Consider the following 144,179-nt stretch of genomic DNA (forward strand, 5'->3'; position numbering starts at 1 on the left):
TAAAAGAGCTAAATTTAAGAGCTAAAACTATAAGTTTCTTTAAAGAAAAGACAGGAATAAATGTTTGTGACTACATTTGGCAGCGGCTTCTTAGATATAACAACTCAAAATGTGGATTAACATTAGAATTTAAAACTGCTGTACTTGAAAATATACTATCAATAAAGTAAAAAGACAAGTCACTGAGTAGGAGAAAATATTTGAAAACTGTATTTGTGATAGAAAATTTGTATCTAGGATATATAAAGAACACTTACCATTCAGAAAGAAAAAGATGACCCAATTAGAAAATGGGGAAAGGATGGAAATAGACATGTCTCCAAAGCAGACATACACATGGCTAAGATGCACATTAAAACATACTTAAAATTATTAGTCATTAGGGAATGCAAATCAAAACCACAGAGAGGTGCCACTTCCCACCACTAGGATGGAATCTTTCCTGGTAAAAATGTGGAGAAATTAGAACCCTCATACACTGCTAATGAAAAATGATATAGCTGCTTTGGAAAATGTACTGGCATTTCCTCTAAAAGTTAAACATAGACTTACCATATGACTCAGCAATTCCATTCATAAGTATACACCCAAAAGACATGAAAACATATGCAAACACAAAAACTTATACATAAAAGTTCATGGCAGTATTATTAATAATAGCCCCAAATGGAAACAACCTAAAGATTTATCCACTGAGGAGTGGGTAAATAAAATGTTTGATATATCCAGACAATGAAATATACTCAGCAATAAGAAGAAATTAAGTGTCGATACTTGCTACAACAGAGGACCTTGAAAACGTTAAGCTGAGTGAAAGAATCCAGTCACAAAAGGCCACATACTGTGATTTGAACAAGATGAAGCATCCAGAACAGGCAAATATATGCAAACAAAGTAGATGGGTGGTTCCCTAGAACTGAGCAAGGAATGGGAAACTGGTGGGTGACAAAGAATGCAGAATATGCAGAATTTCTTTTTAGAGTGATGAAAATATTCTAGAATAGATGGTGGTGATGATTGTTTAACTCTGTGAAAGTACTAAAAGCCACTGAATTATGCACTTTCAAAGAGTGAATTGCATGGTATGTTAGTTATATCTCAATAAAATTGTTACCCAGAAAATCAATTTGATACTAGTGACTTGAAGTCATCATTAGGATGGTGTACTGCTTGCTTTTATATCATTGACCAGGGTTCAAGACATAGCATGAGCAGCTTGCCCATCTTACAGAAAAAGAATATATTAAAAAGGCATTCTTTCCATTAGAATCAAGTCCATAAAATTAAAAAAATATCTCTTCCACTGCTCAAAGCGCCAACAGATTTTTATTTCCCTAAAGTATATGGGGACTTTTTTTGGTTCCAAAACTGGTTAAAAAGTACTTTATATGTTAGCTTATTCATCTCAATATCCATTTCAAGTAGACTGGTTTTGAAACCTCCATGGAAATTAAGCTCTCCATTTTAATATTCCTTTAATTTCTTTTCTGTAATTGCTAGAAGCTTCTTATATCTGCAGGAATGTACAAAATGACTAAGTCAAAATGTATCAGACTAATATTTAATAATTTCTTAAACATGTTCTAACCTACAAAGAAACAAATCAATAAATTATGATCCTCTCTCACTTTTTAATGTAACATAGTTTGCAAATATTCTAACAAAATTTAACTTTATGTAAGTAATATGAAGAAAATTTTACAACTTACGTGACAAAGGATTGATATTATAATCATATATGGAGATTTTATAAATAAGCTATTAATATTTATTTTAGCATTTGGTTGGGCAAAAAGTAATCATGCTTTCTGAACCATGATTACTTTTGCACCAACATAATATGTTAATATAAAACACTAACCTGTTATTAAATATGAGTTTTCACTCAGAGATCAGCATCAAAGGGGAAAAGCATATTTATATATGTATGTTTGCATAAGACATAAAAATACGTTTTTGATACCTTTTGACCACTGTCTATAGGAAGAAAAGAACAAACAAACACAAATTGTCATGAAGCATATTCACAGTAGAAAAATAGAAAGAAAAGCAAACAGTCTGAGTTGAGGAGGGAAAAGGAAACAGGCATAGTTTTAGAAGAAAGGAAATGAGAAGAAAGATCATGTGAAGACTTAACGACAGTTGTAGGAAGAGATCTAAAGATCTTTGCTAGCTAACAAAGTGAAAGGGATCCAAAACCATGCAGAAAAAGATAATGAGAGAAAAATATTAATTGGAATCAGAGAACAAATTAAAGCTCTCAGCAAATAGAAAAGCAGCCATATTGGGGGCTTCAAAGGCACTGAGGAAAATTTTATTTTTAATCTGGGTGGCAGAAACACAATTACTCATTTTACTCTTCTCTAGGTCACACATATTTTGTATTGTAACATATATGTATGTACATATAATACATATGTATATATGCACATAGGGGGGTGTGTGTGTGTGTGTATCAAAAACAACAGAAGTTTAGTGATATATATGTACCTCACATATGTATGGGAGGTACCAGTAGAAAATAAGTAAATATCCATAATGTATTTTAAAACTAAAAAAAATCAAAGAGACTAAAGTTAATCAAGATGATTTTTGATGGTGTTTAAAAATAACAAAGACAGATTTTTAGATATTAAAGGATAGCAGATATGCACACTACCAAGAGGAAGATTACCAAATACAAACAAAAATATCTTCAGAAGTAAAAATTCAAAGTAGATAATGAAGAGTGCAGTTGACATCATATGCCAAAGGCATTGCCATTATTGTTTTCAAAATCATTAAAGAATAAGTGTGATATTTAGATATTCAAAACAAGTTTCAGTTTTGCTGTGACTGAAAAAAATTTAAAATAAAATAATTTCTTTAATTATAAAAATGCAGATATAGGTCAAATTTGTATCTCAGTTGCAATAAATATATTGAAATTATAGTTAATAAATATTTTTAAAGTTCTAAAATATTGAAATCTTACCCAGCTATTTCTTTTCCTAATTCATTTTTTTCTTTATTTATTGATCAAAATTATGCTCCAGAGATTGCGTGAAGTCAATACATTGGTTAAATTTCTCTTTTCTATCTTCAGTCTTTTAAAGAAATTAAAGAAAATTATTATTAAAAATCTAGAGACACTCTTCTTTCCTAAAAATATTTCTCGAGTTCATGAGTTATATGTGTGTAAACCATTTTATAACATGCAGTTTATACACTTTATTCCAATAATGACAGATTGAAAAACATAACTTTTTAAAAAACAACCCAAAATGATTTATACTCTCATCAGTATCATTTGTAGAATTTAAACTGCCAAAATTTATTTGGTAAAAAAGTTTTTATGCATAAAATACTAAATGCTAACAATAAGTGAAAAAATAAGTAGTTATATTTATATTTTGGTTTCCAAAGGTGCCCTCAAAGCATTGTCATCAATAGTTCACAATATTCCAGGTTTGTTCATTGATATCTACCTAAGACAATTTTTTGAAAGCTCTCATTTGGTCCCCATAACATTTCTGATTCTAACCTAACTTCCAGATGAGGTAACTATGCTCATTCTCTGTAAGTATTGTTTTATAGCTTTTTGATTTTTTTTTCTATTAACCATTTTTCTTTAGATAAAGTTTATGTGTTGTCTATGTTTCTTGTTCTCAATATTCTCAACTTATAATGGGTTTATCAAGATGTAATGCCACTGTAAACTGAGAAGACCCTGTACTGTGGGTTGAAAATCCTTATTCTAAAATCTGAAGCTTCAAAAATCTGAAACTTTTTAAATGCAGACATAATTTTTCTCAATAGTCAGAAAAAACATGAGTATTGATTAGAACAATTCTCTATTAGAGTGATTTCTGTTTTGTATTGATTAAAATATATTTCAGATAAAACTTTATTATGTCAATGTCTGAAAAAATAATCAGTACAATATATTTAATTGTGTTTTAACGACTGGTAAGATAGAAAATTTTCAATTTATACTGTAACAGGTAGCATGTATGTCATATATTGTTCCCTGCTTAGGCAAATTCATAATAAAACATGATTATGTCTCATGAAAAAATAAAGCAATGTACAATTGAAGGTTAAATTGTTCTGCAACAGCTAGAAAACACATCCTGAAGCACAAGGTCAATGAGAGTCAGAACAGTCAGAGAAAGCTTCATGAAAAACATTAGATCATGGTTGCTTAGGACTGGGGAAGGTGAAGAAACATGGAGGTGGGTTGTGGTGATGACTAAGATGTGAAGTTTCTCTTTAGGGTGATGAAAATGTTCTGAAAATTATTGTGGTGATGGTTATACAACTTTGTGAATATATTAAGAGACATTGAGTTGTATAATTTAAATGTGTGAACTGTATGATATGTGAATTTTATCCCAATAAAGTTCCTTTTTAAACATCCAATGGCAGTATCAAGATAATTTCATTTTCTATTTTGAATATACATACTATACATGATCTAAATATATGTTTATACAATATAATTAAAAAGAAAAAACAAAAGAATTGCCTAGCTATTCAAATACTGTGTATATTAACCTAAACATTTGCATTTTGGAAAATAGTATCATGTCATTGGCATCCATTCACAAAAGTAGAGCTAAGAAATAAGATAATTTTCTGGAATATTCCATTAAACATTCTTCTCTGATTAAATATGGCTTGCCTCACCATGGCAACATAAATCACTGAAAAATACTGTTTATTTGAAGAATAGTCTCTCAACTGGTGGGATAAATGATGTATAATTCTTAAACTTCTTAAGGGTAAATATTATGAGAAAAAATATGTAATTGTAAGAAAAACATTGCAGAATGACAGCCACAGTTTTAAAAATAAGCACATTATAAGGATAATAAAATTGTAATAAAACTAATTATAATGAATATATAAAAGAAGTCTTCCCATGGAAATTAGTATCATAAAACAATTTATATTATTTAACCAGCTATAGATTCATTGTTGGCATATTACATTTAATACATACTTGATTTTTGATTTGAAATCATTTCTTCATTAAATTCTGTATCTCATCTTTGAGATTAATGTGATAACGTGATGTAGCCTCTATTGACGTCTCAGAGAGTAAGAATGTGATGTAACCTCTAGTGAAGCCTCAGACACACACACAGTTTATTGAGATCAGTCAATTTTTTTTGTCTCACAAAGACCTGACAAGACATATTTGTTATTGATTTTGTAAATCATCTTATCAAATTAACAATATTTACTTTCAAAAACATCCCCAAATATATTGATTCACCTTATTTTCTTCATTTGTACACATTGCTGCTTGTTAGTGAATTTACTTAAGGACATAAGAAGGTATTATCTTCCTGCCAAATTGGTACTGTCGTACTACTCAAGAGATTCATCCCACTAGTAATTTGTCCCTTAATGAATCTGTAATGCTTCACAACTTACTGAAGTCCAAAAAGAAAAAAAAAAAAAAAAAAGGCGGGACTAGCGTTGGTAAATTCTACGCAGTGGAATTCTTTCCTTCTTCTGTATTAGAAGCACAAATCAACATCAAAGTTCCTCACATATTCAATCAACTGCTGAAACTGCTGAAGTGTTTCCAATAGATTTTTATCTCAGAGTAAAAGTATTTTTATTTCAAAGGCTTTAGAGGCCCTAGGTAACCGGTCTCCACATCCCTTCTGACCTCAGCTGCTATGTTTCTCTCCTCTACTCACTTCTTTTGTACTATACATGAACCCTGCCACCTCTCATGAGTTGAAAAATGGGGATCCAAGGCAAAGCTAATAAATCACAGATAGCCACAATGATCTTTCTCTGGGACAAAGTTCTATTCACATCTCTGAGCCTTGAAATAGAAATTATGAGCAAATTATTTGTAACAATATTCAAAATAAATTATAAATACCAGCGGGGTGATTAAATCAAATTTGATATTGCTAAAATTCACTACATTTGTCCTAAGATATTATTTAACAAAACGCAGATGCCTTTAAAAAATTGAGAGGTTATAACAATACATAATTTGAGATTCAAATATGTTCAGATTAAGTCAAATTGACATAAATGAAAATAAAATTCTACCAACTAAAATATATAGAAAGGTACTCAAAAGTATTATTACAAGATGCAGAAATGTACACTTCAAAATATATTTCAAATACACTTCAATTCCTCTGGAAAATTTAGAATTAACTGTCAAAGTAAATTGCTGAATTGAATCTTAATTTCAAAATACTAATTGCTGATGGGCATTCCCATTTATCTGCTTCATTGTGGTCATAAAATGTGGCCACAAAGAGACATTAAAAACTTTATTTCAGCAGTATAAACCAATGTCATTAATGTTAATCTATTAAAAATCTTTAACTTAAACTCATAAAAGTTCATCAGTGACACAATGTCTTTACTCAAAGTAAAACGTCTCTCAGCTTTCACTTTCATTTGGTGGAAATGAGGCATGTTTCTAAGCTGATATAGTAAGTACATTTATCATCTATTTATACATATATATATGCAACTAGATTCAGCATTTAGCCAAGGCCATTTTCTTTCAGGAAGGTTGAAAAGTATTTACATTTTTTGATACTTACTTCTGTTTCTGCTTTCTCTTTTTCACATTGATCTGTACATTCTTTTAAATGGTTACCGTAATTAAATCCTCCTCATTTTTCTCTTTTAGGAGATGATGTTGCATTTTCTTCTCAAGAAAATGAATATTAATTGTTATCTTGCTTTTGTTAGCTTTCTTAAGTGCATGAACTAATTGCTGTCGAAGCCACATATTTTTGCTTTGTAGTTGAAATAATGTCTGCTCCAGAGACTGCTGCTGTTCAGTGTGTTTGTCCACATTATCTTGTTTGTTTTGATACATGTGTTCAGCTTTCTTCATTTGACACTGTGTTTCACGACAGTCTCTTTGTGCATGTTCTGAAACCAATGTATTTTCTCTTAGAGCATCTCCTGCATAATTGAGATTAAATTTTAGGCTTTTGGATTTCCTTTGAGCTTCACAAAGTGGTTGATGGAGCATCTCATTGTTATATATTGTATTACGCACATCAACATTCATTTTTCCTTGCAAATGAGTATCTCCTGCACTGTGGAAAGCAAGTTCTTGTTTTTTTCTTGATGTCGCACTTTGATCATGGTCTTGCAAAGCAGAAGCCAGTCTAGGATGGTATGATTCAATTTCTGTCTCCAGTATTTCTTTGTCTTGTTTTTCCTTCAATTTAGAAGTCAGCATTGTGTTCTCTGCCATCAGAACTTTAAGCTGCCCACTATACTGAGATGCCCTTTTTGTTAACGTTTTCTCTTTCAGTTTTAGGGTCATTTGAAGGTCAGCATTCTTTTCTTGTAAAATCTTAATGTCCTCAAAGTATTTATTTTCCTTCTCCTGGTGTTGATGTTTTAGTGTGTCTATTTCCAGTTTTAGCATTGCAATCTCCTTTTTCAACATGCAATTTTCATGAAAGAGATCATTGTCATTTTCATGAGGGTGAGAAACCTAAATAAAATAAAATAAACTTTTAGCTAGCACTCAATAAAATGGCATATCATAGTTCTTCTGAAATTAAAGAATAACTTGTACCTTCATATAATGAAAGGGCTTTTATAAATAGGTATTGGTTGAGGAACCATTGAATCAAAACCTCAAATACTATACAGCATGAATTCCCCAAAGTTCAAACATTTATTTGGAGACAATGAATTCATGACAGTAAAAAAGAAATGACTAGAGAATTTTTAAGAGCCTCAGAATTGGGGAAAAAAAAAAACTTTCCCTGAATTACAACAAGCTCAAAAGTAGAAAATATAAGATTAATCAGTTTGACTACATATGAAAATTGGGTTTACACTCTGATGTCTAACTTATACAAGATCCCATACTAAGAGCCTTAGTGCTGCATATATTTAGACAGATACAATTTCTGGAAGCTTTTTCAGTTCCTTTTTCCTGAGAATATTCTCTAGATATTTTATTTTTTAAGAAACATAGTTAATTTTAAGAATTATATTTATGAATATTTGATAAGTTGAGACATTGTAACAAGCACTTTTAGTTTTCACAATTCAGCAAGGAAAAGATTAAAAATATAAACAAGTTGTAGGATTTTCTCCAAGCCTTCTGAGTCTGCATCCAGGACTTCTTCACCAAATCTCAGTTAATTTTACTGGGCAAATATGTAAATACAAAAGAAGTCTTCTATTTCAAAACAAAAGTGGTAAAGAAGATACAATCTAGAGAGCCCTACTTAGAATACTATGAGCTTATTTACTATGACAATAACTTTTGCCTCTTGATAATGTTTGAGTCAGTATTAAATGTTAACTTGGAAAAATACACTAAACTATGTTGCTAGGAACAAAATTCTTACCAATAAATTATCACTAAGTATATGGTAGGGATTATCATTATTTTCAAAAGCTCTTTGTACTGAAATAAGATACTATTTGGATGCCATAATTTCTAATAAATAACTGTAGCTACAAATGTCATAGTTAATTTTAAGACAATATTTTCCTTCAGGACCTGAATAATACATACTAAATCAAAGGGATATTAAAAGTAATACTGATGAAATAAAGTTAGAAATATAAATTTTTTGCCAGAAATTGATTCACCTGATTCAAATTACTTGTTACACTCTTCAATTCCATATCTTGTATTCTGAGAGCCTGTGAAAGTTGTTTCACTTCTAACTCGTTCCTATGTTGCTCTTTGAGTCTTCTTAATTCTTCCCTAATTTTTTCATTTAATATGTCGACATTTCTTCTCTTCTTCTTGATTTAAAGCCAATCTGCCATGAAACATACTTATCTTAACATTCATTTTGTTAGAAAATAGAATTCACTTTGAGATCTACTTCTTCCTATACTGGTTTATTATTCCAATAAAATTTCTATATTCCTGAATTGTTTTCTTTCTAGTTCTCAGGTATTTATTACTCCAACATCTTCCAAATGACATACATACTTGAAAAATAGTGAGAAAAAACATGTTCTAGTTAGAAAGTTTCTGTTTTTAGTAGCTTTGATGACTGTTATGGAAAAGAATATTGGAAGCTATTTGGTACATTTATGAGTTGAAAATTATTTTTTAAAAATATCACACAGTGAAAATTCCTCCTCAATGAAGACAGATCATTTAGAGCTAACTGATTACAGTGACATTACTTTTTATAAAAAAAGTTTACAGATTTATTAGACATAAATATTCCTACTTATATGGTCAGTATCACTAAAAATAATTTTAATACTAAAATCTCAGACTAGGTTAAACAGTGTAATATCTGTTATTCCTTTTGTTTCCTTTTTGAGTAATACTTTAAACATGTCTTGTTGATTATTATATATTTTCAACAAATTTTAAATCTCTTTTAGAACAAAAAAGAATATAATATTTAATTAAAGAATAAAAATAATATGTATTTTTAACATAGAACTCTTAATTAATTTTATTTATGTAGGAGAGCAAGAGATGTTGAATAAACTAATCATAAATTACTCTATATTTTCTTTATATTCCATGTACATTAAGATTAAAAGAGTATAAGTAAAGGAAATTGATTCTTGGGGAGAGAAGAATGGCAATTTCATAATCTCTTTGTTGAACTGTAAATGAATATAAATTTTCTTGAGAACAATTAAGAAGTAATGAACAAAGAACTTTTTAAAAACTTACTATAATTTAACCAATTTTTTTTTTATACTTTAAGTTCTAGGGTACATGTGCACAACATGCAGGTTTGTTACATATGTACACATGTGCCATGTTTGTGTGATGCACCCATTAACTCGTCATTTACATTAGGTATATCTCCTAATGCTATCCCTCCCCCCTACCCCCTCCCCACAATAGGACCTGGTGTGTGATGTTCCCCTTCCTGTGTCCAAGTGATCTCATTGTTCACTTCCCACTTATGAGTGAGAACATGCGGTACTTGGCTTTCTGTTCTTGTGATAGTTTGCTGAGAATGATGGCTTCCAGCTGCATCCATGTCCCTACAAAGGACACGAACTCATCCTTTTTTATGGCTACATAGTATTCCATGGTGTATATGTGCCACATTTTCTTAATCCAGTCTATCACTAATGGACATTTGGCTTCATTCCAAGTCTTTGCTATTGTGAATAGTGCCGCAATAAATATACATGTGCATGTGCCTTTATAGCAGCATGATTTATAATCCTTTGGGTATATCCCCAATAATGGGATGGCTGGGTCAAATGGTATTTCTAGTTCTAGATCTTTGAGGAATTGCCAAACTGTTTTCCACAATGGTTGAACTAGTTTACAGTCACACCAAGAGTGTAAAAGTGTTCCTATTTCTCCACATCCTCTCCAGCACCCATTGTTTCCTGACATTTTAATGATCGTATAAGGTGTAAGAAAAGGATCCAGTTTCAGCTTTCTACCTATGGGTAGCCAATTTTCCCAGTACCATTTATTAAAGAGGGAATCCTTTCCCCATTTCTTGTTTTTGTCAGGTCTGTCAAAGATCAGATGACTGTAGATGAGTGGTATTATTTCTGAGTGCTCTGTTCTGTTCCATTGGTCTATGTCTCTGTTTTGGTATCAGTACCATGCTGTTTTGGTTATTGGAGCCTTGTAGTATAGTTTGAAGTTAGATGGCGTGATGCCACCAGCTTTGTTCTTTTGGCTTAGGACTGTCTTGGCAATGCGGGGTCTTTTGTGGTTCCATATGAACTTTAAAGCAGTTTTTTCCAATTCTGTGAAAAAGTCATTGGTAGCTTAATGGGGATAACATTGAATCTATGAATTACCTTGGGCAGTATGGCCATTTTCATGATATTGATTCTTCCTATCCATGAGCATGGTATGATCTTCCATTTGTTTGCATCCTCTTTTATTTCACTGAGCAGTGGTTTGTAGTTCTCCTTGAAGAGGTCCTTTATATCCCTTTTAAGTTGGATTCCTAGGTATTTTATTTTCTTTGAAGCTATTGTGAATGGGAGTTCATTCATGATTTGGCTCTCTGTTTGTCTGTTACTGGTGTATAAGAATGCTTGTGATTTTTGCATATTGATTTTGTATCCTGAGACTTTGCTGAAGTTGCTTATCAGCTTAAGGAGATTTTTGGCTGAGACAATGGGGTTTTCCAAATATACAATCATGTCATCTGCAAACAGGGGCAATTTGGCTTCTTCTTTTCCTAACTGAATACCCTTTATTTCTTTCTCTTGCCTGATTGCCCTAACCAGAACTTCCAACACTATGTTGACTAGGAGTGGTGAGAGAGGGCATCCCTGTCTTGTGCCAGTTTTCAAAGGGAATGCTTCCTGTTTTTGCCCATTCACTATGATATTGGCTGTGGGTTTGTCATAAACAGCTCTTATTATTTTGAGATATGTTCCATCAATGCCAATTTTATTGAGAGTTTTTATCATGAAGGGCTGTTGAATTTTATCAAAGGCCTTTTCTGCATCTATTGAGATAATCATGTGGTTTTTGTCTTTGGTTCTATTTATATGCTGGATTATATTTATTGATTTGCGTGTGTTGAACCAGCCTTGAATCCCAGGGATGAAGCCCACTTGATCATGGTGGATAAGCTTTTTGGTGTGCTGCTGAATTCGGTTTGCCAGTATTTTATTGAGAATTTTTGCATCAATGTTCATCAGGGATATTGGTCTAAAATTCTCTTTTTCTGTTGTATCTCTGTAAGGCTTTGGCATCAGGATGATGTTGGCCTCATTAAAAGAGTTAGGGAGGATTCCCTCTTTTTCTATTGATTGGAATAGTTTCAGAAGGAATGGTACCAACTCCTCGTTGTACCTCAGGTTGAATTTGGCTGTGAATTCTTCTGGTCCTGGACTTTTTTTGGTTGGTAAGCTATTAATTATTGCCTCAATTTCAAAGCCTGCTATTGGTCTATTCAGGGATTCAACTTCTTCCAGGTTTAGTCTTGGGAGAGTGTAAGTGTCCAGGAAATTATCCATTTCTTCTAGGTTTCCTAGTTTATTTGTGTAGAGGTGTTTATAGTATTCTCTGATAGTAGTTTCTATTTCCATGGGGTTGGTGTTGATATCTCCTTTTTCATTTTTTATTGTGTCTATTTGATTCTTCTCTCTTTTCTTCTTTATTAGTCTTGCTAGTGGTCTATCAATTTTGTTGATCTTTTCAAAAAGCCAACTCCTGGATTCATTGATTTTTTGGAGGGTTTTTTGTGTCTCTATCTCCTTCAGTTCTGCTCTGATCTTAGTTATTTCTTGCCTTCTGCTAGCTTTTGAATGTGTTTGCTCTTGCTTCTCTAGTTCTTTTAATTGTGATGTTAGAGTGTCAATTTTAGATCTTTCCAGCTTTCTCTTGTGGGCATTTAGTGCTATAAATTTCCCTCTACACACTGCTTTAAATGTGTCCCAGAGATTCTGGTATGTTGTATCTTTGTTGTCATTGGTTTCAAAGAACATCTTTATTTCTGCCTTCATTTAGTTATGTACCCAGTAGTCGTTCAGGAGCAGGTTGTCCAGTTTACATGTAGTTGAGTGGTTTTGATTGAGTTTCTTAGTCGTGAGTTGTCGTTTGATTGCACTGTGATCTGAGAGACAGTTTGTTATAATTTCTGTTCTTGTCCATTTGCTGAGGAATGCTTTACTTCCAACTATGTGGCCAATTTTGGAATAAGTGCAATGTTGTGCTGAGTAGAATATACATTCTGCTGATTTGTGGTGGAGAGTTCTATAGATGTCTATTAGGTCCGTTTGGTGCAGAATTGAGTTCAATTCCTAGATATCCTTGTTTACTTTCTCTTTAATTGATCCATCTAACGTTCACAGTGGGGTGTTAAATCCTCCCATTATTTTTGTTTGGGAGTCTAGGTCTCTTAGTCTCTAACGACTTGCTTGATGAATCTGGGTTCTCCTGTATTGGGTGCATATATATTTAGGATAGTTAGCTCTTCCTGATGAATTGATCCCTTTACCATTATGTAATGGCCTTCTTTGTCTCTTTCGATCTTTGATGCTTTAAAGTCTGTTTTATTAGAGACTAGCATTGCAACCCCTGCTTTTTTTTTCTTTTCCAATTGCTTGGTAGATCTTCCTCCATCCCTTTATTTTGAGCCTATGTGTGTCTCTGCATGTGAGATGGGTCTCCTGAATACAGCAAACTGATGGGTCTTGACTTTTTATCCAGTTTGCCAGTCCGTGCCTTTTAATTGGATCATTTAGTCCATTTACATTTAAGGTTAATATTGTTTTGTGTGAACTTCATCCTGTCATTATGATATTAGCTGCTTATTTTGCTCGCTAGTTGATGCAGTTTCATCCTAGCATTGATGGACTTTACATTTTGACATGTTTTGCAATGACTGGTACCTGTTGTTCCTTTCCATGTTTAGTGCTTCCTTCAGGGTCTCTTGTAAGGCAGGCCTGGTGGTGACAAAATCTCTAAGCATCTGCCTATCTGTAAAGGATTTTATTTCTCCTTCATTTATGAAACTTAGTTTGGCTGGATATGAAATTCTGGGTTGAAAATTCTTTTCTTTAAGAATGTTGAATATTGGCCCCCACTCTCTTCTGGCTTGGAGAGTTTCTGCTGAGAGATCTGCTGTTAGTCTGATGGGCTTCCATTTGTGGGTAACCCGACCTTTCTCTCTGGCTGCCCTTAACATTTTTTTCTTCAATTCAACTTTGGTGAATCTGACAATTATGTGTCTTAAAGTTATTCTTCTCGAGGTGTATCTTTGTGGGGTTCTCTATATTTCCTGGATTTGAATGTTGGCCTGCCTTACTAGGTTGGGGAAGTTCTCCTGGATGATATCCTGTAGAGTGTTTTCCAACTTGGTTCCATTTTCCCCGTCACTTTCAGGCACACCAATCAGACGTAGATTAGGTCTTTTCACATAATCTCATATTACTTGGAGGCTTTGTTCATTTCTTTTTCTCTTTTTTATCTACACATCTCTTCTCACTTCATTTCATTCATTTGATCTTCAATCGCTGATACTCTTTCTTCCAGTTGATTGAGTCGGTTACTGAACTTGTGCATTTGTCACATAGTTCCCGTGTTATGGTTTTCATCTCTATCATTCTCTAAAGGATTTCTCTACATTTGTTATTCTAGTTATCCATTTATCAAATCTTTTTTCAAGGTTTTTAGTTTCTTTGCGCTCGTTATGTAGTTCCTCCTTTAGCTCTGAGAAGTTTGATCGACTGAAGACTTCTTCTCTTGACTCATCAAAGTCATTCTCTGTCCACCTTTTTTCCGTTGCTGGCAATGAGCTGTGTTCCTTTGGAGGGGGAGATGCACTCTGATTTTTTGAATTTCCAGCTTTTCTGCACTGCTTTTTCCCCATCTTTGTGGTTTTATCAGCCTTTGGTCTTTGATGTTGGTGATGTACTGATGGGGTTTTGGTGTGGGTATCCTTTCTGTTTGTTAGTTTTCCTTCTAAGAGTCAGGACCCTCAGCTGTAGGTCTGTTGGAGTTTGCTTGAGGTCCACTCCAGACCCTGTTTGCCTGGGTATCAGCAGCGGAGGCAGCAGAATATAGAATATTGCTGAACAGCGAGTGTTGCTGTCTGATTCTTGCTCTGGAAGCTTCATCTCAGGGGTGTACCCTGCCGTGTGAGGTGTGAGGTGTTGGTCTGCACCTAGTGGGGGATATCTCCCCCTAGGCTACTCAGGGGTCAGGTACCCACTTGAGCTGGCAGTCTGTCCCGTTCTCAGACCTCAACCTCGGTGTTGGGAGATCCACTGCTCTCTTCAAAGCTGTCAGACGGGGGCGTTTACCTCTGCTGAGGTTTCTGCTGCTTTTTGTTTAGCTATGCCCTGTCTCCAGAGGAGGAGTCTACAGAGGCAGGCCGGCCTCCTTGAGCTGTGGTGGGCTCCACCCAATTCCAGCTTCCTGGTGGCTTTATTTACCTACTTAAGCCTCAAGAATGGTGGGCGCCCTCCCACAGCTCTGCTGCCATCCTGCAGTTAGATCTGAGACTGCTGTGCTAGCAATGAGGTAGGCTCCGTGGCAGTGGGACCTTCTGGGCCAGGTGTAGGATATAATCTCCTGGTGTGCCTTTTGCTAAGACCCTTGGTAAAGCACAGTATTAGGGTGGGAGTTACCCAATTTTCCAGGTGTTGTGTGTCTCAATTTCCTTGGCTAGGAAAAGAAATTCCCTTTCCCCTTGTGCTTCCCAGGTGAGGTGATGCATTGCCCTGCTTCAGCTCTGGATGGTCATGCTGCACCCACAATCCAGAGTCAAGTGTCCGACACGACCCAGTGAGATGAACCTGGTACCTCAGTTGAAAATGCAGAAATCACCTGTCTTCTATGTCACTCACACTGGGAGCTGGAGGCTGGAGCTGTTCCTATTTGGCCATCTTTGGCATGCCCCCCCCAGATATTTTTATATTGAAGGATTTATTCCAAGTCAATAATTAGAAAGGATAAAAAAGATTTACATGCAGTTATGCATTGCAGCACTTATAATATAAAAAAATTAAAAATCAAAAATATTAATTTGTTAAGTAATGGGATTTCCAAATAATGACCTTCTATATAGCCATTAAAGTTGTGATTTAATAAATATGCGTTTAATTATCAGCAGAAGTATTCACATTTAAGAACTTGTATTATTTAAAAGAATTTGACACTCTACAAGACAGAGATTTTTCTCTCCAGTTAAACCTCAGAAGGTAAGGCAGCTTTTACAAAAAGTATCCTACATACCTTTAGTATAAATAATTGAAATATTTATTTAAAACTAGGATGTCATACCTCACACTGCAGAGCTCTTGTTCCCATTTAACTTTTTGGTTCTCTAACTGTGATTTTATTTCTTTTGCTTCTGATAGTTCCTTTTGTAGTACACAAAATTTATTTTTCATTTTTTTCAGTTTTGTTGTAAGTTGTTCACAGTGATCTTTTTTAAGTTCCCGTGCTCTTTTACAAGAAGGAACTTCATCCAAGATTTTTGATAGGCTAGTTGAATCTGTCACAAGGAAGAGATAGAAATAAAACGTATTAGTACTTTTGGGATATAAAGGGCTGCATATTTTAACAATCAATAACTCACACACTGAACAAATTTATATTGATTGCCTACCATGGGGAAGGCATTATACTACGTTCTGCAGATTAAACAGAAAAAAACAAAACAAAACAAAACTCTGCTCTTGTTTAGCTTAAAATATAAAATAAAAAGCAAAGCCCCAGAAAAGTTACAATTGTAAATTCAGATAGATACTGTAAGAAAACAGATTGCTTAAAATAAGATCTATACTAGGCCCATGGAAAAATCCCCTGAGGAATGTATGGCTACACTGAGGAACAAATCCTGAAAAGGATGTAGTTGAGCAAGTGGGGAAGAAAAGCATTTTAGCCAGTGTGTGGCATGTGCTGAAGCTCTAGTGTAGTCTGCCTCTAGCCACAAGAGAACAACAGGTGTTGATTTTTCTTCTTAGCTAAAATAATTAAAAATAAAACACACAAAATACACTAAACAATTTTTTAGACAGTGGACATTAGGCAAAGAAGATGATAATCCCTGAAAAACAGAAAAAGAAAATGGAAAGCAAACCTCATGAATGTTTCAGCTTCCTGCCTTGACAGAGATTCCAAGACATGACACAGGAAGAAAAAACTGAAGTGGAACCTACCAGACTCTCTTGGTTGCATTGCTGAAGCTTAGAGTCTGGTAAAACCAAAGGAGACAGACAACACCAAACAGAACACTGAGGAGGAGAGAGAGATACAGAAGCGAAAGCAAGAAACCCCTGGAAATCCCCTCCCAGTATTTAGCAAAATAATGAAGATTGCATGTGAGCCAGAAAACTACCTAAGACCAAGCCAGGTCAGGGGAACTTATAAAGTTAGTGAAAATCACACCTGTGCTTACATAGTACCAAGAAGAGTGCCTATTTTTATAGATTTGCCTGGGAAGACTCAGACTTCCCAGGAAAATGAATAGTCTGAAAGGTCTTGCCTCAGGTGTGGGGAGTTAGCTCATGCCATAAAAAGAAAAAATAAAAAGGATCAAGCTGTTTATACGTAACTCAACTCTATTCTACAATAAAAATCAAGAAGATAAGTAGAGCAATAGAAGATACTTTAAAAAACTAAATTACACTTGTAAAGATACAAGTTACAATGCTGGAGATGAAAGCTACGCTGAGTAGATATGAGCATAGATTGATTTGCCACCAAGAAAGAAAAGTTTCATAAATTTGAGACACTAGAGAACTATCAGCAAACTCCCAACACATAATATATAAGTCCCTAAAGAAGTAGGAGGCGAGACAGAAAAAAAGTTTGAGGAAAAATTGGCTAAATATATTCTAAACTTAATGAAAGCTACAATCCCACAGATCCAGGCTGGTATCTGTCTGGAAGTGAAGAAATGAAAATATAAGATTGTAATTTCTTATACCATCTATGTTATGATGTAATATTACTTGAAGGTGGGTTGTGATGAGGAAAATCCATACACTATATATCCTAAAACAACCACTAAGACAGCAAAGCAAAGAGTTATATCTAATAACCAAATAAACTTATATGACAAAAAGATATGACTAAATCATAAAGAAATATAAAACTAGATCAATAACTAAAAAACATTATACCTATATATATACATATAAAACTAAATCATAAAAATTACTAAACTAGTCTGAAGGAAGCAGAAAAAGAATAAAACAAAGCAAAGAAGATCTGGGACTAATAGATATCAAACAGCATGGTGACAGACAATTTTTATCATATCAATAATTACATTATAAATTAAACTGATCGAAAAACCTCTGCTCAAAGGCAGATTGTCAGAATGGATATGAAAGTAAGATCTACCTGTATAACACCTATAAGAAATAAACTTTAAATATAAAGACAAAAATTGGTTAAAGATGAAACAAGACACACCACACTAACACGTGACAAAAGAAGACTGAGGATGAGTGGTTGTATTAATACCAAAGTACATTTCATAGCAGAAATATTACCAGCAATAAACAAGGTCATTTTATAGTGACAAAGGGTTCACTTAATCAAGAAAACATAACAGTCCTAAATATTTTTGTAGAAAATAATGTAAATCCTTCAAAATACATGATACAAAAATAGATAGAACTGCAAAAGAAATGGACAAATGCCCAAGTATAGTCTAAAATTTCTAAACCCCTTACTCAAGTAGTAGAATAAGGAGGCAGAAAGTCGGCAAGAATGTGGTAGACTTTACACCATTCTTCAGAAGTACTTAAAGACTATATTCTAGATCATATCTTAATGAAAGGATTGAGAAGGATTTAGGTCACACAAAACATGTTACCTGACCCAAAAACAATGAAATTAAAAATCAATAATAAAAATGTACCTGGAACAACTCAACTATTGGAAATTAAGTAACATAACATCCAAACAACCCTGGGTTGGTTCCAAAAATAATAAAAAGAAAAATTAGAAAGTATTTTGAACTAACTTCAAATGAAAACACAACACGTTAGATATTGTAAAATGCATCTACAACAGCACTTAAATAAAAATTTTCAGCACTGAATGTCTACATTAGAAGACTCTCAAATAAATAACTTTGACTTTTACCTTAAGAAACTAAAGAAAAAAATAAGAAAAAAGTAAACTCAATGGAAGTAGAGGAAATGATAAATATCTGCATTGGCTTGAATGTTTTTGTCCTTGCAAATTTCATATGCTAAAATCAAATCACAGAGGTGATGTTATTAGGAGGCAGGAGTTTTGGGATGTAATTAGGTCATGAGGGCCACCCTTCATAAATGGATTAATGCTCTGATAGAAATAACCCCAGAGAGCCTCTTTATCCTTTCTGCCATGTGAGGACACAGGGCAAAAGAATGCATCAATGAATCAGGAAGTGGTACCTCTTCAGACATAAAATCTGATGATACCTTGATCTGGAACTGTGCGGCTTCCAAAATTGTGAGAATTCAATCTATGTTCTTGATAAGCTCCCAACTATAGATTTTTTAAATAATAGGCAAAGAGAACTAAAACATCAGAGATGGAACTAATAAAACACAAAAATGATAGAAAAATTGAACAACACCAAACACTTTGAGAGGATCAATAAAAGCAAAAGTCTATCTAGCCAAACTAGCTCTTGAAAAGAAAAAGCTACAGTTACTAACTCTGGAAATGAGTTAATGTGACATTATTTCAGATTCTACAGATACTTAAAAATACAAGGTAATATTAAAAAATGTATGTGAATAAACATGACAACTCAGACAAAATTGACAAATTCATTGAAATGTGAAAATTACCATCTGATTTTTGACGAAACTGAAAAAAAAAAAAGCAATGGGAAAAGAATTCCCTATTTAATAAATGGTGTTGGGAAAACTGGCTGGCCACATGCAGAAAACTGAAAGCTGACCCCTTCTTTACACCTTATACAAAAATTAACTCCAGATGGATTAAAGACTTAAGCATAAAACCTAAAACCATAAAAAGCCTAAAAGAAAACCTAGGCAATACCATTCAGGACATAGGCATGGGCAAGGATTTCATGACTAAACATCAAAAGCAATGGCAACAAAAGCTAAAATTGACAAATGGGACCTAAATAAACTAAAGAGCTTTGGCACAGCAAAAGAAACTAGCATCAAAATGAACAGGCAACCTTTAGGATAGTAGAAAATTTCTGCAATCTATTCATCTGACAAAGGGCTAATATCCAGAACCTATAATAACTTAAACACATTTACAAGAAAAAAACAAACAGCTCCATCAAAAAGTGGGCGAAGGATATTAACAGACACTTCTTCAAAGACGACATTTATGCAGCCAACAAACATAGGAAAGAAAAATTCATCATCATTGATCATTAGAGAAACGCAAATCGAAACCACAATGAGATATAATCTCATGGCAGTTAAAATTGCAATCATTAGAAAGTCAGGAAACGAGCCTGTAATCCCAACACTTTGGGAGGCCGAGACAGGCGGATCATGAGGTCAGGAGATCGAGACCATCTTGGCTAACACGGTGAAACCCCATTTCTACTAAAAAATACAAAAAACTAGCCGGGCGAGGTGGCGGGTGCCTGTAGTCCCAGCTACTCAGGAGGCTGAGGCAGGAGACTGGCGTAAACCCGGGAGGCAGAGCTTGCAGTGAGCTGAGATCTGGCCACTGCACTCCAGCCTGGGTGACAGAGTGAGACTCTGTCTCAAAAAAAAAAAAAAAAGTCAGGAAACAACAGATGCTGGAGAGGATGTGGAGAAATAGGAACACTTTTACACTGTTGGTAGGAGTGTAAATTATTTCAACCATTGTAGAAGACAGTGTGGTGATTCCTCAAGGATCTAGAACCAGAAATACCATTTGACCCAGTCATCCCATTACTGGGTATATACCCAAAGGATTATAAATCATGCTACTATAAAGACACATGCACACGTATGTTTATTGCGGCACTATTCACAATAGCAAAGACTTGAAACCTACCCAAATATCCATCAATGATAGACTGGATAAAGAAAATGTGGCCCATATACACCATGGAATACTATGCAGCCATAAAACAGGATGAGTCCATGTCCTTTGCAGAGACATGGATGAAGCTGGAAACCATCATTCTCAGCAAACTAGCACAAGAACAGATAACCAAACACTGCATGTTATCACTCATAAGTGAGAGTTGAACAATGAGAACATATGGACACGGGGAGGGGAACATCACACACCAGGGCCTGTTGTGGGGTAAGGGGCTAGGGGAGGGGTAGCATTAGGAGAAGTACGTAATGTAGACGATAGGTTGATGGGTACAGAAAATCACCATGGCACATGTATACCTATATAACAAACCTGCACGTTCTGCACATGTAACCTAGAACATAAAGTATAACAATAATAATAGAAAAAAGAAAAAAATTTTAACTAGGAATAACAGTATACTGATTCTGGCAAACATTCAGAGGAAACCTTTATGTAAGAAATCCAATTCTTTTTTCCAAAATAAAAATGGTGTCAACAATAGAAAAATAAAATCTAGTCAGTAGTCAAAAAAAAAAATACAATATCTCAAGAAAAAATAGATAACCTGCATTGCCCTAAATCTATAAAAGAGTATTAAGTCATACTTAAAAATTTTCTTACAATGAAAAGTCCAGGCCAAGAATACTACACTGGTGGTTTCTACCAAATATTCTAGAGAAAAAATGAGATATAATTCTAAACAAACTCTACCCCTAAAATAAAAGAAAGTACGATATAGTTTGGATGTGTGTCCCCTCCAAAATCTCCCATTGAAATGTAATCCCCAATGTTGGAAGTAAAGTTTGGTGAGAGGTGAATGCATCATGAGGAAAGATTTCTCACAAATAACTTAGCACCATGCCCTTGGTGTTGTCCTCATAATAGTGATTCTCATGAAAATTGGTCATTTAAATGTGCATGGCACCTCCCACCTCTCTCTCTTTCTCCTACTCTGGCCATGTGATGTGCAAATTCCTGCTTCAGCTTCTGCCATAACTGTAAGCTTCCACAGTCCTCCCCAGAAGCAGAGCCCCATGTTATGCTTCTTGTACAACCTGTAGAACTGTGAGCCAGTGAAACCTATTTTCTCATAAATTACCCAATCTCAGGTATTTCTCTATAGCAATGGACAAATAGCCTAATACAGAGTACATTTCAACTCATTGTATAATGCTAGCATTACTCTAAATCAAAACCAGATGATATTATTATAAACAAGAGAAATGCCTTATGAACATGCATGCAAAATTCAACCAATTTGTGAAGCAACAATGATAATCTTAGAAAGATGAGTGAATAAACTGTGCTATAGTCATACAATGGAATATTACTAAGGACTAAAAGTAGATGAACTATCAAGCTATGAAAAGACTTAAATGCATATTTCCAAAAATGACATTATCCATAAAACAAAATTATGGATAGAGTAAAAAGATCAGTGATGGTTAACAAAAGGTTGAGGAGCAAAGATGTGTGTTGATATCCTGTGTTTTTCCAATTTTCAGAACTTTTGGCTCATCTTTCTAATCTGAAAAAGAGAGTCATTTCTTCTATTTAAGTTTACTTTCACTTGCTTGAGACATGTTATCACCCTTGAGGGTGTGGCTTTAATGTATGCTGAGGAATACAATTTGTTTCTGAGTGCTGTCAGGGGAGTCAGCCTCTGTATGATTCTTTTGGATATATGTAAACTTAGTATGGTGGTTTTCCCAAATGCTAGTTCTCATGGCAGCATACTGGGCATGTGAGAAAGCCCTTGATGTACTGTGGCAGAAGTGGGTAAGAACATGCTTTGTCTTTGTTTTACTGGTAGGAACTCTCTGTTGCCTCAGGTTATCGGCAAGCCTGTGTAATGCCTAGTGCCCAGAATTCTCTACTCAGCTCCAGAAAGAAGGACGAAGCTTAGCAAAACTACACTGACAAGCTGGACTGAACTGACAAAACTGGCCTGCTGTTTGGATACCTTAATGAGGAGCACAAGCACCAGCCAAGACAAGGGTCTCAGGAAAAGCTCTTAGTGAATGACAAAGAGGATCCCAGAGGAAAGAGAAAACGCGGCAACAGTTCTGTCCTGAGTGGTCATGAATGGCTCGGCTTCCTTATCAAAACCCTGACCTAAGACTCATAAAAAGCTTATATGACTTTTTTTCTTCAAAAAAGCAGTCTCCTGTCTTCCTCTCCCCACAAAAACACACTATGTCTGATAGTTGCCATTTACCCAGATAAGTTTAATTAAATATCAACCCTCATTTTCTTTCAGGAATTAATATTTTACTATTACTTTCTTTGATTGATTCAGCAAACTTTATGATAGTTTGTTTTCCAGGATAAATTATTCATCAGTAAGATTCTTCAAAGATATGTATACTTTTATATCAATGAAATTTATGTCTAGTCTCTTAAAGTTAAAAAAAAAGTCTAGGTTCAAACTATATCAAAAGCGTGCAGAGTCCCAGGTGACAAAAAGTAAATATGTAACTATTTTCCTTTAAAAACAAAAACATTGAGTTTAAAATTTTTGAGTGAAAAAAGAAAAAAAAACACACAAGAAAAATTTTACAAACCATTTCATCATCTAGAGCCCATTTATCATATGGCATCTGTGAATCTCACACATAGCTAACATATACTGGTTAAAAACTATGAGAGTTTCTGAAGTACAAGATACACTGAGAATCACTTACTAAATTACAAACATTCATCATATTCTTTAATTTATCCTATAATTGAGAAGGTACACAGTTACAATGATAGTTTAGTTGAATGTAAAATTGATGTCTCATCAATGAAAGTGTAATGAATTCATGAGCAAGGATGTATATTAGGGAATAATAGTAAATAAAAATATTCATTGTTTTCTATACACATGTGGTGTAGTTTTATGTCTACATTTTTTTTTGCATCCTCTCATTTATCCATTTGAATGTTTCTTGATCTCATGTCAGTGAGCATATACAATTCATAAAGAAAATAATGTATAAAAAAATTTCACTATTGAAATATTCATTCAAAAACTTGACTGTTAAACATTAATTAGGTATAAACATTTTTATTTTGAAATCAGTATAATATTTAAAAATTAGTTTTAGTATTCAAGTAATAAATTTAGTATTTTTTGTTTGTTTCTAATATTAGTCTGATTTGATTTATCATATTAGTCTCTAACAAATTTTTATTTTTTTATTTTAATTTTTTTTGAAATGGAGCTCATTCTGTCAACCCTGCTGGAGTGTAGTGGCGTGATCTTGGCTCACTGCAACCTTCAACCCCAGGGTTCAAGCAACTCTCCTGCCTCAGCCTCTTGAGTAGCTGGGATTACAGGCATGTGCAACCATGCCAAGCTAATATATATATATTTTTTAATATTTTTAGGAGAGACAGGGTTTCACCATGTTGGCCAGGCTGGTCTCGAACTGCTGACCCCAAGTGATCCACCCACTCGCCTCAGCCTCCCAAAGTGCTGGGACTACAGGCATGAGCCATCGGGCCTGGCCTTCTAACAGATTTTTATAGAACAGCAATTTTACTAACAAAGCCAATAGTTCATATTCAAATTTTTCTCACTTAAATAACTAATATCAACAAAACATATCTCTATGAATCCTGAAAGCAATAGAGAAGAGTAATGAGTCACTGTGGTAGACCCAAATCTAGTAATCCCTCCTTCTTCCAATACTCTCCAGAGCATACCCAATATAATCTTTTGGAGTGAAAATATTCCAAATGCATCTGAAGCGAGTTCACTCAAGTTTCCTTCTTAGAAACTTCAAAATTACCTAGTTAGCTTCTTCCCCTCACGCCCCTTCATGCCTCACAATTGCTATTCTTTAGCAAAAATAATCTCCAGATCTGTGGTCTTGATTCTTTCCCTTCAGCACTTTTTAAAATAAATTTTCCTACCACTTTCTTTCCCTTTCAGAAGTAGTATCATGCATCTATAAATTCTTTTGTTGTTTTTTAACCTCTGTCTTCTCCTCTTCTGGCTAAAAACATACTTAGAAATAAAATCAAAATAATGCTTTCCCTTGACTCTGTTATGTCTTGACATTCCATCCAATTGCTCTTCTTCCAAATTATTTCAATGAAAACTCTATACCCTTGCTACTCAGTGCATGGTCCAAGAACCACCAGCATCAGCATCACCTGAAAATTTATTAAAACTGCACAATCTCAAGTCTGTTGAATCAGAATGTGCATTGTTAACAAGTTCTGTAGCTCAGTTATTAAAGTGTGAAAACTTCTGGACCATACTGAAAAAAATATACACGTATGTGGCTGCCCATATATGCCAATAATATATTCACCAATAATAGATAAAACATGGCTTTGCATAGTCAGGTAATTCCATCCCTAATGTCTTCCACAAATGAGTAAGAAAGGGTGGATATTTTTTATTGTTATTACACTTCAAGTTCTAGGGTATATGTACACAATATGCAGGTTTGTTACATATGTAGACATGTGCCATTTTGGTGTGCTGCAACCATTAACTCGTCATTTACATTAGGTATTTTTCTTAATGCTATCCCTCTCCTCTCCCCTACTCGATGACAGGTTCCAGTGTGTAATGTTCTCCACCCTGTGTCCAAGTGTTCTCACTGTTCAATTCCCACCTATAAGTGAGAACACGCAGTGTTTGGTTTTCTGTCCTTGCAATAGTTTGCTCAGAATGATGGTTTCCAGCTTCATCCGTGTTCCTATAAAGGACATGAACTAATCTTTTTTATGGCTGCATAGTATTCCATGGTATGTATATGCCACATTTTCTTAATCCAGTTTATCATTGATGGGCATTTGGGTTGGTTTCAAGTCTTTGCTATTGTAAATAGTGCCACAATAAACATATGTGTGCATGTGTCTTTATAGTAGCATGATTTATAATCCTCTAGGTATATAACCAGTAATGGGACTGCTGGATCAAATGGTATTTCTAGTTCTAGATTCTTGAGGAATTGCCACACTGTCTTCCACAATGGCTCAACTAGGTTACAGTCCCACCAACAGTGTAAAAGTGTTCCTATTTCTCCACATCCTCTCCAGCACCTGTTGTTTCCTGACTTTTTAATGATCACCATTCTAACTGGTGTGAGATGGTATCTCATTGTGGTTTTGATTTGCATTTCTCTGATGACCAGTGATGATGAACATTTTTTCATGTGTCTGTTGGCTGCATAAATGTCTTCTTTTGAGAAGTGTCTGTTCATATCCTTTGCCCACTTTTTGATGGGGTTGTTTGCTTTTTCTTGTAAAGTTGACTTCTTTATAGATTCTGGATATTGGCCCTTTGTCAGATGAGTATATTGCAAAAATTTTCTCCCATTTTGGAGGTTGCCTGTTCACTTTGATTGTAGTTTCTTTTGCTGTGCAGAAGCTCTTTAGTTTAATTAGATCCCATTTGTCAATTTTGGCTTTTGATTCCATTGCTTTTAGTGTGTTAGTCATGAAGTCCTTGCCCATGCCTATGTCCTGAATGGTATTGCCTAGGTTTTCTTCTAGGGTTTTTATGGTTTTAGGTCTAATGTTTAAGTCTTTAATCAATCTTGAATTGATTTTTGTATAAGGTGTAAGGAAGGGATCCAATTCCAGCTTTCTACATATGGCTAGCCAGTTTTCACAGTATCATTTATTAAATAGGGAATCATTTCTCCATTTTTTGTTTTTGTCGGGTTTGTCAAAGATCAGATGGTTGTAGATGTGTGGTGTTATTTCTGAGGGCTCTGTTCCATTCCACTGGTCTATATGTCTGTTTTGATACTAGTATCATGCTGTTTTGGTTACTGTAGCCTCGTAGTATAGTTTGAAGTCAGGTAGCGTGATGCCTCCAGCTTTGTTCTTTTGGCTTAGGATTGTCTTGGCAATGCAGGCCCTTTTTTGGTTACATCTGAAATTTAAAGTAGTTTTTTTCCAATTCTGTGAAGAAACTCATTGGTAGCTTGATGGGGATGGCACTGAATCTACAAATTACCTTGGGCAGTATGGCCATTTTCATGATACTGATTCTTCCTCTCCATGAGCATGAAATGTTCTTCCATTTGTTTGTATCCTCTTTTATTTTGTTGAGCAATGGTTTGTAGTTCTTCTTGAAGAGGTCCTTCACATCCCTTGTAAGTTGGATTCCTAGGTATTTTCTTCTCTTTGAAGCAATTTTGAATGGGAATTCACTCATGATTTGGTTCTCTGTGTGTCTGTTATTGGTGTGTGGGAATGCTTGTGATTTTTGCACATTGATTTTGTATCATGAGACGTTGCTGAGGTTGCTTACATCAACTTAAGGAGATTTTGCGCTGAGACGATGGGGTTTTCTAAATATACAATCATATCGTCTACAAACAGGGACAATATGATTTCCTCTCTTCCTAATTGAATACCCTTGAGTTCTTTCTCTTGCCTGATTGCCCTGGCCAGAACTTCCAACACTATGTTGAATAGGAGTGGTAAGAGAGGGCATCCCTGTCTTGTACCAGTTTTCAAAGGGAATGCTTCCAGTTTTTGCCCATTCAGTATGATATTGGCTGTGGGTCTGTCATAAATAGTTCTTATTATTTTGAGATATGTCTGCTCAATACGTAGTTCATTGAGAGTTTTTAACATGAAGCGCTGTTGAATTTTGTCGAAGGTCTTTTCTGCATCTTTTGAGATAATCATGTGGTTTTTGTCTTTCATTCTGTTTATATGCTGGATTGCATTTATTGATTTGTGTACATTGAACCAGCCTTGCATCCCAGGGATGAGGCCAACTTGATCATGGTGGATAAGGTTTTTAATGTGCTGTTGGATATGATCTGCCAGTATTTTATTGAGGATTTTTGCATCGATGTTCATCAGGGATATTGGTCTAAAATTCTCTTTTTTTGTTGTGTCTCTGCCAGGCTTTGGTATCAGGATGATGATGGCCTCGTAAAATGAGTTAGGGAGGATTCCCTCTTTTTCTATTGATTGGAATAGTTTCAGAAGGAATGTAACCAGCTCCTCCTTGTGCCTCTGGTAGAATTCAACTGTGAATCTGTCTGGTCCTGGACGTTTTTGGTTGATAGGCTATTAATTATTGCCTCAATTTCAGAGCCTGTCATTGGTCTATTCAGGGATTCAACTTCTTCCTCGTTTAGTCTTGGGAGGGTGTATTTGTACAGGAATTTACTCATTTATTCTAGATTTTTTAGTTTATTTGTGAGAAGTATTTATAGTATTTTCTGATGGTAGTCTGTATTTCTGTGGGGTCGGTGGTGATATCCCCTTTATCATTTTTTATTGCATCTTCTCTCTTTTTTCCTTTATTAGTCTTGCTAGTGGTCTGTTTTGCTGTTCTTTTCAAAAAATCAGCTCCTGGAATCATTGATTTTTTGAAGGTTTTTTTTGTGTCTCTGTCTCCTCAGATCTGCTCTGATCTTAATTATTTTTTGCCTTCTGCTAGCTTTTGAATGTGTTTGCTCTTGCTTCTCTAGTTCTTTTAATTGTGATGTTAGGGTGTCAATTTTGGATCTTTCCTGCTTTCTCTTGTGGGCATTTAGTGCTATAAATTTCCCTCTACACACTGCTTTAAATGTGTCCCAGAGATTCTGGTATGTTGTATCTTTGTTGTCATTGGTTTCAAAGAACATCTTTATTTCTGCCTTCATTTGGTTGTTTACCCAGTAGTCATTCAGGAGCGGGTTGTTCAGTTTCCATGTAGCAGTGTGGTTTTGAGTAAGTTTCTTAATCCTGAGTTCTAATTTGATTGCACTATGGTCTGAAAGATAGTTTGTTGTGATTTCTGTGCTGTTACATTTGCTGAGGAGTGCTTTACTTCCAACTATATGGTCAATTTTGGAATAAGTGTGATGTGATGCTGAGAAGAATGTATCTTCTGTTGATCTGGGGTAGAGAGTTCTGTAGATTAGCTCCACTTGGTGCAGAGCTGAGTTCAAGTCCTGGATATCCTTGTAAACCTTCTGTCTCATTGATCTGTACAATTTTGACAGTGGGGTGTTAAAGTCTCCCATTAGTATTGCCTGGGAGTCTAAGTCTCTTTGTAGGTCTCTAAGGACTTGCCATATGAATCTGGGTGCTCCTGTATTGGGTGCATATATATTTAGGATAGTTAGCTCTTCTTGTTGAATTGATCCCTTTACCATTATATAATGGCCTTCTTTGTCTCTTTTGATCTTTGTTGGTTTAATGTCTGTTTTATTAGAGAGTAGGAGAGCAACCTCTGCTTTTTTTTTGTTTTCCATATGCTTGGTAGATCTTCCTCTATTCCTTTATTTTGAGCTTATGTGTGTCTCTGCACATGAGATGGGTCTCCTGAATACAGCACACTGATGGGTCTTGAGTCTTTATCCAATTTGCCAGTCTGTGTCTTTTAATTGGTGCATGTAGCCCATTTACATTTAAGGTAAATATTGTTATGTTTGAATTTGATCCTGTCATTACAATGTTAGCTGGTTATTTTGCTCATTATTTAAAGCAGTTTCTTCCTAGCATTGATGGTCTTTACAATCTGGCATGTTTTTGCAGTGGCTGGTACCGGTTGTTCATTTCTGTGTTTAGTGCTCCCTTCAGGAGCTCTTGTAAGGCAGGTCTGGTGGTGACAAAATCTCTCAGCATTTGCTCGTCTGTAAAGGATTTTATTTCTCTTTCACGTATGAAGCTTAGTTTGGCTGGATATGAAATTCTGGGTTGAAAATTCTTTTCTTTAAGAATGTTGAATATTGGCTCCCACTCTCTTCTAGCTTGTAAAGTTTCTGCCAAGAGATCCACTGTTAGTCTGATGGGCTTCCCTTTTTGGGTAACCCGACGTTTTTCTCTGGCTGTCCTTAGCATTTTTTCCTTCATTTCAACCTTGGTGAATCTGACTATTATGTGTCTTGGGGTTGCTCTTCTCAAGGAGTAACTTTGTGGTGTTCTCTGTATTCCCTGAATTTGAATGTTGGCCTGCCTTGCTACATTGTGGAAGTTCTCCTGGATGATATCCTGAAGTGTGTTTTCCAACTTGGTTCCATTCTTCCCATCACTTTCAGATAAACTAATCAAACGTAGATTTGGTCTTTTCACATAGTCCCATATTTCTTGGAGGCTTTGTTCATTTCTTTTTCCTCTTTTTTCTCTAAACTTCTCTTCTTGCTTCATTTCATTCTTCTACTTGATCAAGTTAGACCTCTCTGATGAGATTTTAAATGCTTTGACTATTAGTAACATTATTACAGAACAGCAAAAAGTGTGCTAAGCCCTGAGACCTGAACACACTGGATGAGGACTTATGTTACAGTGGTAGAAATAGAAAAAAAGTTAACACTTATAAGTCAATGTAAGTGATCTCTATATAAAGACAGATAGTGATACTCACCCTTTTTTCCACTTGATCGAATCGGCTACTGAAGCTTGTGCATATGTCATGCAGTTCTCGTGCCACGGTTTTCAGCTCGTGTGGAAAATTTTTGCTGTAATTCTTTTAGTAGTTTTTATACTGGAAGCTCACTATATGTTCTTCACACCTTTCTAACCCTACTCTTCCTCTATCTACAGAATTATTTTATCAACCTCCTTTATATACACCTGTTTCTTTTTCCCTCATTTCCTCCCTGTACTTTCTGTCTTCCTCATTCTTTATTCCCTCTTTTACATCTTTCCTCTTATTTCCTGAGGTACCTCAGGTTTTAGAATACCTTGAATTTAAAGTAGTAATTCAGTTCATTTTCTGGCACCATCAATAAATTCTGTTGCTGACACCTGACAAGATATGTAACTTATTACCATTTTAATTCACATTTTTTATACTGTGCATTTAGTGATAATGTTCTTAGGCTATTACAATATATCAGTCCTCAAATCTTTAGATAAACATACTGTCTAATGACTTATAAATAAAAAATGACTCTTACCCTTTAGTTTTCCATTTATTCTTTTGGTTTCTTCTTGATATGTAGCCTCAGGTAAACACGTGTAATTCTGCGCAGCACTTTCAGAAATATTCTGTTCAAAGTTCTATCAATAATGAATTGCAATTTAAAAATAATAAAAATAATGAGTGACATCAAGATTTCCTAACTAACATATTTCAAAAAATACTCAGTTTCCTATTAAAGGCAATTTGATTTAAGGATAGAAACCTATTGAAAACCAAAGCATTTATATAAAGGACTTCACATATGCTCTCTAAATCAAGCTTATTTTCATCTTCATTTAGCTATTGAAACCGTTACCAAGCATGAAAATCCAAAAAAAAAAAAAAAAAAAAACATATCCACAGAAAATATATTCACTCATGTGCATGTTTCCAGAGGAAATTACCTTTAAAATATCTAACTCTACTTTGTAGTCCCCAAGAAACATGAGAGGGCATTTAAAACAAAAGACAATCACCTGCTTCTTGCTATATAACATTGACAACATTAAACGTTAAAAATACTCACAATTATAAATTTATTTTTCATGCAATATTGAGTCTGCTTGCATTGTATGCCTTTTTCTTGATTATAGGTCACATGTCTTTCTACTTCTTTTTTTTTTATTATTATACTTTAAGTTTTAGGGTACATGTGCATAATGTGCAGGTTTGTTACGTATGTATACTTGTGCCATGTTGGTGTGCTGCACCCATCAATTCATCAGCACCCATCAACTCGTCCTTTACATCAGGTATAACTCCCAATGCAATTCCTCCCCCCTCCCCCCTCCCCCCTCCCCATAATAGGCCCCGGTGTGTGATGCTCCCCTTCCCAAGTCCAAGTGATCTCATTCTCATTGTTCAGGGTTAAAATAAGACACTTGAAAGGAAGAGAACCTTCAGAGTATGAGACAGAATATTGTAGAAGCGTCTTTATTTAGGTAGACAAGAATTTGAAATAATCAAATATTTTTGCGAAAATTTTTGATTACAGAAGAAATACATGAATGAAACTTAAAAGAAGAAACATATTCTATTATGTTTAAATGAAAGGAAACCAATATTAGAGTATGTAACTTGATCTCAATTAAGACATAATTTCAGAAAAGTATAGCAAGCCCTTCATAAAAATATAGGAATGTTTATTGATAAAGCATTTATTTACTATATGCCAGGAACACATTTGAAAACTTTTCTACACCTTACAATAATGAAAATGATGATGATGATGTTTACCCCACTTTCTGCTTCTTAGTCTTTCCAGGATGTTAACAGAAAAATTATAAACAAATGTGATCTGTTGTTTTCTCCACTCCAAATGTCTTTCACCTATACTTTTACACATCATCCTACCTCTCATGCTTGTTATGGGAGCTTGACTGGCAGTCTCAAAGAAATCTCTGACTACAGAATTTGACTGCCACTCCCATTCCCATCCTAACTGCAAACTTCTTCAATTTTCTCTAACCTAACACTACCTGTCTTTACATAGAGATCACTTATATTTACCTAAGGGTGTTGTTAACTTTTTCCCTATTCTTACCACTTTAACAAAAGTCCTCATCCTGTGTGTTCAGGTCTCACTGTTTAGCACACTTTTGCTATTCAGTAAGGACATTACTAATAGTCAAAGCATTTAAAATCTCATCAGAGAGGTCTAACTTGCTAAATTCCTAGCAAGTTTAGAAAACAGTAGTAGTAGCCTGCTGATACTTAATATACCCTTACACTAGACTAGAAATCCACATGTCTGTTGTTATTTCCCCAATATTTTTCTGACAATACTGTCATCACGTTTAAAAAAAGTACCCTCAATATTTATTACGTCACTGAATACCACTGTCATCATTATCTTACATTTGTATATACATTTTTCAGTTTACAAAATATTTTTACTTTTATTATAATATTGCTCAATTAAAAATAACTAAGAGGTAGATATTAGCACTAATTCAACGAACAAGGCCACTGACATTTGAATATACAAAATAATTTTCTCCAAGGTTACATAACTAGTAAGTAACAGAACCAGAATACTGACTGGTTTTTTGACTTCTACTCATGATTGTTACTACTATAAAGCAGCTACTTCTAACAACCAGCGAGGCCCTTTCCATCTCTTTACATAGCTGTGATCTCAGAATACAGATATTTATGTGGTTGAAAGCATGGCTGCCACAAAAGAACTCAAGGAGTTCTCTTTGTGAAAATGATGTCTATTCTTTAAAAAACTATTCAACCAAATTGTTTTTATTATAGTTTCTCAGGTTTCCTATTTTTCTTGCTCTTCCTTTGCCTAAAATATTCCTTAAGCTCTACGCTGTACAATCCAAATATATCAATACTTTCAAGTCCCAAGCATTATCTTCTCAAGTTCCAAGGTATGCAAAACAAGTTTTACCTTTTTCCTCTGAATCCAGATATACCAGAGAACCATAAATTTGCCTACAGGTAAAAACTGAGGAATTTCATTTCAGGACCCCTGAACTGAAATTCCTCAGTTTTTAGACAAAGGTAGATTCAGAATCCAAATAAACTCCTAGAATTTCTAAGCCATATTTTTACACTATACTACAGTATCTTCTAAATTTAATCCTGAAAATAAGTGGAATTGCACTATGAAGCAATAATCTACTTAGCAAATAATAACTGTTTAGTATGTTCTGAAAAATATCAGAAATTGCTGAAGGGCAATATGCAGAGGTAAGACAATAAAGTCAGTCTCTAAAGTTTCAACATCAATCAATATTTGTATTTAATAATGAAAACAAAATTACACAATACCTCAGAACTCCAATGTGATTCTGCATATGTTTCTTGTACTGATTTTAATGTGAACATATTATCTATAAAATATTAACCATAGACATATTCATGAGAACATTTATTATGATATATATTAAAAGTATACAAATCTATTTTTTCATGAATCTGTGGTCTTTCTTACTCAACCTGTACATACTTTTTTCAGATTATTCCCGCCACTTTTATGGTCAATCTAATAGAATTGCAAACTAAAATATTTAAAAGTGAACTTTTTATTCATTAGAATAAAAAAAATAGAAATTTGGCTAACTTGTACAAATTATTTCTTCAAAAAGGCAGTAATGTGTTCTTCTTCCCAGAAACAGTATTTTTTGTGCTTGAAATTTAATGAGATAACTTTAAGTATATGTTATCTTTCATTTTTTCTATTTTTTAGCAATACTTAGTTTGATTGACTCAGCAATCTCTATTAGTTATTCAAATGAAATTATCAATAAATAAGACTCTTGAGAAATACAAAATTTTTTATGTTAACAAACTTTGTCTAACAATTTTAAGTTTCAACATGCATGACAGTATATGTTGTGTATGTGTAATAAAAAAGGTTAAAAAACTTTTATTGCATACACATTAAATTTAAAAACTGCTTTAAATATTTTGAGACAGTCTTAAATCAATATCTTCAGAATCACCTTGTGATGCCTTAGAGAAACATTAGAAATCTATATAAAAATAATTGCTTTAAGTAACCTAACATTTCCATAAAAAAAATTAAATCAATGCCTACACATTAGTAAACATAGCTTTAATGGTCCATAGGTCACAGTTTTCATTTTTATTAAAGTAGATGATTGTGCATAGCGATACTTGAAATATTTTAGTTTTAGTTTCTAATATATCAAAAATCAGTAGAGAAAACCAACTTAAATGAAGACTGAAATCTGTATTTGTTTTTATTTTCATGTATTTGTTTTTTGCATAAACAAGCTTTAATTAGTCGTGGTGCAGTTATATAATGGAATTCTATAAAGAACCTAATATAAACAAAACCAGAGCTAATTCTGCCCTTATGGATGGATCTAACAATACAATGCTGATCAAAGAACGTTACAGAAAATTACACACAATGTACAATTATTTACATATTAGAAGTTGAAAACAAATTCTACACATTATCTATGACCGTGCACATATGTTGTGTAATGTTTAAGCATGCATAGGAATAATAATTTTTAAGAAACTAGTTTAGACAATTGTTTACCTCTAAACAATGAAAAAACACTAAAGCCAAATGCTTCAGAATCACAGTTTTACAAAAATAATCATGAGGAAACGATTACTTCTCCCATTAATTATTATTTATTTATTTATTTTTATTTTTTTGAGACGGAGTCTCACTCTGTCGCCCAGGCTGGAGTGCAGTGGCGTGATCTTGGCTCATTGCAAGCTCTACCTCCTGGGTTCACGCCATTCTTCTGCCTCAGCCTCCTGAGTAGCTGGGACTGACATCTCCCATTTTTTAAAAATTAAGGGTACCACACACAAACACACATACACATGCACATAGGCACAAACGTGCACACCACAAACACACACACACACACACACACACGAGTAAGCTAATCAGAATAACTGATTTCCTTAGGATGCTTCAAATGACTACATTCCCATGAGGTAACCAATGTTAAAACATAGTTGGCATGTCAAAAAGTGAAGTTTTCCCTGCAGTGAAGGGTAGAATTTGAATCAATTTTTGAACAGAAAAAATATTAGAGTTTAAAAATTCACCCTTTTGAATCTTTAAGTCATACGGACATTCCCAATACAAAACATTACAGTATCAGGACATAAAAGTAGAAACACCTGAAATTAAAGCTACCTTTTACAAAAACTAATTAAAATTCGTGTTCTTATAAGTAATCAGTTTTTCAAATGTGGATACCATTATTGACATTATTACCTCAAATATTTCCATAATATTTGAAAAATAAACATTGGGGAGATGAGACTATTAATATATCAACTGTTGAAATATTCATTTTAATATACTTGAACTGTAAAATTTACCTGCTCTCAATGTTTGTTTATTCTTCCATTCTAAGCCTTTATTTGGGACAGAGGTTTGCATTTCAGTGGCAGACTAAATGGGTTTGGAAGAAAAATTATTAATAATGAATGTATACTTCACAAAATATGTGGTTAATAAATGATTCAAGATAAAATTATAAAACTCAATACCTCAAAGTCAGAAGACTTTTCAGGAGACTCTAAAAAAGCAAAAGAGATTTATTATCAGTCATAGGTAAATATGACAAAACCAACCACAAATGAATCCAGTGATAGTATCTAACTAAGTCCTTGTACTCAGCTTTGAGAATGATTCCTTTAGGTTTAGGGCTTTTCTTTTGGTTTGTTTCTTTAGGACACTCACATGACAGAAATACACTGAAGAAACTAGGAATCTAGGCTTCAACAAACGTGCACTTAATATTTCAAAAGTGAGAATGTGCTGTGCATGCAAAATGTGTTGATATTAATACGCATATGCTGAGGGATGAAAAGAGAAATGACCTTTGATCAGAGGAGCAAATCATGACCCTGAAAAAATAAATGTCAAAGCTGAATATAGAATCCTACACCATATATTTAATGAAATACATTGGAATAATTTATATCATTACATTCATCATGTTCTTTAATTTGTCGTACAATTGAGACGGTACACCATTATGATGAGAGTTCAGCAGAATGCAGAACTGACATCTCATCACTGAACGTGTAACAAATTGATCCGCTTGGATATTTACTTAGGGGATAATACTAAATAAAATATTCATTGTTTTCCATATCCATGCAGTGTAATCATATGCCTCTAGTTTATCCTCAGAAATTTTCTTGCTTCTGTATCCTCTAGCTTATCCTCAGAAATTTTCTTGATTCACTCATGCAAAATATATATACAAAATTCATTAAAAATATTGCTTTCAATGTTGACGTTTATTTGAAAATTTATGATAACATAGTTATTACATATAAATAACATTTTATATGTTTAAATCAGGAAAATATTTACTTAAAAAACAATTTTAGAATTCAAGTAATAAATTCAGTAATTTGTTTCTAAACATTAGTCTGCTTTGTTTATTATGGTAAGTGTCTAATGGATTTTTATAGAATAACAATTTTACCAAAACAATTTGCTTCATTAAAAATAAAGCCAATGCTCTTAGATTCAAATATCTCTCATTTGAAGAGCTAATATCAACAAAAAATAAACATTTTATGCCTGATAGCAATAGAGAAAGCTAATGAGTCACCATAGTTTACTCCAATTCTAGTAATCCTCCCACTTCCGGTAGTCTCTGGAGTACCCACAATCTAATCTGCTGGAGTGCAAATATTGTAAATGCATCTGAAGTGAATTCACTCAAATTTCCTTTTCAGAAACTCCAAAGTTGCCTGGCTATCTTCTTTCTTGCCCCATTTCATGTCTCGCAATCCCTCTTTCTTAGCCAAAATTTCTTAGTCCACATCTGTGGTCTTGATTATTCCCATTCAACATCTTTTAAAATCAATTTTCCCAACACTTTCTTTCTCTTTGATTAGGGTAGTATCTGCCATCTGAAATTACTATTTCTTTACCTCTTTTTTCCCCTATGGCCAGAAACATACTCAGAAATAAAAGCAATATAACGCTTTCCTTTGACCCTGTTATGTCTTGACCTTCTATCCAACTGCCCTTCTTCCAGATTTTTCCAAAGGAAAGGCTGTTCCCTTGCTACTTAAGAGTGAGGTCCAAGGACCACCAGCAACAGCATCACTTGAGAACTTATTAAAAATGCCAGAATCCAAAGTCCGCGTGCATTGTTAACAAGGTATTCAGCTGATTTTCCAAAGTGTGAAAACTTCTGATCTATACTGAGTATATATGACAAATTATATACATGCATGGCTGTGCAAATATACTTATATTCACATATTGCTGATAAAACACAACTCTCCATGGTCAGGTGCTTCCATCCCTAATGCCTTCCCTCCAGTAAGAAAGACAAGAGTGACAACATGTTTGCTGTAATTCTCCAGCAGATTTTGGTAATGGAAGGTGCCTTTATATTCTTTCCAGCTTTCTAACCATGCTCTATCTTTCTTTCAAGAATTATTTTATTTTACCATTCTCCATTATGTAAACCTACTTCTTGTTCCCTCATGTACTCCCTGTACTCTCTGTCTTCCTCAGTCTTCATTCCCTCTTTTACTCCTTTCATCAGGTCTTAGAGTATACTGAATTTAAACTAATGATTCAGCTATTTTGTTGATACTCTCAGTATAATCTGTTGCCAACACCTGAGATGACATATAACTTTCACTCCTTTTGTTCTTCCATGCTACACATTTAAAAAATAATTTTCTTTGGTTGTCAGAGCATACCAGTCCTCATGCTTTGAGACAAACATTTGGTCAAAAGATGTTTTAAATAAAAAATGGTTCTTACCTTCTATTTTGCCATTTATTGTCTTTATTTCTTTTTGATATGTAGCCTCAGGTAAACACACATAATTCTGTGTATCATTCACAGAGATAATCTGTTAAAGATAATATTAATAAATAATTTCATTTTTTACTATTTTTTTATTTTATTTTTCTGAGATGAAGCCTCGCAGGGTTGCCCAGTGGCATGATCTCGGCTCATTGCAAACTCCGGTTCCCAAGACCAAGTGATTCTCCTGCCTCAGCGTCCCGCGTAGCTGGGACTACAGACATGAGCCACCACACCTGGCTAAATTTTTGTATTTGTAATAGAGACAGGGTTTCACCATGTTGGTTAGGCTGGTCTCAGACTCCTGACTTCAAGTGATCCGCCTACCTCGCCCTCCCAAAATACTGGGATTACAGGCAAGAGACATCATGGCCTGCCTCAATAAATAATTTCAATTTAAAAATAATAATGACAAGCATCATATTTTTTATTAAAAATCTTTTTTAAAACACATTTTTTAACTTTAAAAGCAATTAGATTTAAGGCTGTTCACATACTGAAAACCAAAACATTTCAAATGAAAACCTCAAATATTCTCTGTAGATCATGCTTATCTTTTATTTTCATGTGGCTATTGACTAGGTTACTGAGCAAGGAAAATAAATCATATTCACAAAAAAATTCATTCGTGTGCATATTTTAAAAGGAATTTACTTCAAAGTATCTGCCTTACACTGTAATCCTCACCAAAAATAATAGAACATTTCAAACAAAATACAACACGATTAAACATGTGACATATGCATAATTACAGATTTTTTGGTTAAAAAATATGCATGGCATGAAGAGAATTTTCAGAGTGTGTTATGTGAAGTAGGAATAGAACTCTGTAAAAGCTGTTTCATTTAAGAAAACAAGGGCTTAAAATAATAAGAATAAATTTTAAACTTTTTTGCTGATAAAGAACTGCTTGAATAAAAGGAAAGATTCATAAAGAAAACTTATATTTATGTTATTTTTAAATGAAAGCAAACAATCATTAGATAAAGTATGCAATTCATTCTTAAGACATAACTTCAGAAAAGTAGAGCGAGCCTTCATCAAAAGAGAAAAATAAAACATGTATTCGTGAAACATGTAACATGTGCCAGGCACATATTTGCAGACTTTTCTTCACCTTAGAATAATGAGGATGATGATGATGTTGGTGGTTACCCCACTTTCTGCTTCCTAGTCATTCTAGGTTGTTAAGAACAAAATGACGAACAAATACGGTCCACTGTTCTCTCTGTTCAGAATGTCTTCCTCCTAGACTTTCATATAGCATACTCCTCATCTTTGAGATGGGAGATTAAATGGCAGTCGCAGAAAGATCTACTCTGACCATAGAATTCCACTGCCACTCCCATACCCGTGCTAATTATAAAGTTCTTCAATTTTCTCTAACCAAACATTCTCTGTTTTGTTTTTAAAGAAAAAGTTACAGTGACTTATAAGTGTTTTTTATTTGTTATTCTCTTCCTACTACTAGAGCATAATCCCACATCATGGATATTCAGAGACTCACTGCCTAGCACAGAGTTGATACTCACAAAGAAATTACTCCAGGTCAACACATTGAAAATCTCATCAGGGAAGTCTAACTTTCCAAACCGCTATATTTCTATGGAAAATCTGCAGTAGTAGCCTGCTGAAAGTTACCAACCCCTTACCCAAAATTAGAAATCCACATGCCTGTTCTTACTCCCCATTCTTGTGCTAACAATACTGCTTACGATAAATGCCACTTTGATAATTTTGTCTTACATTTGTATACAGACTTTTCAGTTTACAAAATGTTTTCACATTTGTTACAACATTATTTCATGACATGCACCTAAGAGGTAGACATGAGCACTGTTTTTATAAACAAAATTACTGGTATTTGATTAGGTTAATCGATTTTTTTCCAAGTTCCCATAGCTAATAAGTGACAGAACCAAAATACAGACTTATCTTTGACATCCACTCACTGCTGTTACCACTATGCAGCTGCTGCTTCCACCTAACTGGTGAAGCCTTTCCTATCTCTTCCATATCCACAGTTGTGGTCTTGGAATACATCATTATTATTTGATATCTATGTGGCTGCAAACATCACTGCCACAAAGGGATTTGAAGAGTTCTATTTGTGAAAAGAATGTCTACTTATTAAAATACTACTCAAACAAATTGTTGTTATTATAGTTTTACAGGTGTCCTATTTATCATGTTTATCCAACTTCTGAAATGTTCCTTCAGATCTATACTGGATAATCAAAATATATCAATACTTTCAAGTCCCAGGCATTATCTTTTCAAGTTCCAAGTTGAGCAAGACTAAGACTATAGTTTAAACTCTTTCTCCCTGAATCCAATTAGAGCTTTTGTACATCTAGATATACACAGAATCATATATTTGCCCACAAATGAATGCAGAGGAATTATTTAGTTTATAGACAAACTTAACTTCAGAACTCAAAGAGATGCCTAGTGCCTTCTAAGCCTTATTTTCTTTCGCACTATTCTACACTGGCTTCAAAATCAATCCTGCAAATTAGCAGAATTGCACTATGCAGCTGTTATCTACTTGGCACATGATTATAAAGTATGTTCTGATAAATGTCTGAAAATAATTTCTTTTTTTCTTTGTTTGTTTTTTGAGATGGAGTCTCGCTCTGTCACCCAGGCGGGAGTGCAGTGGTGTGATCTGGGCTCACTGCAAGCTCCAACTCCTGGGTTCACACCATTCTCCTGCCTCAGCCTCCTGAGTAGCTGGGACTACAGTTGCCCGCCACCATGCCAGGCTAATTTTTTTGTATTTTTAGTAGAGACGGGGTTTCACCATGTTAGCCAGGATGGTCTTGATTTTCTGACCTCGTGATCTGCCCGCCTTATGGACACAATCAGAGGTGACAGAATAAAGTCAAATCATCTGTTTATATTTTAAGACTAGTTAAGTTTTAAAATAACAACAATAACAACAACACACAGTACAGGAACTGAAGTTGATTTTGTATCTTCTTTTTGTCCTAATTCAGATATGGGCATCTTATCTACAAAATGTTGTTCACAGCATGAGAAAATGAGTTCACATATATGAGAACATTTATTACTGTAAATCATTATATGCAAATCTATTTTCATTTATAAGTATTTCAAAAATAAAAGTAATAGCAAAAATAGAGTTTCAGAATTGAAGCAGGTTCAGAAAAAAGAATTGATAGTATGAAGAAAGATAGCAAAAAGTATTTTTTTAAGTAGACATTGCATTTCAGTCTATAAAATTGTTTTCTAAATAATAGCATTTAAGCATAGAAAAATTTTCAGAGATATTCACTAAATTACCACTTCTATTATTTTGGTATAAAAAATAAAATTGTCATTACTTGTTTGATCTTGTGGAGCTCGTTCAATAATGCCAATAATATATTTTTGTTGTCCAGTTACTGTCTTTGTTGCTCCCTCCTATTACAAACAAAAAACAGAAAGCAACAACAACAACAATAAAAACTTCAGAAAAAATTGTGTTTATTAACTCAGTCACTCACTCAATTTGTCAGTAAGACAAACAATAACAACAAAAACACACATTGTATCTATCAAATCATAGGCACTATTCTGGGAGAAGCAGAAAATATCCATGGAAGATAGATTCTAGCCTATATTCAAGAAATGGTAGAGATATGTGAAAACAAATAAGAACACAAAAGTATACTTCACCAGTTCTATTTAAGTCATTAAAATACATAAGGGCAAAAAGGAGAGAAAAATCAGTTTTACCTGAAAAGCATAGAAAATGCTGCCATAATGGGGCCATATTTGGAAGGACAGACAAAGTGCAGAGTCAGGATACAAAGACTCTTGGTGCAATAGCATGTGCAAAATAATAAGGCATGAAACAACATGGCAACTGAGGGATGACAAAGTTATGTGGTAAAACTGGAACACAGTCAGAGGAAATGAATTGAAGAGATAAAATGGGGCCAAACCATATACGATATGTGTCACACTAGAATGTGAAATTACCCCTTCCTTTCAACGGGTATCCACTCAATATGCAGATGAGTTACATAATTACAAATATAGTTTAGAAAGGTGACCCTTCCAGCGGTGTAAAGACGAACATGGGGAGATGGGGCAAAAGTAGAAAGGAGTACTTCAAAATTATAGGTAGAGAGTTAATTATGGTAATAAGATATGGAAAATTTTAAGAAGGTAGATAATGCAAAATTTGGTGTGTGACTGGATTGGTGACCTGGAGGAGAGTTGAAGTGCAGGATGTGGGGGACAGTTGAAGTGCCAGTTGAAGTGCTGGGGCATTTCATGGCTACTTCCTAGGTGTTATTTACTAGGATGGGGAAACCAGATGACAGAGTAGATTACAACGGGTCAGAAAAAAGTCAGGAAAAAAATAAAAATGATGTTTTCAGTTTGAGACCTATAAGATTTTAGGCATCCAAGGAGCTTGGAAGAAATATCTGGATAAATACATTTGGAGTATGAGTAGATTACCTACATGAGGAAAATTACATAGTGATGAGAAAATCAATATTTGTAAGATAGACTAAATGGGTAGAATTAACACAGATCTATGCAGACTGCTGAAATTTTGAAAATGAAATCAAAGGGAGAGAGAAAAACATGGGTTTAAATCTCTCAGTTATATATTTTCAAATTTATTTCAAGAATATAATTTTATTTATATAGGTAAATATTTCTGAAATATTATTGCAATATGCATCTTTGAATTGAATGAAAACATTTAATTTTAAAACAAGATTCTACAAAACGACCTTTATAAAAACCTTGCAATTTTTTTGTTTTTTTATTTTTTATTTATTTTTATTTATTAATTATTATTATTATACTTTAAGTTCTAGGGTACCTGTGCATAACTTGCAGGTTTGTTACATATGTATACTTGTGCCATGTTGGTGTGCTGCACCCATCAACTCGTCAGCACCCATCAACTCGTCATTTACATTAGGTATAACTCCCAATGCAATCCCTCCCCCCTCTCCCCTCCCCATGATAGGCCCCGGTGTGGGATGTTCCCCTTCCCGAGTCCAAGTGATCTCATTGTTCAGTTCCCACCTATGAGTGAGAATATGCGGTGTTTGGTTTTCTGTTCTTGTGATAGTTTGCTAAGAATGATGGCTTCCAGCTGCATCCATGCCCCTACAAAGGGCACAAACTCATCCTTTTTTATGGCTGCATAGTATTCCATGGTGTATATGTGCCACATTTTCTTAATCCAGTCTGTCACTGATGGACATTTGGGTTGATTCCAAGTCTTTGCTATTGTGAATAGTGCCACAATAAACATACGTGTGCATGTGCCTTTATAGCAGCATGATTTATAATCCTTTGGGTATATCCCCAGTAATGGGATGGCTGGGTCATATGGTACTTCTAGTTCTAGATCCTTGAGGAATCACCACACTGTTTTCCACAATGGTTGAACTAGTTTACAATCCCACCAACAGTGTAAAAGTGTTCCTATTTCTCCACATCCTCTCCAGCACCTGTTGTTTCCTGACTTTTTAATGATTGCCATTCTAACTGGTGTGAGATGGTATCTCATTGTGGTTTTGCATTTCTCTGATGGCCAGTGATAATGAGCATTTTTTCATGTGTCTGTTGGCTGTATGAATGTCTTCTTTTGAGAAATGTCTGTTCATATCCTTTGCCCACTTTTTGATGGGGTTGTTTGTTTTTTTTCTTGTAAATTTGTTTGAGTTCTTTGTAGGTTCTGGATATTAGCCCTTTGTCAGATGAGAAGATTGCAAAAATGTTCTCCCATTCTGAAGGTTGCCTGTTCACTCTGATGGTAGTTTCTTTTGCTGTGCAGAAGCTCTTTAGTTTAATTGGATCCCATTTGTCAATTTTGGCTTTTGCTGCCGTTGCTTTTGGTGTTTTAGACAAGAAGTCTTTGCCCATGCCTATGTCCTGAATGGTACTACCTAGGTTTTCTTCTAGGGTTTTTATGGTATTAGGTCTAACATTTAAATCTCTAATCCATCTTGAATTAATTTTCATATAAGGAGTAAGGAAAGGATCCAGTTTCAGCTTTCTACTTATGGCTAGCCAGTTTTCCCAGCACCATTTATTAAATAGGGAATCCTTTCCCCATTTCTTGTTTCTCTCAGGTTTGTCAAAGATCAGATGGCTGTAGATGTGTGGTATTATTTCTAATTGTACAAGAGAAATACTTACCCATAGAATTATGAGGCATTTTTAAGTACTACTATAAAGTGAGATAGAAATGTGAAACCCTGGTTTAAAATCACATGCTTTTCTTATGTTCCTGTAAACAATATAATATTCAGTCAAATTGCCTATTGACACCATATAAGATGGTAGTTTAAAATTGGAAGAAATATCTTATATAAAGAACATTAAGCAATAATTATTCAAGTTGAAGATTTCATAGTTTTTACATGTATCTATGATTGTCAAGCAGGATTCAGTATTCACAGGAGAAGTGAAGAAAGAAACTAAAAAAATTCAAGTCGACAGGATTCCTGAGTTTTAGAAACCAACAAATATATGTGCAAGGTGTAATAGTTATGAAGACTAAAGTTAATAAAGCTTCCTGGAAAGAATATAAAATATCCCCATTGCAAGAGATATTTTTAAGAGTAAAAAGTATTCTTCCAATGATAAGTTTGTTTACTATGTTAACAATCTTCCCTTACATATCATTTTATAATATGTACTTTACTTTAAAAAAATTCACAAATATTTATTACATTCAGTTGATGTGTGCATATAATACCATTACATACAGATATTATGAGCAAAAGATGTCAGAATATTCCTAGAGATTAATAATTTCTACATTTATTTCGTTGAGAGTTTTGTAGCTTAAAAGTGATTTTTCTCTTTTAAGATATACAGATTAAGACCCTTGTTCATATGATCAGAAAATTTAATTTTAATAACAAGCTTAAATAAAATGCTTATTTATTTATAATCTATTATCAAAAATATTCAAAACAGCTACCAAGGTTATATCAAAGAGTAAGATAAATTAGTTAAATAATCTAAGAATACGTCAAATATTAAGTTAGAAATCTTAAAACCAGAAGCTAAAGAATCAAAAAGTAATAATTCACAATAAAGCTAACAAGGCCTAAAACAGATTTCACTTTGCATTCTGCATTATTGTAAGTATGACTAGATTAAATATAAAACATAAAGTTACTAAAAGAAGTAAAAATTAAACTTTTGTTCCTTGTTTATAATTTTTTTGTCGACACACTATAAATGTACTTGTTTTGTGGGTGTATGTTATCATTTAATACATTCGCATAATCAAATCAGAATAATTGAGATATTAATCACCTTAAGTATTTATTTTTCTTTTATGTTAGAAACATTCAAATTATTCCCTGCTAGGTATTTCAAAGTGTACAACAAATTGCTCTTACCTATACTCGTCCTTATATTTTCTGTCGGCTTTTTGTTAAAATCTGCTATAAGTCACTCAAGGACACCTGAACTATATTTTATTAGCTGGCAATGTTTTCTTAATTTTTATTTTAAATAATTTATATCCTATCTTTTATTCTAGAGAGTTCCTGCTCTCATTTAATCCACAATTTTTGCTGTGTTTTTATAAGAATCCGTCTCATCCTGTCTCATGTAATCTCTATGTTTATCTTACCCTTCTTCAACCAATTAATTCCTATCATCCCCTTCATCTAATTTATTATTATACAAACATGGTGGTATCCATTAGATTATTTTTTAACCAAAATAATCTAGGACAAAAACGTACTCTTACACAGTTTGTAGTATTATAGAAATAATTAAAATTTAAAAATTACACATTATATTTTGAAATATCTCTTCACAATTTACAGTTGTATTAATTACCTCTTGTGTGGAAAAATGTGAGAGTTTAGTTTTTAATAGTACCTTATTTAACTGAGTTTGCATTGAAGTGGTATAGGTTGTTCCTATTCCGTGTGGCAAAATGCTAATATAAATAATTGTATAAATTCTGATTCTTCCACGAAACAGAGAAAAAAAGAATAAATCATGGGGGGGGGGGCGTGATTGATTAATGAAAATCATACATAGCAACTAAATAGAAACTTGTAAATAAATATGCTAAGAATTGAGACAGAGATGCCCTCAAAAGCAGACAGTGAAGAAATGTATTCTGTGAGAAAAATGTCTGCGGTAAATCATTTTTAAAAAGGTGACGGAGGAGGGAGAAACAAACAAGAGACATGATCAGTCAATCAAGTATGAGCTTCAGTCATGAAAGAAAAGGAAAAACAGCTACTATATAAGACATGTGATGAAATACACAAAATACATACTTTTGTTAATAATATTACTGATCGGTATTTACACTACAATTAGTTATTTTGTTAATATTTGTGTAAGAAAGATTTTAATTTTAATATTATATAATAAGACAATTAGTTAAACATGATCTTCAGCCAATACTTAAAAGCGAGAACATTCTTACTACAGAGAGAGAAAAAATTTAAAAAGGAATATTTCATAAACTTTTCACCTGAAGAAAGTATTGGTAATCAGAATTTTAGAATAATGTACTCCTTGAAAAGATATTCTTAATAGAACATGAGTTTCGGCTGGGAGCGGTGGTTCACACCTGTAATCCCAGGACTTTGGGAGGCCGAGGAGATTGGATCATGAGGTCAAGAGATCAAGACCATCACCCTGTCTCTACTAAAAATACAAAAATTAGCTAGGCATGGTGCCATGTGCCTGCTGTCCCAGCTACACGGGAGGCTGAGGTAGGAGAACTGCTTGAACCAAGAAGGTGAAGGTTGCAGTAAGTCGAGATTGCGCCACTGCACTCCAGCCTGCATGACAGAGCAAGACTCCATCTCAAACAAACAAACAAACAAAACCATGAATTGAGACTAAAATATATTAAAACTTTTAAAATCTAAACTCCATTGGAAGATACTAGAAAACATAGTGTAAACTTCTTTCCTATTTACTACATATCTCTGATTTATTGTTCTTCTTATTTAAGACATATTTTCTCAAGACAATGCATGTGAATTTATGCATTCTAAATACTAAAATGTAAATTTAAGTCATATTTCAGAAACGCATTAGATCTAATTATAAGATATATTATGCATATTATCTTACTTATAATATTCCATTACATAAAAATTCATTTGTCTGCTTATTTATTCACAATGAAAACCTCTTAAAATGCTTTTTACAGGCAAGACTGTATTCTGGGTACACTAGGATGCACACAAGTGTTTTCTAACCTGCAGTATCTCATAGTGATGCAAGAGCTTCAAAATGATTATTTAAATACCTAAATACAAAATCTTCTGAAATTTAAAATTTTCAAATGGGATCAAAGATCTTTGAACAATATATTTAAAAACTGCAGTTTAAATACTCTGAAATTAAAATCTTACCATATGCTTATTAAGAGTCTCTGCTCCAGAATTGGTCATTTACTTGGGGTAAAACCTGCATTCTTCATTTAGTTGAAGAATTTAAAGTATACTTTTAATGAAATAACTTAGAAAACACACTGGCATGCCTTAATAATACAGATTCTGAGAAAGAGAATTTACATTTCTAAGTTTCTACCACGATTTTTAAAATTAGAGATAAGGTCTCGCTATGTTGCCCACACTGGTCTCAAACTCTTGGGTTCAAGGAATCCTCCTGCATCAGCCTTCTTGGTAGCTGGAACCACAGGCATGCACCACTATGCCCAAATAAATTTTCACAATTTCTAATATTATTTTGGTCTTACTAAAGAACCAGGAAGAGAAACTGAGAAAAAGCTCTCTCCTACAAACTACATGAAATCAAACTAATATCTGCCAAAAAAACCTATATGCTATGTGGCACAGCTTCGGAACTGAACTTTATCAGAGAGATTCTTTGATTACTATAGTAAGCAACTGGATCCATTAAAGATAAATTTAAGCATGAGGGTTTTTCTTTTAAGTTACAATAGAATAATTTTAAAAGTCACAGTAAGTTTACTTATGCAAATAAACCTTTACCAGATTTTATATATTCTCTATTGTGGAAAAGTTTTTTCTAACATAACGTTCCTGTCACTGTGCATTTTCCAGTCCATTCCATTTTTTGGCCCTCACACCCTGAAAGTGTTTACCAATCATTTGTTATTTACTGAAGTAAAAAAAAACAAAAAAAAAAACTGTTTAAATCAACTACTCATATTTCTATAAAATGTTTTCATCTGACCAACTTTATATTATCAACATGAAATAATGATACACCACTGTTAAACATGAAAGGTAAATACTATACAGAACTAGATTCCAACTGAGAAAATCAACTTAACAAGAGACTATTTTACCTTGGTAGCAAGATTAAAGTCTTCCTCAACTTTTGGAGACTGTGAATTTTCAGTAGTCAGTTTGCCAAAAAGACTAGAGAAAAAAGATACAATAAAAATGAGCAAACTCATATATTTAAAAAGGAAATCTGCTAGTTCATATCTTAGTGCTCACTCCAAACAATGAGAACAAAAAACAAAATCTGGGGAAAAATCAGTCCTCGATATATTAAATCATGTTTCTCGGTATAATTAAAATATTCTCTCTGTTTTTAAACAAGATTTTATTTACCTATTTTTGACTCTACCTCCCTAACCTATAACATTCAATGAACACTCACTCTTAGTTTTACAAAAAATAGTGACTGCCAATATAATTGGCATACCCTGAGTCTAATTCGTCCTCACGAACTGTCCTCTATGATGAACTGAAAATATACTTAATGACTGACTTAACTTTTGATATCTAAACTGGAACAAACTTGATAACCTAAAATGAGGAAGAAAGATACAGTTACCTTGTCCCTTATCCATTGTCTATCTCTGATTCAAAGACTAATCTGTGTCACTGGAAAATGACATTCTTTGTTTTTAAGCATAAAAAGCACTTTAAAAGGCCCGACAGAGCCTTTTAAAAAAAGGCTCAAAAAAAAAAAAAGGGCCCTGTAGATTCCCTTCACCCTAAAACACTACAGAGAGTCCCCTGAAATATTTGAAATGTTGAAAAGTTGAACCTACAAATGTCAAATTACAAATGTATATTTGTTATTGGGAATATTTTTCTCACAAAAATTTAAACATTAAAAATAATAAAATCGAACTACTTATTTTATACTTGTCCTTCCCTGTTCAGGTCTACATAAACTAGCAAAGCCTTAAAAATCTTCGTAGGTACTTATACCCAAGGAGAGAGTCTGCTAGAAAAACTGAGTCCTGATAGTTGGATTTCTCTAAGTACTATATGTACACAGAGAGAAAGATCTGGAAGTGGAAGTCACTATATACAGTGAAAATTTCTCCCACTTCCAGATCTTTCTTCTGCAGGACTTCATGGCAGTCTCCAACCTTTAAATATTCTGCTCATCAAGGCACAGATTACTGAAAAGATAAACTCAATGACCAACCAAGAAGCTCTGTATTTACCGGTTCCTGAAAAACAACTAAATGGAGTCTCAGTCAGTCATTCACCTCCAGCGTAAGCATGTTACCAAAAACCCAGCTGAAGCTCCATGACTTATTTGACAGCCAATCTTACCCCTGCTTTACATGTACATGAGTAGCACATCAGAGGCCTGGAAAAAGAGGCAAAGGGGAGGGGACACCTGCCTTGAGCCACAGATCTATGTAATTCAGCAACCTTCAATCCCCTAGCACTCGAGGGGCTTTAAGCCACTCCTGTGAAATTTGGGGTGAAAGAACAGAATAGGACATTTCTATCTGATTGTGGAGACTTTTCCCAGTGGCTTTTTTTTTTTTTTTTTTTTTTTAAATCTTTCAGTAAAAAGCTTGAAGTTTGTCCATTCCTCCAATTAAACAAGCAAAAAAGCAGCAAACTATTCAGGACTTCTTTTGAACCCTATTTTAGTATGCCTTTCTACATAACTCCCAATGTCATCTGTGTCTTTGTTCCTCTAATTTGTCTTCACCAAACTTGTCATAAGATCCAATATTCCGATCTCTTTGGTAAAACCCTTACTCCTACCAATCCTGGGATTGTTTCACTTCAAATTTGGCCTTTCCCTGATAATTCCATTCTTATCTACTTCTACTGGGTTCTCCAGCTAATTCCATTCTTATCATTTTCCATTTGTTTAATTAGATCCATTCCCTTTCCTATCTATTATTCAAACACTCACGTACATGATGATATAAAAACAAGAGTAATGGGCTTTGAAATGAGTTTAAATATTACTTCTGATACCTCGTATATTTAAATAAGTCACTTTGAGTTTCAGATTCTCCATCTGAACAACCATTTTTCCAGGATATTAAATACAGGTTTACATTGAAAGTATTTTGATTAGTCTCCAAGAGTCTTTAAAATCCTAAAATTCCATGTGCTTTAATTTTAGCTATAGAAAAATGGGACTGGCAGAAAGGAAAAAAATTACAGAAGAAAAGAACACCAAGGAAATGAGAGAAGAAAGTAATCAGGAAAAGATTATAAATAAGTCATGGAAGAAGAGAAAAGACTCTAGAAAAAAAATGAAGAGTGCCTGCAACTAGGCAGGGTACTGCTTTGAAGAAAAACTAAACTAAGAAGTCAGTAAATAGAGAATTCTATAAGATATAGCCTCTAAATATTATTAACATAATATATCTATATATAGATATTCTCCACTAAAAGTAAAATAATTCATCTATAGGATTTACCTGGTCTTCCTTATGAAATAAAAACCTATGCCTTGTGGTCACAGCTAAGTAAGATCTGCTCTAAAAACTTTGATGATAAAAACAAGGAACTGGTTATCACTTTAACTGTTAAACATGTTATAACAAAGTCTTGGATTAACCAGCGTTCTAAGGGAAATCTCTAAAAAGAGTTAACATATAACAAAATGTAACCTTTTGAACTGATCCCATCTAGACCTGTGCCTTGATTGATGGATCCACAGGTATTCATCAATCTATGCTGAGGGGGAAGAGAAGGGATTTGGGAGCAAGGAAAGCAGATGGCAAACTCAAGGGTCAGCTACCTTTTAGCTATGAAATCGTAGGTCAATTAATCAACCTCTCTGAACCACATTTGCCTGATTAATACAAAGTAGGTGATAGTAGCACAGATGCTTTGCAAAGCTGTGTGATGACTATGTGAGATGGTAAATATTAAGCACATAATATGTTGTCTAACCCAGAGTAGAATACTCAGTAGATAGTGATTTCTTTTCTCTATATTCTCTCAGTTAACATATGTATTTAAAAAAACTGCAAAGTCTTACCTGGATATAGGCTCTACAGAACTCACATCCACTATTAAAGAAAAAAAAAGTAAAATATATTAAATCAACAAATATAAATAAAAATACAGAATGTTAAAAACATAAGAGGGCATGATGGCACATGCCTGTAATCCCAGCTACTTGGGAAGGTGAGGCAGGAGGATCATCTGAGGAGCCCAGGAGTCTGAAAGCAGCCTGGGAGACATCGCGAGACTTCAACTTAATTTAAAAGAATAATGCACACTTTCGTGCATGATTCAGGTCTTGGTTTAAAAAGCATAATACTCTGACGCTTTGTTACAAAGACTCAGATGATTTGTAATAAAGCATTCCTTTGGGACCATACATTGAGACTATAGTAAAATTATTATGAAGTATACTATTGGTAGAAAATTAATGCATTAAAAATGTTTTTTTCCCTTCCTTTATAGTTCTCAAATGCAAGGAAAAATAGAATTTATCACAATTTGATCTCTGCAAGTGAACTACAGTGTACAATAGTTGTAATCCAAACAGAACCCTATAAGACTGACAGAAAACTGTATTATTAGCAGAATTAGTATAAGTGGACAGTGTCAACCTTAGAAAGTATAATTCCTAGACAAATGAAGTAGAAGCAGTTTGAACAGAGTATACAGTAGTCTCTCCTATTTGCTCTAAGTGTAGAAAGAAACACACACAACATGATTTCCCTCTGCTCTCACACCACAATCATTAAAACAGAAGACATCTGTGACCAAATGTGTGGAGGATTTTCTCCACCGACAAATAAGCCATTAATTCTGTAGCAAAAGACAGCTGGTTGTCCTCTATTTAATTCCAACACTGTCTATCTAGAAATAGTCTCAGATCTCACAGACTGAGGGCTCAGTCTCATGAGACTGCCCTCACACACCAGTTGCAAATCTGGGTCTCTTTGATTTCTGTGATTTCAGTTACTCATGGTCAACCATAGTCCAAAAATATTAAATGGGGAATTCCAGAAATATACAAATCATAAGTCCTAAATAACATGTCATTCTAAGGAGTATGATGAAATATTAAGACATCCTGTTCCATCTCACCAGGTCATGAATCATTTCTTGTATATGCTATCTGCCCATTAGTCATCAAAATGATCTGTTCCTGAATCCCAACCATCAACATTATCATGGCTCAATGATCCACCATCACATGAAGCAGATGATCCACTTATTTCTATGTAGTCAGATAGCCAGAAATTAATAGTAGCCTAACACCACATAACTCCTTCACCTGACTTCATCTCATCACATAGGCATTATAACATCTCACAGTCATCACATGAAAAAGAAGGGTGAGTACAATACAAGACACTTTGAGAGACCATATTCACCTAACTTTGATTACAATATATTGTTATTGTTTTATTTTATTATGAGTTATTGTTAATCTCTCACTGTGCCTAATTTATGAATTAAACTTTATCATAAATATGCACATATAGAAAAAAAAAGCACGGATGTATAGGGTTCCATACTATCCACAGTTTCAGACATTCAATGGGTGTCTTAGAAAATACCATGGATATTGAGTAATCCATGGACACCGAAGATCATCTTACCATACTTGTGCGTGTGTGTGTGTGTGTGTGTGTGTGTGTGTGTGAGAGAGAGAGAGAGAGAATGAGAGAGAGAGAAAAAAACAATACAGATCTCCACTCTCCACAAGAAGCAGATAAAAAAGACAACACTTTTCCTCACACATGACCCTTAGGTTTTGACAATTCTGGAAAAACGCTGGCACTTGTACTCCCCAGTCTAGACAGTTTCCCAGACCCTGTGTATGTATCCTGCTTTAGTTGCAAAAACTTAGGTAGGATCTTGGGAGATTTCTTCTTGGACACCAGAAATATTAACAACATTAACAGTATACCTAACAACTCTAAAATAATTATTTCTAACAGACTGCCACTGCAGAACTTGTAAGTTAAATCCAATTGACTTTTCAGTTATAATCTTACTGCTTGAAATTCTCACACTTAAAAGAAATTAGCAACATCATTTTCTCTGACTCCTCTCCTACTTTTCATTAGCCACTGCTCAGTCTCCATTACCAAGTCCTGTGACTCTGTGAAATGTTGATACTCCCAGGATTTTGTCAATGGCTTTCTTCCTATTCTACATCTTCTGCATCATGGATAAGCTCATTGAGATCTGTGGCTTTGCCTAATAATTATAATGAAATTATTCCAAGCCTACATCTTCAACCAGAGTTCTATCTCCAGCTAGAAATACTTGTAATCCAATTACCTACTGAAAATATCCCACAGGAGGGTTTCATTGAACTCTATATGTAAAGAAAACTGTTGGTCTGTCCCATGACTCTTTGCACTTTTCTGTTGACCTGACAATTTCCTACTCCTTCCCCATGAGCATTCCCCATGTGGAAACTTTTGCATGACCTGAGATTTTTTCTCTCCCCTAGCTTTTTAAACTCCATAATCACTAAATCATATTAACTGTACCTCTTTTATGCATTTGCTTTATCTTTTCATTGCCACTGGAAATACAAACTTATTTATTTTATATTTATATTTCCTAGTTAGACATAGCCCCTTAACTGATGGCTTTCACAGGGAAAAAGAAACCCTACCTATAGGGGATCAGACAAAGTGGTTAGAAAAATTATAAAGATAGTTTTAGGAAATAGACACAAACCTTCTGGGAAAGCCAGTGGCCAGTAAATGATTTGGCTGAAAGTAGCCTAATCCTCTTTACTTTCAGTTGCTAGCAATAGAGGAAATATCTAGGGAATGTGGAGGAGTTTATCTAAATACCTTGTTTACTCATGTGGTCCTAAGACAAAACTTTGATCATCCGAGGGTACATGATTGCTTTGTACCGGGGGTTGGCAATGTTAATTACCTTCTAGTGATGTATACTCAAGATGTTTGTCATTTATTCTGTACCAAATAAATGCAAACTTTGCAGGCTTATCGAGGCCAACAATGCACACTCAGGCAGCAGAGCCCCTTAGCCGCACTGACAGGCAAAACATCTGTTTCAGTGTACATCTCTCATCCATCCCTAGTTCAGGGTCCCTGGGATGGACCCAGCAGGTGGTGCCCCACAAGATGAATGCTGCAAAAGAATTGTGATGGACCCCTCGAAAATGAAGGTGAAAAGGACTGCACAGTCAGTGAGTAAGTAAGTCAATGGTACCCGCTCAGGATTTCCAAGTTCGGGGGAAATAGTTCAGGCTAGGGTTTCATCATGGAACAACAGTTATCAGCACAACAGAAACAGTATATAAAAGTGTTGAAAAAGTTGCTTAAAGCTAGTGGAGCCTCGGTATCACAGGCTCAATTAAGGGACATAATGCAAACAGCTGTATTCCACAACCCATGGTTATGAAATTCCAAATTCAGCTTACCAAATGGATTTTAGATGAAGTTTTATTGGAGTAAAATCATGCCTATTTCTTCACACGTTATCTATGACTACTTTAATGCTACAATGGCAGAGTTGAAAAGCTGTGATAGAGACCACATCACCTAACATATTTCCTGTTTGGCTCTTTGCAAGAAAAGTTTGCCAATTGCTGGTTTATACCATGACCAGAATGCTCTGACACTTAAATCTAATCTTGGGACTCCCCTGCTCAAACAATTCTAATGAATCCCTGCAGAAAACATTGTTGGCTTCTAATGCATAGAAATTATTTTTTCTTTCTTACGGCAGAAACACAAGTTTATTTATATATTTATTATTCCATTACTCCCACCTCATCTACAAAATGAGAAACCATTATTCTAAGCTAATCACAGTAATAACATTTGCTTTTCTAGTGACTGGTTTACAAATGAGTATTTGTACTCGGAGGAAGATGTAGGAGAATCACTTGAGTCCAGGAGGCAGAGGTGGTAGTGAGGTAAGATCACACCATTGCACTCCAGCCTGGGTGAAAAAGTGAAACTCCATCCCCAAAACATAAATATTTAAAATGCATTCCTGTATTTTAAATATTTTCATTTTAATTTCTAACATTAGTTGAAGCAGTAAATACTCCGACTTCAATAAAAGCTCTCCGATATAAGCTGTCATTTGATGTTGACTTTTAGTGGCTATGAAAGACAGACTAATTAAATGTGCTTTAGAGTTAAATTCACAAAATATGGAGCCTTAAATCAAAGCAGAGCTAACTGTATTGAGTAGATCTAAAATATAAGAAAAGTAAAAAGAAAGGAAGTTCCAATAATTAAGACATGAAAACAAATTCTACACATAGTCTATAACCACACACATATGTTGTGAATTTCTGTCTTTTGTTTTTTGTTTTTTGTTTTTTTGGTTTGTTTGTTGCTTTTTGACATGCAGTCTCACTCTGTTAGCAAGGCTGGAGTGGCACGATCTCCGCTCACTGCAAATTCTGCTTCCTATGTTCAAGTGATTCTCCTGCCTAAGCCTACAGAGTAGCTGAGATTACAGGCACCCACCACTGCAACCGGCAATTTTTTGTTATTTTTAGTAGAGATGGGGTTTTACTATGTTGACCAGGTTGGTCTGGGACTCCTGACCTTCAGTTATCTGCCCGCCGTGGTCTCCCAAAATCCTAGGATTACAAGCATGTGCTACTGTGCACAGCCTGGTGTAAAATGGTTTAAACATGCGTGGGAATGACAACAAAAACTAATTTAGGCTGTTTTCTACCTCTAGGCAATTTACAAGAGCATAAAGACACCAAGGCCAAATGCTTTAGAGTCACTCTTCTAAAACACTGTGTCTAGCAAAGAGCCATCAAGTCATGATTTTTTAAAATTATAAGTCACACACACACACACTCAGTCACCGAATCAGAAAAAAAGAAACAGATTTTCTTTCAATTCTCAGAGTGACAACACTCACAATTGTCGTGTCAGCAAGTGAAATTTTCCCTAAGTAAAGATCAGAATTCCAATCAGCATTTGAACCATTGCAAATATTTCAGTCTCAAAATTCACCTGCCTGAAAACCAAGCACGTACAGAAATTGCAAATTGGAAACTTTATACTATCAGGACATTAAAGTAGAACCATATGAGGTAAAGCACCATTATTTTTAAAATCTCTAAATCTTATACTTGTAAATGATATTTTCTCAAACATAAATACTAACATGGGCATTATTTGTACCAATTTTTCCCAGCAAATTTTGAAAAGAAAACAACATTGGGAATAAAAACGCTCTCAACATTTCAAATATTTTAATATTCTTCTTTCCAGAGTAAAATTAAAATTACAAAATTTACCTGCTTTGACTGTTTCTCTGTCCTTCAATTCTAAGGCTTTATTTGGAATAGAAACTTTCATTCCACCAGTAGGCTAAATGGGTTTGGAAATAAAATAATATATAACGTTTACTTCACAAAATATGTAGTTAATATTCAATATAAAAATACAAAAGTTGTTACCTGCAGAAGACCATCTTTATCAGAAGACTCTAAAAGAAAAGGGACATATATAATTGATAATATGCAAGCCTGACAAAGCCTACCAAACATTCACACAGTGTGAATATGAAGATGAATCCTCATGCTTGGATGGAAAAGGGATTACACTGGGTTGTGGGGTCTTTTGGGTTATTGTCTTTGTTAACATGCCAATGTGACAGAAATATACCTAAGAAAATTTAACAAATAAATTTCATCAAACATGCTGTGAAGATTTCCACAGTGAAAAGATATTTAAAGTGACAATAACTAAAGCAGAAAAATCCTAATACCAGTAGAAGTAAGCTGCCATATAAGGAAAGAAGTTGTATTTAGTACAATGATCAAGTCATGACACCTCGCCCCCACACACAAAACAATGTCCAAGCTAACGGCAAAATGCAGTGGCATATGGTTAAGAAAACACATGAGAATCATTTATGTCAAAATACTACAAGTAGCTATCATGTTCTTCAATTTGTCCTGCAATTTAGGAATTGCAAATTTGCGATGAGGGTTCAAAGGTACAATTCACTTATCATTGCATGTTCTAAATTTATCAGCATAAATATTCACTTATAGAATAAAAGTTAATAAATAAATTTATTTTGTACCTCTGTGAAATACGATTATTTTTACATTTATGGGGTTCTCTAGTTTAGTCCTCTTAAAATTTCTTGATCCACTTATACAAAAAGGTCAATACGTACCCATCAACGAACTAATCCAGGCCCGGTGCAGTGGCTCATGCCTGTAATTCCAGCACTTTGGAAGACTGAGGAGGGTGGATGTCTCAAGGCCAGGAGTTGCAAACCAGTCTGGCCAAAATAGGAAAACCCTGTCTCCACAAAAAATACAAAAATCAACCAGGTATGGTGACACATGCCAGGAACCCAAGCTACTTGGGAGCCTGAGCTATGAGCATCACTTGAACCTAGGAAGCGGAGGTTGCAGTGAGCCAAGATCATGCTACCACACTCCAGCCCGGATGACAGAGCGAGACTCTGTCTCAAAAAAAGAAAAAAAAAAACCCTAATATGAAAGTATCAAAAACTAGAAGTCAATTTCCAGAGCCTTTTTATATATCATTAATCTGCGTAATTCAAGTTTGGAATAATGGTTATTGAAAGTAATGGTTTTAGTGTTCAAGGAATGAATTCGACAATTGCTTTGCTGCTAAAACTTATTCTATTTGTTTTACTATAAGTTGTTAAACTAGCGTTATGAAAAAGCTCTTATAAAAAACTTAGCTTCAAGAAAAAACAGACATTTCTTTGACACAGAAATATATCTCCTTTCATCAAATAATAATAAAACATGCTTAATCTCTAATTTTACCCTATTTTTAATTTTTCAGTATGACATCCTTTAACATATTTAAAGATATCAAGTATATATGCTGTTTCCCCTGAGAGATGATTGATCAATAATTAAGACAATTCAGGGATACAAACTCTCTAAAACACGCAAAATTTATGTCTAACCATTTTAAGGCTGAATATGCATGACCATATTGCATGTATGCATTTTAGAAAAAAAGTACTTAAAATCATAATCAATACTCTTTAAATAAAAACCTGCTTTAATTACGATGAGGTCGTTCTAGATTCAATAATATCTTTAAAATTTATTTCTGAAACACTGAAGAAATCTAAGAAATTCATATATGAGAATTGAAACCATTAATTCATCTGCTTGTTTTAGGTAAAAATAGGATAAGTGTACATCCTGAATAAGTGCAAAGAAAGCAGAATGCCACGAGATGGGAAATGAATATGTAACCAAAATATTTCCCTTTGTAAAGAAAATACCAGGCTTTAACCTGGTTGCTAAGACAAGACAAAAAAGCAAAACAGGCACAGATGAAACATTCAGAGCTATCTCATCATCAAGGAACCGTCTATCACTTGGCATTTAGGAATACTAGGTGTGGTTGAAAACTGTGGTTCTAAATTGTGATTCGATTATCCCTGAAGTTCAAAATCCACGCAGAGGAACCAAGTAGGGAAATACAACCTTATCTATGATTTTAATTACTATTATTTTTATAAAGGAGTGCACTGGAGATTTTAGAGTCAGGACAGGTCACATGGCATAGCTCTAAAGATTAGTGAGCCACATTTGTAATGGCTATCGAAATGTGTGGGAGTACATACTTGTATTTTAAGTACATCTCCTCAGTGAAATTGTTATGAATTGATCAGCTTGGATATATACTTAGAGAATAATACTCAATATAAATATTCACTGATTTTCATACCCAGATGGTATAATGGTATGCCAACATTTTTGTAATTTGTAGCTTAGCCATCTCAATATTTCTTGATCCACTCATGGAGGAAGATGTACAAAACTCATCAGGAATAGCAAATACGCTTTCAATATTGACATATTTGTTTCAAATTTAGTTGCAACAGACTTCTTAAATATTAATAACATTTTCTATATTAACATCAGTGCAGTACCTACGTATAACAACTATTTAAGTATTCAAGTAAAACATTCTGAATTTTCTTTCTTCTTCTTCTCTGGCTAAAAATGTACTCAAAAATAAGAGCAACATAATGCTTTCTCCTGACCCTTTTCTGTCTTCACCTTCTATATCCGATTGCTCTTCCTCCACATTTCTCCCACGAAAGGCCTCTCCTCTTGCTACTCAGAGCAAGGTCCAAGGACAACCAGCATCAGCATCGCCTGAGAACTTACTAAAAATGCAGAATCCCAAGTCGGCTGAATCACAGTGTGAATTGTTAACAAGGTTTCCAGCTGATTTTCTAATGTCTGAAAACTTCTGGTCTATACGGAGAGTATGTGACACATTACATACACGTGTGGCCGTGCATATATGCTTATTCTCACCTACTGCAAATACAACACAGCTCTCCATGGTCAGGTGCTTCCATCCCTAATGGCTTCCCACCAGTGAGAAAGACGGGAAGAGTCACAATATTTTTAAGCTAATTCTCTGGTAAGGTCTGGTACTAGAAGGTCACTTTATATTCTTCCCAAATTTCTAACCATACCCGATCTTTTCCTAAAGAATCATTTCATTTTACCGTCCTCCATTATATTAAACCTGCTTCTTGTTCCTTCCTGTACTCTGTGTACCGTCTGTCTTTCTCAGTCTTCATTTCCTCTTTTACTACTGTCTTCTTTCTTATTTTCTCATTTTCCTCAGGTCTTGGAATATCTTGAATTCAAACTAATAATTCAGATCCCTTTCAATGCTCTCAATGTAGTCTGTTGCTAACAGCTGATAAGATGTACAATTTACTACCCATTTCAATGCTGTTTTTTTCTATGTTTGCATTTAGGAGGTAACTGTCTTCTAATATTAGAGGACATCCTTCCTCATCACTTTAGAGAAATATTTGGTCAAATGACTTTTTAAATAAAAAATTATTCTTACCTTCTAATTTTCCACTTATTGTATTGAATTCTTTTCGATGTGGAGCCTTGGGTAAATATACATCATTCTGTAAAAGATCCTCAAGGAAACTCTGTTAAAAGTAATATCAATAAATAATTTCAATGCAGAAATAGCAGTAATGAAGAGTACCAAAATTTCCCAATTGAAATCTTTTTGTAAAACACACTTTCCTACTTTACAAGCAATTCGACTTCAGAGCAGACATGCGTTGAAACCCAAAACATTTTGATAGAAAATCTCATGTAACACTCTCTACATCAAGTTTTTCTTTACGTTCATGACGCTATGAACTTGGTTAGTGAGAAGGAAAAACAAATCACATGCACGAAAATAATCACTCATGCATATTTCAAATAGTAACTTTCTGAAAAATATCTAACTTGTGTTGTAGTCCTCATCAAAAATAAATACGACATTTCAAACAAAACACAATGCACTCGCTATTTGCCATAACTCATGCCACATTAAACATTTAAACTATTCATGAAGATAGAATTGCTCAGTGTTAAAAATGATACACGTCATGAAGAGAACTTTTAGAATCTGTCAAATAATGTATGCACAGAATGGTGAAAAGCTGTTTTATTTTGGTGAACAGGGCTTAAAACAAGCAACGAGTTTTTGACAAAATTTATGCTGATCGAAAAAGTGCTTCAGTAGAATGTAAATGCAGTAAGAAAAATTATGTCATGTCTAAACGAAAGCAAACAAATATTAAAATCTTTTTGTCTGATGACAAATCAGAAAAAATCTACTTGTCTATTGACTTCCACCCTTTGCTGTTACCACCAGGCAGCAGCTGCTTATTTCTAAGAGGTCACACATTGTCCACGTCTTTCCACAGCTGTGACCTTAAAATACATCACTATTATTTGACGCTCATGCTGCTGCAGCTTGACTGCCTGCCATAAAGGGACTCGAGGAGTTCTTTTGTGAAAATAATTTATATTTTTCAAAAGACTACTCAACCAATACTCTTGTTATTATAGTCCCACAAGGTTTCCTATTCTTCACGCTTTTCTTTCTCCTAAAATGTTCCTCAGGTCTATACTGAACAAGAAAGAAATGTCAATGTGTCAATTCCCAGCATTAATTTTTCGGGCCCCAACTTTTACAATACTGCAGTTTAAATTGTCTCTCTACAAATTCAATTAGAACTCTTGTACATCTAGATATACCACAGAATCATAAATTTGTCCTCATCAGGACTCAGTGTAGTTCTTTCACTTTTAGACAAACTTATTTCAGATCCCATGTGAATGTCTAGTGACTTCTAAGCCTTAGTTTTTACACTATACCACACTGGCTTCTTAAATTAATCCTAGAAATTACCAGAACTTCACTACGAAACAGTAATCTACTTAGAACATAGATTCTCTATAAGCATATTCTGAAAAATATCAAAAATGATTTCGGGGGGACATATGCAGAGGTGAGAAAATAAAGTCTAAGCCTCTGATTTTATATTTTCATATCATGCAACACTAATATTTTTAAAAAATCAATTATACACAGTACCTCAAAATTCAAACAATCTACTTCATCATCCTTTTGTTTGGATTCTGATGGGAACTTCTGAGCTATAAAGGTTAATCACAGATACATTCATGAGAACATTTCTCTACTGTAAACTTTAACAACACATACAAATCTACTTTCATTCACAAATTTGAGGTTTTTTCCCTCTGTAGACAGTATATTCTTTTTGTCGATTACTGTCACTACTTCTATAGTCAATCCGTTAGAATTGAAATATAAAAAGCCTGAAAATTAACATTATAGCATTCATTATAATGCAGAAAAAAGAAATTTGACTAACTCATATGAATTTTTTATTTACAAAGCAGTCATTTTCTCTTCTCCCATGAAACACAGTAAGTTCTATACTTGCTGTTCTTTCAGGAAACTTTAATTACCTATTATCTCTCATTTCGTTGTAAATATTCATTTTGTAGTATTACTTAGCTTGACTGACTCTGCAATTTCTATTACAGTAGAGACTTATCTAAGTCAGTAGATAAAACTAACTCAAAGACTCTGAAATCTGCATGTTTTCATTTTTATTTATTACTTATCAGCATAAAAATTGTATAGTTAACTACGGTACAGTCATACAAGGGAATTTTATACGCACACGAATATGAAAAAACACAGTTAATTGTGTCCACTATGGATGTCTCTAAAAATTATCATGCTGACCACAAAAGAATGTTGCCAAAAATTACACTGTACACCCATGTACGCATTAGAAGTTGAAAAAAAATTTTACATATTAAATATGAGCACGCACACACGTTGTAAAATATTTAAACATGCATAAGAATTGTTTAAAAAAGTAGTTTAGAATATTGGTCACTTCTAGACAATAAATGGAACTAGTGTAAAAAGACTCTGGGGCAGGGTGCGATGGCTCCCGGCAGTAAAGTCAGCACTTTGGGAGGCCGAGGTGGGAGGATCACCAGGTCAACAGATCGAGATCATCCTGGCTAACATGGTGAAACCCCGTCTCCCCTAAAATATACAAAAAATTAACCGGGTGTGGTGGCGGGCGCCTATTGTCCCAGTTACTTCCGAGGCTGAGGCAGGAGAATGCCTTGAATCTGGGAGGCGGAGCTTAAAATGAGCCGAGATCTCCCCACTGCTCCCCAGCCTGGGCCAGAGAGCGAGACTCCCTCTCAAAAAAAAGAAAAGAAAGAAAAAAGAAAATTTAAGACATGAAAACAAATTCTACACATAGTCTACAACCACACACATAGGCTGTGAAATTTTGTTTGTTTGTTTGTTGGCTTTGTGAGACGGAGTCTCACTCTGTCACTCAAGCTAAAGTGGCACAAGCTCGACTCACTGCAACTAGGTTCAAGCGATTTTCCTGCCTCAGCCTCCAGAGTAGCTGAGATTACAGGCACCCACCACCACAACCGGCGATTTTTGGTTATTTTTTGTAGAGATGGGGTTTCACTATGTTGACCAGGTTGGTCTGGGACTCATGACCTTCAGTTATCTGCCCGCCTTGGTCTCCCAAAATGACAGGATTACAGGCATCTGCCACTGTGTACAGCCTGGTGTAAAGTGTTTCAAACGTGCCTGGGAATGACAACCAAAACTAATTCAGGCTGTTTTGTACCTCTAGGCAATTAATTACAGTAGCATAAAAAGTGACTCAAATGCTTTAGAGTCACTCTTCTACAACACTGTGTCTAGCAAAGAGCCATCAAGTCATGATTTTTTAAAATTATAAGTCACACACACACACAGAAACACACACAGACACCCCACACACCCACTCAGTCACCGAATCAGAAAATGAGAAACTGATTTTCTTTCGATTCTCAGAGTGACAACACTCACAACTGTCATGTCAGCAAGTGAAACTTTCCTCTAAGATCAGAATTCCAATCAGCGTTTGAACCACTGCAAATATTTCACAGTCTCAAAATTCACCTGTCTGAAAACCAAGCACGTACAGAAATTGCAAATTGGAAACGTTATACTATCAGGACATTAAAGTTGAACCACATGAGGTTAAGCAGAATACTTTTTTAAACTCTTAATCTTAGGCTTGTAAATGGCATTTTCTAAAACATAAATACTAGCATTGGCAGTATTTGTACCAAGATTTCCCGTCAAATTTTGAAAAGAAAACAACACTGGGAATAAAAGGGCTCTCAGCATTTCAAATATTTTAATATTCTTCTTTCCAGAGTAAAATTAAAATTACAAAATTTACCTGCTTTGACTGTTTCTCTGTCCTTCAATTCTAAGGCTTTATTTGGATTAGAAGCTTTCATTCCACTGGTAGGCTAAATGGGTTTGGAAACAAAATAATTAATATATAATGTATACTTCATAAAATATATAGTTAATATTCAAGATAAAAATAGAAAAGTTGTTACCTGCAGAAGACCATCTTTATCAGAAGACTCTAACAGAAAAGGGACATATATAATTGACAATATGCAAGCCTGACAAAGCCTACCAAACATTCACACAGTGTGAATATGAAGATGAATCCTCATGCTTGGATGGAAAAGGGATTACACTGGGTTGTGGGGTCTTTTGGGTTATTGTCTTTGTTAACATGCCAACGTGACAGAAATATCCCTAAGAAAATTTAACAAATAAATTTCGTCAAACACGCTGTGAAGATTTCCACAGTGAAAAGATATTTAAAGTGACAATAACTAAAGCAGAAAAATCCTAATACCAGTAGGAGTAAGCTGCCATATAAGGAAAGAAGTTGTATTCAGTAAGATGACCAAGTCATGACCCCCGCCCCCTCAAAAAAACGAGATGTCCAAGCTGATGGTAGAATGCTATGATATACAGTTAAGGAAACACATGAGAATCACTTATGTCAAAATACTACAAGTAGCTCTTATGTTCTTCAGTTTGTCCTGTAGTTTAGAAGTTGCAAATTTGCGATGAGGGTTCAAAGGTACAATTCACTTATCATTGCAGAGAATGCTCTAAATTTATCAGCATAAATATCTACTTATAGAATAATAGTTAATAAATATGTTCATTTTTGTACCTGTGTGAAATATGAGTATTTTTACATTTATGGGGTTCTCTAGTTTAGTCCTCTTAAAATTTCCTGATCCACTTATACAAAAAGGTCAAAGCATACCCATCAACAGACTAATCCAGGCCTGGTGCAGCGGCTCATGCCTGTAATTCCAGCATTTTGGAAGGCCGAGGAGGGCGGATCTCCTGAGGCCAGGAGTTCCAAACCAGCCTGGCCAAAATAGCGAAACCTGTCTCCACAAAAATACAAAAATCAGCCAGGTATCGTGGCACATGCCTGGAACCCAAGCCACTCGGGGGCCTGAGCTACGGGAATCACTTGAACCCAGGAGGCGGAGGTTGCAGTTGGCCAAGATCATGCCACTGCACTCCAGCCTGGATGACAGAGCGAGATTCTGTCTCAACAAAAAGAAAAAAAAAAAAAAAAAAAACAAAACCAAAAAAACCTAATATGAAAGTATCAAAAACTAGAAGTCAATTTCCAGAGACTTTTTACGTATCATGAACCTGCGTGTTGCAATGTTAGAATAATGGTTATTGAAAATAACAATTTCAGCGTTCAAGGAATGAATTCTACAATTGCTTTGTTGCTAAAATTTATTCTATTTGTTATACCATATCAGTTGTTAAACTACTGTTATGAAAAAGCTCTTATGAAACACTTAGCTTCAAGAAATAACAGACATTTCTTTCACATAGAAATATATCCCTTTCATCAAATCATACTAATAAAATAGGCTTAATCTCTCAGTTTTCTCTACTTTTACATTTTTCAGTATGACATACCTTAATATATTTAGAAATACCACTTGTACATGTTGTTTCCCTTGAGAGATGATTGATCAGCTCTCAATTAAGGCACTTCAGGGATATTAACCCTCTAAAACACACCAAATTTATGTCTAACCCTTTTAAGGCTAAATACGCATGATCATATTGCATGTATGTGTTTTAGGGAAAAAAAAGTGCTTAACATTGTATCCGATACGCTTTAAATAAAAACCTGCTTTAATTACAATGAGAAGGTCGTTCTCGATTCATTAGTATCTTTCAAACTTACGTCTGAAGCACTGAAGAAACCTCAGAAATTCAGATGTGAGAATTGATACCATTAATTCATGTGCTTGTTTTAGGTAAAAATATGATAAACGTACATCCTCACTAAGGGCAAAGACAGCAGAGTGCCATGAGATAGGAAATGAATATGTAACCAAAATATTTTCCTTTATGAAGAAAATAGCTGGCTTTCACTTTTCTAAGACAAGATAAAAAAGCAAAACAGGCAGAGATGAAACATTCACAGCTATCTCATCATCAAGGAACCGTTTACCACTTGGAACTTAGGAACCCTAGGCATGGTTGAAAACTCTATTTCTAAATTGTGATCTGATTTTCCTTGAAGTTCACAATCCAGGAAATACTACCCTAGTTATTTTCTTTTATTACTTTTATTTTTATAAAGGGGTACGCTGGAGATTTTTTAGAGTCAGGACAGGTCACATGGCATAGCCCGAAAGATTAGTGAGCCACATTTGTAATGGCTATTGAAATGTATGGCTTTGCATACCTGTATATTAAATACTTCACTTTTAATTTCTAATATAGCATGAAGCAGGACATACACTTAAACAAAGGCTTGTTGGCATCTGTAATTATACTTATGTTGCTTTTGAATCATCATGAAGAGAGTCCAATTAAACGTGGTGCTACGTGAACATGCAATATGCACACTACGAAATCTTTTCTTGTTGTTTTTTAGACGGAGTCCCGTCCTGTCGCCCAGGCTGGAGTGCAGGGGCGCGATCTCGGCTCACTGCAAGCTCCGCTTCCCGGGTTCTCGCATTCTCCTGCCTCAGCCTCCCGAGTAGCTGGGACTGCAGGTGCCCGCCACCAAGCCCGGCTAATTTTTTGTATGTTTTCGTAGAGACGGGGTTTCACCATGTTAGCCAGGATGGTCTCGATCTGCCGACCTCGTGATCCACCAGCCTTGGCTTCCCACAGTGCTGAGATTACAGGCGTGAGACACTGCATCCGGCCTGAAATCTTTTTTTTTTTTTTTTTTTTTTTTTTTTTTTGAGATGGAGTCTTGCTCTCTCGCCCAGGCTGCAGTGCTGCGGTGGGATCTCAGCTCACTGCAAGCTCCGCCTCCCGGGTTCAAGCCATTCTCCTGACTCAGCCTCTGGAGTAGCTGGGACTACAGGCGCCCGCCACCAAGCCCGGCTAGTTTTTTGTATTTTTTGGTAGAGAGGATGTTTCGCTGTGTTAGCCAGGATGGTCTCGATCTCCTGACCTCGTGATCCACCCGTCTCGGCCTCCCAAAGTGCTGGGATTACAGGTTTGAGCCACCGCGCCCGGCCTGAAATCTTAAAATAAATGAAAGGCGATCTAATCGCCGAACAAAACAAAGTTGCTGTGGAATGACAAGAACACGGTACAACCATTTATATATGATGTTTGCAAAAAGCTTTAATACCAATATGTATATGCTGAGTGATGAGGAGAGAAGTGATCTTGAATCAGAGGAGCAAATCATGACACTGAGAAAATAAATGCAACAGCTGGACGGAGAATGCTACGCTGTGTCCTCAACGCAGCACATTAAAATAATATATATCATTGTATTGCAAGCATTCATCGTGCTCTTTACCATGTCCTGTCATTGAGAAGATACACCGTTCAGATGAGAGTTCAGCTGAATGTAGAATTCACATCTCCTCAGTGAAAGCGTTTTGAATTGATCAGCTTGGATATATACTTAGAGAATAATACTCAATATAAATATTCACTGATTTTCATACCCAGATGGTATAATGGTATGTCAACATTTTTGTATTTTGTAGCTTAGCCATCTCAATATTTCTTGATCCACTCATGGAGCAAGATGTGCAAAACTCATCAGGAATAGCAAATACGCTTTCAATATTGATATATCTGTTTCAAATTTAGTTGCAACAGACTTCTTAAATATTAATAACATTTTCTATATTAATATCAGTACAGTACCTATGAATAACAACAATTTAAGTATTCAAGTAAAACATTCTGAATTTTCTTTCTTCTTCTTCTCTGGTTAAAAACATACTCAAAAAAAAGAGCAACATAATGCTTTCTCCTGACCCTTTTCTGTCTTCACCTATATCCGATTGCTCTTCCTCCACATTTCTCCCACGAAAGGCCTCTCCTCTTGCTACTCAGAACAAGGTCCAAGGACAACCAGCAACAACATCACCTGACATCTTATTAAAAATGCAGAATCCCTAGTCGGCTGAATCACAGTGTGAATTGTTAACAAGGTTTCCAGCTGATTTTCTAATGTCTGAAAACTTCTGGTCTATATGGAGTGTATATGAGAAATTACATACATTAGTGGCCGTGCATATATGCTTATTCCCACCTACTGCAAATACAACACAGCTCTCCATGGTGAAGTGCTTCCATCCCTCACAGCTTCCCACCACTGAGAAAGTTGGAAAGAGTCACAGTATTTTTGCACTAATTCTCTGGTAATTTTTGGTACTGGAAAGTCACTTTATATTCTTCCCAAATTTCTAACCATACCCGATCTTTTCCTAAAGAATCATTTCATTTTACCATCCCGCATTATATAAACCTGCTTTTCGTTCCTTCCTGTACTCTGTGTACTCTCTGTCTTTCTCAGTCTTCATTTCCTCTTTTACTACTATCTTCTTTCTTATTTTCTCATTTTCCTCAGGTCTTGGAATATCTTGAATTCAAACTAATAATTCAGTTTCCTTTCAGCACTCTCAATGTAGTCTGTTGCCAACACCTGATAAGAAGTACAATTTATCACAATTTCACTTCACATTTTTTCCATGCTTTGCATTTAGGAGGTACTTTTCTTCGGCTATTTGGTGGTATCTTTCCTCATCTGTTTATAGAAATACTTGGTCAAATGTCTCTTTAAATAAAAATGGTTCTTACCTTCTAATTTTCCACTTATTTTACTGAATTCTTTTTGATGTGTAGCCTTGGGTAAACATTCATCATTCTGTAAAAGATTCTCAAGGAAATTCTGTTAAAAGTAATATCAATAAATAATTTCAACGGAGAAATCCCAATAATGAAGAGTATCAAAATTTCCTAATTAAAATCTTTTGGAGGAACACAGTTTCCTACTTTATAAGCAATTTGACTTAAGAGCAGACGTGTGTTGAAACCCAAAACATTTTGATAGAAAACCTCACGTAACGCTCTCTATATCAAGCTTATCTTTACGTTCATGATGCGATTAACTTGGTTAGTGAGAAGGAAAAACAAGTCACATGCACGAAATAATTCACTCCTGCGTATTTCAAAAAGTAACTCTCTTAAAAATATCTAGCTTGTGTTGTAGTCCTTATAAAAAATCAACATGACATTTCAAACAAAATACAATACACTTGCTAGTTGCCATAACACATACCGCATTAAACATTTAAACTGCCGGGCGTGGTGGCTCACGCCTGTAATCCCAGCACTTTGGGAGGCCGAGGTGGGCAGATCACAAGGTCAGGAGATCGAGACCATGGTGAAACCCCGTCTCTACTAAAAATAGAAAAAAATAGCCAGGCGCAGGGGCGGGCGCCTGTAGTCCCAGCTACTCGGGAGGCTGAGGCAGGAGAATGGCGTGAACCCGGGAGGCGGAGCTTGCAGTGAGCCGAGATTGTGCCACTGCACTCCAGCCTGGGCGACAGAGCGAGACTCCGTCTCAAAAAAAAAACAAAAAACAAAAAAAAAAACATTTAAACTATTCATGATGAGAGTATCGTTTAGTGTTAAAAATGATGCATGTCATGAAGAGAACTTTGAGAGTCTGTCATGTAATGTATGCACAGATGTTGAAAACGCTTCTTTGTTTTGGTAAACAGGAGCTTAAAACAAGCAACGTGTTTTTAACAAAATGTATGCTAATAGAAAAAGTGCTTGAATTGAATGTAAATGCAGTAAGAAAAAAATATGTCGTATCTAAATGAAAGCAAGCAAATATTAAAATCTTTTTGTCTGATGACAAATCAGATAAAATCTACTTGTCTATTGCCCTCCACCCTTTGCTGTTACCACCAGGCAGGAGCTGCTTATTTCTAAGAGGTCAGATATTTCCTATGTCTTTCCACAGTTGTGACCTTAAAATACATCACTATTGTTTGACGCTTATGCTGCTGCAACTTGACTGCCTGCCATAAAGGGACTCAAGGAGTTCTATTTGTGAAAATAATTTATATTTTTCAAAAGACTACTCAACCAGTACTCTTGTTTTTATGGTCCCACAAGGTTTCCTATTCCTCACACTTTTCTTTCTCCTGAAATGTTCCCTCAGGTCTATACTGTACAATATAGAAGTGTCAATACATTCAAGTCCCAGGCGTTAACTTTTCAGGTACCAACTTTTAGAATACTGCAGTGTAGACTCTCTCTCTATGAATCCATTTAGAAATTTTGTACATCTAGATATACCACAGAGTTATAAATCTGCCCACAGCTGGACCCAGTATATTTCTTTTGCTTTTAGATAAACTTACTTCAGATCCCATGTGAATTTCTAGTGACTTCTAAGCCTTTTTTTTATACTGTACCCCACTGGCTTCTTAAATTAATCCTAGAAATTAGCAGAATTTCACTATGAAGCAGTTATCTACTTAGCACATAAATTCTCTATTAAGCGTATTCTGAAAAATATCAAACATGATTTGGGGGTGACATATGCAGAGGTGAGAAAGTCTAAGCCTCTGATTTTATGTTTTTGTATCATGCAATACTAATATTTTAAAAAATCAATAATACGCAGTACCTCAAAATCCAAGGAATTTTCTTCATTGTCCTTTTGTTTTGATTCTGATTGGAACATCTGAGCTATAAAAGGTTAATCACAGATACATTCATGAGAACTTTTCTCTACTATGAACTTTAAAAACATATACAAATCTACTTTCATTCACGAATCTGAGGTGTTTTCCTAGCTCGTATATTCTTTTTGTCGATTACAATCACTACTTCTGTAGTCAATCCGTTAGAATTGAAATCTAAAAAATCTGACATTTAATGTTATATCATTCATTAAAATGCAGAAAACTATATTTTACTTGTGATCTCAACATCCATAAAGTTCACATTTCATGCACAGGGTCCAAGAAACCAAATCATACCTTGGTATGTCACCATTTTCACTCATTTTTAGAAGTGTACCCTGGATGGTTTCAGAGATCTGACAAGTCGCAACACTGTAGCTCTATACTGTGTGGGTCACAGTTCGAATTCTTAGTGGAATGTATGACTTCACAAGGAAATACTTTAAATATTTTAGTTTTAATTTCCAATAACTAAAAATTCAGTATATAAAACTAACTTAAAGACTGAAATCTGCTTGTTTTCATTTTTATTTATTATTTATCAGCTTAAAAATTGTGTAGTACATTCATACAATGGAATTTTATAAGCCACCTAATATTTAAAAACACAGTTAATTGTGTCCACTATGGATATCTCTAAAAATTATAATGCTTATCGAAAAACAATGTTGCCAAAAATTACATTGTACCACCATATACGCATTGGAAGTTGAAAAATATTTTACATATTAAATATGACTATGCATAACTGTTGTAAAATGTTTAAACATGCATAAGAATAGTTTTTAAAGATAGTTTATTATATTGGTTTCTTCTAGGCAATAAATAGTACTAGTGTACATCCCAAAGGACCTCTTCAAGGAGAACAACAAACCACTGCTCAGTGAAATAAAAGAGGATACAAACAAATGGAAGAGCATTCCATGCTCACGGATAGAAAGAACCAATATTGTGAAAATAGCCATACTGCCCCAGGTAATTTATAGATTCAATGCCATCCCCATCAAGCTACCAATGAGTTTCTTCACAGAATTGGAAAAAACTACCTTAAAGTTCATATGGAACCAAAAAAGACCCCGCATTGCCAAGACAGTCTTAAGCCAAAAGAACAAAGCTGGAGGCATCACACTACCTGACTTAAAACTATACTACAAGTCTACAGTAACCAAAACAGCATGGTACCAGTACCAAAACAGAGATATAGACCAATGGAACAGAACAGAGTCCTCAGAAATAATACCACACATCTACAGCCATCTGATCTTTGACAAACTTGACAAAAACAAGAAACGGGGAAAGGATTCCCTATTTAATAAATGGTGCTGGGAAACTTGGTTAGCCATAAGTAGAAAGCTGAAACTGGATCCTTTCCTTACTCCTTACACGAAAATTAATTCAAGATGGATTAGAGACTTAAATGTTAGACCTAATACCATAAAAACCCTAGAAGAAAACCTAGGTAATATCATTCAGGACATAGGCATGGGCAAGGACTTCATGTCTAAAACACAAAAAGCAATGGCAACAAAAGCAAAAATTGACAAATGGGATCTAATGAAACTAAAGAGCTTCTGCACGGCAAAGGAAACTACCATCAGAGTGAACAGGCAACCTACAGAATGGGAGAACATTCTTGCAATCTACTCATCTGACAAAGGGCTAATATCCAGAACCTACAAAGAACTCAAACAAATTTACAAGAAAAAAACAAACAACCCTATCAAAAAGTGGGCAAAGGATATGAACAGACACTTCTCAAAAGAAGACATTCATACAGCCAACAGACACATGAAAAAATGCTCATCATCACGGGCCATCAGAGAAATGCAAATCAAAACCACAATGAGATACCATCTCACACCAGTTAGAATAGCAATCATTACAAAGTCAGGAAACAACAGGTGCTGGAGTGGATGTGGAGAAATAGGAACACTTTTACACTTTTGGTGAGATTGTAAACTAGTTCAACCATTGTGGAAAACAGTGTGGTGATTCCTCAAGGATCTAGAACTAGAAATTCCATTTGACCCAGCCATCCCATTACTGGGTATATACCCAAAGGATTATAAATCATGCTGTTATAAAGACACATGCACACGTATGTTTATTGTGGCACTATTCACAATAGCAAAGACTTGGAATCAACCCAAATGTCCATCAGTGACAGACTGGATTAAGAAAATGCGGCACATATCCACCATGGAATACTACACAGTCATAAAAAAGGATGAGTTCGTGTCCTTTTTAGGGACATAGATGCAGCTGGAAACCATCATTCTCAGCAAACTATCCCAAGAACAGAAAACCAAATACTGCATATTCTCACTCATAGGTGGGAACTGAACAATGAGATCACTTGGACACAGGAAAGGGAACATCACACCCTAGGGCCTATTGTGGAGGGGGGACAGGGGAGGGATAGCATTAGGAGATATACCAAGTGTAGGTGACGAGTTAATGGGTGCAGCACACCAACATGGCACATGTATACATATGTAAGAAACCTGCATATTGTGCACATGTACCCTAGAACTTAAAGTATAGTAATAAAAATAATAATAAACAGTACTAGTGTAAAAAGACTCTAAAGCCAAATGCTTCAGAATCACAGTTTTATGAAAAAGTGTGTTTATCAAATATTCACAAAGAAATGACTGATTACTTTCCTCATCTTTACATAGTAAAGGTAAAACACACAAAAACAGACACACACAGGCACACACGATTAAACACACACACAAACACACATAGTTCACTACTCAGAGTTACTGATTTTCTTAGGATTCTCAAAGTGACAACACTGGAAATCAGGTCATTAATGTTGAAACACAAGTGTTATATCAATAAAAGAAGCGATCCGAAGTAAACCATGGAATTGAATCAAGCTTCGAAGAACTAAAAAAAATTAGATTTTCAAAATCCACTTTCTTGAATCCTTAAGAAACACAGAAGTTCAAAATAGAAAACATTACAGTTTTTGGATACAAAACTAGAAACACCTGAGGTTAAGGTTACATTTAAAAAAAACTATTGAAAATTACTGTTCTTGTAATATCAGGTTTTCAAATATAAATACCAGTATTGCCATTACTTAGATCAAATCTTTTCATCAAAGTTGAAAAAAATTAAGCATTGGAGATAGAAAGACTATCAAACTGTTCAATATTGAAATATTCATATTTCCATAGTTAAATTGAAAAATTTACCTATTCTCAATGTTTGTTCATTCTTCCATTTGAAGGCTTTATTTGGAACAGAGTTTTGCATTTTAGTGGCAGGCTAAATGGGTTTGGAAGCGAAATGATTATTAAAGAATGTATACTTCACAAAATACGTAGTTAATAAGTCATTAAAAATGAAATTATAAAACCAAATACCTTGAAGGCAGATGGCTTCTCAGGAGGCTCTTAAAAGCAAAAGAGATTTATCATCAATCATATGTAAATATGACAAAACCAACCACAAATGAATGCAGTGATAGTATCTAACTGAGTTCTCTTGGTTGACTTTGAGAATGAATACTTTAGATTTGGAAAGTTTGTTTAGGACACACACATGACAGGAATACACTGAAGAAAATATAAATAAAGGTTTCACAGATCATGCAGTTAAGACTTCAAAAGTGAGATTGTGTTTCACGTGTAAAAAGGGTTGATATGAGAAAATAAATGTCAAAGCTGAACATGGAATGCTACACCATGTACTAAATGAAACACATTAGAATCATTTATATTATTCCATTCATCATGTTATTTAATATGGCCTATCTTTGGAAAGGTATATAGTTATGATGAGAGTTCAGCTGAATGTAGAATTGACATCTCGTCAGTGAAGAGTTATGAATTGATCAGTTTGGACATATACTTAGGTCATAATACAAAATAGAAATATTCGTTGTTTTCCATAACCATGTGGTGTAATCATAGGCCTACATTTCTGTATCCTCTAGTTTATTCATCTGAATGCTTCTTGATCCACTCATGCAAGAAGATGTATAAAACTCATCGTGGAAATAATCTATACTAAGCTTTCAATATTGACATATTTATATAAAAATTAACCATAATAGATGTATTAAACATAAATAACTTTTTATATTGTTAAGTCACCACAATATTTATTTTAAAAAGCAATCTTATTATTCAAGTATAAATTCAGTATTTTTTTGGTTCCTACAATTCGTCTGATTTGGTGTATCGTTGGTCTATAATAAATTTTTGTGGAATGGCAATTTTACCAAAACAACTCACTTTCTTAAAAATAAAGCCAGTGTTCTTAATTTCAAATATATCTCATTTGAATAGCTAACATCAACAAAATATATATTTGTCATGACTGATTGTAACAGAGAAACCTAATGAGTCCCTGTGGTTACCACAATTCTAGCAAGCCTCCTGCTTCCAGTAGTCTCTGGAGTGTCCACAATTTACTTTCTGAAGTACAAATAATCTAAATGCATCCGAAATGAGTTCACTCAACTTTCCTTCTCAGAGTCTTCTCAGAGTCTTCTCAGAAAGAAGCTACCTTCTTTCTTGTTTGTACCCTGTTACCTGCCTCAAAATGCCTCTACTAAAAAATAAAAATAAAAAATAAAAAAAAACCCTAACTCCGTAGAATTGATTCTTTCCATCCAACACCATTTCAAATTTATTTTTTCATCACTCCTTTCTCCTTGTTTAGAGAGAGTATCTTAAATTTATAATTTCTGTTTCTTTGTCTTTTTCTTCTTCTTCTGATTCCAAGACTAATCTGTGTCACTGGAAAATGACATTCTTTGTTTTTCAGCATAAAAGCCACTTAAGAAGGCCCTGTTGCTTCCCTTCACCCTAAAACACTACAGAGAGTCCCCTGAAATATTTGAAATGTTGAAAAGCTGAACCTACAAATTTCAAATTGCAAATGTATATTTGTTACTGGGAATATTTTTCTCACTAAATTACCACTTCTATTATTTTGGTATAAAAAATAAAATTGTCATTACTTGTTTGATCTTGTGGAGCTTGTTCAATAATGCCAATATCATGTTTTTGTTGTCCAGTTACTGTCTTTGTTGCTCCCTCCTATTACAAACAAAAAACAGAAAGTAACAACAACAACAACAATAAAAACTTCAGAAAAAAATTGTATGTATTAACTCAGTTATTCACTCAATTTGTCAGTAGGACAAACAACAACAACAACAAATACACACATTGTATTTATCAAATCATAGGCACTATTCTGGGAAAAGCAGAAAATATCCATGGAAGATAGATTCTAGCCTATATTCAAGAAATGGTAGAGATATGTGAAAACAAATAAGAACACAAAAGTATACTTCACCAGTTCTACAATTTAAGTCATTAAAATACATAAGGGCAAAAAGGAGAGAAAAATCAGTTTTACCTGAAAAGCATAGAAAATGCTGCCATAATGGGACCATATTTGGAAGGACAGACAAAGTGCAGAGTCAGGATACAAAGACTCTTGGCGCAATAGCATGTGCAAAATAATAAGGCATGAAACAACATGGCAACTGAAGGATGCCAAAGTTATGTTGTAAAACTGGAACACAGTCAGAGGAAATGAATTGAAGAGATAAAATGGGGCCAAACCATATACGGTATGTGTCACACTAGAATGTGAAATTACCCCTTCATGTAACGGGTATTCACTCAATATGCGGATGAGTTGCATCATTACAAATATAGTTTAGAAAGGTGACCCTTCCAGCGGTGTAAAGATGAACATGGGGAGATGGGGCAAAAGTAGAAAGGAGTACTTCAAAATTATAGGTAGAGAGTTAATTATGATAATAAGATATGGAAAATTATAAGAAGGTAGATAATACAAAATTTGGTGTGTGACTGGATTGGTGACCTGGAGGAGGGTTGAAGTGCAGGATGTGGGGTACGGTTGAAGTGCTGGTTGAAGTGCTTGAGTATTTCATGGCTACTTTCTAGGTGTTATTTACTAGGATGGGGAAACCAGATGACAGAGTAAATTACAAAGAGTCAGGAAAGAATCAGGAAAAAAATAAAAATGATGTTTTCAGTTTGAGACCTATAAGATTTCAGGCATCTAAGGGGCTTGGAAGAAAGATCTGGATAAATACATTTGGAGTATGAGTAGATTACCTACTTGAGGAAAATTACAAAGTGATAAGAAAATAAATATAAGCTAGACTAAATGGGTAGAATTAAAACAAATCTATGCAAACTGCTGAAATTTTGAAAATGAAATCAAAGGGAGAGAGAAAAACATGGGTTTAAGTTTCTCAGTTATATACTTCCAAATTTATTTCAAGAATATAATTTTATTTATATAGGTAAATATTTATTTCTGAAATATTATTGTAATATATATCTTTGAATTGAATGAAAACATTTAATTTTAAAACAAGATTCTACAAAATGACCTTTATAAAAACCTTGCAAATTTTTAATTGTACAAGAGAAATGCTTACCTATAGAATTATGAGGCATTTTTAAGTACTACTATAAAGTGAGATAGAAATGTGAAACCCTGTTTTAAAATTCACACGCTTTTCTTATATTCCTGTAAACAAGACAATACTAGCTCTAATTGCCTATTTACACCATATAAGATGGCAGTTTAAAATTGGAGAAAATATCTCTCATAAAGAAAATTAAGCAATAATTATTCAAGTTGAAGATTTCATAGTTTTTACACATATCTATGATTGTCAGGCAGGATTCAGTATTCACAGGAGAAGAGAAGAAAGAAACTAAAAAATTCAAGTCGACAGGATTCCTGAGTTTTAGAAATAAACAAATATATGTGCAAGGTGTAATAGTTATGAAGACTAAAGTTAATAAGGCTTCCTGGAAAGAATATAAAATATCCCCATTGCAAGAGATAGTTTTAAGAGTTTTTAAAAAGTATTCTTCCAATGATAAGTTTGTTTACTCTGTTATCAATCTTCCCTTACCTATGATTCTATGATAATAGGTACTTTACTTTTAAAAAAATCACAAATATTGATTACATTCAGTTGATGTGTGCATATAATACCATTACATACAGATATTATGAGCAAAAGATGTCAGAATATTCCTAGAGATTAATAATTTCTACATTTATTTCATTGAGAGTTTTGTAGCTTAAAGGTGATTTTTCTCTTTTAAGATATACAGATTAAGAACCTTGTTCATATGATCAGAAAATTTAATTTTAATAGTAAACTTAAATAAAATGCTTATTTATTTATACTCTATTATCAAACATATTCAAAACAGCTACCAAGGTTATATCAGAGAGTAAGATAAATTAGTTAAATAACCTAAGAATATGTCAGACATTAAGTTAGAAATCTTAATCCAGAAACCAAAGAGTCACAAATTAAAAATTCACAATAAAGTTGACAAGACCTAAAACAGAATTCACTTTACATTCTACATTAATATAAATATGACTAGATTATATATAAAACATAGTTACTAAAAGAAGTGAGAATTAAATTTTTGTTCCTTCTTTATAATTTTTTTGTTGACACACTGTAAATGTACATATTTTGGGGGTACATATTATCACTTACTACGTTCATATAGTCAAGTCAGAATAATTGAGATATTAATCACCTTAAGTATTTATCTTTTCTTTATGCTAGAAACATTCAAATTATTCTCTACTAGGTATTTTAAAGAGTACAACAAATTGCTCTTACCTATAATCATCCTTATATTTTATTTCAGCTTTTTATTAAAATCAACTGCAAGTCACTCAGAAACACCTGAGCCATATTTTATTACCTTGCTATGCTTTCTTAATTTTTATTTTAAATAATTTGTGTCATATCTCTTATCCTAGAGAGTTCCTCCTCTCATTTAAACCACTATTTTTGCTGTGTTTTTTATAATAATCTGTGTCATCTTGACTCATTGAGTCTCTATGTTTATCTTACCCTTCTTCAATGAATTATTTCATTTCAACCCCTTCATGTAACTTATTATTAAACAAATGTGATATCCATTAGACTATTATTATTATTATTATTATTATTATTATTATCATTATTGAGACGGAGTCTCGTTCTGTCGCCCAGGCTGGAATGTAGTGGCGCGATCTCGACTCACTGCAAGCTCCGCCGCTAGGTTCACGCCATTCTCCTGCCTCAGCCTCCTGAGTAACTGGGACTACAGGTGGCTGCCACTATGCCCGGCTAATTTTTTGTATTTTTAGTAGAGACAGGGTTTCACCTTGTTAGCCAGGATGGTCTCAATCTCCTGACCTCGTGATCCTCAGCTTCGGGCTCCCAAATTGCTGGGATTACAGGCGGGAGCCACCACGCCCAGCCGTTAGATTATTTTTTTAACTAAAATAACCTAGGGCAAAAATTTGCTCTCACATAATTTATAGTATTGTTGAAATAATTAAAATTTAAAAAGTTAAATTACATGTTATATTTTGAAATATCTCTTCCCAATTTACAGTTGTATTAATTACCTCTTGTGTGGAAAAATGTGAAAGTTTAGTTTTTTAATAGTACCTTATTTAACTGGGTTTGCATTGAAATAGTGTAGGTTGTTTCTATTCTGTGTGGCAAAAAGCTAAGTATAAATAATTGTATAAATTCTGCTTCTTCTAAGAAACAGAGAAAAAAAGAATAAATCTTGGGGGGGGATCATGACTGATTAATGAAAATCATACATAGCAACTAAATAGAAACCTGTAAATAAATATGCTGACAACTGAGACAGCAATGCCCTAAAAAGCAGACACTAAAGAAATGTATTCTGTGAGTAAAAAAGTCTGCAGTAAATCATTTTGAAAAGGTGAAGGAAGAGGGAGAAACAAACAAGAGCCATGACCAGTCAATCAAGTATGAGCTTCATTCATGAAAGAAAATGAAAAACAACTATAAGACATGTGATGAAACACATAAAGTAGACTTTTGTTCATAATATATTCCCATAATGCTGATCGGTATTTACACTACAATTAGTTATTTGTTAATACCTGGGTGATAAAGATTTTAATTTTAGTATTATATAATAAGACGTTCAATTGGTTAAACATGGTCTTCAGCCAATGCCTAAAAGCGAGAACATTGTTACTACAGAGAGAGAAAAAATTTAAGAAGAAACGTTTCTAAACTTTTCACCTGAAGAAAGTATTGGTAATCAGAATTTTAGAGTAATGTATTCCTTGAAAAGATACGTTTAATAGAACATGAGTTTTGGACAGCCGCGGTGGCTCACGCTGTAATCCCAGCACTTTGGGAGGCCAAGGCGAGCGCATCACAAGGTCAAGAGATCGAGATCATCCTGGCCAACATGCTGAAACCCTGTCTCTACTAAAATTACAAAAAGTAACTGTGTGTGGTGTACACGCCTGTAGTCCCCGCTACGCAGGCGGCTGAGGCAGAAGAACTGATTGAACTCGGGAGGCAGAGAAGGTAGTGAGCCGAGATCACACCACTGCACTCCAGCCTGCATGACAGAGGGAGACTCTGTCTCAAAAAAAAAAAAAAAAAAAAAGAACATGAGTTGAGACTAAAATATATTAAAATTTTTTTATTCTAAACTCCACTGGAGGATACTAGAAAATATAGTGTAAACTTCTTTCCTATTTACTACATATCTCTGATTGTCTTCTTATCTGAGACATATTTTCTCAAGATAAGTCACATGAATTTATGCATTGTAAATATTAAAAGAAAATATAAATTTAAGCCAGATTTTAGAAATGCCTTAGATTTAATTATAAGATATATTATGCATATTATCTTACTTGTAACATTCCATTACATAAAAATTCATTTGTCTGCTCATTTATTCACATTGAAAACCTCTTAAAATGCTTTTTATATGCCAGACTGTATTCTGGGTACACTAGGATGCACACAAGTGTTTTCTAACCTGCGGTATCTCATAGTGATGCAAGAGCTTCAAAATGATTATTTAAATAACTAAACACAAAATCTTCTGAAATTTAAAATTTTCAAATGAGATCAAAGATCTTTGAACCATATATTTAAAAACTGCAATTTAAAAATTCCGAAATTAAAATCTTACCATAGGCTTATTAAGAGTCTCTGCTTCCAAAATTGTTGTTTACTTGGGGTAAAACCTGCATTCTTCGTTTAGATGAAGAGTTTAAAGTCTACCTTTAATGAAATAACTTAGAAAACACACTGGCATGCCTTAATAATACAGACTCTGAGAAAGAGAATTTACATTTCTAAATTTCTACCATTATTTTTTAAATTAGAGATAAGGTCTCGCTATGTTGCCCACACTGGTCTCAAACTCTTGGGCTCAAGCATCAGCCTCCTTGGTAGTTGGAACTACAGGCAAGCACCAGCATGCCCAAATAAATTTTCACAATTTCTAATATTATTTTGGTGTAATTAAAGAACCAACAAGAGAAACTGAGAAAAAACTCTCTCCTAAAAACTACGAGATATCAAAATAATAAGTCCCAAAGAAAAAACCTATATGCTATGTGGCACAGTTTCGGAACTGAACAGTATCAGAGAGATTCCGTGATTACAATAATAAGTAACTGGATCCATTAAGATAAATTTAAGCATGAGTTTTGTTTCAAGTTACAATAGAATAATTTTAAAAGTCACAGTAAGTATACTTATGCAAATAAACCTTTACCAGATTTTATATATTCTCTACTGTGGAAAAGTTTTTTCTAGTATAATGTTCCTGTTTCTCCAGCCCATTCCATATTTTGGCCTCACACCCTCAAAGTATTTACCAATGATTTGTTATTTACTGAAGTTAAAAAAAAAAGAAAAAGAAAAAAAACTGTTTACATCAACAACTCATATTTCTATAAAATGTTTTTATCTGACCAACTTTATATTACCAACATGAAATAATGATACTTATACCACTGCTAACCATGAAAAGTAAATATTATACAGAACTAGATTCCAACTGAGAAAATCAACTTCACAAGAGACCATTTTACCTTGGTAGCAAGATTAAAGTCTTCCTCAACTTTTGTAGACTGTGAATTTTCAATAGTCGGTTTGCCACGAAGACTTTAGAGAAAAAAGATACAACAGAAATGAGCAAATTCATATATTTAAAAAGAAAATCTGCTAGTTCATATCTTGCTGCTCACTCTAAAAAATGAAAACAAAAAACAAAATCTGGGGAAAGATCAGTCCTCTGTATATTATATCATGTTTCTTGGTAGAATTAAAATATGCCCTCTGTTTTTAAAAATGATTTTAGTTACCTATTTTTATTTTTGACTCTACCTCCCCAACCTAGAACATACAATAAAGACTGACTCTTAGTTCCATAAGAAATAGCGACAACCAATATAATTGGCATACCCTGAGTATCATTCATCCTCCCAAACTGTTCTCAATGATGAAGTGGAAATCTACTTAATGGCTGACATAACTTTTGATATCTAAACTGGAACAAACTTGATAATGTAAAATAAGGAAGAAAGATACAGCTACCTTGTCCCTTTTCCATTATCTATCTCTGATTCAAAGACTAATCTGTGTCACTGGAAAATGACATTCTTTGTTTTTCAGCATAAAAGCCACTTAAGAAGGCCCTGTTGCTTCCCTTCACCCTAAAACACAACAGAGAGTCCCCTGAAATATTTGAAATGTTGAAAAGCTGAACCTACAAATTGCAAATTACAAATGTGTATTTGTTACTGGGAATATTTTTCTCATAAAAAAATTGAAACATTAAAAATAATAAAATTGAACTACTTATTTTATACTTGTCCTTCCTTGTTCAGGTCTACATAAACTAGCAAAGCCTTAAAAATCTTCATAGGTACTTGTACCCAAGGAGAGAGTCTGCTAGAAAAACTGAGTCCTGATAGTTGGATTTCTCTAAGTACTATACATACACAGAGAGAAAGATCTGGAAGTGGGAGCCACTGTATATAGTGAAAGTTTCTCCCACTTCCAGATCTTTCTTCTGCAGGGCTTCATGGCAGTCTCCAACCTTTAAATATTCAGCTTATCAAAGCACAGACTACTGAAAAGATAAACTCAATGACCAACCAAGAAGCTCTGTATTTACCTGTTCCTGGAAAACAACTAAACGGAGTCTTAGTCATTCACCTCTAGCATAAGCATGTTACCAAAAACCCAACTGAACCATGACTTATATGCCAGTCAGTCTTATCCCTGCTCTATATGTACATGGGTAGGATATCAGAGGCTTGGAAAAAGAGTCAAAGGGGAGGGGACATCTGCCTTGGGCCACAGATATATCTAACTCAGCAAACTTTAATCCCCTAGCGCTCAAGGGGCTCTAAGCCACTCCTGTGAGATTTGCGGTGAAAGAACAGAATAGGACATTTCTATCTGATTGTGGAGACTTTCCCCAGTGGCTTTTTTTTTTTTTTCCATTTTTCATTAAAAAGCTTGAAGTTTGTCCATTCCTCCAATTAAACAAGCAAAAAAGCAGCGACCTATTCAGGATTTCTTTTCAACATTGTTTTAGTATGCCCTTCTAGATAACTCCCAATGTCTTCTGTGTTTTTGTTCCTCTAATTTATCTTCATCAAATTTGACATAAATTTGATCCAACATTCTGATCTCTTTGGTAAAACCCTTACTCCTACCAATCCTGGGACTGTTTCTCTTCAGACTTGGCCTTTCCCTGATAAATTTCATTCTTATCTACTTCCACTGGGTTCTCCAGCTAATTCCATTCTTATTGTTTTCCATTTGTTTAATTAGACCCATTCCCTCTTCCTATTATTCAAACACTCACGTACATGATGATATAAAAACAAGAGTAATGGGCTTTGAAATGAGTGTAAATATTACTTCTGCTACCTCCTATATTTAAATAAGTCACTTTGAGTTTCAGACTCTCCATCTGAACAACTATTTTTGCAGGATATTAAATACAGGTTGAAATATGAAAGTATTTTGATTAGTCTCCAAGAATCTTTAAAATCCTAAAATTCCACGTGCCTTTAATTTTACCTATAGAAAAATGGGGCTGGCAGAAAGGAATAAAATAATAGAAGAAAAGAACACCAAGGAAAGCAGAGTAGAAAGTAATCAGGAAAGATTATAGAAAAGTTATGGAAGAAGAAAAAAAGACTCTAGAAAAAAAAGGAAAAGTTCATGCAACTAGGCAGGGTACTGCTTTGAAGAAAAACTAAACTGGGAGGTCAGTAAATAGAGAAATCTTAAGAAATAGCCTCTAAATATTATTAACATATCTATATCTATTCTCCACTAAAATAATTCATCTACAAGATTTACCTAGTATTGCTTATGAAACAAAAGCCTATGTCTTGTCACCACAGCTAAATAAGATCTGCTCTAAAAACTTTCATGATAATAAAGGTACTGATATACCACTTTAACTGTTAAACATGTTAGGACAAAGTCTTCTATTAACCAGTGTTCTAAGGGAAAACTCTAAAAAGAGTTAATATAGGCCGGGCGCAGTGGCTCAAGCCTGTTAATCCCAGTACTTTGGGATGCCGAGACGGGCGGATCACGAGGTCAGGAGATCGAGACCATCCTGGCTAACACGGTGAAACCCCGTCTCTACTGAAAAATACAAAAACCTAACCGGGCGAGGTGGCGGGAGCCTGTAGTCCCAGCTACTCCGGAGGCTGAGGCAGGAGAATGGCGTCAACCCGGGAGGCGGAGCTTGCAGTGAGGTGAGATCCGGCCACTGCACTCCAGCCTGGGCGATAGAGTGAGACTCCATCTCAAAAAAAAAAAAAAAAAAAAAAAGAGTTAATATGTAACAAAAGGTAACTTTGTGAATTGATCCCATCTGGACCTGTACCTTGATCCTAATGATGCAGAGGTCTCCATCAATCTACGCCAAGAGGGAAGAGAAGGGATTTGGGAGCAAGATAGACAGATGTTCAAACTCAAGGGTCAGCTACTTTTTAGCTATGAAATCATAGGTGAATTAATCAACCTTTCTGAACCGCATTTGCCTGATTAATACAAAGTAGGTGATAGTAGCACAGATGCTTTGCAAAGCTGTGTGATGACTATGTGAGATAATAAATATTAAGCACATAATATGTTGTCTAGCCCAGAGTAGAATACTCAGGAGATAGTGATTTTTTTTCTCTATATTTTCTGAGTTAGCATAAACGTTTTAAAAAAACTGCAAAGTCTTACCTGATTTTAGGCTCTACAGAACTCATACCCACTATTAAAGAAAAAAAGTAAAATACATTAAATCAACAAATATAAATAGAAAACACAGAATATTAAAAATCTAAGAGGGCATGATGGCACATGCCTTTAATCCCAGCTACTTGGGAAGGTGAAGCACGAGGATCACCTGAGGAGTCCAGGAGTCTGAAAGCAGCCTGGGAGACATTGCGAGACTTCAACTTAGCTTAAAAGAATCGTGCACATTTTTGTGCATGATCTAGATCTTGTTTAAAAAAGCATAATACTCCAACACTGTGTTACAAAGAGTCAGATGATCTGATATAAAGGATTCCTCTGAAACCATACATTGAGCTATGGTAAAATTATTAAGTATACTATTTTTAGGAAATTAATGCATTAAGAATGCTTTTTCCCCTCCTTTGTAGTTCTCAAATGCAAGGAAAAATAGAATTTATCACAATTTGATCTCTACAAATGAACTACAGTGTACAATAAACATAATCCAAATAGAATCCTACAAGACTCCCAGAAAATTGTATTATTAGCAGAATTAGTATAAGTGGACAGTGTCAACCTCAGAAAGTGTAATTTCTAGAAAAATGAACTAGGAGCAGTTAGAAAAGAGTACACAGTAGTCTCTCTTTATCTGCTCTATGTGTAGAAACACACACAACATGATTTACCTCTGCTCTCACACCACAATCATCAAAACAGAAGACTTCTGTGACCAAATTTGTAGAGGATTTTCTCCACCAACAAATAACCAACCAATTCTGTAACAGAAACCAGCAAGTTGTCCTCTATTTAATTCCAGCACTATCTGGAAATAGTGTCAGATCCCACAGGCTGAGGGCTCAGTCTCACAAGACTACCATCCCACATCAGTTGCAAATCTGGGTTTCTGAAGCATCTAACCATCTGGTTTCAAGGTGGGGTTCTCACAACTCCCTCTTTGGGTTTGACATGCTAGAGTTTCCCAAAGACTAAGGGAAACACATTTACCAGTTTATTATAAAGGGTATCACAAAGGAGACACATGAAGAGATGCATAGAGCAAGTTGTAGGAAAGGGGAATGGAGCTTCCATGCCCTCCCAGGGCACATCAGTCTCCAAACACTTCCATATGTTCAGCTATCTGGAAGGTCTCTGTTCCCAGTCATTCTGGATTCTAAAGAAAGCTTTATTATATAGGCATGAATGAAAAAAAATCTGTGGCCATTGGTAATTGACCTAACCTTCACCTCCTAGGAGGTTGAGGGGTGGGGCTGAAAGTCCTAACACATCATGTCTTGTTCTTTCTTGTGACCATCTCCTATCCTGAAGCTACCTAGAGACTGCCAGCCATCACTCAATTGTTAGCATACAAAGACATCTTTGGAGATTCTAAACATTTTATGAGTTGTATGCCAGAAAACAATGTTGAAGACCAAACATATGTTTCACAATATAATAGACATGGTTTTGATTTCTGTGATTTCAGTTACTCATGGTCAACCATAGTCCAAAAATATTAAACGGGGAATTCCAGAAATATGCAAGTCATAAGTTCTAAATAATGTGTCATTCTAAGGAGTATGATGAAATATTAAGACATCCTGTTTCATCTCACCCAGGTCATGAATCATTCCTTTGTGTATGCTATTTGCCCATTAGTCATCAAAATGGTCTGTTCCTGAATCCCAACCATCAACATTATCATGGCTCAATGATCCACCGTCAAATGAAGCAGATGATCTACCTTTTGATATGTCGTCAGATAGCCAGAAATTAATAATAATCTAACACCACATGACAACTCATACCTCATTCACCTGACTTCATCTCATCATATAGGCATTATGTCATCTCACAGTCATCACACGAAAAAGAAGGGTGAGTACAAGATAAGACATTTTGAGAGACCATTTTCACCTAACTTTGATTACAATGTATTGTTATAGTTTTATTTTATCATGAGTTATTGTTAATATCTTACTGTGCCAAATTTATAAATTAAACAATCATATATACGCATATATTAGAAAAACATGTATATATAGGGTTTCATACTATCCACAATTTCAGACATTCACCGGGTGTCTTAGAAAATACCTCACATGGATAAGGGTGAATTACTATACTTATTTGTGTGTGTGTGTTTATGTTTGTGTGAGAGACAGACACAACACAGATCTCCACTCTCCACAAGAAGCAGATAAAAAAGACAACACTGTTCCTCACACGTTACCCTTAGGTTTTGACAACTCTAGAAAAATACTGGAATGTGTATTTAGCAGTCTAGACAATTTTCCAGACCCTGGCTATGTTGGCTGCTTTAATTACAAAAAGTTAGGTGGGATCTTGGGAGATTTTTTTGTTGGACACCAGAAATATCAACCATATCAACAGTATACTTAAAAACTAGTTCAACCATTATGGAAAACAGTATGGCGATTCCTCAAGGATCTAGAACTAGAAGTACCATATGACCCAGCCATCCCATTACTGGGTATATACCCAAAGGATTATAAATCATGCTGCTATAAAGACACATGCACACGTATGTTTATTGCGGCACTATTCACAATAGCAAAGACTTGGAATCAACCCAAATGTCCATCAGTGACCGATTGGATTAAGAAAATGTGGCACATATACACCATGGAATACTATGCAGCCATCAAAAAGGATGAGTTTGTGTCCTTTGTAGGGATATGGATGCAGCTGGAAACCATCATTCTTAGCAAACTATCACAAGAACAGAAAACCAAACACCGCATGTTCTCACTCATAGGTGGGAACTGAACAATGAGATCACTTGGACTCAGGAAGGGGAACATCACACACCGGGGCCTATCATGGGGAGGGGAGAGGGGAGAGGGATTGCATTGGGAGTTATATCTGATGTAAATGACGAGTTGATGGGTGCTGACGAGTTGATGGGTGCAGCACAGCAACATGGCACAAGTATACATATGTAACAAACCTGCACGTTATGCACATGTACCCTAGAACTTAAAGTATAATAATAATAAAAAATAAATTTTAAAAAACTCTAGGGGGGGGGGCGGAGCAAGATGGCCGAATAGGAACAGCTCCAGTCTCCAACTCCCAGCGCAAGCGACACAGAAGACCGGTGATTTCTGCATTTTCAACTGAGGTACTGGGTTCATCTCACTGGGGAGTGCCGGACGATCGGTGCTGGTCAGCTGCTGCAGCCCGACCAGCGAGAGCTGAAGCAGGGCGAGGCATTGCCTCACCTGGGAAGCGCAAGGGGGAAGGGAATCCCTTTTCCTAGCCAGGAGAACTGAGACATACAACACCTGGAAAATCGGGTAACTCCCACCCCAATACTGCACTTTAAGCAAACAGGCACACCAGGAGATCATATCCCACACCTGGCCGGGAGGGTCCCACACCCACGGAGCCTCCCTCATTGCTAGCACAGCAGTCTGTGATCTACCTGCAAGGCAGCAGCGAGGCTGGGGGAGGGGCGCCCACCATTGCTGAGGCTTAAGTAGGTAAACAAAGCTGCTGGGAAGCTCGAACTGGGTGGAGCTCACAGCAGCTCAAGGAAACCTGCCTGTCTCTGTAGACTCCACCTCTGGGGACAGGGCAATAACAAACACAGCCGAAACCTCTGCAGACGCAAACGACTGTGTCTGACAGCTTTGAAGAGAGCAGTGGATCTCCCAACACGGAGGTTGAGATCTGAGAAGGGACAGACTCCCTGCTCAAGTGGGTCCCTGACCCCTGAGTAGCCTAACTGGGAGACATCCCCCACTAGGGGCAGTCTGACACCCCACACCTCACAGGGTGGAGTACACCCCTGAGAGGAAGCTTCCAAAGCAAGAATCAGACAGGTACACTCGCTGTTCAGAAATATTCTATCTTCTGCAGCCTCTGCTGCTGATACCCAGGCAAACAGGGTCTGGAGTGGACCTCAAGCAATCTCCAACAGACCTACAGCTGAGGGTCCTGACTGTTAGAAGGAAAACTATCAAACAGGAAGGACACCTACACCAAAACCCCATCAGTACATCACCATCATCAAGACCAGAGGCAGATAAAACCACAAAGATGGGGAAAAAGCAAGGCAGAAAAGCTGGAAATTCAAAAAATAAGAGCACATCTCCCCCGCCAAAGGAGCGCAGCTCATCGCCAGCAACGGATCAAAGCTGGACAGAGAATGACTTTGACGAGATGAGAGAAGAAGGCTTCAGTCCATCAAATTTCTCAGAGCTAAACGAGGAATTACGTACCCAGCACAAAGAAACTAAAAATCTTGAAAAAAAAAGTGGAAGAATTGATGGCTAGAGTAATTAATGCAGAGAAGGTCATAAACGAAATGAAAGAGATGAAAACCATGACACGAGAAATACGTGACAAATGCACAAGCTTCAGTAACCGACTCGATCAACAGGAAGAAAGAGTATCTGCGATTGAGGATCAAATGAATGAAATGAAGTGAGAAGAGAAACCAAAAGAACAAAGAAGAAAAAGAAATGAACAAAGCCTGCAAGAAGTATGGGATTATGTTAAAAGACCAAATCTACGTCTGATTGGGGTGCCTGAAAGTGAGGGGGAAAATTGAACCAAGTTGGAAAACACTCTTCAGGATATCATCCAGGAGAACTTCCCCAACCTAGTAGGGCAGGCCAACATTCAAATCCAGGAAATACAGAGAACGCCACAAAGATACTCCTCGAGAAGAGCAACTCCAAGACACATAATTGCCAGATTCACCAAAGTTGAAATGAAGGAAAAAATCTTAAGGGCAGCCAGAGAGAAAGGTCGGGTTACCCACAAAGGGAAGCCCATCAGACTAAGAGCAGATCTCTCGGCAGAAACTCTCCAAGCCAGAAGACAGTGGGGGCCAATATTCAACATTCTTAAAGAAAAGAATTTTAAACCCAGAATTTTATATCCAGCCAAACTAAGTTTCATAAGTGAAGGAGAAATAAAATCCTTTACAGATAAGCAAATGCTTAGAGATTTTGTCACCACTAGGCCTGCCTTACAAGAGACCCTGAAGGAAGCACTAAACATGGAAAGGAACAACCGGTACCAGCCATTGCAAAAACATGCCAAAATGTAAAGACCATCGAGGCTAGGAAGAAACTGCATCAACTAACAAGCAAAATAACCAGTTAATATCATAATGGCAGGATCAAGTTCACACATAACAATCTTAACCTTAAATGTAAATGGACTAAATGCTCCAATTAAAAGACACAGACTGGCAAACTGGGTCAAGAGTCAAGACCCATCAGTCTGCTGTATTCAGGAGACCCATCTCACAGGCAGAGACAACATAGGCTCAAAATAAAGGGATGGAGGAAGATTTACCAAGCAAATGGAGAACAAAAAAAAGCGGGGGTTGCAATACTAGTCTCTGATAAAACAGACTTTAAACCATCAAAGATCAAAAGAGACAAAGAAGGCCATTACATAATGGTAAAGGGATCAATTCAACAGGAAGAGCTAACTATCCTAAATATATATGCAGCCAATACAGGAGCACCCAGATTCATCAAGCAAGTCCTTAGAGACTTACAAAGAGACTTAGACTCCCATACAATAATAATGGGAGACTTCAACACTCCACTGTCAACATTAGACAGATCAACGAGACAGAAAGTTAACAAGGATATCCAGGAATTGAACTCATCTCTGCAGCAAGCAGACCTAATAGACATCTATAGAACTCTCCACCCCAAATCAACAGAATATACATTCTTCTCAGCACCACATCGTACTTATTGCAAAATCGACCACGTAATTGGAAGTAAAGCACTCCTCAGCAAATGTACAAGAACAGAAATTATAACAAACTGTCTCTCAGACCACAGTGCAATCAAACTAGAACTCAGGACTAAGAAACACACTCAAAACCACTCAACTACAGGGAAACTGAACAACCTGCTCCTGAATGACTACTGGGTACATAACAAAATGAAGGCAGAAATAAAGATGTTCTTTGAAACCAATGAGAACAAAGATACAACATACCAGAATCTCTGGGACACATTTAAAGCAGTGTGTAGAGGGAAATTTATAGCACTAAATGCCCACAAGAGAAAGCAGGAAAGATCTAAAATCGACACTCTAACATCACAATTAAAAGAACTAGAGAAGCAAGAGCAAACACATTCGAAAGCTAGCAGAAGGCAAGAAATAACTAAGATCAGAGCAGAACTGAAGGAGATAGAGACACAAAAACTCTCCAAAAAAATCAATGAATCCAGGAGTTGGTTTTTTGAAAAGATCAACAAAATTGACAGACCACTAGCAAGACTAATAAAGAAGAAAAGAGAGAAGAATCAAATCGACGCAATTAAAAATGATAAAGGGGATATCACCACCGACCCCACAGAAATACAAACTACCATCAGAGAATACTATAAACACCTCTACGCAAATAACCTGGAAAATCTAGAAAAAATGGATAATTTCCTGGACACTTACACTCTTCCAAGACTAAACCAGGAAGAAGTTGAATCCCTGAATAGACCAATAGTAGGCTCTGAAATTGAGGCAAAAATTAATAGCCTACCAACCAAAAAAAGTCCAGGACCAGATGGATTCACAGCTGAATTCTACCAGAGGTACAAGGAGGAGTTGGTACCATTCCTTCTGAAACTATTCCAATCAATAGAAAAAGAGGGAATCCTCCCTAACTCATTTTATGAGGCCAACATCATCCTGATACCAAAGCCTGGCAGAGACACAACAAAAAAAGAGAATTTTAGACCAATATCCCTGATGAACATCGATGCGAAAATCCTCAATAAAATACTGGCAAACCGGATTCAGCAACACATCAAAAAGCTTATCCACCATGATCAAGTGGGCTTCATCCCTGGGATGCAAGGCTGGTTCAACATTCGCAAATCAATAAACATAATCCAGCATATAAACAGAACCAAAGACAAGAACCACATGATTATCTCAATAGATGCAGAAAAGGCTTTTGACAAAATTCAACAGCCCTTCATGCTAAAAACGCTCAATAAATTCGGTATTGATGGAACGTACCTCAAAATAATAAGCTATTTATGACAAACCCACAGCCAATATCATACTGAATGGGCAAAAACTGGAAAAATTCCCTTTGAAAACTGGCACAAGACAGGGATGCCCTCTCTCTCCACTCCTATTCAACATATTGTTGGAAGTTCTGGCTAGGGCAATCAGGCAAGAGAAAGAAATCAAGGGTATTCAGTTAGGAAAAGAAGAAGTCAAACTGTCCCTGTTTGCAGATGACATGATTGTATATTTAGAAAACCCCATCGTCTCAGCCCAAAATCTCCTTAAGCTGATAAGCAACTTCAGCAAAGTCTCAGGATACAAAATTAATGTGCAAAAATCACAAGCATTCTTATACACCAGTAACAGACAAACAGAGAGCCAAATCAGGAATGAACTTCCATTCACAATTGCTTCAAAGAGAATAAAATACCTAGGAATCCAACTTACAAGGGATGTAAAGGACCTCTTCAAGGAGAACTACAAACCACTGCTCAGTGAAATAAAAGAGGACACAAACAAATGGAAGAACATACCATGCTCATGGATAGGAAGAATCAATATCGTGAAAATGGCCATACTGCCCAAGGTAATTTATAGATTCAATGCCATCCCCATCAAGCTACCAATGAGTTTCTTCACAGAATTGGAAAAAACTGCTTTAAAGTTCATATGGAACCAAAAAAGAGCCCGCATCTCCAAGACAATCCTAAGTCAAAAGAACAAAGCTGGAGGCATCAGGCTACCTGACTTCAAACTATACTACAAGGCTACAGTAACCAAAACAGCATGGTACTGGTACCAAAACAGAGATATAGACCAATGGAACAGAACAGAGTCCTCAGAAATAATACCACACATCTACAGCCATCTGATCTTTGACAAACCTGAGAGAAACAAGAAATGGGGAAAGGATTCCCTATTTAATAAATGGTGCTGGGAAAATTGGCTAGCCATAAGTAGAAAGCTGAAACTGGATCCTTTCCTTACTCCTTATACGAAAATTAATTCAAGATGGATTAGAGACTTAAATGTTAGACCTAATACCATAAAAATCCTAGAGGAAAACCTAGGTAGTACCATTCAGGACATAGGCATGGGCAAAGACTTCATGTCTAAAACACCAAAAGCAATGGCAACAAAAGCCAAAATTGACAAATGGGATCTCATTAAATTAAAGAGCTTCTGCACAGCAAAAGAAACTACCATCAGAGTGAACAGGCAACCTACAGAATGGGAGAAAATTTTTGCAATCTACTCATCTGACAAAGGGCTAATATCCAGAACCTACAAAGAACTCAAACAAATTTACAAGAAAAAAACAAACAACCCCATCAAAAAGTGGGCAAAAGATATGAACAGACATTTCTCAAAAGAAGACATTCATACAGCCAACAGACACATGAAAAAATGCTCATCATCACTGGCCATCAGAGAAATGCAAATCAAAACCACAATGAGATACCATCTCACACCAGTTAGAATGGCGATCATTAAAAAGTCAGGAAACAACAGGTGCTGGAGAGGATGTGGAGAAATAGGAACACTTTTACACTGTTGGTGGGATTGTAAACTAGTTCAACCATTATGGAAAACAGTATGGCGATTCCTCAAGGATCTAGAACTAGATGTACCATATGACCCAGCCATCCCATTACTGGGTATATACCCAAAGGATTATAAATTATGCTGCTATAAAGACACATGCACACGTATGTTTATTGCAGCACTATTCACAATAGCAAAGACTTGGAATCAACCCAAATGTCCATCAGTGACCGATTGGATTAAGAAAATGTGGCACATATACACCATGGAATACTATGCAGCCATCAAAAAGGATGAGTTTGTGTCCTTTGTAGGGACATGGATGCAGCTGGAAACCATCATTCTTAGCAAACTATCACAAGAACAGAAAACCAAACACTGCATGTTCTCACTCATAGGTGGGAACTGAACAATGAGATCACTTGGACTCAGGAAGGGGAACATCACACACAGGGGCCTATCATGGGGAGGGGGGAGGGGGGAGGGGGGAGGGATTGCATTGGGAGTTATACCTGATGTAAATGATGAGTTGATGGGTGCAGCACACCAACATGGCACAAGTATACATATGTAACAAACCTGCACGTTATGCACATGTACCCTACAACTTAAAGTATAATAATAATAAATAAATAAATAAATAAATAAATAAATAAAACTCTAAAATAATTCTTTTGAACAGATTACCACTGAAGAATTTGTAAGTTAAATTCAATTGACTTTTCAGTAAACTTACTGCTTGAAATTCTCACATTTAAAAGTAATTTGCAACATCACTTTCTCTGACTCCTCTCATACTTTTCTTTAGCCACTGCTCTATCTCCTTGACCAAGTCTTTTGACTCTGTGAAATCTTGATACTCCCAAGGTTTTGTCAATGACTTTCTTCTTATTCTACATCTTCTGCATCATGGATAAGTTCATTGAAATCTATGGCTTTGCCTAATAATTATAATAAAATTATTCTAAGCCTACATCTCCAACCAGAGTTCTATCTCCAGCTAGAAATACCTATAATCCAATTACCTACTGAAAGTATCACACATGAGTGTTTCATTAAACTCATCATGTAAAGAAAACTGTTGTTCTGTCCCATGACTGTTTGCACTTCTCTACTGACCTGACAATTTTCTTTCTTTCTCTTTTTTTGAGATGGAGTCTTGCTCTGTTGCCCAGGCTGGAGTGCACTGGTGAGATCTCAGTGCACTGCACTCTCCGTCTCCTGGGTTTATGCCATTCTCCTGCCTCAGCCTCCCAAGTAGCTGGAACTACAGGCGTCCGCCACAACACCCAGCTAATTTTTTGTATTTTTAGTAGAGATGGAGTTTCACTGCGTTAGCCAGGATGGTCTCGATCTCCTGACCTCGTGATCTGCCCACCTTGGCCTCCCAAAGTGCTGGGATTACAGGCCTGAGCCACCGCGCCCAGCCCTGCCTTGACAATTTTCTACTCCTTCCCCATGAGCATTGTAAATGCTTATTCACAATCTGTAAACTTATGACCTGAGATTTTCTCTGTCCCATAGCTTTTTAAACTCAATAATAACTAAACTGTATTAACTGTATCTCTTTTCTGCCTTTGCTTTATCTTTCCAGTGCTACTGGAAATGCAAACTTATTATTTTATATTTATATTTCCTACTTAGACATGGCCCCTTATCTGATGGCTTTCACAGTGAAAAAGAAACCCTACCAATTACTATTGTTATTTTTTAAGTTTAAAAATATTTAGCAAAACAAATCAAAATAAAATAATGGCAAAGAAAGACCTGCAGGTTTAAATATGTAAATTGAGCTTTAACCTGGATGGGTCAAACTTTCATCATAGATTGATACTAGGCCACAGATTGGTGACCAAAAAAAAAAAAAAAAAAAAAAAAAGACTATAGCATGAACTACTACAAAAGCTTACTTTGTTTTTAAATCCTTTTATGTAATTATCTTCTATATGAAGGACCAGCAAACTATATGCCACCGACCAAATTCAGCTTACCAAATGGTATTTTATACAATGTTTTATTGGAGTACAATCATGCCTATTTGCTCACACATTATGTATGACTGCTTTCACCCTACAATGCAGAGTTCAATAGCTGTAATAGAGACCACCTGGCCTAACATACTTAGTTTCTTTTTTTTTTTTTTCAGATGGAGTGCTGCTCTGTCACCCAGGCTCCAATGCAGCGGTGCGATCTCAGCTCACTGCAGCCTCCGCCTCCTTGGTTCAAGCGATTCTCCTGCCTCAGCCTCCCAAGTAGCTGGGATTACAGGCACGTGCCACCACACCTGGATTTTTTTTTTTTTTTTTTTTTGTATTTTTAGTAGAGATGGGGTTTCACCATATTGGCCAGGCTGCTCTCAAACTCATAACTTCATGATTCACCTGCCTCAGCCTCCCAAACTGCTGGGATTACAGGCATGAGCCACCACACTTGGTGGTCTAACATACTCCCTATCTGGCACTTTACAGGAAAAGTTTGCCAATCTCTGCGTTATACCATGACCAAAATGCCCTGATACTCAGATCTAATCTTGTGACTCCTCTGCTCAAACTTTTCCAATGAATCCCTGCAGAAAACATTGCTGGCTTCCTATGCATAGTCATTATTTATTCTTTCTTGCTGTAGAAACACAAGTTTCTTTAGATATTCAGTATTCCATTACCCCAATCCCATCTCAAAAAGAGAAACCATTATTCTAAACTAATCACAGTAATTACATTTGTTTTCCTAGTGACTGGCTTAGAAATGGCATATGGTATAATCCAGCCAACAAAAAGGTTACAGGAAGATTACTGCAAGTTTCCAAGTTTTCTTCCTATTTAAAAGAAACATGTGAACAAAAGCAGCCCTTCTAGCCTTTAAATATTGTCTTGAGAGAGCATGATGATTGGAGCTGTTGTTAATTAGCCTACCAAAAGTGGGATCCTGGCTGGGCACGGTAGCTTACACCTGAATTCCCAGCACTTTTGGAGGCCAAGGAGGGGATATCTATGAGGTCAGGAGTTCGAGTTTGGCCAATATAGTGAAACCCTGTCTCTACTAAAAATACAAAAAATTAGCCAGGTATGGTGGTGGGTGCCTGTAATGCCAGCTACTTGGGAGGCTGAGGCAGGAGAATTGCATGAACCCAGGAGACAGAGGTTGCAGTGAGGCGAGATCGCTCGCGCCATTGCACTCCAGCCCAGGCAACAGTGTGAGACTCCATCTCAGATCAGTCAATCAATCAATCAATCAATCAATCAATCAATAAAAATGGGAGCCTATGATGTCCCTGAACCACCAAAAGAACTTTAGTTCCTATGGTTTTAGCCATTGTTAGTTAATTCATCTAGTATTTACAATCAGAAGTATTGTGAGAATTTTTCCAGGGCCTACAGAATAAGATCTACTTATTTCTATACTATCAAAAAGTGTTGCCTAAGTTTGCCTTATTTACATATTCAAGTCATTCCCAACAACTCCCATATCACGCTTTTTTTACTAGGGAACCTGAAGTGACAATAAACCCTACAAAGTTCACTAAAGCATCTTACCATTTGTACTCGCTTTTATAGATGTTTCTTTTGTAGGACATGTGATCATCTTAGATGTTCCTTTTTCCAAATCTTCAGTTTTATTAGGTGTTACTCCTGCCACGCATTCAGTCTTTACAGATGTTTCTTTTTCCTCCCATGTGATCTTCCTAGGTCTTTCTTTTGCTGGCCATTCAGATTTCTCAGATGTTTCTTTTGTAGGCCTCATAATTTTCCTAGGTGTTTCTTCTGAGGACTGTTCAAACTTTCCAGATGTCGCTTTCCCCAGACATTGAATTTTGTCAGATGTTCCCTCCACCAAGGGTGCAGCCTCATCAGGTGGTCTTTCCACCAAGCTTTCAGCCATGTCAGGAGTTCTTTCCGCCAAGGGTGCAGCCTCATCAGTTGTTCCTGCAGGTGTTCCTTCTGCCAAACATGCAATCTGGTTAAATTTTCTTTCTGCTAATATCATCCTCCTGACTCTTCACCTGGCAAACTTCTACTCATTCTGTATGCTTTCCTTAAATATTACCAAACTTTTCTTTTCTCTCTCTCTTTTTTTTTTTGATGGAGTCTTGCCCTGTTACCCAGGCTAGAGTGCAGTGGCGCGATCTCAGCTCAATGCAATTCAAACAATTCTCCCACATCAAGTGACCCTCTTACCTCAGCCTCCCAAGTAGCTGGGATTACAGGCACAGGCCACATCACCCGGCTAATTTTTCATATTTAGTAGAGATGGGTTTCACCATGTTAGTCAGGCTGGTCTCAAACTCCTGAGTTCAAGCAAACCATCTGCCTTGGCCTCCCAAAGTGCTAGGATTACAGGAGTGAGCCACTGTGACTGGACACTACTAAATTTTTTAAAGCTTTAATTCTTCACCTTGGATATAAAATGTCTGACACATGCTGAATATGGTAATGACATGACATAATAAGTAATAATTATAAGCTCTCAAAGGAGTTCTGGCACAGAGTAAGCACTAAATAAAGTAATAAATAATTAAAAAGATGACAATAACAGGAAAAAATGCTTAGTACCTTAATAAAGAAGCAAATAAAAAATGACAATGATAATAACAAGGAAGATGCTTAGTACCTTAAAGATACCTGACAGTTATTTGTTAAGTGGACAAGTGGATAAACGGAAAAAAAAAAAAAAAAAAGCATTTTTAGGGAAATTCTGTTGGAAAAATACAGAAATTCAGTAGGCACAGCTCTACTGTATTATGAGCACTGTAAAGACCCAAACTATGTGTAGTCCATCTTTGTCTCCTGCAGCTTGCCAAATCTAACTTATAGAGGTCCTTTGATAAATACGTAATAAATTAAAGATGTGCTCATACAGTTCATATTGTAAAATGCATTGTGTCACATTTATATATCACAGTAGCATTTTCATTATTGTGAAAAGTTTTTGTAATTTTTTTATAACTTTTTGAGTTTAGTGTTATTTGAATATTTATAATGATAATATTTTGGCTATTAGAAACAGAGTAACTTCTTGTAACAAAATTGCTATTCACACACTAATTATCCAGCAGATAGAACAACATACCTTGTTCTAATGAAGTAAATATATCTTATTTGGTTTCAACTTAGAGGGAATGAAGTTGATAATAGTGAGACCTTGTTGGTACAAGACTATGTAACATCCTGCACTTCTCAGTAAAGAATTGCTTTTCCGACTTCTGCACTCCGTAGGTGTCGTTGAAAGATAATCTCCTATTGGTACTGATGTACCCTGGCTAAGTTTTGCAATTCTTGTTGACATTTGTTTATGGTGCCAGAAAAGTATTATTAAATTCCAAATTCTAAAGATAGTTACTTTTTTAGCGACACAAGTCACTATGTCACACAGTTGATCCTCGAATAAGGGTTTTCACTCTAGGAGCCCACTAATAGATTTTTCTTTTCCTTTGCCACTGCAAGATAGCAAGACAAATCTCTCCTCTGCCTTCTCCTTATCAGACTACTCAATGTGAAGGCAATAAGAATGAAGACTTTCATGTATATTAATTCACTTCCACTTAACAAATAGTGAATATATTTTTTCCTCCTTCTAGCAGTTTCTTTCCTCCAGCTCACTTTATTGTAAGAATACAGTATACAGTGCATATAAAATAGAAACTATGTGTTAATTGACTGTTTATGCTTTCAATAAGGCTCCAGGTCAAGAGTGGACTATTAGCAAAGTTTTGGTGGAGTCATAAGAAACAGATTTTCATATGAAGCAGATTTTCAGCTGCATGGAGGATCAGCACCCTAACTCTTATATTGCTCAAGATTCAACTGTAATTAATTCTCATTTACTAAATGCAAACTATTTATTGTAAAAATTAAATAGAGCCCAGAAGTTCAATACCAGCCTGAGGGCAACATAAGAAGACCCTGTCTCTACAGTAAATAAATAAATAAATAAATAAATAAATAAATAAATAAAACCATGTTCCTTCATAGGTTATTGTAGGAGTTCATCAGGTTGGTGGGAAACATTTTAAGATGACATTATAGGACATAGACCAAATCTTCTTGGAAGGCCGGAAGGTTTTGTAAAAGTCTCAAGATAGGGTTATAGCTGAAAGCAGTCTAATCTTTACCTTGAGTAAATAGCTTAAAGTGGGTACAAAGGAAAGTAGTTTATCTAAATAGCTTGTTTACTCATGCGTTTTTTTGTTTGTTTGTTTTGTTTTTGTTTTTTTGAGACCGAGTCTCACTCTGTAGTCCAGGCTGGAGTGCAGTGGCGCGATCTCAGCTCACTGCAAGCTCCACCTCCCGGGTCCACGCCATTCTCCTGCCTCAGCTCTGGAGTAGCTGGGACTACAGGCGCCCACCACAGAGCCTGACTCATTTTTTGTACTTTTAGTAAAGACGGGGTTTCACCATATTAGCCAGGATGGTCTTGATCATCTGACCTCGTGATCCGCCCGCCTCGGCCTCCCAAGGTGCTGGGATTACAGGCGTGAGCCACCGCGCCCGGCCACTCATGCAGCTTTAAGACTCCCCTTTGATCACCCACCAGCAGGATGGCTCTCCCGGGGTGGGGCGACCAGATTAATTACCCACAGGTATGTTGACTCAAAGCCTTTGTCATTAAAACTTTGCCCACTGGGCCAACTTGCCAGGGTTGTGGCTGCTGACTCTTTACAGCAACTTCCTTGGTGTCTGTAATTGGCTGAGAACCCTTGCTGCTCTTTCACTGAATATCGGTGTCTGGATATGCGTCTCATTTGTCACGCAGCCGGGGTCTGCAGGATAGACTCCCGCAGGTTATAATATTCAAATGTTACAGTTTTCTGTTATTAATTCCTACTTTTCGTTATTAGATGTTCGATTCTTTGTGGCTTGTAATTCAGGGCATGTAAACTAATTATAATTTGTAATCAAATTTATTTATAAATATATTAATTCATTAAATTGGATAACCTGATCATCCCCTATTACTGAGCTCATCAATCACACAAAGAGTTATACATTTTATAACAAGTTTAAGTTGTTATGACAATTGAGGAATCATGCAATATACAAAATTGTGTTATTTATACAAAAGTATTATATAGGATTTTAGGGACCATAATTAAACATTTTTTCAGATAACATTTTTTGAGATTATAAACTACCTACAACTAAATTCTTAACTAACTCTGAATAATAAACTAAAAAATTAAATCAAAGCTATATATATATATATATGTACATACCCACATATACCCACATATATGTATATATGTAAACACATGCTATTTACACATTGCTTTTTGAATTGCTTTTTCGTGATCAACACTTCCATAATCTTATGGTAGCACCACCAAGAGTAGCTTACTATCCGAAGTCTTACCTGGATTGGTATTTTGAGGATTTTTAGATAATTTTCGTATATGTTTCAAAAGTTGTTGATGAATGCTACATATAAAAATGTAATAAATAAAATTACTATTTTAATGCTGATATAAAAAACATTTACTAAATTTATTAAGTTCTTAGAGCATTTCAGACAATATCAGAGCTAACATCAGAACATTACTTATTCCATAGACTTTAAGTTTGTAAGCTCTATGAACTTATTAGGCTTCTAATTAAAGAAGAAATAGAGCAAGATGAAATATTCATGAATTGAGGGCTGTATAACTCAGTAAATTTAACTAGAGTTAGCTTGGCTTAATAGAAAATGTCCCTAACTCAGAAAAAGTCCTAGCGCAGTTACCAACAGGTATTTTTTCTTGAACAAGTTGCTTCTCTTAGGCTCAATGTCTTCTAAAAATGAGGATTTTAGAGCCTTATTTCACTAGGTTATCACAAAGATTTAACAATAAAACACTTTTAAAATGCTCAAAGAAATAATGAAACAATGAAATAATTTATTCTTGAACCTTATTGCTGAAGCTATTTTAAAATTCCCAATAAAACACCATGTGTTGGCCTGGTGCAGTGGCTCATGCCTGTGATGCAATCACTTTGGGATGCTGAGACAGGAGGATTGCTTGAGCCCAGAAGTTCAAGACCAGCCTGGGCAACCCAGGGAGACTCTGTCTCTACAAAAAATAAATTTAATTTTTTTAAAAAAAGTGTTTATTCATAGGTTATAATGTTCAAATGTTGCAGTTTTCTGTTATTAATTCCTGCTTTTGGTTATTAGATGTTCTATTCCTTGTGGCTTGTAATTTAGGCATCTAAGCTATTTTATAATTTGTAATGAAATTTATTTATAAATATATTAATTCATTAAATTGGATAACCTGATTATCCTCTATTACTGAGCTCATCAGTCACACCAAAGGCAGAAAACTAACAGATGTCAGCATCTGGCTTGGACTACTACTACTCTTTATCTACCTCCTTTAACCTGAATGAACAAATCTTTGTTAGAATGATGCTTAGTCACTATGTTCATTTCCAGCTGCTGTAGAAGACAAAACCCTACCTTTATTTTTTATAAGTTCCACAAAGAAGATACAAGTTGGTATTTTCTCATTTCTGAGATGCCTACTAACAACATATTGCACAGAAGATCCTATGTGTTACCATACCTCATTTCATATATCACCTTACATAAATATTTTTTGTATGAAAATCACAATTGCAATACTGGGTGCCACCCATTTTGCTTTGACTCACACCGTTTCCTTGGAGCTAGTTAGAAAGTAGTTACATGTCCTTTTGGGGACTGCAAGAAATACGCAACACTTCACAGATTTGTATGTCATCCTTGTGCAGGGACCATGCTGACCTTCTTGACATTGTTTCAATTTTAGCATATGTACCCCTGAAGTCAGCACAAATCCCTACTTTTATATGTGAAGACTATCAGTGATGGATGAGGCTTGCTCTGTTAAATCTAAACAACTTACTTGAGATAGAGTGAAGTCTATTGAATGGCTTCATGGTAATGCAGAATTTGAAAATATTTTAAAAACTCAAGGTAGAGATGCAAGTTAACAAGGAAGATTTTTACTTTTAGGAAAAAAGAATCACTTGAGGGGACAACCACAAGTTAGAACCCACTACAACTTTGGAAAGATGACATGGGATTTTACAGAATAAGATGAGACCTTCCACTACCTACAAAATGGTGCTACACAGGATATAAAGGGCCAGGGATATAGATCTGGTAATAGAATAAAAATGGATCTCTAATTTCTTCCTGTAACATTATTTCAACCTGACTTACAGTTTTAAACTATCACAACTAATATTTGCTAGAGAAAATAGAAAAAAGTCACTCAAAGGATAACTTACCATGAAGGTCTAGGCCAAGTCCAGGTTAAGATGTAGGTTTCACATGAGGTTTTGAGTGGGAGAAGGGTCAACTTGCTCACTATGTGTGTGGCTAAAGATAAAAGTTCTAGCTGCCAGAGCGGAGTGCTGGTACTTTGGAAACAATGGCTGAGAATATGTATGTGTATTAACTTTGTAATTAATAAAAAAATAATAATAACTTTTTTTAAAAAAAGTAAAAAAAAAAAAAACTGTAATAACTTTGAAGTCTACATACGGATCACTATGAAAACTGAGGGATCTGTGTTAGTAAGGGCATCCTGGTCACAAAGGTCGATCATTGCCAGACTGCAGGCGCAATTTCAATGGCAACGATGCAGCAACAGAATCAATGGAAATAATAAAATGAAGAGAATGGCCATGTCCCCCCAAGTCCTTCTGACTTATACAAAATGAATATCTTCCTTGGACTTAAGGAACCCCTTAGATTCTTTTTAAAAATTCAAGTATTGAGATATGGAAGACAGCCCCCAGGGGACACTATCGGGTTTTCTGCCAAAGTGGACATTTCAAGACCCAAATAACTAATTAGAAAAATTAAAATTGTGACACTGTATTTATCCCGCGCATAGGGATTATACTTCAAATCAAGCAGTCAACATTAGGATCCCTAGGGATAAAGTTGTTGAAAGTCCTAAAATAAAGAATTCTGGACCCAATACTCCTTCTAACTAGTCTGGCTATTTGCCTAGTTTCTGGCTGATAAAGTGAATTAAGTCACAGTCATTCAAAAACTACCTGGAACAAACTATAAAATCTCACCTAGCTTTTAAATGTAAACACTTACACATTAACTCCACAAGCAGCAGCATAATGTTCTGCAGTCATTCCACACATATCTTCAGCAAAGATGTCAACATTTTGCTGAAGAAGCATGCCAACTATCTCTGATGATCCATCACATATGGCAAGCATAAGGGCTGTGCTAAAATAACAAAGAAATAACTTATTATGAGCAGAACCAATTTAATATGTGCCTGTCAGTGTAGAATTAACCATTTACATGTACTAACAAACATAAGTATCTGGAGTGCTCAAGTGTTTATCCTTGCAAATTACCACCAAATCTAAAAGGAAGGGGCAAAAAGACTCATGTCCCATTGGGATATGGCATACTAGAATTGGCTAACATAAAGTCCTTTGAGGGGCAAGGAATTATGCTTTGTTCACTAATCTCAAAGAGGCAAATATTTAAGTGAAAAATTATCTATTTCTTCCTTAGTCTGATGTAATATTTTGTACTTCAAAATCAGCTAGAAGTTAGACAAGTGAGAGCAATCTGAAAGCTTAAAACAATATTAGGAATAATGATAGTAGTAGCAGTCATAGAAAGTTTAGTTAACAATGCTGATAACAATGTATGAAACACTGAATTAAATGCTGTTGATATTTATAATGTTACTTCAATATAATCATTCTTAAAGGACATATTACTATTCTCCTTTTCATATAGAAAATCATACTTGGTATTAAGTAATGTTTGCAAAGTCACACCTATCAAGTGTGGAAGCTATAAATTAAACTCAGTCTTGTGTGAATCAAAAGCATCTTTTCTCTTTATCACTCACCTATGACTTATCTTAATTAACTAAAATATTAATCCAATTAAAGATGTCTTTCTTCCCTCTACCCATTCAAATTAAAAATAAAAATACCCTATGAATAAAAAAGGAAAAAATAATAATAAATTCACAGTATCTGGTGGCAGCAATTAACAGTCACATAGGGATAACCTAAAATTAATATGCTTCAAAGAAAACAACTTTATTAAAGCAAACAGTCATCCTAAAGACAAAATGATTTTATACTCCTATTTCTATTTAATATTGCTTTTTTTTCTTTGAGATAGAATCTCACTCTATTACCCAGGCTGGAGTGTGGTGGCATGATCTCAGCTCACTGCAACCTCTGCCTCTTGGGTCAAGCGATTCTCGTGTCTCAGCCCCCTGAGTAGCTGGGACTACAGGCATGTGCCACCATGCCCAGCTAATTTTTGTGTTTTTATTAGAGATGGGGTTTCACCATATTGGCTAAGCTGGTCTCAAACTCCTGGCCTCATGTGATCCAACCACCTTGGCCTCCCAAAGTGCTGGGATAACAGGCAACAGCTACCATGCCCAGCAAATATTGCATGTTTTAAAAAGTGTATAAAAAAGAGAAGTTAGAAAAATACTATAAAACTGTTAATAATTCAATATTGAATTATAAAATAAACTGAAAAGGTTCACACTTCTTAAAACTAATACAGAACCACTTTCATTAATAGAAGATGATGCAACCAAAAACATCAGATTACACATAAGAATCAGTCGATATAATAAGAGAAGATAAGTCCTACTATATACTGTTCTTTATGTTGACCAGTCCAAATAATCGCTTTTCTTCTGATAATTTGTGTTTATATGTTTCACTATAATCTAATAATTTTAACTAAATGTTATTAATTTAATATTTCTGACTTGAGTGTTATTAATCTAGAACACTAGTCAAGTGTTTTTTTTTAAAAAAAAAAAAAAGAAGTACCATACCATTTAAACTCATTAACTACATTTGCATTTGCATTTTTGGTCAGCAAAAATTCCACAATTCGCTCACTTCTTTTCATTATGGCCAGTAAAAGGGGTGTGAGGCTAGCCTGCAAAATATCAAAACAATTTATAATCATGAAATTACATATTTCTCAACTGAACTGAATACCTTACATAATATCCTATTAACTTAAACACATAAAATAGAAAGTAAATCAACAGCAGTCCCTTCTTTCTCCCTTTTCTGTGCTTTCCCATGCACTGCACCTTCCCTTGTAAACATTCAACCTCTGCATCACCACATTAACTCTGGTTATCTCCAAAAATCATTATATTGTAATGATTTTATGGTTTCCCATCTAAACCAAGAGCTTCTTGAGGGCAAGGGCTGTATCTTTTATCTCTATATCCTTAAACCCTAAGACATAGTAGCAAATAATTTGTTTTTGACTAAATGAGTAATCTAAATAATTACCTCTAGGGCAGTGTTTCTTAAACTATATTCCAGAGAATAATTACCTTACCAGAAGCAATGTACCCCAACAGATTCCACCATTATATATGTTCAAGAAATATTATAAAACTGTGAATTAAATGTCCATTATTCAATAAATGACTTGAACTTTGCCTAATACTTATTTGACAATGTATTTTTGTGGCAGAGATTAACATTTGACAAATTAGAATTTCAGGGATGCAGTTTTGTAAGCTTTCCAAGAAAAATGGAGGTTTCCTCTGGGTGATACAAACTCTTTTGATTCTCTTCTATCAATAATCCCAAGATCCCAGATGCCAATGTCAGGCACTCCTGCTCTAAATGAGTCACTAAGGAAGTGGCTCTAAATTAAAAGAGATTGGCTTCAAATGAACTTTGACTGCTTATTATTAAATGGTCCATGGGGTTTCTCCTGTTACAAGACAATAAAATTTTATCTCAGCTATTAGAAATTCAGTATAAAAGTTTATTATCAATTATAATGACAATCCTAGGATCCTAATGCATATCTATTTCTTAAAATGCAACAATCCATTTGTATTCTGGTTTCTATTGTAATTGCTACTTAATTTTTGGCAAAACATCAAAAATATGAATAAAATGGCTTATTCATGAAAGTTCTAACTCACCTATGTGGATTAGCATAATAGAAGCCCCTAAATCACTTGAATTTTAAGGGACAATTCTGAGAAGAAGGATATAATATTTTCTGCAATGCACATAACTTATTCAAATACAACCATGATTAATCTGAAAAGGCTTAAAAGCATTCTAATAAAAGATTATTATTTATGGTTTATATATAGAAAAATCATTGTTTAAAAAAATCTTCTAAATTCTAGAAGTCAACCCCAATATTAATGAATTAATGTAAGATATAAACCATATATTATAAACACCAATAAACTGCCTTGAATACCTTGAAATCTTTACCAACATATACTATGAGAGAGGAATTGATGACTGAAATATTTACAAAGGCAAAAGAGGTAAGTTGAGTAAGTGATGTAACTAGGTGGGCACAGTAGCAAACTGGAAGCATATGCTTTGTGTAAAGCTGGAACGTCTTCTTAGCATGCAAAACAGTCATATGGGCTCAAGAGACACCAGATTCAATCCTTTAAGAAGAAATCCAGATTTCTGCATGTCTCCTAAATTTTACATGTTGACTCAATTTATGAAGGCAAATTTTGCTTTCCTGTAGTTTTACAATAATTGGAAAGAAAAAAAAACTTGGGTAGGAAAGAATATTTGAAAAAGTTTTACCTTTAACAAACTCAAATATTTATCATAAATGCACAGAAAAGCCATAGTCTCTAATAGTTCTTGTAAAAATATTAATATTTAAAGTAAAATCTTAGGTAATTAAGTTCTTTCAACTTATTTTCATTCAAGGAATGTTTGAGCTTTCAAATATAACACTTTTACATATGTTAATGTTAAAACAAATGGATTTCAAATATTTTGAAAATAACATTGGTTAACGTCTACCTTGTTTTGCACTTCGATGACTGCACCATGGGACAGCAGTTTTGCCACCATTGACAAATTCTCACTATAAACAGCATAATGGAGAGCTGTGTTGCCATACATATCTACAACATTTAGATCAGCACCAGAATCTATCAGAATATTTGCACAAGCCTCCCTCTGGCATTGTAGAGCCTGTCGGTATTTAAGCAAGAAGTAAATTATAAATTATAAGAAATCAAAATAAGTATTCCACAGGTTTCACAGACTAGTTGTGTTTCAACTAAATTCATTTTTATTCTGTGTATTGGAACCAAATCCATCTTCTACTGAAAAAAATTGACTACTATTTACCTTCATCAGAGGTGTCCTGTTTTCGCCATCAAGGACATCAAGTCGGCACTTTCTGTCTACCAGAAATGTTACTACTTCCGCATGGCCGTTGACACAGGCCCAGTGTAGAGCAGTCCTATGAGAGTGAGAGGACTTGTTGGCAAAGTTTAGTCCACTGTCTCAAAACATACAATGATTTATGTAATTGTCAACATTAAATACCAGGCTCTTTCTCTGCCTTCAAAACAAATATTTAATATTCTCCTGAAGAAAGTACAATGTTCATTCACTCTTTTGGCTCACTACATTAACGAAAGAGTGGCCTGTTTGAATACAAAGAATTTGACCTTTGGATTCAGTTCAACTTGAGCTTGAATATTACTTTAAGATCTTTCACTTTCTAGCTGTCACTTAAACTTTCTGCACCTCAATTTTCTCATCAATCAAATGAAGATGAATACAGTTCATCTTCATACAGTTATCTCAGGACATCACTGTGATGCCTCAATGAGAATCTACGCAAAGTATTTGGGAGAGTTCCTAGTACGTGTAACAGCTCAGTAATTGTTAGATATTATAATTATTACTACTACTTAACAAAGAAAACATTTTAAGTAAAATGGTGCAATTATGCCTACTTTGTGGTGTGTTTTAAAAGTTAGAGGTAACACAGTATTTTAAAGATTCTAAGATGCTCAATTTCTCATATTTTAACATCTCTGGCATGGAAATGCCACTTATAATTCATTATTTATTACAACTATATTTGGCAGAAATTTAAACAATCTTTTATTGGTGCATAAAATAAGGAGGCATCACGCAATTCACAGTGCCTTCCAAGAAGTGGAATATGGTATATACATATATATGTATGGCAGTCCTACTCACAGGATTAACAATGAAAGAAATTTTACCTTTTAAGAGTACTACACAAAAGGAGAGTTGAAATAAAAACAATAAGCAGTTTTTTCCAATTCTGTGAAGAAACTCATTGGTAGCTTGATGGGGATGGCATTGAATCTATAAATTACCTTGGGCAGTATGGCCATTTTCACTATATTGATTCTTCCTATCCATGAGCATGGTATGTTCTTCCATTTGTTTGTGTCCTCTTTGATTTCACTGAGCAGTGGTTTGTAGTTCTCCTTGAAGAGGTCCTTTACATCCCTTGTAAGTTGGATTCCTAGGTATTTTATTCTCTTTGAAGCAATTGTGAATGGAAGTTCATTCCTGATTTGGCTCTCAGTTTGTCTGTTACTGGTGTATAAGAATGCTTGTGATTTTTGCACATTAATTTTGTATCCTGAGACTTTGCTGAAGTTGCTTATCAGCTTAAGGAGATTTTGGGCTGAGACAATGGGGTTTTCTAAATATACAATCATGTCATCTGCAAACAGGGACAATTTGACTTCTTCTTTTCCTAACTGAATACCCTTGATTTCTTTCTCTTGCCTGATTGCCCTAGCCAGAACTTCCAACACTATGTTGAATAGGAGTGGTGAGAGAGGGCATCCCTGTCTTGTGCCAGTTTTCAAAGGGAATTTTTCCAGTTTTTGCCCATTCAGTATGATATTGGCTGTGGGTTTGTCATAAATAGCTCTTATTATTTTGAGGTACGTTCCATCAATACCGAATTTATTGAGCGTTTTTAGCATGAAGGGCTGTTGAATTTTGTCAAAAGCCTTTTCTGCATCAATTGAGATAATCATGTGGTTCTTGTCTTTGGTTCTGTTTATATGCTGGATTGCGTTTATTGATTTGCGAATGTTGAACCAGCCTTGCATCCCAGGGATGAAGCCCACTTGATCATGGTGGATAAGCTTTTTGATGTGTTGCTGAATCCGGTTTGCCAGTATTTTATTGAGGATTTTTGCATCGATGTTCATCAGGGATATTGGTCTAAAATTCTCTTTTTTTGTTGTGTCTCTGCCAGGCTTTGGTATCAGGATGATGTTGGCCTCATAAAATGAGTTAGGGAGGATTCCCTCTTTTTCTATTGATTGGAAGAGTTTCAGAAGGAATGGTACCAACTCCTCTTTGTACCTCTGGTAGAATTCAGCTGTGAATCCATCTGGTCCTGGACTTTTTTTGGTTGGTAGGCTATTAATTGTTGCCTCAATTTCAGAGCCTGCTATTGGTCTATTCAGGCATTCAACTTCTTCCTGGTTTAGTCTTGGAAGAGTGTAAGTGTCCAGGAAATTATCCATTTCTTCTAGATTTTCCAGTTTATTTGCGTAGAGGTGTTTATAGTATTCTCTGATGGTAGTTCATATGGAACCAAAAAAGAGCCCGCATCTCCAAGACAATCCTAAGTCAAAAGAACAAAGCTGGAGGCATCACGCTACCTGACTTCAAACTATACTACAAGGCTACAGTAACCAAAACAGCATGGTACTGGTACCAAAACAGAGATATAGACCAATGGAACAGAACAGAGTCCTCAGAAATAATACCACACATCTACAGCCATTTGATCTTTGACAAACCTGAGAGAAACAAGAAATGGGGAAAGGATTCCCTATTTAATAAATGGTGCTGGGAAAATTGGCTAGCCATAAGTAGAAAGCTGAAACTGGATCCTTTCCTTACTCCTTATACGAAAATTAATTCAAGATGGATTAGAGACTTAAATGTTAGACCTAATACCATAAAAATCCTAGAGGAAAACCTAGGTAGTACCATTCAGGACATAGGCATGGGCAAAGACTTCATGTCTAAAACACCAAAAGCAATGGCAACAAAAGCCAAAATTGACAAATGGGATCTCATTAAATTAAAGAGCTTCTGCACAGCAAAAGAAACTACCATCAGAGTGAACAGGCAACCTACAGAATGGGAGAAAATTTTTGCAATCTACTCATCTGACAAAGGGCTAATATCCAGAACCTACAAAGAACTCAAACAAATTTACAAGAAAAAAACAAACAACCCCATCAAAAAGTGGGCAAAGGATATGAACAGACATTTCTCAAAAGAAGACATTCATACAGCCATCAGACACATGAAAAAATGCTCATCATCACTGGCCATCAGAGAAATGCAAATCAAAACCACAATGAGATACCATCTCACACCAGTTAGAATGGCAATCATTAAAAAGTCAGGAAACAACAGGTGCTGGAGAGGATGTGGAGAAATAGGAACACTTTTACACTGTTGGTGGGATTGTAAACTAGTTCAACCATTATGGAAAACAGTATGGCGATTCCTCAAGGATCTAGAACTAGATGTACCATATGACCCAGCCATCCCATTACTGGGTATATACCCAAAGGATTATAAATTATGCTGCTATAAAGACACATGCACACGTATGTTTATTGCAGCACTATTCACAATAGCAAAGACTTGGAATCAACCCAAATGTCCATCAGTGACAGATTGGATTAAGAAAATGTGGCACATATACACCATGGAATACTATGCAGCCATCAAAAAGGATGAGTTTGAGTCCTTTGTAGGGACTTGGATGCAGCTGGAATCCATCATTCTTAGCAAACTATCACAAGAACAGAAAACCAAACACCGCATGTTCTCACTCATAGGTGGGAACTGAACAATGAGATCACTCGGACTCAGGAAGGGGAACATCACACACCGGGGCCTATCATGGGGAGGGGGTAGGGGGGAGGGATTGCATTGGGAGTTATACCTGATGTAAATGACGAGTTGATGGGTGCAGCACAGCAACATGGCACAAGTATACATATGTAACAAACCTGCACGTTATGCACATGTACCCTACAACTTAAAGTATAATAATAATAAATAAATTAAAAAAAAAAAAAGAAAAAAAAAAAAAGAAAAAAAAAAAATTAAAAAAGTAAAAAAAAAAAAAAAAAAAAAGAAATAAAAACAATAAATTGTTAAAACAAGCTACTTCTTTAATATTTTAAAAACTTCAAGCCAAAGAAAACTTTGGATTCAAATAAATAGGCATGGCTCATTTTATTCCCTATTTAGATTTACAGAATGTATGGAAATTCATATTTAGATTTATAGAATGCATGCAAATTAGATTTTTTTTTTTTTTTTTTTTTTTGGCTTATAAACAACAGAAATTTATTTTTCACAATTCTGGACATTGGAAGCCAGAGATCACGGTGCCAACATGGTAAGGTTATGATGAGGGCTGTATTCCAGATTGCAAATTGCCGACTTCTCCTTGTGTCCTCACAAGTTGGAAAGAGAGCTAGCTCTCATGTCTCTTATTATAAGGGCACTAATCCCATTCATGAGGTCTCTACCCTCATGACCTACACACCTTCCAAAAACCTGACTTCCAACTACTACCAAATTGGAATTAGAGTTTCAACATATGAATTTTTTTAAAATTTATTTATTATTATTATACTTTAAGTTGTAGGGTACATGTGCATAACGTGCAGGTTTGTTACATATGTATACTTGTGCCATGTTGCTGTGCTGCACCCATCAACTCGTCATTTACATCAGGTATAACTCCCAATGCAATCCCTCCCCCCTACCCCCTCCCCATGATAGGCCCCTGTGTGTGATGTTCCCCTTCCTGAGTCCAACTGATCTTATTGTTCAGTTCCCACCTATGAGTGAGAACATGCGGTGTTTGGTTTTCTGTTCTTGTGATAGTTTGCTAAGAATGATGGTTTCCAGCTGCATCCATGTCCCTACAAAGGACGCAAACTCATCCTTTTTGATGGCTGCATAGTATTCCATGGTGTATATGTGCCACATTTTTTTAATCCAATCTGTCACTGATGGACATTTGGGTTGATTCCAAGTCTTTGCTATTGTGAATAGTGCTGCAATAAACATACGTGTGTGTGTGTCTTTATAGCAGCATAATTTATAATCCTTTGGGTATATACCCAGTAATGGGATGGCTGGGTCATACGGTACATCTAGTTCTAGATCCTTGAGGAATCGCCATACTGTTTTCCATAATGGTTGAACTAGTTTACAATCCCACCAACAGTGTAAAAGTGTTCCTATTTCTCCACATCCTCTCCAGCACCTGTTGTTTCCTGACTTTTTAATGATTGCCATTCTAACTGGTGTGAGATGGTATCTCATTGTGGTTTTGATTTGCATTTCTCTGATGGCCAGTGATGATGAGCATTTTTTCATGTGTCTGTTGGCTGTATGAATGTCTTCTTTTGAGAAATGTCTGTTCATATCTTTTGCCCACTTTTTGATGGGGTTGTTTGTTTTTTTCTTGTAAATTTGTTTGAGTTCTTTGTAGGTTCTGGATATTAGCCCTTTGTCAGATGAGTAGATTGCAAAAATTTTCTCCCATTCTGTAGGTTGCCTGTTCACTCTGATGGTAGTTTCTTTTGCTGTGCAGAAGCTCTTTAATTTAATGAGATCCCATTTGTCAATTTTGGCTTTTGCTGCCGTTGCTTTTGGTGTTTTAGACATAAAGTCTTTGCCCATGCCTATGTCCTGAATGGTACTACCTAGGTTTTCCTCTAGGATTTTTATGGTATTAGGTCTAACATTTAAGTCTCTAATCCATCTTGAATTAATTTTCGTATAAGGAGTAAGGAAAGGATCCAGTTTCAGCTTTCTACTTATGGCTAGCCAATTTTCCCAGCACCATTTATTAAATAGGGAATCCTTTCCCCATTTCTTGTTTCTCTCAGGTTTGTCAAAGATCAGATGGCTGTAGATGTGTGGTATTATTTCTGAGGACTCTGTTCTGTTCCATTGGTCTATATCTCTGTTTTGGTACCAGTACCATGCTGTTTTGGTTACTGTAGCCTTGTAGTATAGTTTGAAGTCAGGTAGTGTGATGCCTCCAGCTTTGTTCTTTTGACTTAGGATTGTCTTGGAGATGCGGGCTCTTTTTTGGTTCCATATGAACTTTAAAGCAGTTTTTTCCAATTCTGTGAAGAAACTCATTGGTAGCTTAATGGGGATGGCATTGAATCTATAAATTACCTTGGGCAGTATGGCCATTTTCACGATATTGATTCTTCCTATCCATGAGCATGGTATGTTCTTCCATTTGTTTGTGTCCTCTTTTATTTCACTGAGCAGTGGTTTGTAGTTCTCCTTGAAGAGGTCCTTTACATCCCTTGTAAGTTGGATTCCTAGGTATTTTATTCTCTTTGAAGCAATTGTGAATGGAAGTTCATTCCTGATTTGGCTCTCTGTTTGTCTGTTACTGATGTATAAGAATGCTTGTGATTTTTGCACATTAATTTTGTATCCTGAGACTTTGCTGAAGTTGCTTATCAGCTTAAGGAGATTTTGGGCTGAGACGATGGGGTTTTCTAAATATACAATCATGTCATCTGCAAACAGGGACAGTTTGACTTCTTCTTTTCCTAACTGAATACCCTTGATTTCTTTCTCTTGCCTGATTGCCCTAGCCAGAACTTCCAACACTATGTTGAATAGGAGTGGTGAGAGAGGGCATCCCTGTCTTGTGCCAGTTTTCAAAGGGAATTTTTCCAGTTTTTGCCCATTCAGTATGATATTGGCTGTGGGTTTGTCATAAATAGCTCTTATTATTTTGAGGTACGTTCCATCAATACCGAATTTATTGAGCGTTTTTAGCATGAAGGGCTGTTGAATTTTGTCAAAAGCCTTTTCGGCATCTATTGAGATAATCATGTGGTTCTTGTCTTTGGTTCTGTTTATATGCTGGATTATGTTTATTGATTTGCGAATGTTGAACCAGCCTTGCATCCCAGGGATGAAGCCCACTTGATCATGGTGGATAAGCTTTTTGATGTGTTGCTGAATCCGGTTTGCCAGTATTTTATTGAGGATTTTCGCATCGATGTTCATCAGGGATATTGGTCTAAAATTCTCTTTTTTTGTTGTGTCTCTGCCAGGCTTTGGTATCAGGATGATGATGGCCTCGTAAAATGAGTTAGGGAGGATTCCCTCTTTTTCTATTGATTGGAATAGTTTCAGAAGGAATGGTACCAACTCCTCCTTGTACCTCTGGTAGAATTCAGCTGTGAATCCATCTGGTCCTGGACTTTTTTTGGTTGGTAGGCTATTAATTATTGCCTCAATTTCAGAGCCTGCTATTGGTCTATTCAGGGATTCAACTTCTTCCTGATTTAGTCTTGGAAGAGTGTAAGTGTCCAGGAAATTATCCATTTCTTCTAGATTTTCCAGGTTATTTGCATAGAGGTGTTTATAGTATTCTCTGATGGTAGTTTGTATTTCTGTGGGGTCGGTGGTGATATCCCCTTTATCATTTTTAATTGCGTCGATTTGATTCTTCTCTCTTTTCTTCTTTATTAGTCTTGCTAGTGGTCTGTCAATTTTGTTGATCTTTTCAAAAAACCAACTCCTGGATTCATTGATTTTTTGGAGAGTTTTTTGTGTCTCTATCTCCTTCAGTTCTGCTCTGATCTTAGTTATTTCTTGCCTTCTGCTAGCTTTCGAATGTGTTTGCTCTTGCTTCTCTAGTTCTTTTAATTGTGATGTTAGAGTGTCGATTTTAGATCTTTCCTGCTTTCTCTTGTGGGCATTTAGTGCTATAAATTTCCCTCTACACACTGCTTTAAATGTGTCCCAGAGATTCTGATATGTTGTATCTTTGTTCTCATTGGTTTCAAAGAACATCTTTATTTCTGCCTTCATTTTGTTATGTACCCAGTAGTCATTCAGGAGCAGGTTGTTCAGTTTCCATGTAGTTGAGCGGTTTTGAGTGCGTTTCTTAGTCCTGAGTTCTAGTTTGATTGCACTGTGGTCTGAGAGACAGTTTGTTATAATTTCTGTTCTTGTACATTTGCTGAGGAGTGCTTTACTTCCAATTACGTGGTCGATTTTGGAGTAAGTACGATGTGGTGCTGAGAAGAATGTATATTCTGTTGATTTGGGGTGGAGAGTTCTATAGATGTCTATTAGGTCTGCTTGCTGCAGAGATGAGTTCAATTCCTGGATATCCTTGTTAACTTTCTGTCTCGTTGATCTGTCTAATGTTGACAGTGGAGTGTTGAAGTCTCCCATTATTATTGTATGGGAGTCTAAGTCTCTTTGTAAGTCTCTAAGGACTTGCTTGATGAATCTGGGTGCTCCTGTATTGGCTGCATATATATTTAGGATAGTTAGCTCTTCCTGTTGAATTGATCCCTTTACCATTATGTAATGGCCTTCTTTGTCTCTTTTGATCTTTGATGGTTTAAAGTCTGTTTTATCAGAGACTAGTATTGCAACCCCCGCTTTTTTTTGCTCTCCATTTGCTTGGTAATCTTCCTCCATCCCTTTATTTTGAGCCTATGTATGTCTCTGCGTGTGAGATGGGTCTCCTGAATACAGCAGACTGATGGGTCTTGACTCTTGATCCAGTTTGCCAGTCTGTGTCTTTTAATTGGAGCATTTAGTCCATTTACATTTAAGGTTAAGATTGTTATGTGTGAACTTGATCCTGCCATTATGATATTAACTGGTTATTTTGCTCGTTAGTTGATGCAGTTTCTTCCTAGCCTCGATGGTCTTTACATTTTGGCATGTTTTTGCAATGGCTGGTACCGGTTGTTCCTTTCCATGTTTAGTGCTTCCTTCAGGGTCTCTTGTAAGGCAGGCCTAGTGGTGACAAAATCTCTAAGCATTTGCTTATCTGTAAAGGATTTTATTTCTCCTTCACTTATGAAACTTAGTTTGGCTGGATATGAAATTCTGGGTTGAAAATTCTTTTCTTTAAGAATGTTGAATATTGGCCCCCACTGTCTTCTGGCTTGGAGAGTTTCTGCCGAGAGATCTGCTCTTAGTCTGATGGGCTTCCCTTTGTGGGTAACCCGACCTTTCTCTCTGGCTGCCCTTAAGATTTTTTCCTTCATTTCAACTTTGGTGAATCTGGCAATTATGTGTCTTGGAGTTGCTCTTCTCGAGGAGTATCTTTGTGGCGTTCTCTGTATTTCCTGGATTTGAATGTTGGCCTGCCCTACTAGGTTGGGGAAGTTCTCCTGGATGATATCCTGAAGAGTGTTTTCCAACTTGGTTCAATTTTCCCCCTCACTTTCAGGCACCCCAATCAGACGTAGATTTGGTCTTTTTACATAATCCCATACTTCTTGCAGGCTTTGTTCATTTCTTTTTCTTCTTTTTTCTTTTGGTTTCTCTTCTCACTTCATTTCATTCATTTGATCCTCAATCGCAGATACTCTTTCTTCCAGTTGATCGAGTCGGTTACTGAAGCTTGTGCATTTGTCACGTATTTCTCGTGTCATGGTTTTCATCTCTTTCATTTCGTTTATGACCTTCTCTGCATTAATTACTCTAGCCATCAATTCTTCCACTTTTTTTTCAAGATTTTTAGTTTCTTTGTGCTGGGTACATAATTCCTCCTTTAGCTCTGAGAAATTTGATGGACTGAAGCCTTCTTCTCTCATCTCGTCAAAGTCATTCTCCGTCCAGCTTTAATCCATTGCTGGCGATGAGCTGCGCTCCTTTGCCGGGGGAGATGCGCTCTTATTTTTTGAATTTCCAGCTTTTCTGCCCTGCTTTTTCCCCATCTTTGTGGTTTATCTGCCTCTGGTCTTTGATGATGGTGATGTACTGATGGGGTTTTGGTGTAGGTGTCCTTCCTGTTTGATAGTTTTCCTTCTAACAGTCAGGACCCTTAGCTGTAGGTCTGTTGGAGATTGCTTGAGGTCCACTCCAGACCCTGTTTGCCTGGGTATCAGCAGCAGAGGCTGCAGAAGATAGAATATTTCTGAACAGCGAGTGTACCTGTCTGATTCTTGCTTTGGAAGCTTCCTCTCAGGGGTGTACTCCACCCTGTGAGGTGTGGGGTGTCAGACTGCCCCTAGTGGGGGATGTCTCCCAGTTAGGCTACTCAGGGGTCAGGGACCCACTTGAGCAGGGAGTCTGTCCCTTCTCAGATCTCAACCTCCGTGTTGGGAGATCCACTGCTCTCTTCAAAGCTGTCAGACACAGTCGTTTGCGTCTGCAGAGGTTTCGGCTGTGTTTGTTATTGCCCTGTCCCCAGAGGTGGAGTCTACAGAGACAGGCAGGTTTCCTTGAGCTGCTGTGAGCTCCACCCAGTTCGAGCTTCCCAGCAGCTTTGTTTACCTACTTAAGCCTCAGCAATGGTGGGCGCCCCTCCCCCAGCCTCACTGCTGCCTTGCCGGTAGATCACAGACTGCTGTGCTAGCAATGAGGGAGGCTCCGTGGGTGTGGGACCCTCCCGGCCAGGTGTGGGATATGATCTCCTGGTGTGCCTGTTTGCTTAAAGCGCAGTATTGGGGTGGGAGTTACCCGATTTTCCAGGTGTTGTGTGTCTCAGTTCTCCTGGCTAGGAAAAGGGATTCCCTTCCCCCTTGCGCTTCCCAGGTGAGGCAATGCCTCGCCCTGCTTCAGCTCTCGCTGGTCGGGCTGCAGCAGCTGACCAGCACCGATCGTCCGGCACTCCCCAGTGAGATGAACCCAGTACCTCAGTTGAAAATGTAGAAATCACTGGTCTTCTGTGTCGCTCGCGCTGGGAGTTGGAGACTGGAGCTGTTCCTATTCAGCCATCTTGCTCCGCCGACTCGCAAATTAGATGTTTTTGAAGATTAATATTACTATTTAGAGCTCTTATAAATTTCCAATATCATGGTTGGTAGTTATCTTTTACTAGTTTCTCACTTCAGAAGTGTTTTTGTTTGAAAGATGAGAGGAAAAGCTTCAATTGAGATTCAGCCCTAATACTCCAATTTTAAATCCCTCACTTTGCTCAGGCTGAGCAGGTAAATGTGAAATTTTTAAGGATGAAAAGGTCTTGAGAGTTAATACAATGTATCTTCTACATAATAGGCATTCAGCTTACATGTGATGAATGGATTAAAAGAATGGATAAATACAGTTAGGATGTTCAATATCTTAAAAAATTGCTATAAATAAAGCACTTATATTTGCTATTTTATTTTTCTAATAATAAAACTACACTAAAATGATTATAGTTATTGACATATAAGTAATAAATCTATGTATAATAAAAATATGTGTTTAATAAAATGTATATGTAAATCAATAAGCACAGATAAAAAGATTCTCTTCTGAAGATGCTAAAAGTTCACAGAATATACTAATGCACATAAAAAATACATAAAGCGAGAAATTATCTTTATCTGTGCAAAATACATATTGCTGCTCTTCCCAAAAATTATTTCATTAATAATAAACTTTCACTAATAGCATTGTACATGTTCAATGCAGAAATCAAAAATAATAAAAAGGAAAAACATTTTATATTAAAACAAACGTCCTCAAATAACAAATTTTATCATATTTTGGACATAATTTCAGATAACACAAGACCATAGTCTGTATGTATAATCAAACTGAATTTTACCCTCACTTGGTACAGCAAAATCCATTTTCAAATGTTAACATACTTCTGTATATGTTTCTGCCTTGAGTGGTCACATATTATCCCATGCTGTAAACTCACTGAAATGTATTTATAAAAACTATTAAATGGATTCTTTTTAATACATTGATATTTTAAGCAGTGCTCAGAAAAGAAATTGTGATATGTTTCATTATTTTCTAAAAATATTTTAGTATAATAGAATTGATCACTAATGGGCATATACAATTTTTAAATATGGTACTTACCATCAAATTGTCTATTGGAAAAGTCATCTGAAACTTACACTTTAAAGAGTACTATGAATGTCACTGCCTTTTATCCTCACAAACTTTGTAGGTAGAAAACAGTATTTGATTCCTCTTTTAACTTAAATGTCTTCTCTAACCAGGAACACTAAATATTGTTTCCTATGTACATAGGTCACTCGCAGATCTTAAAACAGGACTTTGCCCAGTTTTAAATTAGAGGCCCAGTACTTTTTTTAGATCTACAATTTAGATAACTAATTTAAATTACCCAATTTTAAATTAGAGGATTTTCTGTTGATTTGAATGAATTCTCTATAAAACAAAGATTTTTAAATCTAATATGTATACACACATACACATACATGAGTAGTAAATATTTACAAGTATGCTGCCCTTTATTTTTTCACATATGCAGGGTAATTTAATTTTTGTTTTACTAAATTACCCTTCAGAATGCTTGCTTCTGAGCTTCTTAGAAAGGTTTTGTCAACATAAAAATGTATCTGTGTAAATAGGCATGTTTTTTCTGGTATTTTTATCTTTTTGTATATTAAAAATTTTTAATCTATATTCCATCAGGAACTTATTTTGTGCCATAAAAATCTAGTTTTCTCCAAAAAGCAGGCATTTCACTTATGAAACTAATTCTTTTCCTACTAGTATAAAGTGTGATCATTATCAAGTTCTAAATTCTTACATATATTTGGGTGTTTCTGGATTTTCTATTCTGTTGTATTCAATTACCTGTCTTTTCAGCTGTTAGCAAATAATTTGTGATTTTTTGTTTGTTTGTTTTTTTAGACAGAGCCTCATTCTGTCACCTAGGCTGGATTGCAATGGCAGGATCTCGGCTCACTGCAAACTCCACCTATCGGGTTCAAGTGATTCTCCCGCCTCAGCCTCCCGAGTAGCTGGAATTACAGGCAGCCAACATCAGGCCCGGCTAATTTTTGTATTTTTGTAGAGACGGTGTTTCACCGTATTGGCCAGGCTGGTCTTGAACTCCTGACCTCAGATGATCCACCCGCCTCAGCCACCCGAAGTGCTGGAATTACAGGCGTGAGCCACTGCTCCCGGCCCATCTTGTGCAAATTAATAGCACATTTTGATGTCTAGAAGGGCAGGACTTTTCTACTCCGTTACAAAATATTTAAAATGTCATCACAATAGTAAAAGCCTGTGTAATTTTAAAAATGTTAAAACGTTGATAACTTTACTTGGTTTATGTAAAACTGTTAAAGAAGTTGCATCTTGAGAAAAATGAGTCTTCTTAAATTCAAGAACATAAGCCATCTTCCCACCTCGAAGTTTCCTTCTAGGGTCCCTCAGCAAAGAACATATTTACATAGACATTCATTGATATCAAAATGGACATTGGACTTTATCCAAAGAATTTTTAGCCAAGAAGTTCATATATTATAGGAATTATTTCATTATGCACCATTTCATAGTGTGTCTAACATTATCTTTTAAAACCTGTACATTAAAAGTAAAACCCTGTATGTACTTAATTTTGTGAGTTAAATCACTCTAAAATCTTCTACACAGTGCTCTGTGAGAGGAAGTGGGAGTGAAGAAGAAAGCAACTAAAGTTTGGAGTTGATTTTAAGGTGGCCTGGGCCCTCTGCCCTGCAGGGCGCCCCCATCCCAGGCCTGGGGGTCCTGCCCAGGATGGCCGCCCCACAGCCCGCCAATCCTCCACCCACCACTCCTCCACCTGCTCCCCTCGTCCCCAGGCCCCCCAGCTCCTCATTCTGAAGGGGCGATCCTCCCACAGCCACCACCTCCTCCTGCAGCCCCGGCTCAGTCAGGGCCTGGTACCTCTTCTTCACATCTCTTTTGTTCAGGTCGATGGTTTTCTTCGTTACTGTCATACTCTCCAGCTTCTGGACTTGGCCCAGGGAGGCAGCTTTATGGATCTTCCCGAGATCCCCGAAGTGGATGATGTACGAGTCGTTCTTGGTGTAGACCAGCTCGCTGAAGGCGCTCGGGCGCTCCGGGCCCGGCACGCCCTTGCCAGCGGCAGCTGAGAGCCTCTTCATGGCGGCAGCCCCCTGCTAGAGAGAACCCGCGCCTCCCGCTCGCCCTTCCCCAGCCCCTACCGCTCGCCCTCGCTTCCTGCTGGCCCTTCCCCAGCACCCACCCAGCTCCCACTTGCCCTTCTTTAGTTCCCGCACCCGCCCCAACACCAGTAAAAATTTCTGTATCGCCAAGCTCTTGAACACTCCGGCCTCCCTCGGGAGAAATTCTGAGCAGAGCCGTTAGGCAGCAGCTCATGCGCAACTCAACAGGCTGAGGAGACACGCGCCCTGGCCGCGCTCCACCGGGCACCGCGTGCAGGTGGCACCTGCCGCTGAGGCACTGCCGGGCTGGCGGGCCTCCTTGGAGCGGAAGGTGGTGGGCGCCCTGCAACACGGCCTGCTTGACGTAGCCGCCCCTGGCCCCTCCTCGACCCGCGATCCAGGAGCTAGACCCTGGTGCTGGGCACCGTGCAGCCTCCAGGGTGGCGCTGAGCGTCGATTCCCGCCTTCCTGCAACTGGGAACCGACCCCCTGACTTAGGCGCCCTGGAGGCTTCTGGCCCAAGTATCTGCCCTGCTGGTGGCGCTGACAGGGTCAGGGTTGGAGTCCCTGCTGCCGCGTGCCATGTTCAGGTGGGAGCTGCACCTGAGTCCACAGTGGAGGCTGCAGGGCTGGGCCCAGACCGCTGAGGGTCGCCGAGTGCACCCCCTTCCACCCTGGGCTCTGCTCTTCCTTGGCCGGCGCTGGCAGCTCAAGCTCGCGACCTCTGGGCCCTGTATAGCTGACACGATGAAGCTTTGCGACAGGTTCCCGCCCTCCCACAGCTGAGGTCCCACCGCCTGACTTAGGCGCAGTGGCGGTGTCCGACCCTGGGGTTCGCCGCTGCTGGTGGCACGGACAGGTACTGGGTTGCCACCGCTGCTGCCACGTTCAAATGCCAGCTGCAGCTCAGCCTAGGGCTGATCCTGATCTAGTGATCTGCCTGCCTGGGCCTCCCAAAGTGCTGGGCCTACAGGCATAAGCCACCGCGCCAGGCTGTGATGTTTATTTCTTGAGACGGAGTCTGGCTCTTGTCGCCCAGGCTACAGTGCAATGGTGCGATCTCGGCTCACTGCAACAACCTCTGCCTCCCAGGTTGAAGCGATTCTCCTGCCTCAGCCTCCTGAATAGCAGGGAATACAGGCATGTGCCACCATGCCGGCTAATTTCGTATTTTTATTTTTTAGTAGAGACGGGGTTTCTCCATGTTGGTCAGGCTGGTCTCAGGAACTTGCGACCTCAGGTGATTCGCCTGCCTCGGCCTCTGAAAATGCTGGGATTACAGGCGTGAGCGGCCGCACCTGACCGGTTACTTTGTAATTTAAGTAACATCAATGCCGGCTGGGCGTGGGGTCTCTGGCCTGTAAACCCAGCACTTTGGGAGGCCGAGCCCGGTGGATCACTTGAGGTCTAGTTCGAGACCTGTCTGGCCAACATGAAGTGAAGGCCGGTCTCTACTAAACACACAAAAATTAGCTTGTTGCTTGGTGCGGTGGCTCAAGCCTGTAATCCCAGCACTTTGGGAGGTCAAAGCGAGCAGATGGCCTGAGGTCAGGAGTTGGAGACCTGCCTGGTCAACATGGCAAAACCCTGTCTCTACTAAAAATAGCCGGGCATGGTGGTGTGCGCCTGTAATCCCAGCTACTAGGGAGGCTGAGGCAGGGACAATCACTTGAACCTGGGAGGCAAAGTTTGCAGTGAGCTGAGATCAAGCCATTGCACTCCAGACTGGGTGACAGAGCGAGATTCTGTCTCAAAAACAAAGTCCAACTAAAAATAACAAATAAAAAATAAAAAGTCTAACAAGTTGTAGAGACTACATTTCATTAACTTACACTGTTTCCTTTGTTAGTTTACAATAAATAAAATTTAATTATTATTTATTCCAGAATAGGCTAGAAAGGTATAATGGGCTCTTTTTTCCATTGAAGATGAAAAATAGGAATGATTATCCTTGGCTGTTCCGAGGTCCTTGAAGGTCCTTGAATCTTCACAAAGCAACTCACAATATCTGTTCTTCTGACTTTTATCCCTAGTGAAATTGATTCTTACCAATTAAGCATCAGTAAAATGACCAAAATAACTATAACATGATGAAGAGCTAATAACTAAAAACATATTCAAATATACATGACCACCACTAAGACCTTGATCAACAAAAGGACAAAGAAAATGAATGCGCAGTTAACACATACGTGTATATATGGGACTGTATTCTTTTCACTAGTAGTAATTAAAGAAATGCTAATATAAAAAAGAGTAAATGAACCATCCTACACTATTAAAGGGGCATAAGAAAGGAATACCGATGGTCCAGTTAATAATACTACCGAAAAAGCATACTAATATTTTTCTGGGGACATTGTAAATTAGCATAGTTCTTTCTGGAAGAAATCTGCCAATATGTTTTTTAAAATAAAAGGATTTAATTCTCTTTGATCTAGCGGCTTATGCTTTGGAATTTATTCTAAGGAAATTGTTTAAATGAACAAAAATATACATAAATGAAATTATTTGAAGCAGCATTCTTTCTAATAGGGAGAAATTAGAAATTACTTGAGTTCATCATAGAAACGTGGATAAACGATAGACTATCAACTTAGAAACATATTGTATTCTTGACCGGGTGCAGTGACTCACACCTGTAATGCCAGCACTCTGGGAAGCTGAAGCAGGTAAATCACTTGAGGTCAGGAGTTCTAGACCAGCCTGGCCAACATGATGAAATCCCATGTTTACTAAAAATATGAAAATTAGCTGGGCATGGTGGCATACACCTGTAGTCCCAGCTACTTAGTAGGCTGAGGCAGGAGAATTGCTTGAACCTGGGAGCTGGTGGTTGCACTGAGTAGAGATCGTGCCACTGCACTCTAGCCTGGGGGACAGAGCAAGACTCCTTCTCAAAAAAAAAAGAAAAAGAAAAAGGAAAGAAAAAAGAAAAGAAACGTATTGTATTGTCTTTCGGAAAGGGTAGAGGAAAGGAAAAGTATTAATAATGAAAATAACCAAAAATTGGACTTATAAATTATAAACTATGTAATTCTAACTATTAATACTTGAAAATATATGCAGATCTACAATTCTTCATGGGGAATTACAAAATCCAACAGTTATGAATACCTAAACGTAAGTTTGGTAAAAATCTGATCTATGCTGATGTAGGGATATTTATAGTCTTTTTTTTTGAAACGGAGCTTGGAGCTTTTGCTCTGTTGCCTGGGCTGGAGTGCAATGGCGCGATCTCGGCTCACTGCAACCTCCAGCTCTTGGGTTCAAGTAATTCTCTTGCCTTAGCCTCCCGTGTAGCAGGGATGACAGGCACCTGCCCACATCCAGATAATTTTTTTTTTTTTTTTTTTTTTGAGACGTAGTCCCCCTCTGTCGCCCAGGCTAGAGTGCAGTGGCGGATCTCCGCTCACTGCAAGCTGCACCTTCTGGGTTCAGGCCATTCTCCTGCCTCAGCCACCCGAGGAGCTGGGACTACATGCGCCTGTCATCACGCCTGGCTAATTTTTTGTATTTTTAGTAGAGACAGAGTTTCACCGTGTTAGCCAGGATGGTCTCGATCTCCTGACCTCGTGATCTGCCAGCCTCAACCTCCCCAAGTGCTAGGATTATAGGTGTGAACCACCACACTCGACCAAGGGTATTTATAGTCTTATTGATCCCAGTTCATGTGATTATTCATATGATTTGCCACTAGGGATATTCCATAATAGGCAGTATATTTACCACATTATCTTTCTAAAATCTAAATATTTTTGAATTGTAATTTCAAAGAAACTTGACTTTGAAACCTTATTTTGAAATCTGATTCTAAGGAATTCAGATAAGCTATTGGAAAATATCACAAATGACAAAAATTTTGCATTAAGATAAAATTGATAGATTTAAATCTCTTTGCAGCCGAGCGCGGTGGTTCACAACTGTAACGCCAGCACTTTGGGAGGCCGAGGCGGGTGGATCACGAGGTCAAGAGATTGAGACCATCCTGGCCAACATGGTGAAACCCCGTCTCTACTAAAAATACAAAAAATTAGCCGGGCATGGTGGCGCATGTCTGTAGTCCCTGCTCGGGAGGCTGAGGCAGGAGAACTGCTTGAACCCAGGAGGTGGAGATTGCAGCAAGCTAAGATCGCACCACTGCACTCCAGCCTGGTGACAGAGCGAGACTTCGTCTCAAAAGAAATGAAAAAAATTAAATTCCTTTGTATATCATAAGGGTCTAATTTAAAAAAAATTGTAAAAATCTTATATGTGTATTAGTATTACTTATCTGTTCTTATCACTTCATCAATGCGAGGCGTAAATAAAATTTGTCAAGTTAAAACTTTCGGTATACTTTCATTCATTTATTTACTTATTTTGAGACAGAGATTCGCTCTATCATCCAGGGCAACCTCCGCCTCCCAGGCTCAAGAGATTCTCCTGCCTCAGCCTTCCAAGCAGCTGGGGCTACAGGCATGCGCCACCATGCCTGGCTAATTTTTTAAAGTCCTATATCATATAAGATCATTAGAGTTCTGGGATTACTTTTTGTTTGTTTGTTTAAGAGACAGGGTCTCACTGTATCACCCAGGCTGGGGTGCAGTGATGTGATCATAGCTCATTGTAGACTGGAACTCCTGGGAAAAGCAATTCTCCCACCTCAGCCTCCCCAGTAGCTGGGACTACAGGTGCTCGCGGCAACGCCCAGCTAGTTTTTAAATTTTCTGTAGAGAGAGGTCTCACTATATTGTCCAGTCTGGTTTCAAACTCCTGGCATCAAGGATCCCCCCCACCCTTGGTTTCCCAAAGTCCTAGGATTACAGGTGTGAGCCACCATGCCAGGATAAGAACATGAGACTTCTTTTATCATATTTTTTATATCTAAGTGGAATACTATAGTATTATGTGTCAGTGTTGAATTATTTTAAAATATTATTCACTGAAACATGCTAATAATCTGGGTCAGCTTCTATCTTGACTTAGGCTTAAACATATTAGCTAACATGAAGGGCCCAAAATTAATAATGATTCCATACCATCTCTTTATTTATTTATTTATTTATTCATTGAGACAGAGTTTTGATCTCTTGCCAAGTTTGGAGTGCAGTAGCACGATCTCGGCTCACTGCAACCTCCACCTCCTGTGTTCAAGCAATTTCTCCTGCTTTAACCTCCTCAGTAGTTAGAATTACACCCACCACCACAACCAGCTAACTTTTGTATTTTTAGTAGAGATGGAGTTTCACCATGTTGGCCAGGATGGTCTTGAACTCCTGAACTCAAGTGATCTGCCCGCCTTGGTCTCCCAAAGCGTTGTCATTATAGGCGTGAGCCACTACGCCCAGCCACCATCTCCTTTCATTAAAAATTTGTGAGCTGAAAATAATTTGAGGGCAGTTATTTTCATATAGAGTCATTTTATCAAATAGGGATTAATATTAATGATTTATTAATATTTACTTTATCTAAAATTATGTCTAACTGATTATTCTAAATTCTCTGACTTACTAATAATGTTAAACAGTAGGTTTAATACATATAATTAGGTCTGTGTGGAGGCACTATGTAAATAAAATTGTTTTTAACATTTTGTAAGGTCTGCTGCTTTACAAGTCTTATTATCTTTGCTCCATCTTTGATACCAAAATTTTAACTGTGATAATTAGGCTGGAGACATGAAATCAAGGGTATGTTTATATAGTCACTCTCAAGGATCTCAAGGGTCATTTTCTGGTTACATTACGGTTACATTATGAAAATTGTAAAAGGAATCAAGTATAAATTCCAGATAAGAGCTCTTGATAAATCATATAAATCTATATAATATGGATATACTTTAAGATTTAGATCTAGATATATTCAGTAACTCTGTAATTTATCAAAAGGTTTTGGTTAAAATGTAAGACATTCCTCAATATAGAATTAGTTCTAAAAAATTTGTTGCAACGAAGAATCTTAACAACTTACCTTCTTGTTTTCTCTGAATACAGAGCAATTCAAGATAGACATAGAAGTAAAGCATAATGAAATAAACAGGTGAGCTTTGTAGCTCAGGGTGTTGTTGGCGTGGTGCTTAGCAACAGGGATTTTCCTACACTACACTCCAGTACAGGGCACTCTTACCTAGTCGGTGACATACAGAGCAGAAAGTTTATTGCTAAATTTACCGCATAGCAGAGGCAGAACAGAATTCATTTTCACTGCAGACTGGGACATCCTAAAAAGAAAAAACATGGAATGGGTGATATGAGCTACCCTAGTTTATTCCTTTCTTCCAATACCTCCAATCACCTCCTCTATTGATCTAGTGAACACAGGCACAGGAACAGTGCTCTAAACGACATTAGATGTCCTTCGATATCTTTGTCAGTCTAAATTCAAAGGAAATATTTTAACTCAAGTGAAAAGAAGACTACAAAAGAAAGATAACCCATATGGGGATAGCAGAATTTTTTGTTTTTGTTGTTGTTTTAAAATCTCTTGTTTTTGGCCACAGACACTCTGAGCTAGAAGAAAATATTTAGGAGAAAGATGAGAAATCCTTTTGCATTGAATAAGGGAATTACTTCCAGATGGCAGTGGTGTAAATCTACTATGATAACAACTATTTATATATATATATACACACCCATATGTTTATAGAAAATGTCTGGAATCTTTTTAGAGTCTAGAGTCCTTCTCAATGACCTTAATTTGCAAACATAGCCTCAAATTATTTTATTTAATTAAAAACTGCAAGAGATTAACATTTTCTCCTCATAAGGTCCAATCTAGTATTTTTCTTTTGAATGAAGAAAAAAAGTAATGCATTGTCTGTAAAAAAGTAATTCTTTGATTTAGTAGTTAGCAGTGAACAGTTGACATGGTTTGGATGTTTTATACCCTCCAAATCTCATATTAAAATGTGACCTGTATTGTTGAATGTGGGGCCTAGTGGGAGGTATTAGGTCATGGGGGCAAATCCCTCATGAATGGTTTGGTTCCCTACCCTGGGTAATGAGTGGTAAAGAGTTTACAGGAGATCTAGTTGTTTAAAAGAGTGTGGCACCTTCCCTCTCTCTCTTGCTCCCTCTCTTGCCCTATTACATGCTGGCTCCCCTTCAAATTTTGCCATGATTGTAATCTTCCTGAGGCTCTCACCACAAGCAGCTGCTGACGCTGCATTGTGTGTAGAACCAAGGGCCAAATAAATCAATTTTCTTTATAAACGAGCCAGTCTTAAGTATTTGTTTTACAACATCACAAACACACTAACACACTGGTGAAAATCAACTTAAATACTTAAATACAGGTACTAATATAAATTTAAAATGCAAACTAAGAGTTGTAAAATTTTTATTTCCCCTTCAAAAATTAGCATTCTAAATTCTCTCCTTATAATTTCTTTTGCTTTATACACTTCCAACTTCCTATGCTCAAGTTTTCAGAAGACATTGAAGAACATCACATCATTAGAGAGAAGAAAAGGAAAAAATGGCTACAAAAATTAACTATACAATGTATTGAATTAATAGAGTTTTGCTGAACAATTTTTGTTAATGGAGTTTATATTTTTAGATATAAATATTTTTCTGCATGATATATTTAGACAAAATTTTTTAATATAGGATATTTGCAGCAAATGGTCCCAAGGATCCCAATTATTAAACAAAACACAAATGTAAATTGATTTCAGTATATCAAATATGCCTTAATAATTATTTTAGGTAGCTATAAAAAGTACAGTTACAAGATTGAGAGGCATTTTGTCTTCTGGGAAGGCTTTAAAAACATGAAGCAACACTTCCCACCATCAAAGATTTACGTGTAAGAAATTTGTCTTCATTTTTTTTTTTAATTGGAGCAAACAATTTGCCCATGGGGCATCTAAACTTAGAATGAGTTTGACATCACGACACGGTTTGTATTCTCTGAGGAAAAATTAAAGGGAACTAAACAATTTTATTTTTCAAACATCAAATCACGAAACAAAATGGTCCAATTTTCTTTCGGTTCTCAGTGGTACATTTATGTCTTCAGGGTTTAAAAAAAAACCACACCATTTTGCATGCTTAAAAATAAAAGATTTGGTTCAAGAGTTCACCTTTGTAACATCTTTGCAATTTTTCTTTAAATCTGTAGGTTTAAAACTTTGCTAAAATAAAAAATGTTTAGTGAGAAACAAGTTCACTTGTGTTGCTTGCTGAAAGAAATTGCTAAAGGGAAGGCATTAAGATATGGAACACAATTATACAAAGTAAATACTCAATCGAACATGCCAGATGTTTCCTAAATTTAAATTGTTAAATGGCCATCATGGAAGAATCATTTTAGTTTTAAACTCTATAACAAGTAAACTAACTTTCTGATATAGAAACATTTGTTCCTTTGTGTATGAACCAAATCAAATATCATATATAAGTTATATATAAGATATGAATCATATATAAAGTAACTTATCCAAACATATTTAAGATGAACCTGTCAGTATTTTTTATATTATCAACATAGAACTGTTTTAAGATAAATAAATCATTTCTTCATTTTTCATCTCAATCAATATTTATAAGAGATGACATAAGTTAGATGATTCAGCTAATCTACACTGAAAGCATTGGATAAGTGAATTACAATTTTTGCTCAAATATGGAAAACATCTGACTGATTATAATCAAAATCATTAACTCTCATTTACTTTTCCTGAAAGCTCTTTCCTTAATATAAAATCTAGACATAAAGATACTAATTTATTCTCTTAAGGGCTATAAACATTTTCTCTCATTTCATTATTTTTTTAGTTGTCAATTTTGATAGTGTTCAACTAGAAGTTGAGAATAGGAAATCCACTAACATAGGTTCACAGTACTCATATATTTTTGAAACACTGAAATCAACCTGTACCCAACTCCACTCTAAAGGCTAATGTTGAAATACCTGGCTGAAAGTAATGCCAAACCAATATCTCTGAAATATAGAGAAAGTTGGCTATTATAAGTACCTTTATGATTATATTCATATTTTTATGTATATATGAGAGATAGAGCAAATATTACACAAGAAAAATAATATTTTTTTTAAAAAAAATGCTAAGGTCGGCCGGGCATGGCTCACGCCTGTAACCCCAGCACTTTGGGAGGCCGAGGCAGGCAGATCATGAGGTCAGGAGATCGAGGCCATCCTAGCTAACACGATGAAACTCTGTCTCTACTAAAAACACAAAAAAATTATCCGGGAGTGGTGGCAGGCACCTATAGTCCCAGCTACTCGGGAGACTGAGGCAGGAGAACGGCGTGAACCCAGGAGGCAGAGCTTGCAGTGAGCTGAGATCATGCCACTGCACTCCAGCCTGGGCAACAGTGCAAGACACCATCTCAAAACAAACAAACAAAACACGTTAAGGTCTATAAGGTCTACAACTTTGTCATTTCTTAACTATATGATGACCTTGGGTGGGTCACTTACTTAGTTTCTCAATAGTTTGGTTTTCTATCTTGAAAAGTAAAGAATTGTTTTCTTCATAATTATCTCATAATTGTTTTCTGAAAACGTGAAACACTGGAAACATTGCCTGGCATTGAATAAATTATTAGTTTTTACTATTAGTATAGATTCACATTTTTCCTACTTAAAATTAGATAATGACTCCTCATTTTCTGCATGATTTTATAGGATATAAATTTAGACACAAATCAAGACATATTTGAAATAACATTCTATATATTTAACCTCACCTTTATTGGATGAAACTCCACATTTCTCTATATTTGATAGTGTAAGTGACATTCACATCCTATTTTGCCTCATTATTGAACAGTGTCTTACCTACATTTTCTAGATGTCATAATTTATTTACTCTTGCCTCATTTTCATGATGGTGTATACTGCATATTTTGAGACATAGTACATTTAATTGAGTTATTTTCTTGCTCAAAAAGTAAACTAGTTCCACATCCATTGAATCTTCAGTTTAAACTTAAAATTTAAAATAAAATCTGTTCTATGGCAATGATTATAAACTGGGAAACTGATATCTCATGGGTTGAATTAAGGTTGACCTTGAAGGGCCATGTGTGTGCATGTTTACTCACCTTAAAATAAAAGAATTTTCTGTATGGATTTATTTTACTAAGATTAGTGAGCCTTTTAAATGAGTCAGGTGATTCTGATTCATCATATATGTCCCTGCTGAGTCTCTCTGTACTCACAAATTAGAGTCTGAGTGATGTAATATCATTTGAAGGTAGACTGTGATAAGTTAAAGCTGCATATTATGAACTGTGAAGTAACTACCAAAATAACAAGAGTTACACATAAAACCAAATAAAGAAAAAATAGGATCATAAAAATAAACATAAAGCAGAAAAATATGCACCAGAAAAGCATATGATAAAATAGAAAAGAAATAAGATGTTATATTTAAAAACAATAATTATTTTGGAAGAGTAGATGAAATATAAATTCGAGGCTACCAATTTATTATGTGGATTTTGAGGACAGTCACTATATTCTTAAAGAAGTTCTATTAACTTTGCAAATACTTTGAGGGGTATAAAAATAGGGATATAATAAATTGTATACTAAAGACAATAAGTGATGATTAAGTACTTTAATTTATCACAGATGCTACATATTTCCCAAATCCAGTAGAAATGTAATCAATTTGTTTGACAGAATTTCAGTCTTTCTATTAACAGTCTTTCAGATCAAAATTAAAGAAAATCATATTGAACGATGTCCTTTATACAGTCTTCATGCTCATAGGCTCAATTACATGTATCTGATAAGAATTATAAATAATATGACAAAGTTATTTCAGTTAATATGTTCTGTTGATCTATTTCAATTGAGAAAAAAACACTAACCTATTTAGTTTTAGGATCTAATATATGTGAACAAATTTGGGAGGATTTCTTTAAGAATCTATATGCATTCTTTGTTTTACATTCTTTTAAGCAAACATATGACATGGACAAATATGTGCAAACACAAAATCACTGCAGTATATTAGAGTGGAAATGTAATGGCAGCATTATTTTTCAGTAAGTTATTGGGTAAAATATTTGAGTCATGCTGAGTACAAAATCTTTTGTTAAGGCTAATTAGGTTGCAGATTATAAAATGCCCTAATAGTACCAATAAATTAGACTAACCTTTCTCAAAAGGAAGTGACTAATAATATTTTGTTGCTGAGTTAAACAAAATAAATGTCTAAGAACTTAGCCAGAATGTTGAGATTTTAATTAGTTACTAGGGTGTTCAGGTTAATGTAAATCAGATTTGCCTTTCTAGATAAAGAATCCAGATTGACAGTGGCATTAACATTGTCATTAAATCTTGAATAAACACTAATTTCCCTGTGCTTGCAAGAATCTGAACTGGAAAAAGATGAAAAAAAGAAATACTATAGAGTTTTTAGTTAATTATCAAGCTTTTCCTTTGTGTTTTGTTTATCTGATATATAACCTTTCAAATTGAAGCTGATAATCGAATGAAATAGTTTTTAAAAACTGCTTGTAGGAGTCAAATGACTACTCTTGGCTTTTCTTTCTTTCTTTTTTTTCCATTTCCATTTATAATAGCCAAAAAAAGTTTCTTGTCACTGTTTCTAAATAACACCATGAACTCCTGCTCACAAATTAAAATGTATTGCAATTCTCTAAATAAGAACAATCTACCCTTTCTAAAATTTCTAATTTAATGTGCTTTATTTTTAGTATACTGACCTGCCCTGCATGTATAAATTAAATGCAAGAAACATTTTATGTTTAGTAGGCTTGAAAATAAGACTATTTTTCCCTTATTTTTTCTCCTTAAAACTTATTAATTCCCTTTTATATTCTAGATCTATAAATACTAAAATATACTATCTATTAACTACTCTAATCTTCATGTCACAGTGTAGGTTCTACCCATGTAACAGATGAGAAAACCAAGGAGTACAGTTATTTACTAACCTGCACAAGGCAAGTTTCAAAATTGTCTTCGAAAATAATGATCACTTTTAAGGTTTATTCTATAATGGTTTAAGATCATGGGTTAGAGAAGTAGAACAACTGTGTCTGATTACTAGTTCTAATAATATTTGTGGGGATTTGTTGAGATTTTATACACACATATGTTTGTTTTTGTGTATAAATATATATATATATAAATGTATTACACATATGGATTAACTGTTTAATATGTGTGAATTATTATATTCACTACTTGGCATTAGTGTTTAGGTTGTTTCAATTATACCCTCAAAATGTAATGACTTTTTGAAAGCCTATATCAAATTATTGGAAATACACATGTATTTTTAAAGGGATTAGGGATTCTTTGTATTTGAATATGAATTGTGAAGATTAGTATTGAAAAAATCCTTGGTAACTTAGCAGGAGTAGCTGCAAAGGTGTTCCTTCTTTTCCTAAATCAATTATAAAGTATAAGAGTATTAAAGTCCACTTGTTTTTTATTGCTAAAGTAATATATATATTATATATTAAAATATATATGCTAAAGTAATATACATTATATTAATATATATAAAGTTATATATATATATGTAGAAACTGAAGCTTTAGTTCATCTAACTATGATTCATCTGTCAGAGCCTTTCCTGTTGCGGGAAGTCAGGGACCCCAAAAGGAGGGACTGGCTGAAGCCATGGCAGAAGAACATAATTTGTGAAGATTTCATGGACATTTATTAGTTCTCCTAATTAATACTTTTATAATTTCTTACACCTGTCTTTACTGCAATCTCTGAATATAAATTGTGAAGATTTCATGAACACTTATCACTTCCCCAATCAATACTCTTGTGATTTCCTATGCCTGTCTTTAATCTCTTAATCCCATCATCTTCATAAGCAGAGGATGAATGTCGCCTCAGGACCCTGTGATGATTGTGTTAACTGCACAAATTGTTTAAACCACATGAAATCTGGGCACCTCGAAAAAAGAATAGGATAACAGTGATGTTCAGGGAACAAAGGAGATAACCTTAAAGTCTGGCTGCCTGTGGGCTGGGTGGAACAGAGCCATATTTCTCTTCTTTAAAAGGCAAATAAGAGAAATATCACTGAGTTCTTTTTCTTAGCAAGGAACATCCCTGAGAAAGAGAATGTGTTCCTAAGGGGAGGCCTCTGAAATGGCCACTTTGGGAAAGTCTGTCTTTTATGATTGCAAATAAGGGATGAAATAAGTGCCCGTCCATCTTCTCTAGTGCTCCCAGGCCTATGAGGACGAGGAAATTCTCACCTAATAAATTTTGTTCAGACCAGTTGTCTGCTCTCAAACCCTGTCTCCTGATAAGATGTTATTAATGACAATGCGTGCCCGAAACTTCATTAGCAATTTTAATTTCACCCTGTCCTGTGATATCACCCTGCCTCCATTTGCCTTGTGATATTTTATTACCTTGTGAAGCATGTGATGTCTGTGACCCACACCCTATTCCTACACTCCCTCCCCTTTTGAAAATCACTAATACAAACTTTCTGGTTTTGCGACTTGGGGGACATCATGGAACTTGCCAACATGTGATGTCTCTCCCGGACACCCAGCTTTAAAATTTCTCTTTTTTGTACTGTTTCCCTTTATTTCTCAGACCGGCTGACACTTAGGGAAATAGAAAAGAACCTATGTGAAATATCAGGGACTAGTGTCCCCCAATACTTTCCTGAGGAAATTTTTTTTGGTAGAGAGAGTGAGAAGACTAGGTGCACAGTGACCAGCTAAAGTGACCAGCAAAATGAATTATAAAGTATGAGTATTAAAGCCTACTTGTTTTTTATTGCTAACGTTGTATACATACATACATACACACACACACACACACACACACACATGAAAATGTAGAATTTGAAGCTTTGGTTCATCTAACTATGACTCCTCTATCAGAGCCTTTCCTGAGGAAATTTTTTTTTTTTTGGTGGAGAGAGTGAAAAGACTAGGTGAACAGTGATGAGCTAAAAGGAGAATGAAGGAGTTCCAATACTGTGAGAATGGGCTTCCAGGTGGATTTCCTGAAAATGGCAAGATTCATCAGAAGCCTTTCCTTATTTTGGAATGTTATTTCTTTATTATAATATTCAGTTTGTTTCTTATTCTGCTGAAGAGTCTCTAGTAATCTGTGGTTTCTACTGACCAGAAATATATATTTCAAGGAAATTGTTGATGAAATACATATAAAGTAAAATATAAACCTTTACTTTTAAAGATTGTGCTGTTTGGTGCACAAAGAATGGTGCATGTGTTTTCTGAGTGAGATGAGAAACCAGAGAACAGAAGAATCATACATTCTCACTTCATTTTGAAAAACTGACAATGGCTCCTGGATTGATCTTAGAGCTGACAAATCAGAAGCAAGAAAATCTAAAGGTCGTTGTGAAAAATATATAGTAGAGAAATGGTGGTGGTGGCAAGAACCAGTTATTGTGGTTATATTACATAAATAGTGCTAATTGAATTTCCTGTTAGATTAAATACATGGTGTAAGATAAATAGAGGAGTCGATGAAAATTCAAATATTTTGGACTATGCTAATAGGATAAAGGCTATTTGCAAATATTTTTACATGTTCATTTTTATAAAATATGGAACCCTTGAATAAAAGCAAATCTGAAGGGAGTGATCGGAGTATGAAAAGGTTAGATTGAGTTCAGATTGTGGCATATTAATTTGAGATTGTCTACCATACTGTATGTTCAAGAAAAAATGTCAAATTGTTAATTAAACGTGACTCTGGATTTTAAAATAGAGGCCATAACTGGAGATGCATTTTGTTTTTAATTTGCAGCATCTAAATGATATTTAAAGCCATGAGACATGATTTAGGAACCAGGAGAGAATCTTGATAATAAATGAAGTGGCCTCAAATTCAGCTGTGGAACATTTCAAAGTTATATGGTTGGAGATTGGATGATGAGTTTCTGAATAAAGTAAGAAGTACCTGCAAGCAAGACATGAGAGAGAAAAGAAGATATGTTGTCTCTGAAATAAAGGAACAGTTTCTAGGTAAATGGTTGTGGGAAGATTCTAAGATCAGGCAGGAAGTAAATTAAAAGTTTACATTAGATTTTCAAAACGGATTTTATTTGTAACACTGGAAGTAATAGTTTCATTTTGGTTTTTTGAAGTGTTGGAATGGAATTGGTTCAAGTGAGAATGGAATGTAATAAATCAGAGCCTGATGTCCTCATCTGTAAAATTGAACCATACTAATAACTATTTCAAGGAGTTTGTAATAATTAAGTTAGATAATCTCATAAATTTTAAAGCACATTACCAATAATAAATAATTGAAAATATTTAATCTATTAATAAATATTAATATATCAATATTTAAATTAATTAATTAATTATTAAAATATTAAATATTAATATATTAATAAATAATTGAAATTGTGTTTAAATCTTTATTATAATTAATAATTTTTAAAGACTTTTACCCAAATAAAAGAATTTTAAAAGAACAGTATAAAAGGATGGATATATTACAACATCTGAGTTTTTTAAAAGTCTAGAGAATTTTTATTATTGAAATTGCCAAATAGTTTGATAGCTTATTGGAATTTTAAATGGTGTGCATAAATAATTTAAGGAAAAGAGCAGAGATTGAAGTTCATTCCTAGGCTTTTGCATAATTTCACATACTTTCAAGTTATATTATATACACAAAGTAGACTTTAGATAACTGTACTTTTATATTTAGAGTGAGACAGAATTGGAAACATTTTGTAATATACGTGTAATTGGTATAAACCTGCTTACCTGAATCAGGGTTGTCTCTGAGAGTTGTCAGAATCACAGAATTGGCAGAGGCTGTATGGCAAATGGGTATTTTTATTTGTATTTATATCAATCTTGTATTAGTCTGTTTACACACTGCTATAAAGAACTGCCAGAGACTGGTAATTTTACAACAGAAATAAGTTTAATTGACTCACAGTTCCATAAGCATGGATGGGGAGGCCTCAGGAAATTTACAATCGTGGCAGAAGAAGCAGTCATGTCTTACATGGCAGCAGGCAAGAGAGCGAGAATGAGAGAGAGAGAAAAAGAGAGAGAGCATGGGAGGAACTGTCAAACACTTATAAAACCATCAGATCTCATGAGAACTCACTCACTATCACAAGAACAGCATGGAGGAAACTGTTCCCATGATCCAATCACCTCCCACCAGGTCCTGTCCACAACAGGTAAGGATTATGGAGATTACAATTCAAGATGAAATTTGATGGGGACACAGCCAAACCATATCAAATCCCCAAAAGCTAAAGCTGCATGTGACAGTGATGTGCTATCTTTGGCCTAAAGCATTATACTAATGTTTTCCTACATATCTGAGTTTTCTTCCTGTATCGCAGATGAGAGTTATTCTTCACCTCTGTTTCTAGCTTCCATCTCAACAAGTCCATGAATGTAATAAAAAATAAGAAAAACACTTGAATTGATGTTTAGCATCTTTGACTGAAAATGAAAAACAGTTCTTGACGTAAACAACTTTAATTGTCAGAAGTGGCTGCACCTTGGCAATGATAAGACTTTTTGTATTCACAAGAGAAACATGTTTCTCAATTTGATTTCAATCATGCAATGTATGTAATTATAAAGTAATTGAAAATAAATAGCTTCAAGGGCTCCTGTTGTTAAATAATAGATATGAGATAAGCATTTTGGACTAGACCCTTTGTAATTTCTATGACAATTTAGAAAAGTAAGAATTATTCTGAAGCAAAAATATAAAACTGGAAAAGAAGTGTCACAGTCATAATTTTCACTATGATTCTTCTAATTTCCTTCATGCATTCATTTGCATTTTTATGAAGTAGATCTCATATCAATGCATTTATTCAACAAACTATTGTTGTCATTCACTCTGTAAAATGACAAAGCCATAATGAAGAAAAATGTCATGGCCTCTTTCCAGAATAACCTCACAAGCATCATGAAAGAGAGATGTTTATATCAGACTTTACAATGAAATAATTAAGTATACCTAGTATATAGTAGATTAATGAATTAACAGTCTCAGCAAAACAGGGAGGAATCTTTAGGTCTATTTATTAATAGTAATAAAATGTATTCAATACGTGCACACATACACACATGCACACACACACACACACAAATGGAGATTTTTATAATCAGTATTTGTCTACCAGTTGATCATTCATGGTTAGTCAAATAGAAAAGTTTGTAACAACTCCTAGTATTCTAAATTGGACACCTTACTACACCAACAGAAAATGCAAGAATACAATGGACACTTGAACAACTCTAGAGTTAGGAGTACCATCCCTGGAGCAGTTGAAAAATCCCCATAAATCTTTTGATTCCCCCAAAACTTAACTACTAATAGCCTGCTGTTGACCAGAAGCTTACCAATAACATATGAGGTCAATTAGCACATATTTTGTATGACACATATATATATATTTAAAAAACTGTATTTTTAACAGTAAAGTAAGCTAAAGAAAAGAAAACATTAAAATAGTAAGGAAGAGAAAATATATGTATTTTTCATAAAGTAGAAATGGATTATCATAAAGGCCTCAATCCACGTTGTCTTCACATTGAATAGGCTAAGAGGAGAAGTTGGCCTTGCTGTCTTAGGGATAACAGAGGCTGAAGAAAATCTACTATAGTGGAGTGGTGTAGTTGAAACCCATGTTATTTAAAGATCAACTGTAATTCAACTGTAATGTACTCAGATGAAAAGCTACTTATTTCTCTTCCCCCTCTAACTTTAAGTATTTATTTAGATGGCTTTGCAGGTAAAATTTAAAGTGATGGAGTTTAAGCAACAAGTAGTTTAGTGTACTTTAGACTAAGATATTTTAAAATATACTGCTTTTTAAATTATTTCCCTCTTTGATCCAAACAAAACGTTAGCGAATAGTGAAGCAGTTTAGTCATTTATTTGTCTCTTAATAAGTAGATAATATTTAAGTTATAATATTTATGTTAGAAATATTTTTAATCCTGCTCATTGGAATAATTTGCCCTTGACATAACTTTATATACTTTTTGAGTAGCTAAACCATTAAACAGATACCTAAATATATATGGTTATTCAGTGAAAATCATCCTCAGTCCGCTCAGTACAACCATTACTCAAAATATAATCACATTATTAGTTTCTTGTCAATCTTTCCAATGGTTTTAGGCATACGGAAGCAAAGGTTTTTACAAATATTTTGCTTAAGTTACAAAACTAATATCATACTATATATATCTCAGCACCATTCTTTATTCACATTAAATATATATTGATGATTCTTCTATAAAAAGGACTTGCTCCTTTTTTTGCTAAATATTATTCCATTGTACAGGTGTGCTCTAATTTATTTGGGCGGTCTTGATCTGACACTTAAGTTATGTACAACATTTCACTATGAACAGCTCTGTGCCAACGCGTAATGGCTTTAATATACAGTCGACCCTTGAACAACACAAGTTTGAACTCAACGGGCCCACTTATATGTGATTTTTTAAAATTAAAGTTACAAGTGTGACTGCCTTTCCTACCTTCCCTTCCACTTTCTCTACCTCTTCTGTCTCTGCCACTCTTGAGACAGCCAAGACTAACCCTTTTTCTTTTTCCTCCTCCTAAGTCTACTCAGCATGAAGATGACGAAGATGAAGATCACTATGGTGATCCACTTCCACTTTACCAATAGTAAGTTTATTTTATGTATTTTCTCCTCCCAGGTTCATGCCATTCTCCTGCCTCAGCCTCTCAAGTAGCTGGGACTACAGGCGGCCGCCACCACGCCTGCCTAATTTTTTTGTATTTTTGTTAGAGATGGAGTTTCACCACGTTAGCCAGGATGGTCTCAATCTCCTGACCTAGAGACCCGCCCACCTCGGCCTCCCAAAGTGCTGCGATTACAGGCATGAGCCACTGCACCCGGCCTGATTTTCTTAATAACATTCTGTTCTTTAGCTTAATTTTTTTTGTTAAGAATACAGTGTATAATACAAATTACATACAAAATATATTTCAATTTACTGTTTATGTTGTTAGTAAACCTTCTGGTCAGTAGTAGGCTCTTAGTGATTGAGTGGTTTTGCTTAAGTAAACCTTATTTTACTTAACAATAACCCCAAAGCTCAAGATTAATAATACTGGCATACTATCTTAATTTTTTATTGTATTATTAGTTATTGTTATCTCTACTGTTCCTAATTTATAAATTAAGCTGTATGATAGATATGTATACATAGGAAGAAACTTAGTATACATAGGATACGTTACTACCTGCAATTTCATGCAAGAATCCCTCCTTGGGGGGATCTTGTAATAGATCCACTGAGGATAAGGGGGAACTATCATATTAATTAATAAGGCCATTCTTCTTTGCATACCTTAGATTCCAAATGCATATATTCTTTCCACTAGAGCTACAGAGCCATCAAAGTTCTTCTATTCAATCTATCTGCTGCATCCTAGATGACGAAATACAATTCTCAGAAAGTATTGGCTCCAAACTGGCATTTTAGCTATGCAGGCCTTTTCAACAGTCCCTCAAGCTGACAGCTTCTGGATGGGTAATTATGTCATCTCATGGTCATGGGCCCACTTGCTCTTCTCCTTTGCTATAAACTAGGTCTTGGTCTAATGGAATAATAATGTGTTTTCATGCCAGTGGAACCACAACTCTGCAAGTTCACAGATAGTAATGTTTGCTGTTGCCCTACAGGTAAGAATGGTAACCCCATACTAAGAATGTATATATAGGAGGTAAACATTGAGCACACATGGATATAAACATAGAAATAATAGACACTGTAGATTACTAGGGAAAGGGGAAAGGGTGGAAAGAGGGGTACATGGGTGAAAAAACTACCCCTTGGGTGCTATGCTCATTACGTGGGTCTAGTATATCATGTAACATTCCTACACATATACCTCCGTATTTAAAATAAAAGCTGAATTTGTAAAAGAAAAATTGCTGTAAATAATGCAGAGAAAATGACAGGGCTAATATTTCTGGAATCTTAGAAAAGAATTATATTAAAATTATATAAGAATAAAAATAGGAGTTATTATCTTAGTCTGTATTGTGCTTCTACAAAAAAAAAAAAAAATACCTGAAATTGGGTAATTGATAAATAAGAGAATGTTGTTTTTTTTTCTCACAGTTCTGGGGGCTGAGAAGTTTAAGATCAAGGCATCAGCAAGTTTGCTGTCTGAAAGGGACCCCATCTCTGCTTCCAAGATGTAACCTCCAGAGGAAGGGAACACTGTTTCCCACATGGCAGAACAGAGGAGCTGAAACTCATTTCTGAATGTCCTTTTCGAAAGTTGTTTAACTCACCCATGTGGGCAGATCTCTCCTGGCCTAATCACCTCATAAAGGCCCCATTTCCCAATATCATTACACTGATGATTAAATATCAACGTTAAGTTTTGAGATAAATATTCAAACCATGGCAGTTGTCTATTTGAATTTTACCTTCAAAAACTCTGTGCACTTACATTATCATGTGGAACACCATACTTCTTTGAGTTTTGCTTCTTTCTTTCTCTCTCTCTCCCTCTCTGGATATGCCTTCTCAGTTCATCTTCATTCAGTTTATTCTGTCTGTTCTTTACAGTGTGTCTATTATTTAGAGATCAATGACAGTTCAAGTTGCTTCTTATTTGTAATGCTTTTGTATCTCATTTTCATGCCTTTAATTATTATAGACGGACTGATAATTCCCAGGTCTCTTCTGCCAGCTCAGTTATCACTAATCATAGCTGAATTTATATATACACTGCTTATGAGACATCATTCAAATCATGCTTCTCAAAAGATGACCCAAGTTCTTTTATTCTTAGTTGTTGGGGTGTGTGTGTGTGTGTCTGTGTGTGTGTCTGTGTGTGTGTACATCTTTCTATACATGGCTCTACTACAATTCACCCACACCCCAAGTCAGACACAAGTTCATTGGCATTGTCACAGGCCACAGCCAATGATGTCACAGAAACTCTTAGTGAAATTGTATACTTTTAAGGGTGTGAGCCCAGAATCTGAAGCCAGAATCATGCTTTTTTTAAAAGTAACTGCATGATCTTGGGCAATTAATGCAATCATTCTGTGCCTTAATTCCCACATCTGCCAAATTGGAATTAAAGTAGAACTCAACACAAAGGTTTTTGTGTTGGTTAAATACATTGAAATATACACAGCACCTTACACACTCTATGTGGCAGCTACTGCAGTGTTAAGAGTATTACAATTGATAACATCTACTAAATCTCTCCCTCTTGCCTTACTGCTATTTCGCTAATTCAGAATTCTATTATTTTGAAAGTATCACCGAAAAAGCTAACTTCTCTCCTCAGTGTTGTTGTTTCATAATGCTTTCTATATATCACAGTGATTTTTCTAAAATGGGAATAGGATCAAGTTGATTCTTTAAATAAAATTATTTAATAAGTTTATACAATATTTTCTTATATGTTCATTCTTGTTCCTCCCAACTATCCGCCTTATTAGGAATTTTCTGGTTGTTTTATCTTTCTACATAAAATTTGGGCTTGACTTGACAGTGATTGTAGAAAACATATTTCTATTTTACTGTTCTTTTAAATTTACATATTAATATTGACAGAATTGTCATCATTATGATGCTGTGTTTTTATTCCAAGACATTAAATGTCTATTATTTGTTAACAACTTACTTTAAATCCTCCAATAGTATATAATTTTTCTCTTTAAAAATCATGCACATTGATTGTGAGGTCTGCTTCAAGTTTTTTGCTTTGCAAAATAGAATGTTTTCTAATTATATAGTGTATACATTACAAACGATGTATTTTTATTTTTTGTTCTCCTGTCATACTAATTTATCATCATGTTTAAAGTCATTTTCTTCAGTCTTGGCTCCTGTATGCTGAAAGTGTTGAATCGTATCATCTGTAAATGATGACAATTTTGCCTCTTTATTTCTCATGCCTTGTCAAATCTTAATAGCTAACACAAGGATATTTGCTTCTAGCTATAGTAGATGAACTTGAATATGGCAATCCCTCTTTCTAGACTAGTTAGTAAGGCTGGGTAAAATATGAAAGATAATGTGTTAGAGGGCACCTGAGAGCTACCAAGCAGCAGAGACTTGAGGATGCAAGACTCCCGAAAGAAGAGAAGCACACGAACATAAATTAGATGTTCTGTTCAGATTTTTGCTATGACGCATTTGTCAATTGAAAGGGGCAGAAGGAGGCATCTAAAAATCTTGAAAGTCAGACTATCTATTCAACAACATTTTGGGCCTGCAGTGCTAAAAAACAAATTCACATTAGACTGAAGAAAAGCATAGGGAGATGTGAATGATACAAGCTGCTGAACAAGCTGTCTCTTCAACATAATCTCCTATTAGGGCAACATTCAAATAAAATGAATATATTGAGATTATATAGAATTTTGATGCTGACTGGCCATGAATTCCAGAGGATACAATAAAAAGATTCGCTGAGTCAGAGGAATTGGAAGATAAGTCTATCTGGATAGCCATATAAGGACAGACATGGCTGAGAACAAATCATTGTCTGTAATAGAACATGCAAATTCTTCCTTAGAATATAGTAAAGGGACTCCTTTATTCATATGCAGTTCCTGCCACAATTCTGAATGCATAGATTCTTCTGACTTGACATAAATGCCACAGATTTGTTTTTATTTTTTTCTTTGTTTTTCTTTTTTTTTTTTTTTATTTATACTTTAAGTTCTAGGGTACATGTGCACAACGTGCAGGTTTGTTACATATGTATACATGTGCCGTGTTGGTGTGCTGCACCCATCAACTAGTCAGCACCCATCAACTCGTCATTTACATCAGTTATAACTCCCAATGCCATCCCTCCCCCTTCCCCCTCCCCAAAATAGGCCCCGGTGTGTGATGTTCCCCTTCCCAAGTCCAAGTGATCTCATTGTTCAATTCCCACCTATGAGTGAGAACATGCGGTGTTGGGTTTTCTGTTCTTGCGATAGTTTGCTGAGAATAATGGTTTCCAGCTGCACTCATGTCCCTACAAAGGACAAAAACTCATCCTTTTTTATGGCTGCATAGTATTCCATGGTGTATATGTGCCACATTTTCTTAATCCAGTCTGTCACTGATGGACATTTGGGTTGATTCCAAGTCTTTGCTATTGTGAATAGTGCCACAATAAACATATGTGTGCATGTGTCTTTACAGCAGCATGATTTATAATCCTTTGGGTATATACCCAGTAATGGGATGGCTGGGTCATATGGTATTTCTAGTTCTAGATCCTTGAGGAATCGCCATACTGTTTTCCACAATGATTGAACTAGTTTACAATCCCACCAACATTGTAAAAGTGTTCCTATTTCTCCACATCGTCTCCAGCACCTGTTGTTTCCTGACTTTTTAATGATTGCCATTCTAACTGGTGTGAGATGGTATCTCATTGTGGTTTTGATTTGCATTTATCTGATGGCGAGTGATGATGAGCATTTTTTCATGTGTCTGTTGGCTGTATGAATGTCTTCTTTTGAGAAATGTCTATTCATATCCTTTGACCACTTTTTGATGGAGTTTTTTTTTTTTTTTTTTACTTGTAAATTTGTTTGAGTTCTTTGTAGGTTCTGGATATTAGCCCTTTGTCAGATGAGAAGATTGCAAAATTTTTCTCCCATTCTGTAGGTTGTCTGTTCACTCTGATGGTAGTTTCTTTTGCTGTGCAGAAGCTTTTTAGTTTAATTAGATCCCATTTGTCAATTTTGACTTTTATTGCCATTGCTTTTGGTGTTTTGGACATGAAGTC

General features: G+C 35.6%; 1 protein-coding gene and 1 non-coding gene across 2 annotated transcripts; both read right to left on the reverse strand.

Moving 5' to 3' along the window:
* Window positions 1–4,962: 4,962 nt before the first annotated feature.
* Window positions 4,963–120,422, reverse strand: LOC711226 (ankyrin repeat domain-containing protein 30B). The gene is given in 34 exon segments (XM_077947962.1): window positions 4,963–5,115; window positions 5,118–5,168; window positions 6,570–6,637; window positions 6,640–7,483; window positions 8,602–8,754; window positions 13,949–13,976; window positions 15,713–15,926; window positions 35,139–35,211; window positions 35,310–35,338; window positions 37,564–37,654; window positions 40,564–40,622; window positions 40,956–41,034; window positions 47,921–47,993; window positions 50,839–50,869; window positions 56,086–56,158; window positions 56,248–56,276; window positions 59,675–59,765; window positions 61,214–61,275; window positions 63,423–63,495; window positions 63,589–63,617; window positions 68,162–68,252; window positions 70,008–70,069; window positions 73,272–73,344; window positions 73,443–73,471; window positions 75,047–75,125; window positions 80,992–81,064; window positions 84,167–84,197; window positions 96,256–96,660; window positions 100,070–100,134; window positions 102,794–102,931; window positions 104,535–104,641; window positions 106,522–106,695; window positions 106,855–106,969; window positions 120,202–120,422. Coding segments are annotated over 34 exon segments (3,864 nt in total). The 3' UTR covers window positions 4,963–5,064.
* Window positions 101,401–101,507, reverse strand: LOC114670171 (U6 spliceosomal RNA). Its single transcript, XR_003719657.1, has one exon. It is a non-coding gene; the product is annotated as a U6 spliceosomal RNA (small nuclear RNA).
* Window positions 120,423–144,179: the final 23,757 nt, after the last annotated feature.

Source organism: Macaca mulatta, chromosome 9 (assembly GCF_049350105.2).
Source record: "Macaca mulatta isolate MMU2019108-1 chromosome 9, T2T-MMU8v2.0, whole genome shotgun sequence".
Taxonomy (NCBI): domain Eukaryota; kingdom Metazoa; phylum Chordata; class Mammalia; order Primates; family Cercopithecidae; genus Macaca; species Macaca mulatta.